Source organism: Saccopteryx bilineata, chromosome 2 (assembly GCF_036850765.1).
Source record: "Saccopteryx bilineata isolate mSacBil1 chromosome 2, mSacBil1_pri_phased_curated, whole genome shotgun sequence".
NCBI lineage: Eukaryota > Metazoa > Chordata > Mammalia > Chiroptera > Emballonuridae > Saccopteryx > Saccopteryx bilineata.
This window is the reverse complement of record NC_089491.1, coordinates 304,763,143-304,904,971: the sequence shown is the minus strand read 5'-3', so window position 1 is coordinate 304,904,971 and position 141,829 is coordinate 304,763,143. Positions and strand designations below refer to the sequence as shown.

At 48.0% G+C, this 141,829-nt stretch overlaps 3 protein-coding genes, 1 long non-coding RNA gene, 1 other non-coding gene and 1 pseudogene across 10 annotated transcripts; 2 read left to right on the top strand and 4 right to left on the bottom strand.

The window, feature by feature from the left end:
• Positions 1-11,079: 11,079 nt before the first annotated feature.
• Positions 11,080-13,539, bottom strand: LOC136326116 (uncharacterized). Of its 2 annotated transcripts, XR_010729386.1 has the most exons (4): positions 13,389-13,539; positions 13,186-13,269; positions 12,753-12,911; positions 11,080-11,393 (listed from the first exon to the last, which is right to left on the bottom strand). It is a non-coding gene; the product is annotated as an uncharacterized lncRNA (long non-coding RNA). The 2 variants fall into 2 exon arrangements; XR_010729385.1 differs by lacking the exon at positions 13,389-13,539 and having other exon boundaries at positions 13,186-13,365.
• Positions 12,613-46,658, top strand: MFSD4A (major facilitator superfamily domain containing 4A). The gene is made up of 10 exons (XM_066261551.1): positions 12,613-12,923; positions 24,883-25,081; positions 25,702-25,962; positions 29,219-29,387; positions 30,025-30,140; positions 31,193-31,366; positions 35,126-35,273; positions 41,069-41,139; positions 42,305-42,425; positions 43,933-46,658. The coding sequence occupies exons 1-10, from the start codon at positions 12,694-12,696 to the stop codon at positions 43,986-43,988; spliced, it is 1,545 nt and encodes a 514-aa protein (XP_066117648.1). The 5' UTR covers positions 12,613-12,693; the 3' UTR covers positions 43,989-46,658.
• Positions 46,659-51,118: 4,460 nt separating this feature from the next.
• ELK4 (ETS transcription factor ELK4) lies at positions 51,119-74,033 on the bottom strand. Of its 2 annotated transcripts, XR_010729384.1 has the most exons (6): positions 73,721-74,033; positions 65,372-65,587; positions 62,644-63,510; positions 60,707-60,823; positions 59,235-59,394; positions 51,119-52,205 (listed from the first exon to the last, which is right to left on the bottom strand). XR_010729384.1 is itself a non-coding variant. In XM_066261550.1 (5 exons), exons 2-5 carry the CDS (start codon positions 65,576-65,578, stop codon positions 59,296-59,298), a joined length of 1,290 nt encoding a protein of 429 aa, XP_066117647.1. In that variant the 5' UTR covers positions 65,579-65,587; positions 73,721-74,033; the 3' UTR covers positions 51,119-59,295. The 2 variants fall into 2 exon arrangements, 1 of the variants encoding a protein (XP_066117647.1); XM_066261550.1 differs by having other exon boundaries at positions 51,119-59,394.
• A 13,520-nt stretch (positions 74,034-87,553) lies between these two features.
• LOC136327560 (small nucleolar RNA SNORA27) lies at positions 87,554-87,680 on the top strand. Its single transcript, XR_010729753.1, has one exon. It is a non-coding gene; the product is annotated as a small nucleolar RNA SNORA27 (small nucleolar RNA).
• Positions 87,681-91,775: 4,095 nt separating this feature from the next.
• Positions 91,776-114,069, bottom strand: SLC45A3 (solute carrier family 45 member 3). Of its 4 annotated transcripts, none has more exons than XM_066261548.1 (5): positions 113,942-114,069; positions 99,075-99,468; positions 97,151-97,936; positions 96,169-96,434; positions 91,776-94,109 (listed from the first exon to the last, which is right to left on the bottom strand). In XM_066261548.1, the coding sequence occupies exons 2-5, from the start codon at positions 99,244-99,246 to the stop codon at positions 93,672-93,674; spliced, it is 1,662 nt and encodes a 553-aa protein (XP_066117645.1). In that variant the 5' UTR covers positions 99,247-99,468; positions 113,942-114,069; the 3' UTR covers positions 91,776-93,671. The 4 variants fall into 4 exon arrangements, with proteins under 4 accessions (XP_066117645.1, XP_066117643.1, XP_066117642.1 ...); XM_066261546.1 differs by lacking the exon at positions 113,942-114,069 and adding an exon at positions 113,767-113,913; XM_066261545.1 differs by lacking the exon at positions 113,942-114,069 and adding an exon at positions 113,315-113,728.
• An 8,244-nt stretch (positions 114,070-122,313) lies between these two features.
• LOC136327668 (U1 spliceosomal RNA) lies at positions 122,314-122,465 on the bottom strand (annotated as a pseudogene).
• Between the last annotated feature and the right edge of the window lie 19,364 nt (positions 122,466-141,829).

The window sequence follows — 141,829 nt, the reverse complement described above, 5'->3', positions numbered from 1 at the left end:
AGCTGAGAAAGTGGCACATTATCCCAGCAGAACCACAGGGGCTCAGGCCTCCGAGAGCCCAGGGCTTGGACAGTATAGAGGAGGCAGGAGACAAAGCCATGGCTGAAAAGAGGAATGGCCAACAGTACACAGAACAGTCAATTCCTAGGCCACACATAGGGCAGCCAGGGAGCCATCCCAACTGGAAGGTTCAATGACCCCAAGGAAGGGGCTTCCATCTCTAGTATTGTATTTCCCCAAATATAAGATGCACATTTCCCCCAAAAATGTGGGGTCTAAAAACTGGGTGCGTCTTATACAGTGATTGTAGATTTTTTTACTTGCATTTCCCGCTTTTTTGTGCTTGTTTTGCGCTCATTGTTGAAGACAGTGATTTATCATCAGACACAGATGAGGACAAGCTAATGGATGGGAGTTTTGACAATGATGAGGAGTGGTTTGAGTTTTATGATGAATAAAACTTGAGTTCAATATCTTTATGTAATACTTTTTTTTTCAAATTTCGGGCCCCAAAATTAAGGTGCCTCTTATACATGGGAGCGTCTTATACACGGGGAAATGCGGTACTTAGAGTCCCTGCCCAAATGTTATGAAATGGAATGAAATCTGCCACCTGACCAGTCCAGCCTCACTCTTAAATATGAAAAGACAAAGACCATCAGACATTTGAAAAATACCTCTAGCATGAAAAAGAGACAATGATAAATAAACAGAGGGCGGTGTTTCAGAAGAAAAAGAAATAATTTAGGAAACAAGACAAAAGAAAATGTTAAATAACTAATAGATACCCACAGGGAGAGTTAAGGTTTCACACCCCTAAACAAGGTCGGGATGCTAGGAAAAGGAGCAGCCAGAAAATACATGTGAGATACCGGAAATTAAAGGTAGAATTTGGAATTAAAAGGTGTTAGAAGGTAAAAGAATTAGAGAATTGATTTGATATGAATAATAGTGAATCTTGGGGGGAAAAGTACAAAGAAAATAGAAAAGAAGATATTCTCAAATAAAATAAAATAATTTTTCCAAAGCTAAAGGGCAGAATTTTCAGATGAAAAAAGGACATCAAGAATCCAATACAAGAAGTCCAAAATAAATAAATAAATAAATAAATATTTTTTAAAAATCCAATACAAGAAGTAAGTAAGAGAGCCACATAAAAGCATCATCATGGTATCCTGGCCGGATGGTTAGAGTATCATTCTAATATACAAAGATAGTGGATTTGGTCAGGGCATATATGGGTGCAGATTGATGTTTCTCTCTCTCTCTCTAAAATTAATCAATACATTTTTAAAAAATTTAAAAGCACCATTATGCTGAAACTTTACAATAGCGAAGATAAAGACAAGATTCCAGAAATGTTTACCTCTAAAAATATAATAATCCGAGGGCTTAGAGAAGGGACAGCAGGCACCATGTCCAGCCGCGGAAGTGACAGGCAAGAGCCCCTGAAGCAGCCCAAAAAGCAGGCCAAGGAGATGGACAAGGAAGATAAGACTCTTAAACAAAAAAAGAGAAGCAAAAAGAGGAGCAGAAGAAACTTGAGGAGCTAAGAGCGAAGTCCATGGGAAATTAAGAAACCTGGCCAAAAAAAAAAAAAAAAAGAAGGGCTGTTCCATGTGCCTGAGGCAATGGCGACCCTTAATCCCATTCCTGTTTTAATATTTTGATTTCCTGTCGTGACATCTCTTGCTACCTATAGGTGGACTGAAGTGTTGTCTAGAAGCCTGTCATACATTTAAGATGTCTTGAAGCCTGTCATACATTTTGTAAAAAGAATAACAATCAGGCAGTGACTCACCTCTTTAGTTCTTCCTTTGCCATTTCAGCATTAGCTGTGAGGTCAGCGTAAAACCAGCCCAGAATCTTGTTAAAGTGTGTTCTTTGGTGTTTGTTCCATCCTGAACTCTGTATCGCCTGGAATTAAACCAACTCATTTGAAGTAAGTAAATAAATAATCAGACCGGCCTCAGGATTCTCACAATGCCTTCAACATTTTGTGAAAAATGACATTTTCAACCAGGAAGTCTATATGCATCAGAATTACCATTCAACATTGAGGGTGGAGCTATGACACTTTCAGAAAGGAGAAACTCAGAAAATCTACACTCCTTCTTAAGAAATTACTTGAAGATATGATCAGCAAAATAATAATGTAAACGAGAAAGAAAAAGAGAGGGAGGGAGGAGAAAACAGTGGGACCAGCTCAGGGCATCAGGGACAGGAAGTCCCAGGCTGACAACAGTATGACAGAAAAGCAAGGCCCAAATTTGAGCAAAAGGGAGAGTGCCCCGTGGGAGACGCCCCTGGGAGAAAAGGGGGACCTCATACATAGAATACTCTATGCTGAAAAGTTGGAAACAAACTTGGGAAAATGATCATGGCAAGTAAAAAGAAGAGAAAAAGGAAGGAGGAGGAGGAGGAGGAGAAGAAAGCATTGTGAAACTCTATGAAAACTGAAACAAATAAAAGAGAGAAATGTCACTATAGGACATTGTTGACTCTGCAATAAACAACGTTTACACTGTCACAGTGTACACATTATTTATTGGATTTAAACTTTTAAAACCAACCTGTAGGTAAAACACAGGAGACTTAACTATGGTTAGGTATTCACACTGAGCATTTAAAGTCAGTGTTCAGAAGACAGACGCTGGGAAGGGAAGCCAGATGGAAAGGTGGGAGTGATGACAGCCTTATCCTTCAAAATAGCGAGTCAAACTACCATCAATAGCCCATGGGGTGAGAAACAAAGACACGAAGACACACATATGTTACTTAAGGCAACAAAGTCAGCAGATTTATTTTATTTAGAGGAAACTAAATGAAAACAGTTATATAACCACGTTGGGAGTAGGGTGGGGGAGGGCTGTTTGGGTGATACATGTGAATTAAATCTTCATCTTTCACAGTTATAAGTCAACAGAGGATGTTTAAAATGGAGAAATCCAGAAACAGCAGCACAGTCAGATTATTTAGAGATGAAAATCCCTCCCAGAATAAGATGCGAAGAGTTAGAGGCATTTGCACCCTGGGAGGAGGACTGGAGGGGGAAGGGTGAGGCAGGCAGCTCACTGTAGGTGCTTCCGTTCTGCTTTATTTTTAATCATGTGCACAAGTTACTTGGATATAAAAATTTAAGTACATCACCTGATAGAGGAGAAGGTAGATGGTGAGAGTTTACGTGACTGTCGATGAGTTCTGGGGGTCAGATTCAGATGAATTAGACACCAGAGTCATGAAATACCTTGCAGGTAGGATGAAAAACAAGCCAGATAAATGTTGAGGACACTGGAGATGAGAACATGTTCTGATTTTCACAAAGAAACAGAAGGTATTTCTGGAAACTATACACCAAGCAGCTCAATATAGAATCTTGGCAAAATTCAAGTGCAGATTATTAAACAGATGGCTTGGGAATGCTTTGTGATTTATACTTCGTCTCATTCCAAAAGAAGGATTTACAGTGGCTTACAGAGATATATGCAATACAGTGAGATATTTAAAATTTTTAGTGAGAAAAGAATATCAAAAAGTTAAATAGAGTTATTATATGGCCCAGCAAATCCACCCATTTGGTACAATACTCAAGAGAACTGAACCATGTTTACATAAAAACTTGTACATGAATGTTCACAGCAGCATTATTCATGATTGCCAAAAAGTGGAAACCCAAAAATCCATAACTGATAAATGGATAAATAAAATGTAGTTCATCAATACAATGAAATATTATTTGGCCATAAAAAGGAAAGAAGTACTGATACATGCTACAACATAGATGAACCTTGAAAACATTATACTGTCCCTGGCCAGTTAGCTCTGCCCCTCTCCCTCTCACTTCTCTCTCTCTCTTTCTCTCTTTCTCTCTCTCTCTCTCTCTCCCTCTCCCCCCTCCCGCAGCCATGGCTTGATTGGAGGGAGTTGACCCAGGGCGCTGAGGACGGCTCCATGGCCTCCGCCTCAGGTGCTAAGAAAAGCTCTGTTGCTGAGCAACAGAGCAACACCCCAGATGGGCAGTGCATTGTTCTCTAATCACCTTGCCAGGTGGACCCCAGTTGGGGTACATATGGGAGTCTGTTTCTCTGCCTCCCCTCCTCTCACTGAATAATAAAAGGAAGGAAGGGAGGGAGGGAAGGAGGAATGAGAAAGAAAGAAAAGAAAAGAAGAGAAGAGAAAGGTAGGGAAAAATTATAGTAAGCGAATGAAGCCAGACAGACAAGGTCACACATTATATGAAATATCCAGAACAGATTCAGGAAATAGATCATTGGTTGCCAAAGGCTGAAGGGATAGGAGAATGGGGAGTGACTGCTAATGGATATAGAGTTTCTTGGGGGGATGAAGATGTTCTGGAATTAGGTAGTGGTGATGGTCACACAACCTTGTGACTCTGCTAAAATGCATTGAATCATACTCTTGAAGAGAGTGAACTTTATGGTACATCAATTATATCTCAATTAGAAAACATTATTAAGGGGGGGGGGACAAGGAAAGGAGAATGAGGAGAAAAGGACAGAAAATAAAGAGGAACCAATCGGTACACAACACATATACCATAAAACACTACATAGGTAATAAAGGTGGGCCGTGAGCTTTCCAGCAGCTACTATGAGCTGGGAAAATAGTGTTATTACATGATTCCCAGCACCCTTAAGATAAACATGGACTGGATGCTCAGGAAAATCACAGCTTTTCCTGACGCTGATGCCCAATAGAAATCTTTCTTGTGTGTCTTCGTGAAGGGGGCCCAGTGGCCACAACGTCTCCACCATAACTCCGTTAACATATCCTAGGGTCATGCAGCTAGGCACAAAGCCCAAGCATAATTCAATAAAGGCACTTTAAACAGGGGCCTAAACCCTGCCAGATATATAAGTAAGTCTCTGATGGTAAAATATAGGTTCTCAGCAACAGTGGTTTCCAAGCTTGGCTGCACATTAGACAGCCCTGGGGAGCTTTTGCAAAATACCCACACAGGACCCCATCAACCAGAGAGTCTGACTTTTTTTCGAACTTTCAGATGATTCTAATGTGTAGCCAAGTCTGAGAACCACTAATGAAGTAGATAAATTATATATTCCTCATGAAATCCTCCATGAATATAATTTCTGCCTCAGAGGTTTGTATAAATTCAAGGTTATAGTAATTAAACGCACGTTTGGGTGGCTAATATTTTCTGAATGCCTTATTATATGTGCTAGGCAGGTGCTGCACCGTGACCCTGGGATCCAAGGATTAATGTATGACCCAACCTCCATCCTCAAGGAGCTGACAGTTGATCTGTGTTACGGACACCCCAGCTGGTGGCACAGGAAAGGTGCTAAGTGAGGAGATAGATGGAACACAAGGCAGGCACCTGGGGCAGCCCTGGTGGGTAGGGAGCTCCCAGCGGAATAAATAGCTCGCCTGAGCCCGGAAGGAAAGGTTGAGCAGGAAACAGAAGGTAAAGAACACTGCACTGTGTTCAGTATTTTTCTCAATGGTTTGGGTGACTATTAGTAGCTGTACATTATAACTGTGAGGTGCCATCCTTATTCTGGACCAGCTGGAGGAATAGCCCTTTTGCTGCCTGGCTTATGTGAGACCCTCAGGAGGGCTGGCAGGGAAGAGGAAGGTCAACCAAAATTAAATGAGACTCAGGAGCGGGGTAAGGTGGCTTAAATGATTCCCTCGTGATCTGTGAGGGAAGGATCTAGACTCTGGAGTCAGGAGGCCTGGGCTCTAAATTCAGCTTCAATACGTACTAGCTGTGTGACTTTGGGGAAGTTTCTCTCCCTTCCTGAGCCTCAGCTTCCTTATCCATAAAATGGAGCTAATGATGCTTATCTCAAAAGCTCATTGTAAAGATGAAAGATGATGTTGGTACAGACAATGAGCAGGTATTTACAATAAGTATAACTGGAAAAGGGCACATATCCAGAATATATCAAGAATTCCTAAATAAAATTTTAAAAGAGAGACAACTTAATTTTAAAAGTAGGTAGAAGACCTGAAGGATATTTTACAAAAGAGGATATGCAAGTAGCCAATAAGAATATGATGAGATACTGAACAGTAATTGTTATGAGAGAAATGCAAATTAAAATCGCCAAGATACTATTGTGTGCCAACACAGTGATTAAAATTAATGTGACTGGAAATGTCAAATATTGACAAAGATATAGAGCAACTGGAACTCTAGTAGGAGTGTATGCTGCTACAATCACTTTGGATAACTATTTGGCAGCATCTACTAAAGCTGAACCGATCCTATGACCTAGCAATTTCACCTCTGGGAGTATACTCAATAGAATGAGAGGCTGTGTCCACCAAAAGACAAGTAGATGAATGTTCACAGTAGCTTTATTTATAACTCCAAGCTGGAAATGACCTGAATGTTCATCAATAATGGACGGGATAAATAAATTGTGGTGCATGCATGTCATGGAATACTACATAGCAATGAAAAATAACAAACTACTGCTCCCATAGGCATAATACTGAGCAAGCACACTACTGTGTCTGAGGTGGGTGCTGGAAATATCCCTCTTGATCTGGGTGTGTATACATGTAGAAATTCAATTTTTTTACTTAACACTTGTGCACTTTAATATATGTAAGTTGACCTCAATAAAACAAGTAAACAAGCCCTGGCCAAATAGCTCAGTTGGTTGGCGCATCGTCCCCATCTGCAGGCATTGTGGGTTCGATTCCTGGTGAAAGCACATTCAGAAACAGATGATGTTTCTGTCTCTCTCTCCCTTTTTCTCTCTCTAAAATTAATAAAGAAATTTTAAAAATTAAAAATGTCATTGTATATCATGTAGTTGACAGAGAGTGGACACTCCGTTAATAACTGTCGGTGTTTCTAGGACAGAGGAAGCAGCAAATCCGTGGCACTGTGTGCTGCTTAGACTGCTAGAGAGCCTCGGTGTAGCACCAGGAGCTCCCTTTTTAAGAGGGTCACTGATGATAAGAGCATGACATGATGGCAAAATAAGAATGGCAAAGGGTCAGGGAGACATAGTACATGAGGAGTGACTGAGAGAAGTGGAGAGGATGCTGGTGGGAACAATAAAACTTAGGAAGAATATGAAGAATATTTTCAGATAGTTAATGGCTGATTCTCCGTGGCATGGGAATTAGACATTTTCGTTTGTGGCTCTAGAGCACTGATTCTCAAACTATAACTGCCTCTGAGTCCCCTGGTGAGTTTATGAAAACAGGCTACTGAGCTGTACCCTCAGAATTTCTAATTCAGCAAGTCTGGGGCAAAACCGGGAACCTGCATTTCTTTTTTTTTTGTATTTTTGTATTTTTCTGAAGCTGGAAACGGGGAGAGACAGCCAGACAGACTCCTGCATGCGCCCGACCGGGATCCACCCAGCACGCCCACCATGGGGCGACGCTCTGCCCACCAGGGGGCGATGCTCTGCCCCTCCGGGGCGTCACTCTGTTGCGAACAGAGCCACTCCAGCGCCTGAAGCAGAGGCCACAGAGCCATCCCCAGCGCCCGGGCCATCTTTGCTCCAATGGAGCCTCGGCTGCGGGAGGGGAAGAGAAAGACAGAGAGGAAGGAGAGGAGGAGGGGTGGAGAAGCAGATGGGCGCTTCTCCTGTGTGCGCTTCTCCTGTGTGCCCTGGCCGGGAATCGAAGCTGGGACTTCTGCACACCAGGCCGACACTCTACCACTGAGCCAACCGGCCAGGGCCGAACCTGCATTTCTAACAAATCCCCAGGACATGCTGATGTTGCCGGCCCGGGACCACACTTTGCTTGCCTCTGTTCTGGTGTACAAAACCAGGAAGGCAGTTTGTGCTGTTGTAGAAGAGGAGGAAGAGGAAAAGAATCATTTATTGAGAACCTGGTGTATCAGCTCCTGCCTTACACTCTTGTCCTACATTTTCTCAATCACTCTCCCCATGTTAGAGAGGAGGAAACGGACACTGTTTTCCACAGACCTCACTGATCTGACTCCAAGCCTGGGCACACACAAGGTGAGACTGAGTGTCAACCTGCAGGGATGCTGTAAATGGGATACCGTTTCTGAGTGGGAGATTGTACCAGATCATTTCAGAGTGTCCTTTCAATTCTCAAAGTTAGACTAGCTTCAACCAGCCCTTCTTAGAAATTTATTTATTGATTTAAGAGAGAGGGAAAGAAATTGATCAGTTCCTGTACGTGCCCTGACTGGGGATCAAACCCACAACCTTTGCTTGTCAGGATGATGCTCTAACCAACTGAGCCATCCAGCCAGAGCTCAACTAACACTTTTAAGCACTAACACATATTCAACACCAACTAAATGCCAGGTATTATGCAACATTCCCTCCAGGATGTGTGTAGCCACTGGTCTCACTCTAAAGGGGCCACCGGTCTAACTCTAACGAAGCTGCTATGCCATCTCACCCGCTCCTGTCCTTCCTATCTTCCTTGGCATCTGCAGTGACCACCCTCTGCACTCTGTGGGAAGGCCGAAACTTAATTCATTCAGGTATTTGGAAAGGAGGCTCTTCGTGCACACACCCAGCTCTGCTGTTTGCGTTCATACAGTATAGAGTGCTATTGCATCCGGGTTCACTCCTTAGCACCAAGCTACCTGCCACCGCCCCTCTCCACACCCTGGCCAGCAAGGCAATGAGGTGAGGGCTGAAAAGACAAAATCCAGGGGTGGGGGAAGGGTTGCCTCATGCCTCAGAACGGCCAGGGGAACTGCAGAATGTGCTTAATGACCTTGAACTGGAGACGTCACTCTACTGCTCCTGCCAGGCCTCCTGAGAGTCTGGCACACAGAGACTAGAGGGCCTTTGGGATCAAGGGCAGCCCCATGGTCACTTAGAGGATCCTGCAAAGCATGAAGTCAGGCCCACGTTCCAGTGACTTCCCTCTAGATTGTGATTATCAGTCTTTTTCTCTTTGTACATTGTTTTTTACATTTAGAGTTTTGAACTCTAACAGAAAAATATAATGTACATGATGGGCTTATACACTAAGGAATTTGGGCAGCTGTGATGCATGTGAAAGGACCAGGGTGAGGGTACCCACCTCTTCTTTCACTCTGTATTATCTTCTTTTCTTTCTCCTTGAGTATTTTCAGGATGTAGATCCCCTATCAATGGCCCAATAAGTACCACTGACTTACTATCCATTTCCAGATGTAGGTGGGAGTCAGTGTAGTGCAAACACCTCTCTCCAAGGAACTCCTGCACCCAATGAAGATGAATACGGAACCCTGTGGTTGTGGCAGCAAACAGATCATTAGCAACGATTAGGCTGGCCCTGAGCAGGGACCCTGGGAAGGTCGAAGAAAGTTTACCAGAGGAGGTGACCTTTGAGGCAAATGAATAGATTTCAGTTGGCAAGAGTTTAGAACACTTCTCTCTTATATTATAGCTCCTTTCTGCCGACGTAGTCACTCTTCCCATACTTGAGGGTCTCAAACTGCTTTCTAGAGCTTGTGTGAAAGGGATCATTCCCTCCCAATTGACAAGGAGGGAAGTCAGAGTGTGGCTAAGGGACCATCCAAGGTTTTGTCTTCAAATTTAATTATGACCACTGGGTGCCAAGCCAGGGCTAGAGATTTGAATACAAAGCAAAAAGAAAATATAGGACAGCCTCTGCCCTTGGGGAACTTTCTGTTATTGGCAGATAAGATAGGCAAATAAAAAACCAAAACTAATTGTAAAAGTAATGTGCAACTAATTTATTCCCCCAGCTATTTATCCAGTACTCTACCTGTAGGCATTCTAAAAGTAAGACAGAGGGGGGAGGGGGGACAGAGTGAGAAATACAGACAAATATAGAACTCCCAGTGTAACTGGCTGCAGAGGAGGCAGGAAGAGGCAGCTAACAGTCCCTGGAATGCTGGGTGTGTGTGTGTGGGGGGGGGGGGACAAAAATAGGTTTACAGTTGTGAATCCACGAAACACAGTTTATTCTTGCATTATCACTTATTAATTATTGTATTATTTTCCATACGAACAACTGTAAGGCTACTCTGCCCCACCCTGCAAAACACCTGACACTGGGAAGACAGTGGGGCAACGAGTAGATCTGGGAATTGTTGAAATTCGGGGTTTGGATAGAATTTATCTGGGAAAGATTCTTGGAGGAGGTGAACAATGTTATGATGTCAGAAAATAACGACATAGAGAAAGAGAAGGAAAGGGAATAAGCAAACCCTTTTCATACTTTTCCTTCCAGACCCCAGTTATCACCTTTCCCACAAACCCTTCCCAGGCAAAATGAGATCCTCCTTCTCCAGGCTCTCAAAGTGCCCCAAGTCTAGAATGTATCTCATTGCTATACTTGTTTTGTTACTGTTTATCTCAAGACAAGAGCCCTGCACAAGAGAAAAAAAAGAAAGAAAAGGAGGAATGCCTTTGACTGCAGTGAGGCTAGTTATTGCATCCACTATAGTCTTTTTACTTCTTAATTGAAATAAAATTCACATACAGTAGAAGGCACAAGTTAAAAGCATATAGTCCAATGCACACTAAATATGTTTACATATGTGGAACCACCACCCAGATCAAGTTATAGAATGCTTGTAGCACCCCAGGCTCTACAGGCTGCCGCACTGTAACAGGGTCCCTGCCTCTGTGGCCAGAGGAGCTGAACCAGTACACTGATGCAGCTCTAGTACACCATCTAAGGAAATTGTCAAAGGATTTCAGGTGTTCGGGCTGGAGAAGCCAAGTGCTTGGATGAGGTCATTGTTTGTGAGTGCAAGAACAATTAGACCTGTGGGTGGCAGTGGGGAGCCACAGTGAGGAGCATTTCAGTTAAGCACAACACCCTTCCTACAACCCGAGCTGAACCACGTGAGAAGCAGTCCCCCAGGAAATGACAAATAAGGTTTCTATTAAAAAAAAATGTAGCCGCCTGACCTGTGGTGGCGCAGTGGATAAAGCGTCGACCTGGAAATGCTGAGGTTGCCGGTTCGAAACCCTGGGCTTGCCTGGTCAAGGCACATATGGGAGTTGATGCTTCCTGCTCCTCCCCCCTTCTCTCTCTCTCCTTTCTAAAAAATGAATAAATAAATAAATTAATTAAAAAAAATGTAGCCGTTAGGAATAGGACTGACAAACATTTGTCAGTAATGCTGGGTGGGGACAGGGGACTCAACTGGAGATGGTTCCTTCCAACTCTGAGTTTCTAATGATTCTGGAATGCTGTGACACTGGTACAGAGGACTCAATCAAATGCTTGTTGGTTATGAATTGTTTGTTTTTCCAGAGGAAGTTTTTAATCACAAGTACTGTGCAGGCCCACCATTATCACAGCTGAATAAGCAATTGTCATCAACTACAAACCCACTGAGCCAGAGAGACCTTGGGGCTCCCCTCCCTGCCCAGAGTCCAGAGGAGCGGAGCAGATGCTGGGGTGGTACTGTGACATGGGAACAGCACCTGCAAGAGAAGTTGGTTGTCACCATCTTGTGCCAGTTGTCAAGGGGACACCCACCTACCTCCTCACTCCTTCTAGCTCTGATTCCCCTGGGAGACAAGTGAGCACGAATAATTGCTCCCACCACTGTAGAACAACTGGGCAGAGGTTACGCTGTATGGCCTTAGTGCTCAGCCTCTTAGGAACAATGCAGGACCAGTGTCCTGGCTCAGGAGCAGGACCACACAAGGACCCGCCAGCCCAGTGACCAGCTGGGTAGAGGGTCAGTCTATGTCAGCTGCAGGCTGCTCCAAGGACTCCCAGACTGAAGGCTAGCATCCTCCAACTCTACCTCCTTCCTGCTCTTTCCAAGAAAAGAGGAATTTCCCCCAGAACTCTTTTCTCTCCTAGAAGGTTAGTTCCACATTTCTCCTGGGATTCCTCCAGGTCACTACCTCCCTAGTTCTATCCCCTCCCGCTCCCCCACACAGGAAGGAGAGGGACTCAGAGTCTGGACCGAGCATCCTCATCTTCCTCCTTCCAGGCGGAGGTGAGATACAGGAGGTGAAGATTGGCTCTAGGCCCTTCCGCAGAGCTTACAGAGAGGATGATAGTTTCTAGGGTCTTCTGTCTAAAGGGCAACGAACGTTTTGAGGTTCTAATGAAAACCATGACTACCCTCCCAAGAAAAAAAAATGTATCTGGGAGATTTTGTCTTCTATTTCCGGGGGAGGGGGTGATGGAGGGCGCTGGCAGACCTGAGAAGTCTGTCTGTGAAGCCTTTAGGTTTGAGAGGGAAGGCTGAGGGTCTCCTCTACCACCAAAGCCCGGGCCAGGCTGCTGTCTGGGAAGGGCTAGGAGCTCTCCTGAGCCCAGGCGAAGCGCTGGAAGACCCGCTCTGCAGCCTCCCCGCACACACAGGACGGCTGGGGGTCTCAGTTGGCCCGGCTCTAAAATGGGCACTCAAGCCCCTTCGACCCTAGGGGACTATGTAAGGAGGCTGGTGGGACCCAGAGCTGAGGGCAGGGGTGGAGAGCGGCTACTGGCTGGTCTCCCAATCCCAACGCCGGGGGAGGGAGAGCTGGTGTGTGCCCGGGAAGGAGTGGGAGGCACACGCGGGCTCTCTGCGGGCGGGCCGCAGGCCGCCCCCACCACCCCCGCGCCCGGGGGCGGGGCCCCTCGCGGGGCAGCCCCTCCCGGCCCCTCCCCCCCCACGCCCGGCGCCGGCCTCGGGGGCCGGGCTGGCCCTCCCACGGGCGGGCGGCACTCGGGCACCCGCACGCTGTGGGCTAGCAGCGGCCAGCCCGTCCGCCAGCCAGGGCCATGGGCTGCGACGGCCGCTTGTCCGGGCTGCTCCGCCGCAACCTGCAGCCCACGCTCACCTACTGGAGCGTCTTCTTCAGCTTCGGCCTGTGCATCGCCTTCCTGGGGCCCACGCTGCTGGACCTGCGCTGCCAGACGCACAGCTCGCTGTCCCAGATCTCCTGGGTCTTCTTCTCGCAGCAGCTCTGCCTTCTGCTGGGCAGCGTCCTCGGGGGCATCTTTAAGAGGACGTGAGTGCCCGGCCCTTGCGGCGCGGCCCCTGCCCCCCCCTGCCCTCCCCTCCCGCCGCCCTCTTCACTGTCCCCGCGGTGCCGGGGCTGCGACCACCCTTCCCAGCTCTGCCAGCTCGAAAGCCTGCCTCCCACCCTCACCCCAGCTCTCCCCGGAAAACTCCCCCGGGACTGAAAGTGGTTTCTGGATTGGTTCTTGGCTTTCACCCCCCGCTGTGGGGGGTAAACCCAGCTCCCACCCGTTTGCCGCACCCACACCCACCGGGAGAGGGGTGATGGAGTTTGCAGAGGTGGGAGGGGCCCCTCTTGCGCAGCGGGTCCAAGGTTTGTCCATTCGTAGTCCCTGCTGTCCGGGGCGAAATTGGAAGCGAGGTGGAAAGAGAATGGGAGTGTCACCTCAGGAGCCCTTCGAAGTGCCCAAGCCGGCTGAGGCTTGACAAAGCACCCTGGGCGGGCTCCACTCACACCATCAGTTCAGATCAGCTGACACTGGCTGTCTGTCCCGGTCCCCCTCCCCCCCAGGTGGCCACAGGCTTTTGGGTCCTGTGTCGTCCTGCTCCTGAGGTGCCAGGGTCCCTGGAGGCACAGCCCTTTTCGCCTGTGAGACACACAGGACCTCCCCACTAGGGCCTTGTAGGGAAGGAGCGGGGTGTCTTACTTATAGCTTGGTAAGGTGACCCTCTGTCCCTGTAACAGGGTCCCCCTCCCCTCCCTCACCCCATGTTACTCCTTCCTGGCCTCTGCCCAGGGCCGGGCTCTGGAGTGCCTGGCATGGGTCCCAGAGATTTCATTGCAGAGCCTCATTCTCCCGCTCAAATTGGACAGGGCCGCCTCCAAGCAGCCCTTTGGAAAGGTAGCAGGACCACTCTTCTTGAGCAGCTGGGAAAACAGACCCAAAGCAGCAGATAGATGACTTGCAAGCCAAAAGCTGCTGGGAGATCTTCCTAGTCCCAGCTCCGAGCTGGGTGCCTTCCTGGATTGCATGGGCTCAAGCAGGCAGACAGCCTGCGAACAAAACCACAGTTGGGGTATCCCAGAGAAACCTCTGTGGAGCCATTCTGGGCCAAAGTCTACCCTCTTTGGCTCACTCCTAGAGGTATGCATAGGGTGGATTTTCCTGCCTATCTTGCTCCCAGAGCTGATGGAAGAGGGGAGCAGGTGTCATACAGATGGGCCCCACTTTAAGCCACCCAAATGACAAAACATTATCAATTAGGGAGCAGTTATCCCCACTACCAAATCCTCTTGTAAACCGAAAAATTCTCGTCTTAAGAAGAATGTCTCTTTGTGTATACTAATGTTTCTGTGGGTTTTGTACAGGATTGGATGTATGTGAGATTAAGAAAATCTTAAAAAGTTCAAAATCTGTTCTGATCCTGCCTAGAGGTTTTTTTTTTTAAATTTATGTTTTCAGTTACGTTTGACACACAATATTATATTAGTTTGAGATGTACAACATAGTGATTAGGCATTAGTATACCTTGCAAAGTGATCACCCCAATAAGTCTAGTACTCACCTGGCACCATACACAGTTACTGCAATATTCTTGACTATATTCTGTATGCTGTATTTTACATCCTGTGACTATTTTTATAACTGGCAATTCATACATCTTAATCCTTTCACCCTTTTTACTCATCCTCCCCAGCCTCCCTCCCATCTGGCGACCATCAGTTTGTTCTCTGTACCTATGAATTTATTTCTGTTTTGTTTATTTGTTTTAGAGTCCACAAATAAGTGAACTCACATGGTATTTATCTTTCTCTGTCTGACTTATTTCACTTAGCATTGTACCCTCTAGGTCCATCCATATTGTCACAAAAGGCAAGATTTTTTTTTTTTATGGCCAAGTAATGTTCCATGGTATATATGCACTACTACATTTTTATTTACTTGTCTGTTGATGGGCACTTGGGTTGCTTCCGTATCTTGGTTATTGTAAATACTGTTGCATTTAACATAGAGATGCATATGTCTTTTCAAATTAGTGTTTTAGATTTCTTCAGATAAATATGCAGGAGTGGAATTGCTAGGTCATATGGTAGTTCTGTTTTCAATTTTTCGAGGAACCTCCATACTGTCTTTCATAGTGGCTGTACCAATTTGCAAGCCAGCACGAGGGTTCCCTTTTCTCCACATCCTGGCCAACACTTGTTGTTTGTTGATTTATTGATGATAGCCATTCTGACAGGTGTGAGGTGATCCTTCTAGAGGTTTAATTAGAAATCTAGGAAGTTGTTTTCTATTTTTGTTCTTGTTTTTTATTTACAAAAATCTCCCTTATGTGGAACATTTTAAGAACATGTATAGTACAAAGAACAGGAAGGAGAATGAGTATCATTCTAAACGGCAGGTCGTTGTGCCAGGCTCAGTGAAGAGAGTGGAGATACACACATCAACTGGGCCATCCCTTCCTCACTGACTTTGTACCTGCCTCAGGGTTCCTTACTCAAGAGGGGGCACTGAACAGGCAGTGGAAAGGGTCTTACAGCAGGAAACCTACTCACAGAAAAGAAGAATGATAATGGTAACAATAATAACTAACTTTATTGAGCACTTACCCAATGCTAGGCGCTGTTTTTAGCACCTCATTTGTACCAGCTCATTTAATCTTCACAACAATCCTGAAGACTAGTACTTTTATTTCCATTTTTTACAGAAGGAAGCTGAGGCTCAGAGAGGTTAAGAGACTTGCCCCAGATCCCACAGCTATTAAGAGGCCTAGTCAAGATTTGAACCCAGGCATTTGTGTCTAGAACCAGATACTTTGAAATGTCTCTCGCTCTGTGAGTATTCAGTTTCAACTCTGCAGGCTATAAGTTATACCCTATACTGAGCACAGGCATGAGCTGACTCTTCCCTGAGCTGACAACTCCTGGGAAGGAAACTATGGGCCTCTCGGGCTTCCTGATGGGATCATAGGGGTGGGAGTAGGGCAGAGTGTGTGTGGTGGGGGGGGTAGGTCCTGTCAGTGTTTCAGGTTTAAATTTTGAGCCTCAGTCCTCCCAATCCCAAGATAAAATGTAGCAAAGAACCCTTTCCTTTGGTTAAGAGCAAAGCAGACTTCAGTGGAAATGGAGGAATATCACAAGGGTGGCTTGTATATAAATGGGCTGAATAGCTCATCAAGATTACCCCCCCCCCCAAACAGAATCTCCATCAGCCCTGAAACTAGCTTAGCTTGATTCCTTGGGGCCTCCCCACATCTCAGTTAAAATGCTAATACCCCTGCAAGTGCTTTTCAGCTTAAGTGATTACTGGCTTGTGCACCAGGCTGGTGCTTGTCAGTGGGGGATTGGCTGAGCATTGCAGAAGGCCAGCTGTTGCGGGGGGGTGTGGGGGGGAGTGCAGAGCCTTGGAGAGATGAGAGCCTGGGTAGCTCTTCGTTCTCTGGGATTCCTGCTCAGTTCTGCCTACTGCTTGCCCCAGACCAAGAGCCAGGGCTGAATAGTTTCTGGGTGTCTCCAGAAAGACATGCATTGGAGGGACTGAGTGTGGAAAGCCTTGAATGTTAGTGTGGGTGCGGAGGAGGACAGAAGCCCTGTGCTCAGGGCAGGACCAGCATGTGCTCGTTGTCTCTCTCTGTCTCTCTCTCTCTCTCCCCACTAGCGTAGAAACATGTTAAAGGAGGCCACCACATGCAGGCCAAGAGGGAGAAGGGTGCAATTAGGGCCAGAAGATTCAGGACTAGACAGACCTTCCTTAGGAGAGCAGGAAATAATTCAAATAAAACATAAAGCCATCTGGCTGGCAGGGTATATAGATATGTGCTTTGTCAGACAGGAAAAAAGAAGGGGTATTTAGACAAAAGTTCAGTTTCTTTGCTGGTTTCTTGAGGACCTGTCTAACCACCCAGGGCAGTTTGGGAGACCCCTTTATTTCAAAGGCATCAGGGTAGAGAAATGGCTTTTAGAGTTCCCCAGACTTCTCCCAGCCTCATTCAGCCTCTCCCCTGTGTATACCCTCATAGCCGAGGCCTTGTTGAGGTCTTCCCCTCTTTGCTCTATTCACTATCTCCTTCTCTTTTTTTTTTTCTCAAATTCCTGCAACTCCTGCCCTGACCTGCCCTAGACCCAGCTCCAACTCCCCCCTGCCCCTTGCTTAAAACCTAGTCTTCTGTACAGGGATCCGCTGGCCACTCTCAGACCTGTTTCCCTGAGATGCTGGCCCTGCAGGAACACTGTACAAAAGCCAGTTCCCTCCTCTGATCTGGGCCCTTGGTTGGTTGGTCTCCCATCTAGAAAGCCTGTGCCTTCTTTTTCTTTTTTTTTGTATTTTTTCTGAAGTTAGAAGCGGGAGGCAGACAGACTCCCACATGCGCCCAACTGGGATCCACCTGCATGCCCACTAGTGGGGTGATGCTCTGCCCATTTGGGGCATTGCTCCCTTGCAGCCAGAGCCATTCTAGTGCCTGAGGCAGAGGCCATGGAGCCATCCTCAGCACCCAGGCCAACCTTGCTCCAATGGAGCCTTGGCTGCGGGAGGGAAAGAGAGAGACAGAGAGGAAGGAGAAGGGGAGGGGTGGAGAAGCAGATGGGCGCTTCTCCTGTGTGCCCTGACTGGGAATCGAACCCGGGACTCTTGCACGCCAGGCCGATGCTCTACCACTGAGCCAACCAGCCAGGGCTAGAAAGCCTGTGCCTCTTTCGCCAGCACCTTGTTCACCTTTCAGCATGCAACAAACCTGGGCCAAAAGCCTACCGGGGGTCTGCCACCAGTCATGCTTCTTGCTTTAAAAATCCGTCTTAACATGGAATGACCATATGACCCAGTAATTCCACTTTTAGGTATATGTGCCTTAAAGATCTGAAAACACATGTCCACACAAAAACTTGTACGTACATACCATAACAGGCGTCCCCAAACTACAGCCCACGGGCCGCATGCGACCCCCTGAGGCCATTTATCTGCCCCCCCCACTGCACTTCCGGAAGGGGCACCTCTTTCATTGGTGGTCAGTGAGAGGAGCACTGTATGTGGCGGCCCTCCAACGGTCTGAGGGACAGTGAACTGGCCCCCTGTGTAAAAAGTTTGGGGACCCCTGCCATAACAGCATATTCATAACAGCCAAAAGAGTGGAAACAAACCAAACGTCCATCAACAAAATGTGGCCCATCTATACAATGAACTATTATTAGGCTGTAAACAGGGGTGGAGCACTGACACGGGCTACAGCGTGGAGGAACCTAGAAAACACTATGCCGAGTGACAGAAGCCAGACCCCAACGTGACATACTAGCTGATTTCATTTATGTGAAAGTCCAGTATAGGAAAATCTGTAGATACAGAAAGTGGATTAGTCACTGCCTAGGGCTGGGAGTGGGGTGTGGAGAGGAACACGAGTGACTGCAAATGGGTATGGGTTTCCTTTCGGAGTGACAGAAATGCTCTAAATTTAAATTGTCCTGGGTCTACAACTCTGGACATACCAAAAACCATTGAATTATACACTTTGAATAGACTAATTTTATGGTATGTAAATTATATAGCAATTCTTTTCATTAAAAAAAAAAAATCTCAAAACTCATCCCCCCACACACACACATTAATTTACTCATTCAACAAATAACTCTTGAGCCCTGGCCAGTTGGCTCAGCGGTAGAGCGTCGGCCTGGTGTGCGGGGGACCCGGGTTCGATTCCCGGCCAGGGCACATAGGAGAAGCGCCCATTTGCTTCTCCACCCCGCCCCCCTCCTTCCTCTCTGTCTCTCTCTTCCCCTTCCGCAGCCAAGGCTCCATTGGAGCAAGGATGGCCCGGGCGCTGGGGATGGCTCCTTGGCCTCTGCCCCAGGCGCTAGAGTGGCTCTGGTCGCGGCAGAGCGACGCCCCAGAGGGGCAGAGCATCGCCCCCTGGTGGGCAGAGCATCGCCCCTGGTGGGCGTGCCGGGTGGATCCCGGTCGGGCGCATGCGGGAGTCTGTCTGACTGTCTCTCCCCATTTCCAGCTTCAGAAAAATACAAAAAAAAAAAAAAAGAAAAAAAGAAAAAAAAAACAAAAAAAACCCCAAATAACTCTTGAGCCAGAGAGTGAACACGACAGACAAGGTTCCTGCTCTCCTGGAGGTTACATTCTGGAGCTCCGTTTTAATGCAGTGAAGGAACAAAGTAGAGTAAGGGTAGAGAGTAGCAGAATTGGGGCAGGGTAACAGAGGTGGTCAGGGAAGGCCTCTCTGAGGAGGTGACATTTGAGCCGGTACCTGAATGACAGGAGAGAACCATGCATGCAAAAAGAACTGGGTGGGAGGCGTTATAGGCCGACAGAGCTAAAGTCCAGCCAGCGTGTAAGGAGCACCCCCTGCGAGTCCAGCACCCCACTGGGCCACGCACCTCATCAGGCTCATGGTGCCGCCCGGAACGGAGTTCACAGGCAGTCCTGCCAGCCTCAGGTTGGCATCTCCCCGAGACAGGCTTAGCTGTTCCTCCCTCTTGGTCTCAGAGCCCTGAACAAGCTGGGGTGTCAGTGTTTGCTTGGCCAAGCTGGGGAGGGGCTCTTCTCCCCTGACCCCTTCCTCGGTCTGAAGTCGCCCTTTCCCTATTGCTCTGGCTTGGGCTGCCGCCTCCAGCCTACCCTAGCTCCCAGGGGGCACCCTGTCTCTTGGTTTCTTGTCCCAGGCCCCCACTCCTCTCATGGAGCTGCCTGCCCTTTGGGGGTGGATAGGTGCTGAGGATGCCTGCCCCCTTCCCCTCTGTTCTGTGCTCTGCCCCTCTCCCCTGGTCCTTCAGGGCAGGAGCTTGTCCAGGTAGACAGTGTACTGTAGACAGTGAATCTCCTGAGGGGAAAATGGGAGGAGGACGCCAGTGCCCCTCCTGGGGTCACTCATTCCAACCTGGGGTCACTCAGGCCACGATGACAAGTGGCTGGGCCTCAGCAGCAACTTTCCCCACCCCTGGGGAGTAGAGGGCAGGACAGGCTGGCTGACACCTTACAGCTTGAGCCCTTCCTCTTTTGAAGCCAAGCAGCCCCTTGTCTCACGGACCAGAGCAGTTGCCCCCAGCCAAGCTGGGTCAAGGTGATCGTGTGTGTCCTCTGGGTAAGACAGGGTCAGCAGTGTGCTCAAGGTCACGCAGCAAACTAGTGGGGCTGGCACCTTTGGCAGAGCCAAAACCAGGCAGGGGGAGGACCTGGGTCCCTGCCTTCCCTCCCTGTTTGCACCTTCTGTGCGGAGCTGTTAATGAGTAACTGGGACATTTCTCAGGCTTCCTAAGGAAGGGGTCCCTGGACTGGCTAGGCTGTTCCTGGGAGGGGCGCTCTCCCTATAATCGGCCTGAATTAACCTCTGAACCTGGGACCAGGGGAGGGCAGATCAATGACACTACACTAGCCTTTGCCTGGATTGGGAGTCAAGAAACTGGATCCCGGCTCAGCATTACTCTGCCTCCTTCCCTGTCTGGGCCCGGTTCCTGATCTGTAATATGAGGGGTAGGATTCTTAGGTCCTTGTCACTCTAGCTGTTCCTGGACCAGCCTCCTGAGTCGTCCCAGAGGGCACTGCAGCAGGAGCAGTGGCAAGGTCTGGGGGGAGAATCCCACAGCTGGCTCGAGCCTCTGCAGCCCCCCTATAGGGCGTGCTTCTCCGGGCCTGGCAGCGCTCTCTGGGGGAGCCAGCAGGGAGGGTGAGCATCAGGGCGTGGGGCTGCAGGTGGCCAGGGCAAGACCCCAGGGAGTGAGCAAAGGCAGACCGGCTGCAATATCACACTGACCCTTCACGGGGCAGAGCCTACTGTCCCCTTTTTACAGTGGAGGCAACTGAGGCTCAGAGCTCTGTGTAAGTGGCCTGCCCCAAGCCACCTGCTGGGAAGTGGCAAAGGTGGGCCAGGCCGGTCTTCTAATTGCAAATTCCACTGCGTCCACACTGGCATAGCTGTTTTGACATTATTTCATAATTTTCAATTATCCACATTCCTGGAAGGGTCAGTCGACAAACCATTAAAGTGGCCGAGCCAGTTAGTATCTCTCACTCTGGCTCTAGGATGTATCTGAGACTCCTTTTTTCTTGGCAACAACACACCATTCTAAACAAAGGTGTTCAGGCAGTTTTGGAATACTCAGAAACAGTTTGCAGAAGCAACTGGTTTCCTGAGGTGCAGTTGTCCCCACTTACTGGGAACAAGCCTCAGTCCCCCTAATGCCCAGGAACCATTGGGCAATATGGGCTTGACCCTCCTCAGTCCAGCGGGTGGCAGGAGATGCGGGAGGGCACTTCCTGGGCAGATTCTGGATGCGGGAGGGCACTTCCTGGGCAGATTCTCCCAGCCTCTCCTTTCTGCCTGTTCTGTCGGTATGCCTTCCTCCTGCTTGTCACTGGGCCTGGGAACAAGAAAGCCCACATGAGAATGAAAGAAGGTGAAGGGAGTAGTTTGGTAATAGAAAGAGGGACAGGGGATGGCGGCTGGCGAGGTGGGCAAAGGCAAGAAAGAGACTTTGCCTGAGGTGATGGGCACACGATGCAGTGTGCAGATGATGTTTTGTTGAGTTGTACATTTAAAACCTGTATGGTTTTGGCCCTGGCCGGTTGGCTCAGCGGTAGAGCGTCGGCCTGGCGTGAGGGGGACCCGGGTTTGATTCCCGGCCAGGGCACATAGGAGAAGCGCCCATTTGCTTCTCCACCCCTCCGCCGCGCTTTCCTCTCTGTCTCTCTCTTCCCCTCCCGCAGCCAAGGCTCCATTGGAGCAAAGATGGCCCGGGCGCTGGGGATGGCTCCTTGGCCTCTGCCCCAGGCGCTAGAGTGGCTCTGGTCACGGCAGAGCGACACCCTGGAGGGGCAGAGCATCGCTCCCTGGTGGGCAGAGCGTCGCCCCTGGTGGGTGTGCCGGGTGGATCCCGGTCGGGCGCATGCGGGAGTCTGTCTGACTGTCTCTCCCTGTTTCCAGCTTCAGAAAAATACAAAAACAAAACAAAACAATACAGGTTTTGCCTGACCAGGTGGTGGCGCAGTGGATAGAGTGTCAGACTGGGATGCAGAGGACCCAGGTTCGAGACCTCGAGGTCGCCAGCTTGAGCGCAGGCTCATCTGATTTGAGCAATGCTCACCAGCTTGGACCCAAGGTCGCTGGCTTGAGCAAGGGGTTACTCGGTCTGCTGAAGGCCCACGGTCAAGGCACATATGAGAAAGCAATCAATGAACAACTAAGGTGTCACAACGAAAAACTAATGATTGATGTTTCTCATCTCTCTCCATTCCTGTTTTTCTGTCCCTGTCTGTCCCTCTCTCTGATTCTCTCTCTGTCTCTGTAAAAAACAACAAACAAACCTGTATGGTTTTGTGAACCAGTGTCATCCCAATAAATTCCATTTTAAAAAGCCCCCTGTCAGTATCAGTGTCCTTCTCCAGAATGCCAAGGTGAAAGGGTACGGATGGGAGAGAGGAGAGGCCTGGACAGGCAGTCCACTGGCCACCAGCCCTTGCCCAACCCCTTTTCCACTTCCTGAACCTCCTGCCGTTCTACTCACACCTTCCAGGTATCTCTCTGTGTCTCCCACACAGCCCTGCACCAGCCTCCTAACAGTCTCCCATCTGTTCCTCTAGGCCACTCTGAGTGCGTAAGACACACCTTTCCTCGAGCACTAGTCCCACTTCACTAGCAACATCCAGCACCTTCTCAGGGCCGAGCACAGAGCCAGGCGTGCGGCCCTGCAGTGAGCAGGCTGCAGCAGGTGCCCCGGGAGGCCTGCGATGAAGCCAGCAGCTGTAATATAAAGCATTTGGATCTTCCGTAACACCGGCAGAGGGACCACTGAGGGCCCATGCTCTAGTGACCGTAGCTGTTCTCTATTGCTTCCTGAGATCAGGCTCTGCACAATCTGGCCTCATGCTCCCTGCTGGCCACCCACCACCAGCCTGGCTGGGACTGTGGCCCAGCACCAGCCTTTGCACACGTACACCACACACACACTCCTCCATGGAAAAGCCGCATGGCCTAGAGGACCTGGGTCTAAGTCCAGGCTCTGTCAGATACTTTCTTGGCCTTCCCCAGCCTCAGTTTACTTGTGTGTCAACATTGCAAAGTCTGCCTTACAGCACTGTCATGTTTGGACACTGAAAACAAATGTTAGTTGTTATGTAAACTACCTTGCTTTCCCCACAGCTCCTTCCCAACGGAGGGACTGATTCCCAGGTCCCGTTCCCTTAGGACTTGGCGACAAGACTGATCACTAACCACTTCATTCAGGTTTTAGGGCGTATGATAATGTGTTAATTCTTCAAGAGAGTATTTGTACATGGGGTATCTGTGCTTTACCACAAAGTGGTGAGTGAGGTGGTGTAAATGTCACCCTCTGTGTACTGGGTCAATGCAGTGAGTATCTGAGGGGGACAGAGGGGACTCCCTTGGTAGCCCTGAAGTCAGGCCACCCAGGAGGGTGCCTAGTCTATCTGTGTGGGGAAAGAAAGGGGAGAGGAAGAGCTATCATGAAAGGCCTGCCGTTTTCAGCGCCCCGTGGAGGCGTGGGCCTCACCTCTGTTGGCACCATGAAGGCACGTGAGGCGCGGCCAGCGGGGTGCCAGGCCTGGGGGCCCACAGAACTGGCTGCCTGGGGTGAGCGGGCATCAGGGCCGCCCCATGACCTCCCTGTTGTCCTCACAGTGGCCGGGGGAGTGAGCCCCCCTCTCCTCTCGCACATCTCTGAGCTGGGAACAGGCTGGGGTCATGATCAGTAATCTCCCCGGCAGATCGGCCTGGAGACAAGAAGAGAGAAAATAACGGGCTGCTGCCATCAGCAGAGCGCTCGGATACAGGGTTTCGTCAGAGATGGGCAAGATGAGAAACCGAGGGCCAAGGGGCCAGAGGCAACAACCTCCCAGAACAGACAGCTGGCAGGGTCTTTGGGGGCATTTCTCTTGCCTTCGATGTGTATAAATTCAGGCCCGTCTTCATGCTGCACACCCTGCTCCCCTCCGGGTTCAGCAGCCACAGAGGCTGACTGGGGCTCCCCCACTTTTCGTAATTTGAGAAAGTTTCATCACAACTTCTACCTTCCAGAACCTTCTTGCTGCTCAATCTCCCCCCCCTCCCACCCGACATTAGCCTTTTAGATTGGCCCCAGAAAATACAAGGCTTCCTTTCTCTGCAAGTAGGTATAGGGCAGAGCGTACCAAAGCGGCCCTGATGGAGCCTTAGACACTCCCTTCATTCACTCCTGGGACACAGGCCCAGCCTGTGCCTGCGGGGCGCTCCTCTGGGGACCTGTCAGTGGGGATGGCCACAGCGTCCCATCCAGACACTCGCCAGGGGCTCTGCCCCCGCTCCTCTGGGGACCTGTCAGTGGGGATGGCCACAGCGTCCCATCCAGACACTCGCCAGGGGCTCTGCCCCCGCTCCTCTGGGGACCTGTCAGTGGGGATGGCCACAGCGCGTCCCGTCCAGACACTCGCCAGGGGCTCTGCCCGTAGAGGATCCACCACATTGCCCGGCTAGCTTGCTGGGGGCTTTGGTTTAGGAGCTCAGGAGCTCAGGCTGGTGCCTGCACGGGGCCTGGCGGTTTCCATTCCTGCACGGAGAGGGCGCGCTGTCGCCCGGCTCAGGGATCTGGGGTTCGGGTCCCATTTCCCATCGCACCTCCAGCTTCACATTATGTGGCAGTTCCCTTGAAATACTGACAGCAGATGCCCTCTGATCTTTTATAGGTAAAAGATTTGTACAAAAGGAGTACAAAACTCCTTATAAGTAAACTAATAGCAGTTACGCTCGTGAAGGCCCGTGTATCCCTGTCACATACACTCTAGGGTCATCACAACCAGCCCGAGAGGGGTACTGTTCTCTGAGACGTAGGCTCATTGAACATCTTGCCCGCAACCCCTAGTAAATGAGTGACAGAACTTGTTCCTCAGCTGCCTTTCCCCTTCCACCAAAGGGTGGGGAACTGTCCCCGGGGCCACCCAGCACATGGAGGACAAGGAGGGGGCACTGTGTTTGAGGGGTTCCGGGCCCCCTCCGCTGACCTCGCCCCTCCGTGACTGCAGCCTGGCCCAGTCGTTGTGGGCGCTCTTCACCTCTTCTCTGACCATCTCCCTGGTGTTCGCTGTCATCCCCTTCTGCCGCGACGTGAAGGTGCTGGCCGCGGTCATGGCACTGGCGGGCCTGGCCATGGGCTGCATCGACACCGTGGCCAACATGCAGCTGGTGAGGATCTACCAGAAGGACTCGGCCATCTTCCTCCAGGTGAGCCCACAGTGGTCACGGGCGAGGTGGTGGGGACAGCCCTGTCCATCTATCCATCTCTCCCCAGGCCCCAGTGTCCTTGCTCCTGGGCCAGGGTGGTGATGCAGAAAGATGTAAGGTCTTAGTCCAGTGTGACCAGCGAGGCCGGTACCTCTGGACTTGGCAATGGCCCCTGCCTGCAGGGTGGTCACAGGAATCGAAGTGCTAACCAGAAAGTTTTCTGTCAACTGGAAAGTTCTGTGACAGGAGAGTTTGCTGTGTTTCTCTCATCTTCTTCCCTCTTCTTACTTCCTCGTCCTCCCATTACCCTAGACTTAGGTCCAGCCCTCCCCTCCATTCCCCCTCCCCGTTGCTGGATGCTGACATGGTTACCAGTGCCGCCCACCCCTTCCCCGTGGGGGTGAAGATCTGGGAGGGAGGGAGCGTGAGGGAGGTGCTTGGTCACTGTTGTCAGGTTGTCCCAGGACAAGCAGACGGCTGGAGTTCCGTCCTGCCCTTTCCTGCCTCCCACTCCCTTGCTCCCACTTGAGCCAGGCCCGGGCTCCCCAGAAGGGACACAAAAGGGGGAAGGGTTATGGAGCTGAGCTGTCACCCCCATCCTACCTCTCTTCCCTTCCCAGGTTCTCCATTTCTTTGTGGGCTTTGGGGCTCTGCTGAGCCCCCTTATCGCTGACCCCTTCTTGTCAGAGGACAACTGCATGCCTGCCAATAGCACAGCCAACGCCACTTCCGGCCATCACCTCTTCCATGCCTCCAGGGTCCTGGGCCAGCACCACTCTGAGGCCCGACCTTGGTCCAACCAGACGCTCCCTGGGCTGTCCCGGCCAGACGGAGCAGGAACCCGCGTGTCCTACGCCTTCTGGATCATGGCCCTGATCAACGTGAGTGCCACTGGGGCAGGGCTGGGTGGGCCTGGTAGACAGCTGCACGCACCAGCCCATTCCAGCTCCTAGTGGAGATCCTTCCGATCCAGAGAAACGAGCTGGGGCTGAGTGTGCCCCAAGAAGGCAAGAGGATGGGAGAGCTGACCCCTCAGGATTTATCTGAATACAAAGGGGGTTGCAAGACATCACCTCTAAGGTCCTTCAATGTGATTACGATTCTCAAGGGCAGTAAAGCAGTAAACAGGTTTAGCACTGTAAAATCAGGGTCAATTTTCAAGTCATCTGAGGCTCTGTGGGAAACCCGCCCCTTTCCTCCAAGGTCATGTGAAGCTGCCCCTAGTCAGGAGCACTGCAGGGCAGGGTAGGCTCTTCTCCAGGGTCCTAAGTGGCTGGTGGGATTCTCAGTGACCTGCTGTGCGGGGGTGGGGTGGGTGAGGGGACTCCTGTGGATGCTGGGATAGACAAGCTCCCAGGGTCCCTGCCTGTCAAAGCTGCCTTCATGGGAGTGCAGCAAGGAGCCTGCCTCACAGTGACCAGGTCAGATGCTGTGGCCTCTCTGGACCTCCCCGGTCAGCACTGACTCTGGTCTCTGGCTGGAGACCTCTGGTGCTCTGCAACTCCCATGTTAGCCCAGGCTGGGGCCAGAGGGAGAGGTGGGGAGACTCCCCCACCCCAATCCTGACCCCCATTTGGGGAGAACTGTCAGAAACGTCAGGAGCAGCCCTGGCCTCCTCTTGGGCCCAGCATGGGTGGGGTGGGGAGTGTTTCAGGTGGCCGCTGGCCTGCTGGCTGTGGGATGGAGTCACCGTGTGGCTTGTCACTCTGACTTAGGGCTTCTCCTGCACTAAGCAGGCTGGTCACCCCTCCAGAGGCAGGCCAGCTGGCTTCAGGCAAGTCAGCAGTCCCCCCAGCTGCTGCTGGGACTCAGAGTGATGCTGTGCGTGTGGCACTGAAAGGGGCTCTTGAGACCACCCAGTCCCACTGAGCAGCAGGGTGTCATGCCGTCCCTGGCTCAAAGCCCTGATGGGGCCAGCAAGAGGCCGGGTCAGTCTGGAACCCCGGCCCCTAGCACAAACCTCCTACCTGCCGCCCTGCAGTCCCTGCTCATTTTCCTTTTTTCTCCTTTGTAACTTCCCTTTCCCTCTAACAGAATGTTCCCTGGGGGCTCAGGAATGCCCCCTCTCCCTCTGCTCCTTCCCTTCCCACCCTGCCCATCATTGTTTGGGAACAATGCAGCTTTGGGCCTGTGCTCTCCACGGGGGGCCTGCAAAGGGGGAGCACTGTCAGTACAGTGTCTACAGTGTCAGGCTGGGACTCTGGGGCCAGGGAGCTAGAAGGTCCAGCATGACCCCGAGGTCGTTTTGCCCCACAAGGTGCAAACTAGAGGCACTTTGTTTGCTGCAGGGTTTCTGTACTTTTCCCATTGGTTTGTGTCTGAAGATAAACAGCCCGCCACAGAAGAGAATGAGGCCATCCAAGCACGTGGGCACGTGCACTTGCGCACACACAGGCGCACACAGGCGCAGCCCCCCTGGCACTCTGGCTTAGAAGGTGGAGTCTGCCTTCCCTGAATGGGCTTCTTCTAAAGATGGATTGTGTTCCCGTGGCAATGCCAGGTGTGAGTTTTTCCCATCACCCACCTCCCTGGAAAGCCCCACCTGAGCTATCTGGCCCTTTTACAGCTGTTTCCCCTTGGCCTCCACTCAGGCATTCTGCCACCACAGGCCTCTGCGTGTGGCTTTCCTGTTTCCCCCACCAGACTAGAGGGTCAGCCTCATCTCCCCCTTCAGACCCAGGACTCTTGAAAGCAGGAACTGTGTCGCCTTCCATTCAGGCCCAATTTGTGGCTCAAACTCTGCTAGGCAGAATCTGACTTTGACTTATTTTTGAGTGCAGAGGGAGGCTCCCAAGGTGCCCATAGGGAGGTGTCAGCACAAAGCTGGTGTTCAGGTGACTTGAAAAATGCTCATGTGAACCAGCCCCAGGCAGACTTCCACCTCTGCTCTCCTTTGAGCCTAGTGGAGCCCATCGGACTGGCCCCTGGGAAACTTCCAAAGCCCCTCGAGCTCCCTCTCTATCCTAAGCTGGAAGCACTGGATGGCGTTGCAGCAGCAAAGGCAGAGGCTAGACTGGATGAGGGTCTTCCCGGCAGCGAGGGTGGTTAGATACAGACAGGGCAGCTGAGGGAGGGGGCAGAGGCTTCTCCAGACCTCAGAAGCAGGAGACTCTTCTCATTGCTCTGGGGCAGTGATTTCCAGCCAATGTGTGCTGCAAGAATTTATAAAGCACACCGTACCTGACTGTGTTTAGTCAGGGACACTGACCTCTTTTCCCTGCCAAATAAAAAAATAACAGCCAACACAACAGTAACCATCTGGTGTGAATGAATCAAAATTATACCTTCTTTTTTTTTCAGATTGGCAAAAAATATATTTTTTTGGTGTGCTGCAGAATTTTAGTCATTGGTTTATGTGTGTCATGAGATGAAAAAGGTTGAAAATTGCTGCTCTGGGGAGTTTGCAAAACCTAAGCAGCTTAACATAAATAGCAGTGAATGTAAAGCGGGCTTGTGTGTTGCTTGTAGCATGCATTTTTTAATCAAAAGGAGTCCACGTCTGTTTTCCCGTTTAGACACGAAACCCCTGAGGACAGCCTCCACCCTCCTAGGGTGTAACATCACCCCGACAGCCCCTGAGGTGGAGGTGGCACTGGACAGAATCGGGATGCCCGGTGCCAGTCCTGCTCTCCCCAAGTCAACTGTGTGACCAGCACTAATGCTCGCTGGGTCTCTGGTCTAATGCACTCTGGTCTCTTCCAGCATATCAGGTTCTAAATGATAACTTTGAGCTTCATTTGCCCCATCTGGAAGATGGGGATAATAATTCCCCAGCACGCTTTCTAGAGCTGTGATGAACGAAAGCAAAACTTCTTTGGAAACAAGTTTATCTCTGGTACCTCTCCTGTGCCAGCAGCATTCCGGTATGATTCTAAGCTTGCATGTGACAAGTACCTGTCTTTTCAGGAAAACAGATGTGGTTAAGGTCGGGCAGCAAGTACACCAGTCCTACACTGGGTCAAGGCTGCATTAGCTGGGGACACCTATTAGGTGGGCACCCTTGAAAAAAAGCTGTCCTCTCCCAGGACTGTGCAGACATGTGCTCTATGACAGTGGAGGTTGTATGCAGTGGGCCAGGCATGGGTAGGGGGCAGCCTGATGGGACCAGGGTGCTCCTGACCCTCTGCCCACCCCCAGCTCCCAGTGCCCATGGCTGTGCTGTATCTGCTGTCCAAAGAGCGGCTGCTGACCTGCTGCCCGCAGAGGAGGCCACTGCTCCTGACTGCAGATGAGCTCGCCTTGGAGACACAGCCTTCTGAGAAGGACGACCCTTCCTCGCTGCCCCCAAAGACTCAGGCACACCCAGGTGGGGATGCTAATGAACTTTCACTCTCACAGCCCCACAGGGAGGCTTCACTGGTAACCCCTCCCCCAGAGGGTAACCACAGATCACAGATGAGAATGATAAGAAAAGAACCCTGGTCTGACCTGTGGTGGCGCAGTGGATAAAGCGTCGACCTGGAAATGCTGAGGTCGCCGGTTCGAAACCCTGGGCTTGCCTGGTCAAGGCACATATGGGAGTTGATGCTTCCAGCTCCTCCCCCCTTCTCTCTCTCTGTCTCTCTCTCTCTCTCCTCTCTAAAATGAATAAATAAAATAAAATAAAATAATTAAAAAAAAAAAGAACCCTGGCACCAATGGTCTCGTGATGCAGGAGATGGAGCAACCTGGCCGAGGGAATAAGGAAGGCAGACTTCTGGCTCCAGCCTCTATTCTGCTTAACTCTACTTGTGTGACCTTGGGCAAGTTACTTGACCTCTCTGAGCCTTGCTTGCACCAGGACTATAAGATGGACAGGGTCTGTTTCTAACAGATGGTTGGTTGAAACTAGAAGGGGTGGGAGGCAGTAAGTGGTCCTCTCTGCCGCCAGCCACTCCCCTGGGCACGCAGAGGGCAGGAACAGAAGCTGTGACTCAGCCCTGGTCTTCTGGTGTCTCGTCCAGCACATGACGACCTGTTCAGCTGCTGCCAGAGGAGGAGCTTCAGAGGAGCCCCTTATTCCTTCTTTGCTATCCACATCACAGCTGCCCTGGTCCTGTTCATGACCGACGGGATGACGGTGAGCCTGCCCTCAGGGTGCCCCTCCACCCCAAGACTCAAATCTGGGGATGGTAAGAGAAACAGAGGGGCATCAAGGTTTCCTAGAGACCTCACCTGAAGTTCAGGTGATCCAAACATTTAAACAAAAAGTCTAGGGGGAGACTGTTTCCAGAATCATTCATAGCCCCTTGGTACTATGGTCTTCTGTCCCAGCCAATTGTTTACGTTTTCATTACCTCTGTGGATAGGAGCCTATAGGTTTGTTACTGAGCAGGCTACCCACATGTTTTAAAGCAGCAGAGCCCTGTCCTGCCGAGTAGAGGTCATGCCAAATAAACTCTACGGTACCCTGCTTCCTGGAATACATTTCACACCTGGGCTTCTCAAGCCATGTAGTACAAACAAGCTACAGGCAGGCTCTGGGCCCAGGTATTCAGTCTGCTAGTGACCTCTGTTACGCTATTTAATGCCTTTCCCAGAAATCTCTAAGGATTAGATTAGGACAGTTCTGAATGGCTAACTAATGGCCATAGGAGGGACTCTCCAAAGAGAGGACCCTGCAAACTTAGATGACCTAGTGGGAAGTACTCGTGACAGTACTGGTTGACTTCCAACTCTCAGTGTGACCTTGGGCAAGTCACTTCTCTCTGCCCTCTCGCCTGTAAAATGAGATGCCTGTACACACTTTTTTTTTTCTGCAGCAAAAAACTTTTTTTTTCTTTAACAGAAAACTTTCAGTGGAATCCTGATAAATGAGGCAGGTAGCGGACCCCTGCTCTGGTGAAGGGGACCACAGTGCTTTTTTGCCCAGACACCTTGTGCTTCCTGTGGGGAGATGCCTCCTTGGCACCCAGAGGCCTCCACAGGTGCAGTCCAGGAGCTGTGGCTCCCCAAGTTCTGTTCTCAGCTCCGGCCTCTGTGTGCTCTATAGTCCCGGCTCCAAGCCCCCCTCTGTTGAGCGTCTAGGTGCAGGAGCCGTCCTCCCCACGCCTGCCCAGCCAGGGCTTCCTTTCCCCGGGCGATGATCTGGCTGCTCCTTGGATTTGCTCAGCAGGGCCTGTCTCTCCACAGGGGGCATATTCCACCTTTGTGTACAGCTACGCCGTGGAGAAGCCGCTGTCCGTGGGACACAAGGTGGCTGGCTACCTCCCCAGCCTCTTCTGGGGCTTCATCACCCTGGGTCAGCTCGTCTCCATTCCCATCTCCTCCAGAGTGAAGCCAGCCACCATGGTCCTCATCAACGTGGTGAGTGGCCTCCTTTCACTTCTCGGAGATTCAGGAGAACCATACGCTCCTGGCCATACCACTGCCCAGGACTTCTGTGCAGGACTGAACTCTGCCAGTGTGGCGGGACTGTTGAGGAGGGCGAGGGGAGGGAGGGGCGAGATGCTGTTGAAGAAGGGATGGAAATCCAGGGGGTGGAGCCTTGTGGTCTTGGGACAGCCCCTTCCCCTCTCTGGGCCCCTGAGTCTGTACTCATAAGAGGGCTGCAGGAGGCGGTTCCTGCCTTGTAGGGTCAGATCCCTGTGGACAACCTGCCAGGAGTACAAGGGAAGCAGGCTCTGGCCTTGGCCCTCCCGTGTTTACCTCAGTGCCCAGAGCCGTGTGGCCAGTGGAGACCAGGAACCCTGGGGCCTTCAGAATCACCCTCTCTGGGCTGGAGCCTGAGGATTTACATTCTGAAACTCTCCAGGTGATTCTCAAAGAGCCAGACTGGCATGTGGGCTGCCTTTAAGGAACTGGTCCGCCCAGGAGGCAGGAGGTCTGGGCCTGCGTGATGGGCCTTAATTTTCACCCTGATATGTATGATACGTCTGTCACCGTCTGTGACAAAGGGGTCCAGATTGCAGATTCCTGGAAGGTCATCTAGCCCGACCTCCCAGCAGGACTTGAATCACCTCTGTGACATTCCTTTATAGAGGAGAGTTACAGGGCCTGTTTAAACACCTCCAGAGACTGGGAACTCACTGGGGAGAAGCCAGGCTTGGCTGAGAATGAGAAGATGGGAAGCGGAGAAATATTGCAGATATTTCCAACCTGAAGAGAGTTTTGTCCGACGGGGGGTCAGGGTAGCGTGAGCCTGTTGTAGGCAGAGGACAAAGGGGGACGCCTGTGTGGAGGGGTGTTCTGTGAAGCTATCACTGTTGCAGAGGGACTGAGGGACAACAACCCGGGAGAGGGAGAGGCGGGGAATGAGAGCAGGGGGAAGGAAGTGGGAAGTTCAGGGGGGAGGGAGTCCTGGTCCCTGGAACTGGGGCGACTTTCCGGGTGAAGAGTGAGGGTACAGGCACTGTGGTGGCCAACCTCTGAGGACACGGGGCCCGCTGCTTAGGGAGAGAGGGTGAGGCGGGACTCTGGGTTCAGGAGAAGAAAGAAAGTCAGGAGCATCCTGGGCACTGACCATCAAAACTCACCCGGGGTGAAGGTTTTTAAAAAAGGAAAATCATGGCCTGACCTGTGGTGGCACAGTGGATAAAGCATCGACCTGGAAATGCTGAGGTCGCCGGTTCAAAAACCCTGGGCTTGCCTGGTCAAGGCACATATGGGAGTTGATGCTTCCTGCTCCCCCCCCCCCCCTTCTCTCTCTCTGTCTCTCCTCTCTCTCTCTGTCTCTTCCTCTCCTCTCTAAAATGAATAAATAAATAAATAAATGTTAAAATAAAAAAGGAAAATCAGGTTCCAAGGCCCCACCCCAGCCAGACTTCCTGAGTCAAAGAGGCCAGCCACGCAGGGAGACTGAGATGCCACCATTGCAGTCCAGGCGTGAGGGGTGGCCGCTGGACCAGGGGATCAGGGTGGATTCGGAGAGATACAAAGGCTCTAAACTGTTTTTTGAGGTAGAGCCGACAGGACTTGCTGTTGGCCGGAAGGTAGGAGGTGAGGACAGGAGGGATCAGGGAAGGCCTTAGATGCCAGGTGAGCCCTGGAGCGGGCGGCGTGCTGTTCACTGATGTGACCAAGAGGAGATTTGGGGAGGAAAGGACAAGTTCTGTTCGGGCCACATTGTTAGTCACCTAGTGACATATCAAAGGGACAGTTTTATATGAAAGTCTGACATCTGGACACACAGCTCATGGCTGGAGGGACAGAGTTGAGTCCAGGCATTGGGATATTTGAAACTGTGGAGCTGGCTAATGGGAAATGCAGACAAAGAATAGCCACAATGGAGTCCTGGCCACACCAACATTTAGAAATTAGCTGAGAAGAAAGAACAGATGGATCTGGGGGACCTCTTTCTATGCCAAAGAAATACATTCCGCTTGGAACTGTAGATGGGTTCGTTGCTTTGGTGTTTTCACTGCGTGAATGAAGTCTTTCATGTTGTGAAGATAATGCGTTTTCTTCCACCACTATTGGTGGCGAATCTCTAGGCAGCAGGTCGTTCACAGTAAGGACCCTGGGCTTCCATCAGCAGTCTGGTGTCTCCGAGATCCCGCAGCAGACCACGGGCCAGAGGTCGGGGAAGGAGGCCCATGGGCTGCAGTCTCTGGCTTTGTTTTGGAGCACATCCCTCAGGGTCTGCCTGTGCGTGTGCAAGTCCTTTCCCTCCTCACACTTCCTCTGTAAAGCAGGCGGCCCTGGGTTAGCTGTGATGTCTTCCATACCTTCTAGTTCTCCACTCTGACTTTATCTTATTTTTTCTAGAAACAGACATACTCACCCAGGAGATTTTTACCTCAGCGCTGTGGATTTTTGTAGAAGATCCTTAAGAAAGCTCACGTGCAACTACTAGGACTGATGCTGATCTACAGCTTCACACTTGAGGAACCCCTTCATTGCTGTGGTCTCTCGGCTAACCCTCAGTGTAGCTTTTGGAGCCCATCTTGCAGAGTAGGGAGCTAGGAATCAGGGAGATCCACCACTCCCAGGACCCAGAACTGAGGGGACTTACACCTGGGTCTTCTGGCCCCAAATCAGTGCTGCCTGGGTTTCTCCCAGGTGCATTTTGCGTAGGAATTAGGCAATATTGACATAAACACATATTTTTTTTTGCAAGAGACAGACAGATAGGGACAGATAGGGAAGGGAGAGAGATGAGAAGCATCAATTCTTTGTTATATCACCCTAGTTGTTTATTGATTGCTTTCTCATACATGCCTTGACTGGGGGGCTACAGCAGAGCCAGTGACCCCTTGCTCAAGCCGGCAACCTTGGGCTCAAGCCAATGACCTTTGGGCTCAAGCCAGTGAAATGGAGTTATGTCTATGATCCCACGCTCAAGCCAGTGATCCTGTGCTGAAGCTGGCGACCTTGGGGTTTTGAACCTGGGTCCTCTGTGTCCCAGGCTGGTGCTCTGACAGAAACACATTTTAAACAAAAATTTAAAGGGTTATTTTACCAAAAATATTCCCATGGGACAGAAACCCTGACTGAACTAGAAAGATTTCTGGATTCTTAACCCATTACAAGGGTCTCTAAACGTGGGTTGCAATCTGCCCTCGGAATCTGAGCCGAATCTGTTGGGGGGATGGGGAGCCCAGCTGGCCCACCACAGCCGCTGAATTTCTCCGGGAGTTCTCTCTGGATGCCTAGACGCTGGGGCCCCTGCAGCCACCACCCCACCTCCTGCTACCCCAGGGCCTCCTCCATGAATTCACTGCTTTTAAGGAAGAAGCAGCTCTTCGGGAGGATTGGAGGACTCTTGCCTCTCAGACAGCAGGACTGTGAGCTAATGACTTGGATGGAGTTCCCATGCTAACAGATAAGACCTCGGGGACAATCAGTATTCCCTTACCAAGCACTTCTTAAGCTTGTGATGTAGGCCATTTGTTGGGTGTCTGGGTAGGCTCACCTCTTCCCTCGCTCCTATTCTCAGGGCTGAGTTGGCAGACACTAGACTGCGGAGGGTGCAGTCCCTGCATATTCCACAGGGTGGCACACTGGTCACAGCGCTGTTCCTCAGGCCTAACTGTCCAAGTTAGGAGCCGCACTCCTCCAGGTTTTTCCTTTCTCAATGGACCTGGCTTTCCCCAATTTCTAATCACTCCATCACTTCTGTGACAGGTTGGCGTGGTGGTGACATACCTGGTGCTTCTTGCGTTCTCCTACAACATCATCTTCCTGTTTGTGGGAACAGCCAGTCTGGGCCTGTTCCTCAGCAGCACCTTCCCCAGCATGCTAGCCTACACAGAGGACATTCTGCAGTACAAAGGTGAGTGCAGGGGTGTGTGTGGGGGGTGACTGCAGGGGGGGTGAGTGCAGGGGTGTGGAGGGGGTAAGTGCAGGGGTGTGGGGGGTGAGTGCAGGGGGGGTGAGTGCAGGGGTGTGGGGGTGAGTGCAGGGGTGTGGGGGGTGAGTGCAGGAGTGTGGGGAGTGAGTGCAGGGAGGGGTGAGTGCAGGGGTGTGGGGGGTGAGTGCAGGGGTGTGGAGGGGGTAAGTGCAGGGGGGTGAGTGCAGGGGTGTGGGGGGTGAGTGCAGGGAGGGTGAGTGCAGGGGTGTGGAGGGAGTGAGTGCAGGGATGTGGGGGTGAGTGCAGGGGTGTGGGGGGTGAGTGCAGGGGTGTGGAGGGGGTGAGTGCAGGGGTGTGGGGGGTAAGTGCAGGGGGGGTGAGTGTAGGGGTGTGGAGGGGGTGAGTGCAGGGGTGTGGAGGGGGTAAGTGCAGGGGTGTGGGGGTGAGTGCAGGGGGGGTGAGTGCAGGGGTGTGGGGGGTGAGTGCAGGAGTGTGGAGGGGGTGAGTGCAGGGGGGGTGAGTGCAGGGATGTGAGGGGTGAGTGCAGGGGTGTGGAGGGGGTAAGTGCAGGGGGGGTGAGTGCAGGGATGTGAGGGGTGAGTGCAGGGGTGTGGAGGGGGTAAGTGCAGGGGGGGTGAGTGCAGGGGTGTGGGGGGGGTGAGTGCAGGGAGGGTGAGTGCCGGGGTGTGGAGGGGGGTGAGTGCAGGGGTGTGGGGGTGAGTGCAGGGGTGTGGGGGTGAGTGCAGGGGGGGTGAGTGCAGGGGTGTGGGGGGTGAGTGCAGGAGTGTGGAGGGGGTGAGTGCAGGGGGGGTGAGTGCAGGGATGTGAGGGGTGAGTGCAGGGGTGTGGAGGGGGTAAGTGCAGGGAGGGGTGAGTGCAGGGGTGTGGAGGGGGTGAGTGCAGGGGGGGTGAGTGCAGGGATGTGAGGGGTGAGTGCAGGGGTGTGGAGGGGGTAAGTGCAGGGGGGGTGAGTGCAGGGGTGTGGGGGGGTGAGTGCAGGGAGGGTGAGTGCCGGGGTGTGGAGGGGGGTGAGTGCAGGGGTGTGGGGGTGAGTGCAGGGGTGTGGGGGGGTGAGTGCAGGGGTGTGGAGGGGGTGAGTGCAGGGGTGTGGGGGGTAAGTGCAGGGGTGGGGGTGAGTGTAGGGGTGTGGAGGGGGTGAGTGCAGGGGTGTGGGGGTGAGTGCAGGGGTGTGGAGGGGGTAAGTGCAGGGGTGTGGGGGTGAGTGCAGGGGGGGTGAGTGCAGGGGTGTGTGTGGGGGGTGAGTGCAGGAGTGTGGGGGGTGAGTGCAGGGAGGGGTGAGTGCAGGGGTGTGGAGGGGGTGAGTGCAGGGGGGGTGAGTGCAGGGGTGTGGGGGGTGAGTGCAGGAGTGTGGGGGGTGAGTGCAGGGAGGGGTGAGTGCAGGGGTGTGGAGGGGGTGAGTGCAGGGGGGGTGAGTGCAGGGATGTGAGGGGTGAGTGCAGGGGTGTGGAGGGGGTAAGTGCAGGGGGGGTGAGTGCAGGGGTGTGGGGGGGTGAGTGCAGGGAGGGTGAGTGCCGGGGTGTGGAGGGAGGTGAGTGCAGGGGTGTGGGGGTGAGTGCAGGGGTGTGGGGGGGTGAGTGCAGGGGTGCGGGGGGTAAGTGCAGGGGTGGGGGTGAGTGTAGGGGTGTGGAGGGGGTGAGTGCAGGGGTGTGGGGGTGAGTGCAGGGGTGTGGAGGGGGTAAGTGCAGGGGTGTGGGGGTGAGTGCAGGGGGGGTGAGTGCAGGGGTGTGGGGGGTGAGTGCAGGGGGGGTGAGTGCAGGGGTGTGTGTGGGGGGTGAGTGCAGGGGGGTGAGTGCAGGGGTGTGGGGGGGTGAGTGCAGGGGGGGTGAGTGCAGGGGTGTGGGGGTGAGTGCAGGGGGGTGAGTGCAGGGGTGTGGGGGGTGAGTGCAGGAGTGTGGGGGGTGAGTGCAGGGAGGGGTGAGTGCAGGGGTGTGGAGGGGGTGAGTGCAGGGGGGGTGAGTGCAGGGGTGTGGGGATGAGTGCAGGGGTGTGGGGGGTGAGTGCAGGAGTGTAGGGGTAAGTGCAGGGAGGGGTGAGTGCAGGGGGGTGAGTGCAGGGGTGTGGGGGGGTGAGTGCAGGGGTGTGGGGGGTGAGTGCAGGGAGGGTGAGTGCAGGGGTGTGGGGGATGAGTGCAGGGGTGTGGGGGATGAGTGCAGGGGTGTGAAGAGGGTGAGTGCAGGGGTGTGGAGGGTGAGTGCAGGGGTGTGGAGGGGGTGAGTGCAGGGGTGTGGGGGTGAATGCAGGGGTGTGGAGGGGTGAGTGCAGGGGGGGGTGAGTGCAGGTGCCATCTCCTCCCCTCTTCCCCACTTTCTGTGATGTTCCCGCTGGAAAATCAGTGTCCTACCTCCTCACTGGTGGGAACTGATTCATGAATAGGGTGGTTCCGCTCCTCCTCCAACATTATACCTATAGATGTGATTTCAGGCCACAGGGAAGCAGTAAGTTTCTTTCTCCCTTGTTCTTTTTCCCCATAGTAATCTCTACTGACCACAGCTGGCGTTTGTGTAACATGCGTAGGAGTTCAAAGAAAAGCGAAGTTGCATGGGAGCACTGACAGCTTAGGAGAGGGACTTTGCAACTTATCAGTAATGACACGTCCTTGCTCTGTTCTTGTGGATGCTGTTCAAAGCCTAGAGGCGTAGAACAAGGATTGCACACCTGAATTGGGTGGTTACACAGCTTCTTTGATGTCAGAAACCTCTAATTCACTCCTTCTCTTTCTGTAGCCTCCTAAATGCATATAGCAAAAATCTTTTGTAAAATGAGTTAAAAAGTAATTGTTTTGAACAGTTAACATTATCCTTAGAAGTAACCAGAGATGGCCCTGGCTGGTTGGCTCAGTGGTAGAGCGTCGGCCTGTGTGTGCAGAAGTCCCGGGTTCGATTCCCAGCCAGGGCACACAGGAGAAGCGCCCATCTGCTTCTCCACCCCTCCCCCTCTCCCCCTCTCCTTCCTCTCTGTCTCTCTCTTCTCCTCCCGCAGCGAGGCTCCATTGGAGCAAAGATGGCCCGGGCGCTGGGGATGGCTCCTTGGCCTCTGCCCCAGGCGCTAGAGTGGCTCTGGTCGCAGCAGAGCGACGCCCTGGAGGGGCAGAGCATTGCCCCCTGTTGGGCGTGCCGGGTGGATCCCGGTCGGGCGCATGCAGGAGTCTGACTGTCTTTCCCTGTTTCCAGCTTCAGAAAAATACAAAAAAAAAAAAAGAAGAAGTAACCAGAGACACCCTAGAGTTCTGGAAAAACCAGCATTAGAGACAAGTAATTTCTTTAGAGGAGGAGAGGGGGAAATTGGTGTATGAGGCAGGGGGAGATCAGGGCAATTAGAACTACACCCACCCAAGTTCTCTGTAGTAGAGACAGGAGATCAGGATCCTTGAAATCTAAGGGTAATCACCAAACATCAAGTGAGTAAAAAAAGTCAAGAAATGATGTTGATATCTTATGTCATGTGCTATATCCCACAGAGTTTTAAGTGATCAAGACATGTTAGAATTTAATAGTAAGAATAGGAAGTTATATTGGTTGATTCTGCCTGCAAATGATCACTCAAATCCATCCTCTTTACATTTCTCCCATCCTTGCCTTAGTTCAAGCCTTTATCATCACTTACCTGCTTGGACTATTTAACAATACCCAGCTTTTCCCAATGTCTAATCACTTCCGTCGCTGCCTTGGTGGGTCTTAGCTCCTCCTCTCGCCGTCACATTTGCCTGCATCAGAGGTTCTCCGTGCTGAGTCCACATTAGTCACCTGGAGCACTTGTAACAAATCCCAGTGCCCGGGCTTCATCTCCGCAAAGTCTGATGTAACTGGTCGGGAGCTGCTGGGTGATGCTAACGTGGAGCCAGGGTAAGGACCACTTACTGTGCTGTTCTCGGAGCTGCTCCAGAGAGCAGCTGCTTGCTTCGACACGGAGCTGACCCTGGCCTCCATGTCCTCCTGGGCAGCTCTTTTCCTTTCTCCAGCCTTCTCCTACCCCACTTTCCCTCAGAGTGGCAGTCTAGCCAGCTAGTCCCAGATGGCACAAAAACTGTCCTGACCCTCCACACTTTGGCATATGATGAACCCTCTGCATGGAATGCCCTCTACTCTGTCCCTCCTCCTCTGTCCCTCCGGGAAGCTTCTCTGATCCCACGGGAAAGGTACCCCCTCCTTCGTACTTGCTTCTCATCTTTGATCCCCTCAACACCGTTGTACCTCTCTGTGATATCATACTCTCTGTGGGCACCGGCAAGGGACAAGGGCAGGAGGGCGTTGAGGCCATCAGCAGATATGCATGTCAGTCCTGCCTTCATACTCTGGCTGTGTGATCTTGTGTGATTCAACTTCTTCCCGCTCTCTGAGCCTCAGTTTTCTCATCCGCGAAATGGGGAGACAAATACCTTTGAGGATTGTTTTGTGCGTTAGAGAAAATGTAAAGCTCTTGACTTAGCAGCTTAACTGGCTCAGGTGCTGAATATATATGTTAACTCTAATTTTTCATCTGAGCGCCGTCAGTGTTTAGCGTAGTACTTGATGCATAGAAGGAACGGGAAGATTTGTGAATGAATGAGTGGAACAGACAGTGGTGCCACTGGAATTCACAGAAGCGAGTGACCAGTGTTGAGTCCAGAGGTGGCTTCATGGAAGAGATGGAGTGTGAGCTGGCGCAGAATTTGGAAAGGAGGAAAGAAAAAGGAAAGGCATTCCGGGGAAGGGTGAGGCAGTGGCCAGTGTGAGAGCAAAGGTGTAGACAACTATAAACAAACGTGAGACAAAAAAGACGAACTTGAAGCCCAGAGTAGAAGATAAGCTTTGTTATTCGACACACGCTCAGTGTCTACCATCCGCTGGCCGCTGTGCTGATAATAAGCAGTGATACGTGCCACTGCACTGAGACCCAAGGCACCCTCCTCTCTGAGGCTCACAGCCTGGTGGGCAAGGCTGCCCAGTCAGCAGACACTGGGGTGCATGAGAGGAGGGTCAGGTGGCGGAGGGGGCACACGGGAGGAGCCGCTGACCCAGGTTCAGGGGTGGGGTGAGGGGAGAGGGTGACAGAAGGAACTCTAAGCCAGGACTGAAAAACAAGCGGGAGTTTGCCGGACAAAGAGGAGGAGGAGCAAATGCTTGTGTCAGGCCTGGTGGAAAGAGGGAATGTGCAGTTGGGAGACTGCGCTTGGCTCTCCTGGCTGGAGGGGAGCTTGAGCAGGTAGTGTGGGACAAGGGTCTGCTCTCAACCTGGACAGCGATAAAGTATAAAGGGCCCTGAGACCACAGAAGGCATTTGGACTTCGTCCTGAAGGCGGCAGAGAGCTGGCCTGGTTTCGAGGGTTTGCCCCATGCCAGGACTGTGCCAAGCACTTTGATGGGGAGCAGAGCACGAGAGCGATCCACGCGGCAGTGCGGTGCAAGGTGTGCCTTGCTGCCCACTGTACACAAGGAAACCGAGACCTACAGAAAGTCGAGAACTTGCCTGAGGTCACATAGCTAGTGGGTGACACAGCTGGGGCCTTGAATGCCAGACTAAACAACTTGGAATTTACCAGGAAATAGTCATGAGCAATTGGAGGTCTCAGAACAAGGAAGGGACTTAATGGCAGCAAGACCAAGCATTCCCAGAGCAAAGATAAGAGCTACAGTCTGAGAATTCTTGGGAATCCCACGGAGTCCTCTTAGGCAGCCATGATACTTTCCAGAGACCTCCCAGAAATAACCTGGATTATGCCAGTTGACTTCTGTCTCCTATCTTGTTCTTAATAAACCAAATCCTTCTCTTTTGGGTAGGCTGTGCAACCACAGTGCTGGTGACAGGGGCAGGAGTTGGCGAGATGTCCCTCCAGATGCTGGTTGGATGGGTATGTGGGAGACTCTGGGGGGCGGGGAGAGCATCGGGGGAGCCCTCCTCCGAGCAGGTGGGAAGGTACGGCCAGCCATCTTCTGAGCCCGAGCAGGCAGGGCCCTCCTCTGTCTGTGTTTCCATTTCTGAGCCGGCCTTGAAAGCTGATCCTCCAAATGGGGGACCTGGAGCTGGGAAGGGATGCCGTTGTCCAAAGCAAACACAAGTCATGTCTGGGAGCAAGGCCAGAGGGCCCTGCGGGAATGTTGTTCAGCTCCCGGGCCTGGGATGGGACTGAGCTGCAGAGTTCTTTGTCCATTCCCTCTCAGCCTGCCAGCCCTCACCCCCCTCCCGTAGCCTTTGGCCACCCTGCGAAGGGCCCCGCTTTCCTGCCCACACCTGCCCAGATCCCCGGCCGACTCTCCCAGTTTTTGTCACGTGTACCCACGTACATGTTCCCACCATGGGGAAAAGTCTATATACTTCTTACTGAAGTCTATAATGTAGATAGTGTCATCCCCCCTTTTACAGAGGAGGGGACTGAAACTCCGATAAATTAAGCAGCTTGCCCTCAGTCATCACACCTCTAATAACTGTCAGGGATGATACCCGAACCCAGGCCTTTCAGCCTCTAAACTGCCCTCCGCACTGCTCTCCTTTCCTCTGCTCCTGCCCTTTGGGGGGAACAGCCAGCCTTCAGCGCCCTCCGCGGGAAACTGCCCGAGGCTGGATGTGCTCAGTGTGATCTTGTGGAGAGCACAGAGGGAACGGGTGCGAACTGCTAAAGCCGGTGATGGGTCCATGGGCACTCCGTATGCCACGTTGGCATATATTTAAACTTTTCTGTGATAGTTCTGGTCAGGCCTGTGGGTAGAGAAACACCTAGTGTGATCGGAGTTTTAAGGAATAGGGAGATTTTTCAGAAGGTCCCACACACATCGCTGAAAGGGACCGCAGCAGTCACCAGGTCCAGCCCCTGCCGTAGAGATGGATTTCTGTCTCCTCCAGAAACATAACATTGAAATAAGGCCCACATGTCCCTGCTACCCATGTTTCTCTCTGTTGGTGTGACAGTCCTCAACTTGACTAGAAAATCTGCCAAGCGCCCGAGAAGGCCGCTTCCTCCGACACCTCTTCATGCGAGGTTTTGATGGCCTGTGTCTCTGTGTTTTCCCCTTTGGCAGATATTCCAGGCTCGGGGCAGCTACAGTTTCCTGGTCTGTGGCGTGATCTTTGGTTGCTTGGCTTTTACCTTCTACATCTTGCTCCTGTTTTTCCACAGGATGCACCCTGGACTCTCATCAGGTAAGGAAAGAATCTGTTTCTACACAAGAGGAGGAAAACAGAGCAAGGGGAGGATGTGGGGGATGCGGTGGGCCTTAGCACGCCACCAGTGCTGTTCTGTTCCAAGTAAAATGCAAGGAAATGTTTATTTTTCTACAGCTTCCTTTCCCCTCTTCCTGCTTTGCTCTGTGATTGTCTGCGCTGTGCTGGAAGGGCAGGAGCGACCGGGATAGGCTCACCCCTGGTTTCTCTACTGGGACAGGGGCATGGATGTGAACTTGGCTTCCTGCATCCCACCGCCCCACAGGACCACAGGCCAAGGCTCTCTGTCCAGCCTGGGCAGGGCCCTGGAAGGCAGAGCCGCCTCCTTAGCTGGAACTCAGCCCAGGAGCCCAATTGGCCATCTCTTTGCAGTTTAGGATTTTGACTCTCCTCCAAATCTTTTTTCCAAAATGAAGTCCTTCAGGCCAAGTGGCAAAGAAAAGTTCCTTCAGGGTAGAGACACTACCTAAGAACAGTCCCACTCCTGGAGACCCCAGACAGGGGGAGTCCCAAAGCAATTTTCATCACTCTGAGCCCTCCCCCGGCCACTCTGCCCAGAGCTCTCCGGGTCCCGCAGTTGTTTCTGTGGTGCACTTAGCCAGTTCCTAAGAGAAGGAGCCCAGGCAGAGGCCCCGTTCTCGCCATAGAAAGTGAAGACTGAAGGAGCAGGCAACCACAGTCCTCTCTCAGCAGGTGGACATATGCACCCTTTAAACAATCAGTTTAGGCCCTGGCCAGGTAGTTCAGTTGGTTAGAGCGCTGTCCTGAAATACCAAGGCTGCAGGTCCAATCCTCAGTCAGGGCACATACAAAAATCCACCAGTGAGTGCATAAATAAGTGGAACAACAAATTGATGTTACTCTCTTGCACTCTCAAACAATCAATTAATAATTTTTAAAGTATCAATCAGTTTATAAGCCCAGAAAAACAATTGGGGCCTCCCAATCAGCTCTAACCACAGCCTTGCTTCGGAAGTGGCAGGCACCGACTGCTACCCAACCCAGCCCACGGCACAGAGCCTTCACTTAGACCAGCGGTTCTCAACCTGTGGGTTGCGACCCCAGCAGGGGTCGAACGACCAAAACACAGGGGTCGCCTAAAGCCATAATATGTATTTTCCGATGGCTTTAGGCAACCCCTGTGTTTTGGTCGTTCTACCCCCACTGGGGTCGCGACCCACAGGTTGAGAACCGCTGACTTAGACACATTCAAGAAGTCTTTATTGAATGTCGGAGGAGCAACACTTAACTCCCTAATCAAGGAAGACAAAAAGAAACACATATTCCCCTAACCCTAGACACTAGTCTCAACAAACTACTTCCACCAACAACTTGCTGGCACCATGGAGGTCTGATTTGCACTTGGCTCCCTGAGGAGCCACCACACGGCAGAGAAACAAAAGGCCTGGGTAGGCTCTCAGAATGAGTAATTGCCGCAACTTCATCAGAGCTGCCGAAACATGCTGCCCATCTTTTTCTGTTGTAGTTCCTTCCCAGGACAAATCCCTTGGAGTGGAAAGCGCAGAGCGCTACCAGAGGTAGAAGTGCGTGGAGGAGGCAGGCGAAGACATCCAGCATCTTGCGTGGCAGCTGAGACCAGAGCGGGGAAGAAGGCTGGGGGGCCGTGGAGGCCGTCTCCCAACAGAGGTTCAGATCCTCTCCACTGAATACTCGAGTAGAAGAAATTAAATTGGGTCCTCCCTGGGCAAATCATTAGACGTTTACCTGGCTATATTTAAGTTACTTTCCTCTTCCCTGGTTCCAACTTTGGGTAAGAGCTGTCTAGGACACCCCCCTGGGGAAGGAGGAAGACAGTCATCTGCTTCACTCCACAGACCACCTCCTGCATGGACCATACCCTGGGTTTGATGATTACTCTTAGCTGAATTTGAAAATATAGGTTGAAATTATAAAGCTTGATGATCATTGCTATATGTAGATATCTTTTAAGTTAAAACAAACGCCAGGTTATTCCATGGCACGCTCATAGGATTCATGTGTTTTTTACTTATTCATACTCCAAAGTCCTCCTTAATTCCCACTGCTGATATCAGTTGTTCGTTCATAAGCTAAAACAGTAAAAGGAAAAGTTGAATCTTGCTATCTTTGGACCACTAATTCAGGTGGTATCCTGGGTTAGCTCCTCCCAGTTTATAAAAGCTGATGATTAAAATTTCATTTTGAGTGCTATTTGTTAAATGCCCAGCCATTATTAAAAATTAAATTACAGAAAATTATAATTAAGTTACATTACAAAGGTAATAGATACTCAAAACTGATCACTTCCTAATTTTTATATACATTAGGCTCTTGAAGTAATTTATGACTATTGTATCCATATGGTGGAAATATTATATAAAGGAGGGCTTCTCTTTCCCACTCCACTTACAGGTAAGGTGGAGTAAGGTGTTGGTGGCTTGAGATCAGCCGTGGTGATCAGTATTTACACCACAGAAACTGGCAAAAGCTACAAATCATGGCTTTCTCCCCTGGAGAGCCAGGTGTTAAACATTTGCCACCACACCACCTGCTAAAAGCTAATTGGTCCAGAAGTTGCCTGGGAGAATGAGATGGATGTTCTATTTTTTTTACTGACATTGACAAGCTTGTAAAAGGCATAGAAACAGCACTAAGAATTTTTCAAAAGTATCTAATTTAAACTTTACATCTTCTATAGAGAAAACAACTCTTTACAGGCATACCTCAGGGATGTTGCAGGTTTGGTTCCAGACCATCGCAATAAAGCAAGTATTGCAATAAAGTGAGTTGTAATCTTTTTGCTGGTGGAGGCTCTTGCCTTCAATTTGTAAAAAAAAAAAAAAAAAAAAAGGCAACATCTGTGAAACGCAATAAAGCGAGTCACAATGAAACGAGATATGCCTGTGTACCATGTCAAGTTCTTTAACAAAAATGAGACTTGATTCAAGTCCCATACTGAACAGTTCAAGCTGTGCAATATACTGAAAGGAGTGCCTGTCTGTCAAGGGGTAATAGCTCTTGTCCAGAGCAAATCCTCTAGTAATACAAAGAAAGAAGGCAAACTCAGCCACTTGAAAAGGGCTTAGCATAGAGACTTTTGTCAGTCGTAAATGGCTATTACAGACGGTATATTAGTTCACTTGCACTTTCTCTGTGTGTACACAAGTGTACATGTATAAAAAGTAAGTGGATCACGATTCTCAGTAACCTGTCCAAGTAATGTGGCTCACATGCCCGATATTAAAAGGTTTATCCTGGAACTGTAGGCATTGTCATGTAAGCCAGCGCCACCTGCCAGCAGCATGGTGGGAAGGGTAATCTGGCTGCTGAGAGACCTGGGTCAAGCACCAGCCTCAGCTTCCATCTCTGTGGCTCTGGGCAGATAGGTCCCTGAGGCTCTTCCAGCTTTGCCTTTTTCAATCTGTAAGATGACATTTCTAAAAGAATCCTACCCTACCTCAAAGGAATTCTGAAAGAATTAAGGGAATTTGTGTTAAGCAATTACTATATGCCTGCCGTAGAAATTACTTAATAAATTTAGCAATTTTTATTTTTAAAACCTCCTCATAAGCAGCTTAGAAATTGTTCATACGTTTATTACATATTTATTATAAGTCAGAAAGATCCAAATACGTGTGACTGGTGGTGGTGCAGTGGATAGAGAGTCATCCTAGGATGCTGAGGTCCCAGGTTTGAAACGCTGAGGTCATCGGCTTGAGTGTGGGATCATGGAGATGATCCCATGGTTGCCGGCTTGAGCCCAAAGGTGACAAGCTTGAAGCCCAAGGTCGCTGGCTTGAGCAAGGGGTCATTGGCTTGGCTGGGGCCCCCTGTCAATGCACGTATGAGAAGCAATCAATAAACAACTAAAGTGCCGCAACCATGAGTTGATGCTTCTCATCTCTCACTTAAAAAGAAAAAAAAAAAGTCTAAATTCCTTTGAAAGCTGGTGGTCTAGAGGTATAGTTTAACTATGTCTATAAATACTTGAAAGTATTAGATGCCAGCGAAATTTAAATATGCAGCCGTTTAACTGTAGTGAGTGACCTGGGCAAAAAGAAAACAGCTGTATTTTTCTTGTGGTTTCTCAAGAAAATATCCTTTTTACACAGATTTAGAAAGAAGAGTCAGTGCCTGTTTCTAAGGTGATCAGGATAAATTTGTGAATATATAAAACAAGATTGAAACAAATTTGAGTGCCTTTCCTAAAATAAAATACTTTAAATTGAATAAGTGTGCTATCTATTATCAAGGACAATTGATCCTTTTACATGTAAGCCCAGAAACAAATGACCAAATGTTCCCCGAAGACAGGTCTCTCTCATACTCTGGGTTCACGTGGCTATTTTATAAGAAACAGAACTCACAAGCAGGACTGAGAACCACCATTCCCTCTTGCATATAATCAGAAGAAGAAAAGGCAGATAGGTTTTTACACCACACTGCCTACTCAGTTACAAAGCAAGTAGGCCTTGTCTTCTGGCTTTCCTTTGCTGAGCTCTGACACTGCAGAGTGCTACGGAGTTGCCCTGTGTCCAGGTTTCCCTCTGCTACTTAGATATGGGAATCTAACCCATCATCAGTACAGCAGCTTCACTAAAAGAAGGCATGGTGACAGAGGTGTTAGAATTCATATATTCATTTAAAATGATTTATTGAGCACTGGCTATGCTCAAGGCATTGATCTATGTGCAGAGATAAAGCAGAAAATGAGATGGAAGTCCCTGGCTCACAGAGATGACACTGCAGGTGAAGACATATAGACAGCATACAGAGGTAACATGCCACAGAATGAGGGATAACAGGTGCCATAAAGAAAAATAAAGGGCCCTGGCCGGTTGGCTCAGCGGGAGAGTGTTGGCCTGGTGTGTGGAAGTCCCGGGTTCGATTCCTGGCCAGGGCACACAGGAGAAGCGCCCATCTGCTGCTCCACCCCCCCCCTCCTTCCCCTCTATCTCTGTCTTCCCCTCCTGCAGCCAAGGGTCCATTGGAGCAAAAAGTTGGCCTGGGCAATGAGGATGGCTCCATGGCCTCCGCCTCAGGCACTAGAATGGCTCCAGCTGCAAGGGAGCAATGCCCCATATACATATGGGCAGAGCATCGCCTCCTGGTGGGCATCCTGGTGGGCATGCCGGGTGGATCCTGGTCGGGTGCATGCAGGAGTCTATCTGACTGCCTCCATTTATAACTTTGGAAAAATACAAATAAATAAATAAGGGCAGGAAAGAGGGTAGAAGGGGGAATGTCAAGAGATGCTGCTCTTGAAGCCTTTTCTAAGGAGGTGCCATTTATGCAGAAACCTAAATGATATACAGGAGCCTGCCATCCAAGTACCCAGGAAGAATTGTATAAGCAAGGGACACGGCAGGTGCAAGGGCTTTCAACCGAATACACTTGCAGTATTTGAGGACCAGCGAGCAGGCCAGTATGCGTAAGTGCAATGAGGGAGGGCAAGAGTGACAGGAAATAGGTTAGAGTAGAAGCTAGGGGCCAGATCATACAAGCCAAGTTAGGAATGTGTTTGTTGGTGTATTTTTGTTTTGTTCATTTTTGTTTTTTATGTGAGATTACTAGGAGAGCTGTGAGCAGGCAAGGGAGCAAGAATGAAATTGTGGGCACAGGCAAGGTAACAATTACAATAAACTATGTAGGAGATGGTGGCTTGGACAATGTTGGCTTCAAGCTGTTACTTTGAAAGTCAAACTGACAATTTGCTGATGAGTTGGGTGTGGGGTGTGAGAGAAAGATGGGAATCAGGCTGTACCTAAGGCATCTGACTTGAGTATATGATGAAGCCATTTAACATTAGAAGACAATGGAGGCACTCCCACTGTTTTGGAAATGTGTATTTCAGGATGCTATCTTGGGTATCAAAAGCTGCTGGCACTTAAAAGAAAAGTCAAGCCTGGAGACAAACACTGTTTTAAGGCTGTGGGACTGAATAAGACCACCTAGCGAGTGAATGTAGAGATTGGAAGATTGAGACCTGGGGTTCTTCAACCCCTAGAGGCTTGAAAACAGAACAGGATCCAGCAGAGCAAATGGAAGAAGCCAGAGGAGTACAAGAAGTTCAGGAGAGAACGGGGTTTCCTGGAAGGCATGTGAAGAGCTTCTAAGAGGAGGTCATTGGTGCTGCCACAAGGCTCATTGAGGGCTGAACCACTGGATTTGGCAACCTGGAAGGTGACCTTGACTAGAGAGCGGTTTTTGTCACCGATGATGTGTTCAAAACACGAGAATCAGCCTGACCAGATGATTCACAGTGGATAGAGCACTGTCCTGGGATACAGAGGAGCCAGGTCGCTGGCTTGAGCGTGGGATCATAAACATGACCCCTCTTGAGCCCAAAGGTTGCTGGCTTGAGCAAGGGGTCACTGGCTCAGCTGGACCCCCCTGGTCAAGGCACATATAGAAAGCAATCAATGAACAACTAAGGTGCTGCAACCAAGAATTGATGCTTCTCATCTCTCTCTATTCCTGTCTGTCTGTATCTCTCTCACGTGTGCGTGCTAAAAACAAAAAACAAAACAAAACAAAATACAGGGGAATCATAAAATTAACTGATGTTACAGCAACCTCCTGACACCAGCGCTTCCTGCCTATGAGAAATTCTCTTACCTGTTCCACTTTTCATTATACACTAAAATTGGTTAATTTCCCAGGGTTGGCATTATCAGGTAGGAGATCTCATTAACAGTTATACAATTTCACATTGATTATCACTACAAAGCACTGCACTTACTAGAATATGCCCGTTAATGGAAGGAAGTCAATATCGAGGTATTGTCACTAGATGCATCTATAAAACACAAAGTGATTGCAAAATAGACATTGTGCCTCTTAAAAAAGTATGTGTCAACAGTTAGGTTAGAAAACGGTACATAAACAGGTTTTTTAACTGAAGTACTTAGAGCTTTTAATATCATAATATAGTATGCATTTTGAATCTCCAAGCGGTGATGACTCCAATTTCTCATTCGACCTCACGCAACTACTGTTTTAGGTAATATATCTTGAGAACAGTGGTTTAGCAGAATCCAGCAGTCCTCAAAAGTGGTTATCACCCAACTGCATTGCTTAGTGACCTACCATCTGAAGTGACATTTTCTCAGGGAAAGTAAACTTGTCCCCAAAACAGACCTGGCCGGTTGGCTCAGTGGTAGAGCGTCGGCCTGGCGTGCAGAAGTCCCAGGTTCACACACAGGAGAAGCGCCCATCTGCTTCTCCACCCCTCCCCCTCTCCTTCCTCTCTGTCTCTCTCTTCCCCTGCCGCAGCCGAGGCTCCTTTGGAGCAAAGATGGCCCGGGTGCTGGGGATGGCTCCTTGGCCTCTGCTCTGTGGCTCTGGTCGCGGCAGAGCGATGCCCTGGAGGGGCAGAGCACCGCCCCCTGGTGGGCGTGCCGGGTGGATCCCGGTCGGGCGCATGCGAGAGTCTGTCTGACTGTCTCTCCCCGTTTCCAGCTTCAGGAAAAAAAAAAAAAAAAAAAAAAAAAAAAAAAAAAAAAAATTAAACTTGTCCCCAAAACACAATGTTACTCTAGCCTGTTATTTTTACCTCGAGATAGAAAACTGACCTCTCTGATGTGATTTTCCTACCTATTAACCCCACTTTCCTCCCTGAACCCAGTACTGAAAAGCTTTTATTTCGTTTGCTAAATGAACTAAAGTCTTCAGTTTATAATCTCAAAAACAATATAAAGAAAAACGGCCTAGAGTGGATATAAGCAAAAGTTGTTTTTTACAAGGGAAAAAACAAAGCTTTTAATTAAAATTTTTTGAACTTTAAAAATGTAAATAAAGCCTGGCCAGGTGGTAACACAGTGGATAGTGTCCACCTGGGACGCTGGGGACCCAGGTTCGAAAACCCGAGGTCCTCAGCTTAAATGCGGGCTCATCAGCTTGAGCGCGGGGTCACAGGCTTGAGTGTGGGATCATAGATCTGACCCCTAGTCACTGGCTTGAGCTCAAAGGTCACTGGCTTGAAGCCCAAAGTCACTGGCTTGAGCAGGGGGTCACTGACTCAGCTGGAGCCCCCCCCCAAGGCACATATGAGAAAGCAATCAATGAACAATTAAGGTGTTGCAACTATGAGTTGATGCTTCTTCTCTCTCTCCCTCCCTGTCTGTCCCTGTCTGTCCCCAACCACACTAAAAAATAATGTAAATAAAATTTAAAAATAAAGAGATTTCACATGGTGAATAACTTTTACAGCCAATCAATTCTCTTTTAATTCCTTCTATATCAATAATCATTTAAAATTTTTTAACTTTTATTTTGAAATTAAATTTAATGAGGTGACACTGATGGATAAGAGTAGGTTTCAGGTGAACATCTCTACAGCATTTGAACTGTTGATTGCGCTGTGTGCCCGTCACGCAAAGTCAAATCATTTTCCGTTAGCACATATTTGTCCCTCTTTACTCCCGTCCCCGGGTCCTTCACTTTTATCTATGTCCATGAGTCTCAGTTGAACATTCATTTTCCAGTCTCCTCTTTCACCACCTATCCCAGCTCTGGTTCTAAATATTTTAATGCAGATACACATCAAATAGATAAGGGCCAGGTTTTATAATGATAACCACTGGGGAACCGGAACTCTTTCCTTGCCCGCATTAGCACGGATGAAACGCAATACCGGGGACTGCCTCGAGAGATGTTGGAGGAGGGAAATGAACAGTCGATTCTGAAAGTCATGTTGTTAAAAATATTTATTTAAAAAAATACAATTGTCCATATCTAGTTGCACATATATCTATCGACATATCTATATAGTTTTGGACTTTAGTAAATTTGCTATAGTGCTTAAAGCCAGCTTGCCATTTTACAAACCAAATTCCTGTCAGTTCTCATATAAAAGTTTTTTTTTAAATGTATCATCCTTCTAATAAGATGCATATCACCATTACAGAATAAAATTTTTGCAAAAAACCTGAAGCGGTAGAAAAAATAATCACCTGATTAGTTATTCAGAGCAACCCTTACCATGTCTGAAGATGCACTGAGTTATCAACTACACCTTTTTTCTTTGAAAAGCAGCGTATATTATAAAGACCTCAAGATGCACGCACATCCTCACTCTCACCTACCTAAACCTGGCGTCAAGTTTCTTCGTTGCAAATAAATAGAACACAAGACTCTAGCTACAATCGTCCTAATCAACCTTGAAACAACATCCTTTTATATCCCAATGGGTTAGTTAAGTCAGACTGCTTAGCTAGAAGAGATGGCAGTTTCTCTCAATTACATCAAGATTAATGTAATTTTAATAAATGTTAGCAGTTACCATCATTTTAATTGCTTTTTTAAAGGAAAAACAAAGTGATTTTAATACTTGGAAAGTCTTCCTAATGTAAATTACACTGAAGTTAAGACAAGTTACTAATGACACTTTAACAGTTATTCTTTCCTTTGGGTAGGTATGCACTTGCATTTTATATTTAAGTATCCTATTTATACAAAAGCGGTGGATGCTGGATATTATGAAAGACAGATTTCAATGAAGTAAACAAGAGGGCGGGAATAAAAAATGAAGTAACAGTCTTCCCAGATGAGTTGATCTAGGTCTAAGAAAAGTCCCCTGACAAGTTCCTATTACCAGTATCCTAAAACTCAGACACTGACATGAAAAAAAATCTGTGTCAACACCACAGCAGACTTTTCTTCTGTAAAATAGATTGAATGGATAAAAACGAAAGGTTGATTCTTTAACAGCATTTAATTTTCAAATGATGTCCACACTTGAAGATCTGAGAGCACTCATTAAAAAAAAAATCGTTTGTTCTGAAAAATACAAAGAGATACACACTTTTTATTTTTAGCTTACTTGATTATTTGGTGACTAAAGAGCATAATTGTAAAAAACTACTTTTAGCCAAAAATTATATTGCCTCAAACCAAAGCTAACCAGTAGCACAATGACTAGGCTGAGTTTCATATATAATTTTCCCTACCCACAAACATAAATGAAACTGCTAAATGGCGAACGTGAAGAAACAGATCTGGCACTCAGAGAAGACCGAGTGGCCAAGCTGAGTAAATAGTCCTCAAGTAATCAGAAGTTAATTGTATTGATTTCTACTGACACTCAGCAGGGACATTCATTAAATATGCTACTTTATCACATAGGCAATGAATAAAATGTACATACAAAGGCCATTGGTATGACTGCCCTCAAAAAAAAAAAAAAAAAAAAACATCTTAAAAGGAACTGTGTCCCCTTAACAGACAACAATGATTACACAGAAGAGAAACTTAAAATGGGATAGTTTACAACATTGAGTATAATCCATCAACTGCAAATCATTAAACGTCACACATTTCTATGAAGCAGAATATTAAAAGCTTGTAAATTATTTTTTAAAAATTCTAGGCAAAAAAGCACACTGTACAGAGCCCAGAACGGCTCATTAGGTAATCCATTTACCCCTTCTCCAAATGGTCTTAAGTTCCAGAAAACATAAATGAGAAATAAACCTTACTTCCCTGACCCTCAATATCCATAAACTAAAATTAAACAAAATAATCATTAAGTGCTTCCAGTTATTAAAAACAAAACAGTGCTAATGATGGTGCCCAAAGAAGTGTCAAGTGATTTAATACCAATATGTGGCATTCCCATCCCTGAACTCCAGGGATACTTGAATGACTTCACCGGCTAGAACTCTGGCCCGGCCACAGGACACCCCCACCCCACACCCCCATCCAGGAGATCCCAGGCCTGTCATAGCATGGCTCAGAATCCTTAGAAGGGACAAGAACCAGAATGGGCCTTTATGAGATGGAAAACAAGGCAAAGTTGAGAACATTCAGCCCAAGATATCTGAGGTTTCTGCTAATACTTATTATGTACAGTCTCAGAGGACAAAGTAAGCTACAATGCCAGAATTCCTCCACTATTCTACCAGTTCATGGTCAGATCAGTACTTCAGAAATACTACTTCTAGTGTAACCCTCCCCTCTGAGTAACTTAGAACCCAGAGCAATAAGGGGTTTACACAAAAGCAAAAGTAAATCTAGAAATTTTAAGGACGAACATCCTTATCTGTTCAGTAATACATGAACCTGAAAACAGTTGAAGACAACTTTGTTTAGCATGTGTCACATATAGCGCTGTAGTTCTAACATGTTGGCAAGCAATTAGTCTTTAAAGCCTATGATTCTATGCATTTTAAAAAACTGAAATGTGCAAGGTATTAATTTTTTAAAAGTGGCAATTGCAAAGTGCACCCAATTTTTTAAGTTTTAGTATAAAATACCCTAGGAGCAATCCTAGAGGATGAATAATATATATTCCCTCTGAAAAACATATTTATTTATACACACACACACACACACACACACACACACACACACGTTCGTGTGCATGCACTCAGCCAATAAATCAGGATACTTGGGAAAAAATGCTCCAGTCTCTTAATTATTTAAAAATAGTATTTTAAACCTCATAAAATTTCCTGATGTATATTATACTGAAAAGACTAGAGCTCAAGAGATTTACTGTGTTTGATTGTACCCCTCATGAATTTTCTTAAGGGTTTCATTTTAAACGATGTTAACAACAGCTTGAACTTCCTGGTTTCTATAGAAAGTTTAAAACCAACATTTCCCCTCTTCCTCGAACTGCTCTGCACTCCTATCTTTCACAATGGCTAAGTGTGAATGGCAGTGCCCTCAAAATTGCTATATTCTGGCAGGCTGTCAAACAATTGCTGGGGTTTTTTTCTTCAGAAAAGAAGCTTGAAGGAACCGCCAGCTTCAAATGGAACATTTATACTACAGCAACAACCCACCTTTCAGATCTCTCTGTTTACAGGTCAAAACATGACTTTTATACTAACAGGTTCCACCAAGTATGAGAAATGAAATCAAACCGCCTCCTTTTCTTGCTCAACACACTACCACCCACAAGATTTCTAAATTCTAAGATTAAAACACTGACTTCAGTAAGCAGAATTCTGATGACCTAAGAGGAATAACAGAGCACCTTGTCTCAGGCTACGCCAGCGGCACTAAAAACAATAACAAAACATTTACTTGCTGGACCAAAACCAAGAAGGTAACTAACAAAATACTTTCCACAGAACCCATTCTCTGGTCAGAGTGTCTGCTAAAGAAATACAACTATGGTTTACCCCCACTTCACTGCCATAGCTTAGACAATTAACTTCTCGATTCCTTTATAGAAATAATACATTCGGTCACAGCCTCAGATAGCAGACTGCACACGTCATGAGCCTTCCTACCCTTCCTGTTGGTCTGGTCATTCTTCAGAGCCCCAGGTTTGCACAGAGACCTGCACTTGTCTCCATACTTGTTTACTAAACAGCCATGAAAGGGCCCTCAGAACAGTTCTAAGTTTCTGGCATGGATAAATAAAGTATCTATGGTAAATGAAGTGATACACAGAACAGACCCATCAAGAAAAGTATTTCTTCAGATGCTGAAATGTTACAAATAAAGAGAGAGAGAAAAAAAAACACATGAATGCAGCAATAAAATGGAGGTTATGTATTTAACATAAAACAACTTGAAATAATTCTGGATTTCTTGGTAAAATATAATACTAATAAGGCCAAAAAAAGTTGTAAGCAGACTAGTAAAATAAAAGTACACTATCGAGCATTATTGAGTCATACCTAATACAAAGCGGAGTCAACAGGCTGTCCAAAATAGCATGCAGGAAGCTCTGGAAAACGTGGCAATGGGTTACTGGGTAACTTATGAAAAGAATATGACATTTCAGAAAGTTGATGACAAGCTATCCTGAAATACAAAATCTCTACTAGAGATGTAACATGAAAATCAAACCAAATATGTAAAAGATGTTTCCATACATCACACAAAAGCATCCACATTGTTTTTTCAAGATCAGACTGAGAAGCAATATCCTGAGAGTCAGTGGTCTTTAGCGTGCATATATACTGCCAGACAACCCACTGGGTGCAGGAAGGGATGTTAGAACTTCTACTGAAGATTTACTGTTCAAACTGTCCTATTTCTAGTTTTGTGTATATCTTATAATGACATATTACTTTAGTATAGTGGTGTATAACAGCACATATACATATGAATTTGCAAAAGGAGATTTTTGTGTTCAAAAACTCTTATCAAAGTGTGTATTGAAAAGGGTTGGAGACTTTTTTTTGTTGGTTTTTTTTCATTGACAGAGGGATAGATAGAGACAGACAGATAGGAACGGAGAGAGATAAGAAGCATCAATCATCAGTTTTTTGTGTGGCACTTTAGTTGTTCAATGATTGCTTTCTCATATGTGCCTTGACCGTGTGGCTACAGCAGACCGAGTAACCCCTTGCTCAAACCAGCGACCTTGGGTCCAAGCTGGTGAGTTTTGCTCAAAGCAGATGAGCCCGCGCTCAAGCTGGTGACCTCAGGGTTTCGAACCTGGGTCCTCCGCATCCCAGTCCGACGCTCTATCCACTGCGCCAACGCCTGGTCAGGCTGGAGACTGCTTTTTGAAATGCCAATCAGTATCTCTAATGTGCTTAAATTCACCAGAAACATACAAAACTGCCTTTTAGAACTTAGCATCATAACACAAACTCTTGAGATCAGGATGAAATGATGTCATTAGACTGCACATCACGCACCACCGGGTGTGAATGGAACTGAAGTAACACTGTCAAGAGCTCCAGACTCCACGCCTCTGATGGCTTTCCCCCTGTAAGCCTAACTGACACACAGTATGGAGAATACTAGAAGTCATGCTGGTTAATAGATTCAACAGTCAGTCCTGTCTTTTTGATCTCTAATATAGTATGTAAATCTTCAAGAAATTCTTCCAGTTAAAAAAAAATATGCAGTACTCTTTTACTATACGCTTATGGGCTTACTTTCTCCATCAAAATTTGAAGAAAAAAAAAACACCTATTTTTTAACCATAAAAAGTGGAAAATTTAAACCTATATTTTAACTCTAAGAAACTATGGTTGACCTTTTAAGGGTTTCTGGATTATTCCATCATGTACACATTTTTAAAAATCAATGGACATTTTTCACCTTTGTTTGAACACACGAAATATCCCATGAGGAATCTAACATCACAAAAGCACTGTGACAAACTATGGGAAAAAAAGATTACTAAAGTCAGAAATATTGTCTTAATTTTGTATTTGTAAAAATCAACACATGAACAAAAATATGTTTTAGAAATTATGTGAAAACCCATTCCAGGATGGAACAATATAGGGGGTTGCTGGCGGAGGGTACGGCTGTGATGTAGCTTAAAGTCAGCCACACGGGGAATAACTCACATCATGGAAATCAGCAGAGGCTACCATATAAGAGCTCTTTTCCCCTTCAGAGAGCCTGCTAGTGAAACATTTTCCAGCATACAGTCGAATAGATACAGACTAGAGCAGATGGAAAGTTAAGATAATCACAGTAGATGTCTCAAAAACTCATTCAACCTGCTCCCCAATCTTAACTTAGGCTACTTTTGCCCACCAGCATTCATCCTGGCAAAGTGACTAGTGATGGATACCAACTACAGCTACCAAATACAAGTGTCTCCAGTGAAGACTGACCTGAAGTGGTATGTCACCTTTGGATGCTAAGAATTCTGTGAATGTTCAAAAGAAATAAGAAGCTGAGACTTTTCCAGGAAGGAGGTAGTTTACAAATAGAATGGTCTGCCTCATACACTTGAGCAAAGGTTGTAAACTTTCATTTAAAAAAGGACACACACACACACACACACACACAAATGCACACACACACAGGCTTCCCCAGATTAATTGATCTCAAAGACAAAGCCAGATCATCATCAGCCTCCTAAGGCCCACACCTCTCAGAGGCTTTCCAGACAGGTTTATAGACAGAGGACCCACTAAAACTCATTCCTAGGAAGTTGCTTTGACTCCGTTTTCATGGTGTCCTTGCTTCCCAGGCTCCCCTGTACTGAGACAGTTAATTATTAATTATCTGGGAAAATAAAACAATGGCTTTTCTCCTTTTATTCCAAAAGATAAAATAATTTTTGTGCTTTCAAAATTTTAAATATCTAGTTAAGTCAATCCATCAATATTTACTTATTTAATGTATAAAATGTTAACCTAATAAAACTATTCCAAAGTGCAGCTGAAAGGTCTAATTTCAAATAGGCATGCAAACTAAATGATTCAATATGGGGGAAAGTCCAGTAAGTCTGTTCCACGTGACTACTGAGCACGGTCACCTTTCAGCACTGCTATTGCACATCTTGGGAACAGATCTTTCCGCGGAGAGCCACCGATGAAGCAGTGACGAGTCTCCACTACTACACACTCAAAGGCAGCTCCCTGAATATTGCCCCTCCACTGCTACTGAACTAGCATAGAAGTCCTCCATGAGAGTTTCTCCACACTGTATATAAACCCATTTAAAGTATTATACATCTGGAAGATGCTGGTTTTTTGTATCAGTGTCATTTGAGCCCTGAAGTCTTGACTCCCTCATCCCACTTAGTTCATGCAACCGAATTTACAGAAACTATTCCTACGGTTAAAAGACTAGTTAAGTGGACACAGTGGTGGTGAGGGGAGTGGCCACCTACTATCTAATCACGAACTTTAAAGCCAAAATTTTCAAAAGATTCCACTGAGATGCTGCTATCAATTCATTTTGGGGGATCAACAAAGCTGCCTGCACCTGGCATTGATCACCATAAGGTAATACATACAAAGGCCGAAGCATTTCACTATGAATATGAACAGTCCAGTCCCTATGCACAAACATTTCCAAATGAACTCTGTGCCTAATTTAAAAAGAAAAATTCAAAGAAATGCGTACATCTTCACCTCACTACAGATTTGGTGGTTCCACTTTACTTTTTATCTTCCTAATTTCATCTTTAAAATTATCATGGCCTCTTACAGACAAATATAAAAGCAGATAAACATACAGTAGAAAACGAGGTAAAAATGAACAGAAACGAGAAAGGGTCTTTCATGCTGGGTATCCTCTAACTGGGAAAAGCCCCACCTGTTTCAAGTTATTCAACTGGAATCTCTTACTCTTGAGATGCCTCCAAATTTCAAAACCTCAGTTCATCTCCTGCAAGCCACCATGTACCACGCCGTCTTCCATGGGTGTGTGACCGTAACACCTGGAGAGCAGCTGACATTTCTGTGCTAGACATGGGGTCCCATATTCTCACTGGCTGTTCCAAACACTGTCTTAAACCCCAGGCTTAAAAACCTCCCCGTGCTGAAACAGACTAGCTCCGTGCTCTGTGGACAGGTTCAGACAAGATGACACATGTGGCTGAGATCCACCCTGAATAAAGGTAAATAAGATGCCTTTTTGCGGAGGTGCTTCACACATGTTAGAGTACACAGCAAACAGAACCAACAGCACTGCTCCAGTCTTTGTGTGAACACACATGATTCTTTTTCCTCCACTGCATATGCACAGCTCACTCTTAGTTACCAGTATTCAACAGAGTGTACTTAGTCTGAGATACGGCCAATTTCATTTAACTAATATTTCTTTAAATAATATACTCAAAGTGTGATTTTTCCTTTTGGTTCAAAGGGTCTCAATAAGGCAGAAGTAGTAACTTTGTTCCTAATTGCTCTTGCAAAGCACAGCTAGTCACTAAACCTCACCAAAAATTTCTTTAAAAAAAAGCTCAAAATATTTTTCAGAAAAAGAAAGAAAAAGAGGGAGGTGGAGTTTCGACTCCAATTAAGGCATTTTTAAACACAGTCCGATTGAGTATTATGGAAAGGGAATCCTAAAAGGGAATTTCAATGAGAATGGCAAAAATCACAACAGTCTATTATCAGCATGGTGGAACCAGCCATTGCTCACTTCAAATGTAATCATGTTGAGTCTGTTTCTCCTTGGTTCTCCCATTCTGCAGGTGCATAGGTTATGTTTTCTGTAGATCTGGGGAAAATGGGCCAGGGGTGGAAGGTCCATCCAGGCCAGACAGAGTGAACGGCCCATGACTGTTCAGAACAGAAGGAAACTGTGAAAGAAGACAAAATACATTATCATCCTTTTACTCAACCCCAACATTCACTTTCTCTCCCTTCTACTTTTCCTGAGGCAGAACATGACAGTGACCAGCAGTGGCTCAGAGGTGGTAACTTTTGCCATGATGTCATAACAAAAACTTTAATGAAGAGAATGTTAGATATTAATACTCTCCAGCCTCCTTGATGAATGGGAAGCACAAACCTACACCTTCCCTCAGACCCTAGATACAAATACTCAAGATTGCACTGAACTTCAGATGAAGGTTTTAGAAAGTACAGTAAATGACAACATGCACTACAGAGTATATTCAATATAAAGCAGATCACAGGCTGTCAAAGAGGTCTAGCAACAGATACCCAATGTTAACTCTATTTATAACTGGTACAAATAGTTACAGGGCGCTCATCCTAGAAAAGGCTTCCCCATCACTTATTCTGAGACCAATGCCATAGGGAGAGTCCAGGCTGAAGCTCCCTGAGCACCACGACCTTGCTAAGGTCTCAGGTCACTCTACAGCTCAGGCTCTGGCTTGCGAGAGGCAAAGAAAAATGGAACAAGGAAAATTCTTAACACTTCCTATTCAGTAATTTAGAACTTTTTGTCAAAAAATGCATTTGTTCCAAAAGAACAAATGAAAATTACAAAACTCTAAGAAAACCTTTCAGGGAGTCACCCCTGAATAAGTAAATGAATCAACCATAAAAAAAACCTACAAGTTAAAAAGATCTAGATGTTTTTGGAAAAATAATAGTTAAAAGCTGTAAGACTTTGGTTGAAAGATAATACAAAATTCATTTTTCAAAATATATATTTAAATGTTGATAAATATAAATCCTGAAGAAGGAATGGGAATATCTGATATACTACTTTCAAGAGTTTTCTCTATTTTTTTAATCCTCAGTTAAACCTATGTGCAGAAATCCCCCCAAAATATATATGTATATATGTGTTTTAATATATGTATGTATATTATACGTACATTTTTTTCCTAATAAAAGAGGATCTTTACAGTTTAAAATGACAAAATAAATGGGTGGGTTTAAAATCTACTACAGTATTGAACAGTTCTTGGTCTAACTCAAATGTATGTAGTGGTCAACAATGAAAAGGAAACTTTGCTGTCACTATTTATCTGAGCTATTTGCTGGCTAGCAAATTAACACTTAGAAATTCAAAAACAAACTAAACAGTATTCTTAAAAGAAGTTTTATAATGCTTACACTGAAGAGTGGGATACGGCTTGCCTGCCTTTCCTCATTTACCATGCCCCCATGCAAGAGACAGGCCGCCACGTCATTTACCTGGAAAAGGGTGTTAGCACCTGGCAGTCTGGCTGGACTGAGGGGAGCGACAGGGCTGAGGGTGCTCCAGAAGTGGATGCTGGACAGCAAGGGGCTCGGGGTCAGCAGTATGGGCGTCTGCAACACACACAGCAAAAACAGTCACTGAGTGACACGTCAGCATTATGTTTTACCTTTGTATAAAATAATAATACAAAAGTAGCCCTGAACCCAAATACTGTCCCACTCTCCACTCAAACTCTCTCCAAGTCTGAAATTTTATCATGAGGAAAAAACTCAGAAACTAGTTACAACTTAAGAAAGATTAAGGTCAGTGCCTGACCAGCGGTGGCTCAGTGGATCAAGCCTCGACCTGGAACGCTGAGGTCACCAGTTCGAAACCCTGGGCTTGCCTGGTCAAGGCACATATGGGAGTTGATGCTTCCTGCTCCTCTCCCCTTCTGTCTCTCCTCTTTAAAATGAATAAAGTCTTAAAATAAAATATAAATAAATAAGTAAATAAATATATCAAGGTAAAAATATTTCCTAACCTGACCTTTGTAGGGTCATTCCCAAATAGAAAAACAAGTCTGAATTCAGTACTGGAAAAAGAATGGGTAACTGAGTCATAAACATATTTTTTTCCTCAATAATGAGAAGGTCTATGAGTAATCCATCCATTTAAATGTTATATTTAAGCAAGTTAAGAGATATCTGAGGTAACTAGAAACTGCTATTCAACATCAACCATTTCTTTTTCTTAAAGTTCTCAGGATCAATTGTTTCCTTTTTTTTTTGGACAGAGACAGAGAGAGGGACAGACAGGCAGGAAGGGAGATGAGAAGCATCAATTTTTTTCGTTGTGGCACTTTCGTTGTTCACTGATTGCTTTCTCATATGTGCCTTGACCGTGGGGCTACAGCAGACAGAGTGACCCCTTGCTTAAGCCAAGGCAGCGACCTTGGGCCCAAGTTGGTGAGCTTTGCTCGAACCCAATGAACCTGCGCTCAAGCTGGCAACCTCGAGGTCTCGAACCTGGGTCCTCTGCATCCCAGTCCGACGCTCTATCCACTGTGCCACCGCCTGGTCAGGCAATTGTTTCCTTTTTTTAAAAAGTTTTCATTAAGGCCCTGGCTGGCTCAGTGGATAGTGTCAGCCCTGCGTGCAGACATCCCAGGTTTGATCTCTGGTCAGGGCACACATGAGGAGTGATCATCTGCTTCTCTTCCCCTCTCTCTCCCTCTTCTCTCTCTCTTTCCCTCTCACAGCCAGTGGCTCAACTGGTTCAAGCGTCAGGTCTGGGTGCTGAGGATAGCTCAGCTGATTCAAGCATCGGCCCCAGACTGGGGATGCTCCCAGGTGGATCCCTGTTGGCGTACATGCAGGAGTCTCTCTATCTCCCTCCTCTCACTTTAAAAAAATATACATATACTTTTCATTATTTGACAGAGACCGAGAGGAAGGAGCGGGGAGGGAGACAGAGAGAAGCATTGACTTGGTGTTTCACTTAGTTGTGCACTCAGTTGCTTCTCAGATGTGCCCTAAGGATCGAACCCGTGACTCTGGTGCACCGGGATAGTGATCTATCCACTGAATCACCTGGCCAAGGCTGGATCAATTGTTTTTCTAACTTGAGATTACCCCTGTTTAATTTTTTAAGTAAGATAGCAACCAGTTTTATAAAACAGAGAGAAAAAATACTTATTTTCTTTAGAAGAAAGTGGAAAACCAAAATAATTATTTATAAAACAATGAATTTTTTTAACACAGTGCTCCAAACTTTCTATTTTTGCCATCCTAATTGAGGTGAGGAATTGGGTTACTTTCAGGGGGTCATACACAAATCTTTCTAAGACAACCCTAAACAGCAGAACAAAAACTTGAGGTTATAAATCTGGATTTGTTTAAAAAGGCGAGTGAAGGCAAACAACAGTGGCACTAACGAGACAGCGAGGTACCTGTGAGAACAGAGCTGGCGTGAGAGAGGCCGTGGGGAGGGACGGGCTCAGCATCCCCAGCGGGCTCGGGTCGCTGCCCGTGATCACCAGGATGGGCGCCAGCTCTAAGCCTTTGGGTTTCTTGGATCTTGATGAATTGTTTGTTTTGTCCTTTTCTGGCAAAACCAAGTCCTGGTCTTTAGGCTCCAGCGACAAGTTCTCTGGCAGCTCCATGGGCTGAGAAGCCACAGAATCGATGTCTGTGTCGATGTCTGGGTTGGAACTCGGCGGTGGGGAGGGCGTCCCTGGAGGCTCCTGGAAGGAAGGGGACACGGACAGAGCAGGTGGGCTGGGAAAAGCGGGAGCTACGCCGGAGGCAGAGGTGGGGGCTTCCACAGAAGGCAGTTTGGGGGAGGCCAAAGTCTCCAATGCTTGGATAGTTTCTTCTGAAGATGGAGAAATACTTGAGCTGGTTGAAATGGTGGCAGCAATGGGTTCAACTGGTGGCTTTTTGGAAGGTGTTGTTACAAATTTAATGACCGATGGTGTTGGCTCCTGAGATTTTTTCTCTGTCAATTTCTCAGCCGGATTCTCAATCTTTATTGATTTGAGAAGCTTCCTCTTGGAGTTCAGAGAGTTGAGAGTAAAGGAAGAATATAAGCCGGAGTGTATGTAGTCATTGCGGCTGGAGGTCTTGGTGCCCGGCTGAGGAGGCTTCTCCTTCCCTCCACTCTCCGCCTCTCTGGAGCTGCCGCCGGCCTCACTGAAGCTCCAGGCTTCCCAGTCTCCTTCGACCCTGCCCACCTTCATGGGATCCATGTTCAGTATCTCTGGGTAAGAGACAAACTTGTACACAAACTTCTGCCCATTCACTTTTTTAATGATATTCTGTAGATAAATAAAATAAACATTCTTAAAAAAATACTTATATTTTCTTATAATAAATAAAATTCTTATATTTTCTTATAATCTTACCTCCCATAGCTCATGAAGAAGCTGACCTAATGACATTCTCTACTTGACAAGCAGTGTACTTAAAAGCTTCAAAATCATCTAAAAGTATCTAAATTATTTAGCCATCCTCAACACAGATCCTGCTATTGTGGGACATAAGAACACTTAAATGTCTTAACAACTAGACTATCTTACATAAAAGCTGAAAGATTTTAATTGCTTAACACTCTCAACCAAATATCTGTATTAAGCCAGAAATTGCTGACCTGAAAACTAAAATCATTCCAATGGTACAAGCCATACACACGCTAGGTAAGCAAAGAGGAATTTAACACATTACTTCTATTAAGGTTCCTACTTCCTTCAAAACTTCCAGCTGTTGCTTACCTCCCACCTCCATACATCAAAGCTGAGAAGCTCAACCACTTACAGGTGAAAGAAATTAAGACCTCAGCTTCTCCCTCCAGTGCTAGCCATTCAAGCCATTTATTTTATGTCGGTGCCCAAAATATATTCAAAATTATGAGAAATTTTAAATTTTTGTATTTTTCTGAAGTGAGAAGCAGGGAGGCAGAGAGACAACTCCCGCATGTGCCCGACCGGGATCCACCCAGCATGCCCACCAGGGGGCGATAATCTGTCCATCAAGGGCCTTCGTTGCTCTGTTGCAACCAGAGCCATTGTAGTGCCTGAGGCAGAGGCCATGGAGCCACCCTCAGTGCCCAGGCCAACTTTGCTCCAATAAAGCCTTGGCTGCGGAAGGGGAAGAGAGAGAGAGAGAGGAAGGAGAGGGGGAGGGGTGGAGAAACAAATGGATGCTTCTTTTGTGTGCCCTGGCTGAAAATAAAACCTGGGACTTCCATATGCTGGGCCAATGCTCTACTCCTGAGCCAACAGGCCAGGGCCGAGAAATTAAAATTTTTTAACTTAAGAAATCAATTCCATGTATTAACAGCTAAGCCTTAGGGTATTAATTTGTATTCTCTGGAATAAACAAAAAAGTAAAAATTAAGTAAAGCTAAAAAAACAAGTATATATGACAATTTTTTTTTTTTTTTGGTAACAGAGACAAAGTCAGAGAGAGAGATAGATAGGGACAGACAGACAGGAACGGAGAGATGAGAAGCATCAATTCTTTGTTGCGGCACCTTAGTTGTTCATTGATTGCTTTCCCATACGTGCTTTGACTGGGGGGGGGGCTACAGCAGACCGAGTAACCCCTTGCTCGAGCCAGCGACCTTGGGTCCAAGCTGGTGAGCTTTGCTGAAACCAGATGAGCCCGCGCTCAAGCTGGCGACCTCAGGGTCTCGAACTTGGGTCCTCTGCGTCCCAGTCCGACACTCTATCCACTGCACCACCACCTGGTCAGGCTATATGACAATTTTTAAAGTAAATCATGAAATATACAAGAATATTTATTCTCAAGAATCTCAAATTTCCTTTTCCTTATTCCAACCCTATACTTACTTTTTCTTTAAAGACAACTGCAATTTGGAATAAAATACGTGTAATGGGAGTAGGGTACTGAATAAGAGTTTGCAGAAATACAACTGGAACAATTCCATCTTTCATTCTAATTCCAGACTGCTAAAGTTATAAAATATATTGGATTAAAATAAACCAAGACAGTGATCACAATGAAAACAAATACTGAGTGATAATATCATACACCTGAAACTGTTATATTTCAATTATACCGCAATTAAATAAATAAATAAATAAACCAGGATATTAGTACCTATAAACTCAACAGAAGAGAAGGAACACCTCTTGTTCTGAAGTGGATGTATATTACCTTTACATAATAGTATCGGAGGGCCCGGCTGAGTTTGTCGTAATTCATATTAGGCTTGTTCTTTCGAATCCCCCAGAGCCGAGCCACCTCTTCTGCCTGCAAAAGCTTGAACTCCCCATTGTCAGAGGTCCAGCAGATCATGTGCTTGTTCTGAGGCTCCTGTAGGAGCTGAAGGAGGAACTGCCACAGGGTGATAGCACTGTCCATAGCAATGAGCTGAAAGAGGCGCAGAGATAACAGACACAATAACATTAAAGGCCGACAGTTCCAGAACACTCTATGTCAGGCACCGTGTGAAGTGCTCTAAATGTGTAACTTCTTTTCACCCCAACAGATACTATTGCAGCCTCATTTTATATATGAAAAAACTAATTCACAAAAGAGTTAAGTAAGGTCACACAAGTAAATAGTGGAGCTGAGATTTAAACACAGGCAACTAAATCCAGAGTCCAAACTCTCAAGCATGCCATATTGCTAAAGAAAAGTCTTGCTGGCATCCTGGCCAGGTAGCTCAGTTGGTTAGAGCATCCTCCCAACATTCCAAGGTTATGGATTTGATCCTGAGTCTGGGTACATACAAGAATCAACCAATGAATGCAAAAATAGGTAAAACAACAAATCAATGTTTCTGTTTCTCTCTCTCTCCTTTCCTCATCTCTAAAATCAATGAATATAAAAAATTTAAAAATTTTTAGAAAGTGCCTGGCCCAAGGTGGCACAGTGTATAAAGCATTGACCTGGAATACTGAGGTTGGCAGTTCAAAACCCTAGGCTTGCCAGATCAAGGCACATACGACAGGCAATCAGTGAATGACTTAGGTGAAGCAACTATAAGTTGGTATTTCTGGCTCCCCCTCTCTGTAAAATCAATAAATAAAATCTTTAAAAATTTTTTTAAATATTTTTAATTTTTAATTAAAAATGTCTTGCTGGGAAATAAAGCTTGTTCCATAAACTACAGGAGTAGTCTGATGATTGCTATATTCTCTGAGGAGACCATTTCAGCATCTATTTAATCAACCCAGTTGATTTATTTGCCAGATGTATATGTGTGTGTCTCAGTGTGTCCTGGGGTTATACAAAATAATCTACTTTTGCTCCACTGGTGTTTCTCCTTCAAATAGTTTCCATTATCATTAATATAATTTGCATATAAATTGGCAGCACTGATAATTTGGCAAAATGTTCCCTGATTTAATTTCAAGTTCTGTTACCATTCTGTCCACAGGGATTCCATCTGCATATATCCACCTTTTATTTGATTAGCAATCTACATTTGATTATCAAGACATGAGCTGAAAAATCCTTCCATAGCCCAAGCTTTAGGCTCTTCCTATTTACCAGAGTTTCCCAGTTATTGATAATTTGGGCCAGATAATTCTTTGTTCCTGGAAGCTGTCCTGTGCATTGTACAACAGCATCCCCGTCCTCTATCCACTAGATGCCTGTCGCACCTCCTGCCCAGTCAAAAATGTCTACAGACTCCACCAAATGTTCTCCCATGAGCAAACTCATCCCACTTGATAACCATTGGTTTAGGCAATGGAGCAACAGGGAAATGGTCCCACAAACTTATTTTCCTCATAAAATTTCAAGACACCTGTTTTAACAGGAAGATTTCTTTAGGGCCGAAACTCTGGCCAAATATTATATATAAGCACATATCCTATGAAGCCTATAACTGAACTATACTCACATAAAAACAAAAAACCTTCTCTTTTTAAAATCTAGATATGAGATCTCAATGGATCAGGATAGGACTTGAAAACAAATCAATCCATTAAAATACTATAAACACAGGTAAATTGGACTACCTCAAATTTAAAACTTCTGTGCTGCAAACATTACCATCAAGTAAGAAACAATCTGTAGACTGGGAAAACATATTTTCAAATCATAGGGACTTGTAGCCAAAAAATTATAAAGAACTCTTACAATTAATAAAACCAAACGAACAGAAAATAGGCAAATGATTTGAAAAGACATTTCTCCAAAGATATACAAATGACCAATCAGCACATGAAAAGATGCTCAACATCATTAGTTATTAGGGAAATGAAAATGAAAACCATCCCAAATACCACTTCACATCTGCTAGAATGGCTATAATTCAAAAAGCAGACAGGCCCTGGCCAGGTAGTTCAGTTGGTTGGAGCATCACCCTGACATGCTGAGGTACCGGGTTTGACCCCTGGTCAAGGAACATACAAAAAACCAATGACGGCCTGACTAGGCGGTGGTGCAGTGGATAGAGCGTGGGACTGGGATGCAGAGTATCCAGGTTTGAGACCCCGAGGTCACCAGCTTGAGCACGGGCTCATCTGGTTTGAGCAAAGCTCACCAGCTTGGACCCAAGGTCGCTGGCTCGAGCAAGGGGTTACTCAGTCTGCTGAAGGCCCACAGCCAAGGCACATATGAGAAAGCAATCAATGAACAACCAAGGTGTTGCAACAAAAAACTGATGATTGATGCTTCTCATCTCTCTCCATTCCTGTCTCTCTGTCCCTATCTATCCCTCTCTCTGACTCTCTCTCTGTCTCTGTTAAAAACAAACAAAAAAACAATGACGGCATGAATGAGTGAAACAACAAAGTCAATATTTCTCTTTCTCTCTCTCCCTTCTTCTCTAAAAATCAATAAATAAAATAAATAAAATAAAAAGAGACAGTAACAAATGTTACCAAGTAGATAAAGAGAAACCTTCACACATAGCAGGTGGGAATGCAAAATGGTGCAGCCACTTGGAAAACAAGTCTGACGGTTTTTCAAAATGCTAAACACAGAGCTACCACATGACCCCATAATTCCACTCCTCGTTCCATACTGAAGAGAAATGAAAATATATGTCTACAGAGACACTTGTATAGGAATGTTCACAGCAGCATTACTCATAATAACCTAAAAGCAGAAACAACCCAAATGTTCACCAACTGATAATTGGACAAGCAAAATGTAGTACAATCAGGCCCTGGCCAGTTGGCTCAGTGTAGAGCGTCAGCCTGGCGTGCAGGAGTCCCGAGTTCAATTCCAGGCCAGGGCACACAGGAGAAGCGCCCATCTGCTTCTCCACTCCCCCTCCTTCCTCTCTGTCTCTCTCTTCCCCTCCCTCAGCCAAGGCTCCATTGGAGCAAAGTTGGCCCAGGCGCTGAGGATGGCTACATGGCCTCTGCCTCAGGCACTAGAGTGGCCCTGGTGGCAACAGAGCATCGCCCCCTGGTGGGCGTGCCGGGTGGATCCCGGTCAGGCACATGCGGGAGTCTGTCTGACTGCCTCCCCGTTTCCAATTTCAGAGAAATAAAAAAAAAAAAATGTAGTACAATCATACAGTAGAATATCATCCAGCCAAAAAAAGGAATGAATACTCACACATGCTACAACATGGATGATCCCTGAGCACATCCTGAGTGAGAAAGGCCAGATACAAAAGAACAAACACTGTATAATTCCACTTATATAAAATGTCCAGAATAGGCAAATCTATTGACATAGAAAGTAGATCACTGGCTGCTGAGGGATGGAGGATGGGTGGGAAGAGTGGGGAGCCCCTCCAATATGGTGACTTAAACATTCTAAACTTTGATTCTGGTGGTGGTTACACAACTCTGTGACTATACTAAAACCATTTAATTTTATATTTTAAGTAGGTGAATTATACCTCAGTAAAGATGTTAAAAACGAACTAACACTACATATATGACAAAAGTTAGGCCTGAGGAGCTCAACTCTCACAAGACAGAACTCACAGAGAACAGGTTCCATAGGAGTCACCTACGTATGCTTCCAAAAGGGACAGAGATGAGGAAATGAAGTGGAAAATATTTGGTTTCTATAACTTTTCTGAGACACTCAAAATGTCCTCCAATAATTCTCAGAGTTGTCACTTTGAAGCTGCTTATACAGAGGTACTGTCGTCCAAAAGCAGAGATGGTAAAATAATAAAGAACAGAAGGGGGTAGATGCCTCCCACAGTTATAGAATTCATGGAGAAGTTGAGGCCATGAACCCAACTCTCTCATCACAGATCACATACTCTGTTCATTAGAGAAACCACTTCCCTTGATGGACAGAAGCATTCACACTGCCATTCACGTCCCCAGATGGTCATTTGTAAAGAAGTATTGTATGTCAGATACTAAGAGATATTAACCTCAAACTATGAGGTGCTATTTTAATGCTAAATAATCAAGCCCACTATAGAAATCATTGTTTGCCAAAACCTCACTTAAACTGGGTTAAGCTTGACCTGTGGTGGTGCAGTGGATAAAGCGTTGACCTGAATGCTGAGGTCAGAGGTTTGAAGTGCTGGACTTGCCTAGTCAAATCACATGAGAAGCAACTGCTAACGAGTAGATGCTTCCCGCTCCTCCCCCCCTTTCTCTCTCTGTCTCCTCTCTCTAAAATAAATAAACTGGGTTAAAACAGTGGTTTATATTATATCCATCAAACATTGCAGGGCAGGGGGCTGCCTGTCATTTCTCTGAGTTTACCAGAGAGGCCTTTCTTCTTCTAATGCCTGTCATGGAAGTTACTTTTTACATGTGTTTCCCATTTAAACAATTGTTAGTCTAAAACTGTTAAAAACTACTCCCTAGTAAATTCTAGCTTAGCCAAAGAACTCAGTATCCACAATTCCAGATACCACCTTCATATAAAAAATCCTTTATGCCTGACCAGGCGGTGGCGCGCGGAGGACCCAGGTTCGAGACCCCGAGGTCACCAGCTTGAGCGCGGGTTCATCTGGGTTGAGCAAGGCTCACCAGCTTGAGCCCAAGGTTGCTGGCTCGAGCAAGGAGTCACTCAGTCTGCTGTAGCCCCACAGTCAAGGCACATATGGGAAAGCAATCAATGAACAACTAAGGAGACTAAGGAGCCGCAACAAAGAATTGATACTTCTCATCTCTCTCCCTTCCTGTCTGTCCCTATCTGACTCTCTCTGTCTCTGCTGCAAAGAAAAAGAATCCTTAACAGGAGTTGGGGCATGAATGTATGAATTTGATGATGATGGTGATGATGATAATGACGATGGAAGGAGGAGGAAAAGGAAGAAGGGAAGAGGAAGGAGGAAAGAAAAAAGTAAAGACTACTACAAATTTGGTGCTTATAATTCCGTTTGTTTTTGCAAAAATTCCCAAAACCAAATCCTAGTTTTTTTCTTTTGTGACAGAGACAGAGAGAGACAGAGAGGAGAGACAAAAAGGGAGAAAGATGAGAAGCGTCAATTCTTCGTTGCAGCACCTTATTCATTGATTGCTTTCTTATACGTGCCTTGACTGGGGCAACTACCGCAGAGCGAGTGACCCGTTGCTCAAGCCAGTGACCTTGGGCTTCAAGCCAGCAACCTTTGAGCTCAAGCCAGCAACCACGGGGTTATGTCTATGATCCTATGCTCAGGCCAGCAACCCCATGCTCAAGCTGGTGGGCCTGCACTCAAGCTGGTGACCTCAGCGTTTTGAACCCAGTCTGACGCTCTATCCACTGCGCCAAGCCTGGTCAGGCTCCTAGCATCACATAGAAAATGCATGAGTGCCTGGCCTGTGGTGGCACAGTGGATAAAGTGTCAACCTAGAAACGCAGAGGTTGCCGGTTCAAAACCCTGGGCTTGCCTGGTCAAGGCACATATGGGAGTTGATGCTTTCTGCTCCTCCCCCCTTCTCTCTCTCTCCCTCTCTCTCCCTCTCTCTCCCCTCTCTATAATGAATAAATAAAATCTTAAAAAAAAAAAAAAAAAAGAAAGAAAATGCATGAGCCCACCGGACTAGGTAGTGGTGCAGTGGATAGAGCGTCAGACTGGGATGTGGAGGACCCGGGTTCAAGACCCTGAGGTCACCAGCTTGAGCACGGGCTCATCTGGTTTGAGCAAAGCCCACCAGCTTGGGCCCAAGGTCACTGGCTCGAGCAAGGGGTCACTTGGTCTGCTGTGCTCCCCCTCCCAAGGCACATATGAGAAATCAATCGAACAACTAAGGAGCCACAATGAAGAATTGATGTTTCTCTTCTCTCCCTTCCTGTCTGCTGTCTGTCCCTATCTGTCCCTCTCTCTGACTCTGTCTTTGCCACACACACACAAAAAAAGAAAATGCTTGAGCCCTACAAGTTGATAACAGCTAAGCTATACATGCAAAAAACCAATAACATCAACAGCTCCACAGAGCACACAAGTGTCATCCTAAACAAATGGGCAGTTTCCAAAAATATGGGTGTTTCCACGCGCTTTGGGTTTATTATACAAAAAGGTGCACCGTTGGTATTAGGGGAGCCCATGTATTGAGCTGTTTGATATCTTGAGGCAGAACCTAACTACTGTGGAAAACGATGCTTCCTTAGTGCCTTACAATGTGTCTGGGACAGAAGGTTGTTGAGTAAAGAGCATTGTGGTTTTGGACTGAAGCATTGGAAGAAAATTTTCTTTTGCAAAAAACTAACACATAAAATGGACATCTTCACAGGGTACTTTAAAGAAACATATTATTTATTCAATTTTGATATCAGGTTATTCTTTGGATGAAAAGTTAGGGGACCTCTGAGTATAATGTTAAGTGGAACCTCTTCATTTTAGTTCCTAACAGTGTGCTATTAATGTGAAATTCAATTATTTCCTCAGCCATAAAAGAGAATTAAAGGGGAAATATTCCAGAAGACAGTTATTACAAAGGTGAAATGAGTCAAAAAATATACTTTTTGCCCTGGCCCGATAGCTTGGTTGGTTACAGAATCATACAGCAACACAAAGGCTGCAGGTTCAATCCCCACTCAAGGGCACATACAGGAACAGATAGATGTTTCTCTTTCTCTCTCTCTCCCCTCCTTTCCTCTCTCTAAAATGAATAAATTAAAAATTTTAAATATATACTTTTATCCTTGCTACTTATCATTAAAAAAGAACCTTTATTTTCCTTCTCATGAAAATCTTGTTTCCTGCAATTACATTTTTAAAAGGTTTTTTTCAGTAGAAGTATGAGGGAAATACCTGATCTAAATGAAGGAATCTGATTTTTGAGGGGTTAAATGGTGAAAACTTAATTGATTCTACCTACCACTTCAAAGATAGTCGACTAATTCCTGTGCTAAACTGAAAAAGGGAGCATGTTGAAATAACTAACGAAAGGAAGTCTCGATTAAATGAAAACTTTTCCGCCCTAAACATGTTTATAATACACATAGTCTAGTTGCTGTGGTGACCCATATTCCAACTGCTTTTCAAAAACAGTAACTAAGACCCAAAAAACTCTCCAATTCAGCATGCTGCTTAAAAGAAACCCAATTATAAAATGTATCAAGTCTAATCTTGAATTAAAATCATCCTCGTTGTCAAAAATAATCAGTAGCATATACTAAGAGAATATTAAAATATACTGCTACTTTACAACTGGAAGACAATCCTTCCCAAAGAATGTAATCAGTTCCACTTATGCAATTTTAATGTTTAAATAAAATCAAAGAGGAGAGGGTTGGGGTGGGGTGAATCATAATATATTGAATATTTTAAAAAAATTATCACTGGCAGCCCTAAAGATCAAAGTACCAAGTTTTGCACGCAGTGGGGTGCTGGGTGGAAGACCACAAGGGAGTGGATAGATCTGACCCACCCACCTAAGAGATGGGCGAACTGTTCTGATGAATAAAACTCAAGAGTTTTCATTTAAATGCACTAAACTTCAAATGGCAATAGGCTGGGAAATCGCCAACTGTTTGTCAATTTTTTGACTACTTTCTTCAACAATACCCCTTTTTTCCTACAAAGGCCAGTTAATATTCCGCCCCCAAAAGATGATTCCAATTGATCTTCGTAGGAATAAAGCTACCGGTCCAGGTACACGTGAAGCAGAAAGCCAAGGGGGAGGAGATTTGCTGCCGAGAAGTAGAAAATGAAATGAAACTTGACACCGGATGAATAGCGAGCTTGGGGAGAGGAAGAAACACGGGTGACCGTGTGCCACAGAGAAAGATCAAAGTTCGGAGGAAGCGCCGCAGTCTCACGGGCCTTGGTAAGCACTGAATTACTGTACTTTCATTTTCCAACTTCCTGTCGCTACAGAGTCAAAATTGCTCCCTCTTCACCCCCCTTCCCCAACAAAAACAAACAAAAATACCGCCACCTTTCGCCCGAGGGACACGCTGGACCAAATATGGGGCGAAAGGAGCGGGGCGGCTGCTCCCGGGTCCACCTGCGCGCAGCCTGGGAACGCGGGCCAGGGCGGGACACGCGGGAGAGCCCAGGGGCGGGTCCCAAGGGAGCGTCCGCAGCCCCTCGCCCAGCCCCCGCCGCTTCCAGTCGGGCCGCTAGCCCCCCGGCCGGCTCCCCGCTCTGGGGGCGACGGCTGCGAGACCCCGACGGGGCGCGCCGCTCACCGACGCCGCGCGTGGGGCTCCCTCCAGGTCTCCGCCTCGAACACCACGCTGGTCTCCGCCCGCCGCCTCCTCACACCGGGACCTCGGGGACGGCGCGGCAGCCACGGCGACCACCGCGGCGGAGCCGGAGAAGGCGGCGGCGGCCGAGCCCAGCCCACTGGGTGTCCGCAGCCACCCGCATCTCCCGCCGCCGCCGCCGCTCCTCGGGCCCCGCCCTGCCGCCCCCGCACGCGGTAGTCTGGCCGCTACCCGTGGGCGCGCGCTCGGCGTTCTTGGCCGCGGCCGCTGCCCCTCTCGAACCTACCCCCCACCCCGCGCCTCGGGGCCCCTCCCGGACGCCGTAGCCGCAGCGTCACTTCTGGGGGCGGGAAAGGAGGAGCCGCTCCCTGCAGAACTGAGAGCCGCGGCTCCCCCCAGCCCCGGGTTCGCGGGTCCCGGGTTGCGGGCGCGGGGCGGGCGCCCCCTTGATACCCACCACTAGTCACTCTCCGCCCAGCTACTAATCAGTCACTGTCTGTGCGGCGCGCGACCCGACCCTCTGCACCTACGCTGCCGGGGATGCGGGACCTCGGCGGCCGGAGGTCGTTATCTCCGGCCCACGGAAGCGGTGGTGCGCTCCAGGGCCTCCCCGGGAACCACGTTCTGGCTGCTGAGCCGACGTGTGAGGGTTTCTCCCTTCTGTGCTGCGGTGCAGCGTTCTGCCCTGCGGCGTGGACGGAGAAGTTGAGGCCACTGCAGCTTTCTCATCGAAGTGCTAGATCCCAGGACACTACAGACACTTGATAAATATTAAATCAGCACTGTGGCTTTCTAGCTTGGGGACTGACAAATGGAAACAGTGGTGTCGCGGGGAAGCGCCTTCTGGCGTTGGAGTCCGACCTGGAATCCAGTCGTGGCTCTACCCCTCACTTAACTCCGTGATCTTAGCAACTTTCTTAACCTCCCAAAACAGTTCATTTATGAAATGGAGAGAATTCAGTCTCTTAGAAGTGTATTGATGAAAGGAGATAGGGTCCATAAGTCATCTACCAGAGTTTCTAGTCCATAGTTTCTCACTAAATATAATTCTTAAGGAACCAGGTCACACTTGGTACAAGAGGCTACTTGAATAATTTAGCAGCAGAAGGGATGCACAGTCCCTAATTAGCTGAACTGCTGAACAAAACCTCCAAGAAATAGATGGTGTGTTCTATTTAACAGGAAACCAAAGACAAACTAGTGTCTGAATTACTTCTTGTGCCTCCGCATATACTAGCTGTGTGACATGAAGCCGTGAGTTGCTTAACCTCTCTGAACTCAGTCCCTCAGGTTGAATGAAGATGATAATGAGGAGCGGAGAGTGATGCTGAGCAGATTAAATGAAATAAAGGTTATAATGTGCTTAGGGCATTGCCTGGCACATAGACACCCAGTAAATGGTGATGTCATTCATCCCCCACCTCCACAATTTAATTTAAGGTAAAAGTAATTGATTTAATTGAGTGAAATATGATCCTATCATTCCTTTATAGGCTTTTGGGAGAGAATCATCACTTCCTTTGATTTCCAACCTTTTTCACCGTAACACAGAGTAATTATAATACATAGAGGTATTCCTGTAACAGCAAAGCTACCAGAAGATGTTAGCTTTTCTAATATGATTTTACCAAAAGATGTCAGAAATACATGTTTTTAAAGGAACATGAAATATATGAAATGCTCTAGCACTCTTGACACCTAATATTTTTTCCATTTTAGAAACCAAGAGGAAAAATAAGAATTATTCAGGTAGGCTGATTAAGGTAAACCCATTGGAAACATTTGTTTATAGCAAGGTTTCATTTTTAAAGCCCCATACCAAAAACAGTTAAAGGTTGTGGAGCTGTTCTACCCAGCTCTGCCCTAATGAGCAATAAACATCTGCTTCAGCCTTAGGGTCCATAGTTGTAACTGAGATGACAGTATTGTTAATTGCCATGTATTTTTGGAAGAGATCCTGCTTTGGGAGTTCTTAAATTACTCATAGCAAGTCTGTCTGCTTTTTGTTGTTTTTTTAAGGGGGAGAGAGAGAAAGAGAGAAGCACCAACTTGTTCCATTTAGTTGTGCACCCATTGATTGCTTCTCATGTGTGCCCTGACCAGAGTTCAAACCAGTACCCTTGGGGTTGAACTGGTGACCTCAGGGTCTAGCTGGCACCCTTGTAATGGAACCTGTGATCTCAGCACTCCAGAAGGACTCCAGAAGGACACTATATCCATTGTGCCACCGGCCAGGGCTAGTCTGTCTGCATTTAAATTGACCAAAAAAAAAAACACCCCACAACCGCCTGACCAGGTGATGGCGCAGTGGATAGAGCGTCGAACTGGGATGCAGAGGATCCAGGTTCGAGACCCCGAGGTCGCCAGCTTGAGCGCGGGCTCATCTGTTTGAGCGAAGCTCACTAGCATGGACCCAAGGTCACTGGCTCAAGCAAGGGGTTACTCAGTCTGCTGTAGCCCCATGGTCAAGGCACATATGAGAAAGCAATCAATGAACAACTAAGGTGTTGCAATGAAAAACTGATGATTGATGCTTCTCATCTCTCTCTGTTCCTGTCTGTCCCTATCTAACCCTCTCTCTGACTCTCTCTCTCTGTCTCTGTAAAAACAAAACAAAAAACCACAATACATGTTGACAACAGAGAAACTGAAAGAAAAGTACATTTCAAATTAGTGAACTGGGGGGGGGGGGGAATTCATGTGCCTGGTTTTCTTTTCTTTATTTTTTAAATTGATTTTTAGAGAGAGAGAGGGAGAGAGACAGAGAGAAACACTGACATGTTGCTCCACTCATTTATGCCATCATTGGTTGATTCTTGCATGTGCCCTGACCAGGGATCGAACCTGCAACCTTAGCATATTAGGACGAGGCTCTAACCAACAAAGCTACCCAGCCAGGGCCCATGTGCCTGGTTTTTCCACTCAGGATTCTATAAAGATAGAATCTCTCTCCATGGTTCCTCACACAACAGATGGTTCTGTTTTTGCAAATTCCATAGTGGTTAGGTTGGTCAACCAAAATGTGCTTTTTTAAAAATCTTTTTTGGTCATTTTTCCTCCAGATAGATGGATTCCTAATCTTAGCCTTAGCTACTGAGTACTATCTCAAATCAAATTTGCTTTGAGCTCTGGTTAAATGACCCTATAATTATTATTATTATATTATAGGAACCTATAATTATTATCATGTGGGGACTGTACGTGTATGTTGTATATGTGTATATTGTTTATGCAGAGGAGAAGCTATCTTGAAAATAAAATGCAAGTACTTGTACAGGGGGTCCTCAGGTTACGACAGTCTCAACATATGATATATTGAGGTTACTTTGCTTACTCCCATAAAAACTTTAAAACATTGAGACATGAGTGTTTTGGCTTACGCTGTTAGCATTGTACTTACGGACTACGTGGGTGAACTAGTTTAGTTGTGCATGGTGGAAAAATACGCAGTAGAGTTCACAGTACAGTATATTTATTTCCTTTTCCTTTTTCTGTGGCTTTGTTATGTTTTTATGTTCTAGATTATGATTTTACAACTGTGTTAGGATAGGTAAGTGACTTAGGCTAGGGTGTGTTTCACTTACACCAAAATTTGGGTTATGTCACTGTGTAGGAACAGAACTCTGTCCTAACCCGAGGACCCCTTGTTTATTGAACTTGCAGCATTTACTAACCCCAGTATCTGTCGAGGCCCTAAAATTCACCAAAGATGACCAATGAATTGATGCTTAGAAATATTGCCTGACCAGGCGGTGGCTCAGTGGCTAAAGCATCAGACTGGGACGCGGAGGACCCAGGTTTGGAACCCCAAGGTCACCAGCTTGCGTGCAGGCTCATCTGGTTTGAGCAAGGCTCACCAGCTTGAGCCTGAGGTCACTGGCTAGAGCAAGGAGTCACTTGCTCTGCTGTAGCCCCCCGGCCAAGGCACATAGGAGAAAGCAATCAATGAACAACTAAGGTGTTGCAACAAAGAATTGATGCTTCTCATCTCTCTCCCTTCCTGTCTGTCTGTCTCTATCTGTCCCTCTCTCTGTCTCTGTCACAAAAGAAACAATCTTTACCAAGGCTATTTATAGTGGGCAAAGAAATTTCATGCCCAATAATAAAACTTATAATCAGAAGATATTTGAGGTCCAGAGAAAAACCCATGAGAAGGTCCTTGAACAGGTACTTAAAGCCTCTAGATTATGAAAAAAACTCATGGCAACATCTTTCAGCCCTAGCTGTGATCTTCATACAACACATTGTTTTCCCAGAGAGAACATGATGCTACATGAGTTACTGCAATTATGTGCCTGGGGCATAGCAACTGTGAAATCCATTTAATGATCTGTCGCAAACACACCTCAGGAATAACTTCATAAAATCTTAATATTTGGGGTCTATATTCAGTCTACTACTTTCCTCCTCCACTAATATTTTTAACCTGAAATGATTTTATTGATCTTTCATGAAATGTACTTTTCCTAGGCTTATGAAATAGATATGGAGAATGTACTAGAGAAAAGAGGGAACTGATAACTTTATTTCTAACTGCCCTTGGAAAAGATGTAAACTGACAAAAACTCATGAAGCCCACTCATGTGTAGCTGTCTAGGACTGGGTGGTTTGACCAACTTCTTGTAGGATACATATTGTTTGAATTTTAAGCCAGAAGTTTTGTTCCCTCTTGTATAGTTATGATAACCAGCTGGAAAAATTTTTTTCAATTATAATTAATTCAGGAACCACCAGTGTTTACACTATTCTGTTTACTACATACTATGTTGTATATACTATGCTGTTTACTATAGAATAAACTCCAGAAGGTTTTGTTCTTTTTTTCCAGGAATTTTCCATCTTGGACTAGGGAACTTCAGAAACCATTCTTACTACCCACAACTTCTATCAATTTTAGAGTTCTCTCTGATTATTTCTTTTGATCCTATTGACAAAGACAAAGAGTTGAGCTAAGGATACAGAGATAAGAGGAGGGCAAAATCCAGCCAACAGATGAAGGGAGAGGTGCAGCTCTAAACAGGGTTTGTGCGGTGAGGAGAGATTGGAGAGGGAGCGGTAATCACCTCCCACTGCATAAGGAACATTTCCTGAAAGGGGTGGAGTTTGAGAGACTTGGTGCTAATTCAAAATTGTGTAATGCCAGCTTTTTCCTCCCTTACTTTATTTATCCAGCTGCAAAAGAAAATTAGTTTTGCGCTGCTCGAGAACTTAGCTTGTAAGCTGTAGACAATTCAGAATTGTGTCACAGCCAGCAGCCTCCCTCCCTCGACTGTCAGGAAGGGAAATGTGAATTCTGCCTTGGCTCGCCCTGTAAAGTGGGAAAAGTGTTAGGGCTTTTTTCTCCCTTCATCCTCTCAGTTTCTCCCCCTTCTCAGAAAATGTAGTTGAGTGTGTCTAGAAATCAGATTGCAATAAGAGAGCCTGAAAGTCTAGGGAGGAGGGGAGTTCTCCCATGATGGAGAGGAAACCAAAGCCAAGGCTTCATGGAGCAGAGAGAGTTCTGGTGAGCTCTGAACCCATGTTTCCAATTTCCTATAGGATTTTTGCACATGTCCATCTTCATGACCCCTCCATCTCAGAACAGACCACTTGCACTCATTACCTAACCAAATCCTCCTAATTTCAGTTGAAAGCATTACCCAAACATCTCAAGTCATTCCTAGCAATTTGTCTTCCTCACCCTCTGCAGGCAATTGCTTAACATGGTCTGTTGTATCCAACCTCTATAATATCTCACATTTGTCCCCTCTTCATACCTGTTCCAATGCTATCATCTCTTACTAGGACTATTGCAGTAGCCTTCTAACTTCTCTTTCAGTATCCAGGCATTCCAGCCTATCTTCCACAGTACCACAAGGAAACTTTGAGAAACACACATTTGATTTTGTCACTCATCTGTTTTAGAGTGTCCAAAGGATTGATTTCTCTACTGCTTCCAGAATAAAGTCCAAACTCTAGCCTGACAGGCCTGTGAAGGGCAAGGTTGAAAGGCCGAATCACCCTTCAGGGGCCCCTGTTTTGATTAGTGACTTCTTACAGTCTACCCCTTTGCAGCCCAATCTCCAGCCTCACACACTGCAGCCCCTCAGACATCAAGCACATCCAGGACTCCTGCCTTTTGTTTGTTTAGCTCCATCAGCCTGAACTTTTTTCTCCCTTCCATGGAACTTAAAAGCACCAGGCACTGTGCTAAGAGAGAGGGCTGTAAGGAACATAGGGTACCCTGACCAGAGGCACAGTGGCAGCTTAAATCCCCAGTCAAGGCACATACGAGAAGCAATCAATGAACAACTAAAGTGACACAACTATTAAGTTGTTGCTTCTCATCTCTCTCCCTTCCTGTCTGTCCGTCTGTCTCTCTCAAAGAAAAGAAAAGGAACGTTAAGATAATAGACTGACAAGTAAACGATTAGAAGACAAAGATGAGTGCTGTGGGAGGAAGCCCCTGCCATACATCTTTCCTGTAGCGAAATGAACATGAAAAGCCAAATCATGACCATCAAGGTAATTGAACATGGTATCTGGGCACAGGGAGTGTGTTGGATAAGTCAGTTATTCCATGATGTCATAATTTGTTTGATCAACTGTGATAAAGTACCACAGAAGTACCTTATAACCAACAGAAATTTATTTCTCACAGTTTTGAAGGCTAGGAAGCCTGTGCTCAAGACACTAGCACTGTCACATTCTGGTGAAAGCCTGCCTTCTGGTTCATAGCCAAGCCTTCTGTCTGTGTGTCCTCATGAAGTGGTAGGGATAAGGGAGCTCTGTGGGATCTCTTATAAGAGCACTAATTGCCAAACCAGGCGGTGGTGCAGTGGATAGAGCATTGGACTGGGATGCAGAGGACCCAGGTTCAATACCCCGAGGTTGCTGGCTTGAGCATGGGCTCATCTGGCTTGAGGATGGGCTCACCAGCTTGAGTGCAGGATCGCTGGCTTGAGCATGGGATCATAGACATGATCCTGTGGTTGCTGGCTTGAGCAAGGGGTCACTAACTCTGCTTTAGCCCCCTGGTTAAGGCGCATATGAGAAAACAATGAACAACTAAGGAGCCATAACAAAGAATTGATGCTCCTCATCTCTCTCCCTGTCTGTCTGTCTCTCTCTCTCTCTCTCTGTCACACACACAAAAAAAGAACATTAATCTCATCCACCTTCATGACCTAAACACCTCCCATCACTTAATACCAGTATCTTGGAGCATTAGGATTTCAACATACAAACTTTGGGAGAATACCAACATTCTTCCCATAGCATGTGATAACTAGATGTGCCAGCTACACAACAGGACTACAGGCAAGAGAGCCCCCTCCCCTTGAACAACTTGGGGCCAATCTTCCCAGCCCCTTCCTCGCCTACTCTCTTTCTGTTTCCTGCTGACTATCTCTTTAATTGTCTTAACACAATCTCCTAGGTTCTAGCCAACCTCTGCCACATTGTACTAAAAAAGCAAGGTGTAGATAACAGAAAAAGAAGAAAAATGGCCCTGGCTGGTTGGTTCAGTGGTAGAGCTTTGGCTGGCATGGGGATGTCCCGGGTTCAATTCCTGATCAGGGCACAAAGGAGAAGCGACCATCTGCTTCTCCACACCTTCCTCTCTCCCTTCTCTCACTCTATCTCTCTCTTTCCCTACCATAGCCATGGCTCCTTTGGAGTTAGTTGGCCCCAGGCACTGAGGTTGGCTCCATGGCCTCACTTTAGGTGCTAAAATACCTCAGTTGCTGAGCAACAGAGCAATGGCCCCCAGTGGGCAGAGCATTGCCCCATAGGGAGCTTGCTAGGTGGATCCTGGTGGGGGCGCATGCAAGAGTCTCTCTGCCTACCTGCTTCTCACTTAAGAGAAATAAATAATAATTTTTAAAAAGAAGAAAAATACATATGTCTCTATAGCCCGTTTCCCCATGTATAAGGTGCACCATTTTTTGAAAAATGTGGGGTCTAAAATCTGGGTGCATCTTATACAGTGGTTGTAGTTTTTTTACTTGCATTTCCCACATTTTCATGCTTGTTTTTGCGCTCATTGTTGAAGACAGTGATTCATCATCAGACCCAGATGAGGACAAACTAATGGATGGGAGTTTTGACAGTGATGAGTTGTATGAATTTTATGAATAAAACTTGAGTTCAATAACTTCATGTAATACTTTTTTTTCAAATTTCGGGCCTCAAAATTAAGATGCATCTTGTACATGGGGAAATACAATATATAACCTTCTCTTTTGTATTATAGCCATTTCTGTCCTTGGGTTGGGGACTTTAGATTCTCTTGCCAAATAGTTCACCAGAGACCAACACATTTGGTTTGATGAATGGTCATATTTCAGCCTCTTCACATGTCTTTACTTGTGCCAACCGACCATTGTCTACAGCTTTATATCAGAGAATCTAAGGGTTAGAAAGTGCTTAAAAATAACGTAGACCATCCATCTCTTAATGCTTGAATCTGCTCCATGACCCTGCACCAAGCACTTGTTCAGCCCATGCTCCAAGAGAACTCCCTACTTCCTTTCCCTTTGATCATTAAAATCTGTATTCCGTGCCTTCCTCCAGCCCCCTGCTCTCTGGAGAACACAGAACAATGCATTCTTCCTTCACAGAACAGCCCTTTATATAGCTGAGGACTCTTCTCCAGGCTCCAGAAGATGCCACACTAACAAATATACCTCCATTCCCTTCACTTTTCCTCATGTGATGGGACTCCAAGTGTTTTCACCACTTTGCCCATTGCCCTTGCTCTAAACAGGATGGACAATTATGATCCTGACCAGACTGGGCAGAACGTGGCTTTCTCTTTCAAGCTATTGACCCAAAGAGAAAACTCAGTCATAAGCTTCATACAAGCAAAAAACAAAAAAGTTACACATAGGTTTGAAAATAGGCTACTGGTTGCCTCACTGCTCCAAACACTGTGCCACCCACTCAACCCACAACACTTCCCAATGTAACCAGGAAAGCAGACAGCAGGCTCTAAAAATGTCATGTTTAAAAACATGCAAGCGGTGGCTAGAAGTCTGTATTTGCAGAAATCTTCTGGGAGCTACTGAAATTAAGGATTGGGCTAGCTTCAGCCATTCACCCCCTGCCCCAGATGTGTGTGGTCTCAGCTTCCCAGCATAGCACATATGACAGTAGTCAGGGCCAGCTCTCAACAGAGTCCTAAGAAAGTGAGGTCTGTGAGTCTGACCCGCCAGTCCTGTACCCCCTCCCATTGTTTTCAATGCCTCCTTTCACTTTTTTGTTTGTTTGTTTGTTTATTTATTTTACAGAGACAGAGAGAGTCAGAGAGAGGGATAGATAGGGACAGACAGACAGGAACAGAGAGATGAGAAGCATCAATTATTAGTTTTTTCGTTGTGACACCTTAGTTGTTCATTGATTGCTTTCTCATATGTGCCTTGACTGTGGGCCTTCAGCAGACCGAGCAACCCACTGCTTGAGCCAGCGACCTTGGGTCCAAGCTGGTGAGCTTTGCTCAAACCAGATGAGCCCGCGCTCAAGCTGGAGACCTCAGGGTCTCGAACCTGGGTCCTTCCACATCCCAGTCCGATGCTCTACCCACTGCGCCACCGCCTGGTCAGGCTCCTTTCACTTTCAAGAACAGTGTGGAGTTCACTTCTGCACATCTCGCAAATTCTCGTTGAGCAAGGACCCCCTGTAACCCTGCCTTCTCCAATCAAAAATTGCTTTTTAAAACAGTATTTCATCAAGTCTCATATGTGCTTATGAATTCCTGTCAGTCCAGTATTTTCCCAGAGATATTTGCATTTTATGTCTTATTATTATTTATGGTCTCCAGCTAAGCGAACATGATCAGTGTGTGCCGTGGAAAGAACCTTCTTTCCTGGGCTTCAGTTTCATCATCTGTAAGCAGAGGGGGTGTCTGAGCTCCAGCTCTGGCATGTATGAGTCAATGATTTATCTGGTGTTAATAAAACCTCATTGTATTAGTCATGACTAATTAGGCATTAGTCAATAGGATGGTTTCCTATTGGTTTCTCTAGATGAAGAGAACCAATTGTTGTAAGGAATTTGCTCGCACAATTATGAAGACAGCAAGTCCCCAGACTGTAGGGTGAGTTGTCAAGATGGAGAACCAGGTGAACCAGTAGACTTGAACTTAGTTCCAGTCCCAGTCAAAAAGCCTGGAAACCAGTGTAGCTTCAGTCTAACGGCCAGCTGGCTTACGGCACAGGAAGAGCTGACGTTTCAGTTCGAGTCTGAAAGCGGGAAGAAGCTGATGTCCCAATTCAAAGGCAATCTGGAAGGAGGAATTCTATCTTACTCAGAAGAAGATCAGCTTTTTCGTTCTACTCATGACTGAACAAGGCCCACTTACCTTTGCTTTACTCAGTCTACCATTAAATGTTAATCTCATCCAAAACACCCTCACAGAATAATGTCTGACCAAATACCTGTTCACTTGTGGCCCAGTCAAGCCGACACATAAAATTAACCATCACACTGATAGAAGTAGATGGCGGTCACTCCAAAGACCTGACCCTGGCTGTGAGTAAAAGAATCATCATCTGGGAAAGCTCTTTGCGTACCTGGACGTAAAGGCGGGACCATCTGCCTCACCCTCTTCTCCCTGCCTCCTGTCTGTCACCCTCACAACTTCTTTCTACTCCCACTTCACAGCTTTAGACTTTTTTCTTTTTCTACATTGAGAAGAATTTAAAAGCATTCTAAGGAAAATATTACCCATAAAATTCATAGTCATTAATAAATTAAATGAGCCTGACCTGGCGGTGGCGCAGTGGATAGAGCATCGAACTGGGATGCGGAGAACCCAGGCTCGAGACCCGAGGTTGCCAGCTTGAGGGCGAGCTCATCTGGTTTGAGGACAGCTCACCAGCTTGAGCCCAAGGTCGCTGGCTCGAGCAAGGGGTCACTCGGTCTGCTGTAGCCCCCTGGTCAAGGCACATGTGAGAAATCAGTCAATGAACAACTAAGGAGCCGCAACGAAGAACTGATGTTTCTCATCTCTCTCCCTTCCTGTCTGTCTGTCCCTCTCTGTCTCTCTCTCTCACTCTCTCTGTCTCTGCCACAAAAATTAAATAAATAAGTAAATAAAAATTTTCTTTTTATAGCATCCTGAAACAAAAACCACAAACATTCAAAAAATATGAAACCACTCATCACTCACAGAATTACTGACCTGAACGCAAAGGTCCAAAAACAAGGACTACAGTAAAGCACGTGTCCCGAAAGGCAGAGCCCAGGGCAGCCACCTGCCCTCACAAGCAGGAGTGCTAAGCTAAGGTCCATTTGTTCTAAAGTAAGATAGTTTTCATTTGCCCATTTCCTTTGTTTGGTCAATAATTCATTTAATCAAGCGAGCAAGCAAGCAAATTTATCAAGGCCTACCATGTGTAATAATACATACAGATCTAGATTTGGAGCAACACACAATAAGAGCTTTTGCTCTTGAAGAACGTGGTGGAGGAACAGACTGGATTCCTTTTGGGTCTTCAGATCTCACTTTAGCTTCACCTCTCCGAGGAAGCCCTCCCTGGTTTCCCACGGTCAGGCCTCCCCCTGGACTGTGCTAGGTAGGGCAACTCTGTGCACCTCCCAGGCCCCGGAGCCCTCACCGTAGCGCCATCACATGTTCTAAGTGCTTCTGTGTATCTCAGAACCCCTCGGTGGTCAAGGACGCCCAAGAGGGTAGAGACTGCTCTGATCTTTTCACCCTGTCACAACCCTGGCACATGGTGATTGCGTATTAAATATTTGTGGAAAGAGTAGATGAATAAGCCAACTGAATTTTTGCCCCATGTACACAAGTACCATACAGCAGTGTTATGGGAAGACTGAAGAGGACATCCTTAACATTGGGGAACCAGAGAAGGAAATGTGTAAACTTGAGAGTTGAAGAAGTATGATTTCAGTAGACAGAGGAGAGGCAGAGGGAAATACATCAATTGAGACTCAACAGACATGAGTTTGAACAGTAAGAAGAAGCTCGCGTAGCTGAAGCAGGGTTAGGGGGGCTGAGGGAACGGGGGGAGTGGCAGGCAAAGAGGATGAAGAGCAGGATGGAGTGTGGCTGCCACATGCAGGTGACTCTCCCAAGATTCCTCGGCAGCCTGAGCGAGAAGCAGTCAGCTCAGCGCCTTGGGAAGGTAACTCAGGCTGCAGTGTAGGCAGAGACATACAGTCGCGGTGAGCTGAGACCGAAGAGAGAAGATGGATGAGATTAATGTAGATGACATGACAATGGCAGTGAGTGTGAGCAATGAGGTGATCAGTGTGAGGGATCTTTAGGATGCAGAATCAATAGGTCTTGGTGGTTTTCTTTATGACTAATGCATGAAGACTGAGAAAATGTATGTCCAATCGATGAAAGTGCTCATATATTTGGAAAGTGTTCATTAAGTCGAAAACACTGTGAACTTGTTTTGCAGAAAGAAATAGTCTTTGTCCGTATTTAAAAAGCATGCTCTTAGTCGTGGTTTCTGTCGTCACCCCGTTTTGTATTTTCATGCATTGTTGGCATTTATCACACTGCCTATATTGTTAGAAATAACTTTTCCCTTGAACATGTCTCCTTTTCCCGCAGGGAAATCAGGGCCCAGAGAGCAAGGACTGCCCAAATATCTCCATAACCCTGGTGCCTTATCCTCTCAAGTATGTAGTCAACAGGAATGTCTGATAATTGATTGGTTGCTTATCAGAAGGGGATCACACAGGTTAAAGGTCCTCCCCATTAAAAAATGAATAATAAGGCCCTGGCCGGTTTGCTCGCAGTGGTAGAGCGTTGGCCTGGTGTGCAGGAGTCCCAGGTTTGATTCCCAGCCAGGGCACACAGGAGAAGCGCCCATCTGCTTCTCCACCCCTCCCCCTCTCCTTCCTCTCTGTCTCTCTCTTCCCCTCCTGCAGCCAAGGCTCCATTGGAGCAAAGATGGCCCAGGTGCTGAGGATGGCTCTGTGGCCTCTGCCTCAGGTGCTAGAATGGCTCTGGATGCAACAGAGCGATGCCCCAGATGGGCAGAGCATCGCCCCCTGGTGGGTGTGCCGGGTGGATCCCAGTCGGGCACATGTGGGAGTCTGTCTGACTGCCTCCCCGTTTCCAGCTTCGGAAAAATGAAAAAAAAAAAAAAATAATAATAATAATAATAATAAGCCTGTGCCTGATCAGTGGTGGCACAGTGGTAGAGCATCAACTTAGGACACTGAGGTCCCAGGTTTGAAATCCCGAGGTCACCCGCTTCAGTGTGGACTCGTCCACTTGAGCGTGGGATCATAGACATGATGCCATGGTCACTGGCTTGAGCCCAAAGGTCACTGGCTTGAAGTCTGAGGTCGCTGGTTTAAGCAAGGGGTCACTGGCTTGGCTGGAGCCCCCCTCCCCCGGTCAAAGCATGTATGAGAAGCAATCAATGAACAACTGTAAGTGCTACAACTATGAGTTGATGTTTCTCATCTCTCTCCCTGTCTCTCTCTCTCTCTCCGAAAAAGATAATAATCCTTTTATTTTGGAATAATAGTAGATTTACAGAAAAGCCGTGAAGATGATGCAGAGGCTTCCTGAATGGCCCTCACCTCTACCTTTTAAAATGGTTGGTGGTGCCTGGCCTGTGGTGGCACAGTGGACAGAGAGTCGACCTGGAACGCTGAGGTTGTTGGTTTGAAACCCAGGGCTTGTTTGGTCAAGGCACATACAACAAGCAATCATTGAATAACTAAAGCGAAGTAGCTATGAGTTGATACTTCTCATTTCCCCTCTCCCCCAACTTCTTTCTCTCTTCTCTGTAAAATCAATAAAATAAAATAAAAATCTAAAAATAAATAAATAAAAGTGGTGGTGGTTACCTCCTTTTCACTTTGCCAGTTGGACTTATGTCTTTATTGGTCACCCAAGTGGGGCAAAGGAAATATTCTTTTAAAAATCAAGCAAACTGGGTATTTGTGTTGTATCTTGTCAGAAGAAACAAATAGAAATAAAAGAAGTAAAGCCTGGCTGATTAGCTCAGTCGGTTAGAGCATCATCCCAAAACACCGAGGTTGTGGGTTTGATTCCCAGTCAAGGCACATACAGGAAGCAACCAATTAATGCACAAAAAAGGACAACAAATAAATGCTTCTCTCTCTCCCTATCTCTGTCTCTCTCTAAAATCAATAAAAAAATAAAATAAAATTGGTGATGGTAGAACAAAAATAACCCTGAGTAAGTGTGCTCTTGGACAAGTCACATCACCTTAGTAGGCCTCAATTTTGTCACTGATGGAAGAAGGGTAAGTGCCTACATGCTATTCTCACATCTCTGTAATAGTATCACCGAGAAAAGTCCAGCCTGTGGGGTGCTCTGCGTCAGGGTGACGCCCCCACCCCCCAGCCTGCTGCTCACTGGCTGACCCACACCATGTTCTCTCCAGAGCCCATTTCCCCTTCAGGACTTGGGTCCCTGTGTGGGCACAGATGGCTCCCAACTGGCCCCTCACAGTGCCACAGAGCTGCAGTGATGGTGCCTCTCATTGCCACAGCCCCAGGGCTAGCACAGGTCCAGCATACAGAAAGGTAGACAGTTACTAGCCGATGAAAAGGACGAAAGGAGAGAGCACTAAGGGGGACTCTAAACTGTTTGCTTACTGGGCGGGGGCCCGGCACAGAACTGGGGAGTCATGGAATTCTAGAGTTGTGTCTATGTCAATGATCTACTAACCTCCTCACTGCACACATCGTAGCATAACTTGTAGTAGAAGGTCAAATGCTAAAAAGGAACTGACTGGGGTCAAGTGACAAACTGCCTCCTACTGTATGTGGAGATCTAGTGACAGTGTTGTGTGTCAGAAAGGCCCAGCTCTGAACAGCCCTCAGGCCAACGGTGACAAAATTGCCAGGCTGCTGTAATCAGATCTGACCCTGGAAACCAAGGGCTTTTTCCCCAATGGCACAAGTAACCCGAGATCCAAGTTGCCCAGGGCATGTTCCCCACCCTACTCTGTCCCCATCCCGCTGTAACTGGTTCTGCAGGAAGGGGCACTCCCGGCCAGAAAGGAAGATCCGGAATGTACAAGGATGAGGCACCGCCCACTGGACCCCCGGCAACCCCCCTTTCTCCAATTCCTGGGCTCAAACCATAGGCCAGCACTCAGGGCTCCATTCCCCTCCCAGATGGGCAGGATCTAGCATGATGGGGGTGGAGAGGGCTGTGGAATAGCCTGATCATTTCTTTCTCAAACAAAATAAACATTTTCCCATCCCTTAAACTCCATTAGTATCTTTGGTTCGTGTTCTGCATTTTCCACTTACATCCTGCCTGATACATCTATGTACATTTGATTCATACATGCTTGTTCCTTATGGCCAGGAGCCAGAATTGTACTCATCTGGGACCCCATGTGGAGAGGACTCAGTACACTTCCTTGAGATGTCTTTGAGGCTACGCTACTCACAGTGTCCTCCCCCTTCCAGAGTACCCATTCTTCCTGCTTCACGCCTCCCTTTCTGTACTTAGCAAGTTGATGTTTCTGTGAGAAATATATTTTAAAACTTGAAGAACTACCAACGCAAGGTCCCAATAGCCTGTGAGCTGGTTTATCTGGTCCCAAATATTGAAAACTTATGCTAGAAAAACTTTCTGAGCCCAAGCTGCTTGTGCCTTCAGGATTTGTTGTCTCTTTTGTGTACTTGGAAACAGCTGGCACCGTGAAGAGGAGGTTGTTGGGCCAAGGGAGAAGGATGAACACATTGGTGGGCCAGGTTCTGCATTCTGGTAGCACAGACAGGCTGACATTGATGGGTTCTTTTAGCTCCTTCTCACACATCACACACACTCTCACACAAAGCCTCTGAGCCAGGCCTGTTTCAGTGTGAAAGAAATTAGATAAGTAAAATACGTGTGTGTGTGTGTCTGTGTGTGTGTCTGTGTGTGTGTGGCCCTGAGCTTGAATTGGAAGTGTCAATACAAACTTACAATGTATTTGCATTAAAAATGTTTTCCAGCCTGACCTGTGGTGGCACAGTGGATAAAGCGTTGACCTGGAAATGCTAAGGTCGCCGGTTCGAAACCCTGGGCTTGCCTGGTCAAGGCACATACAGGAGTTGATGCTTCCAGCTCCTCCCCCCGTCTCTGTCTCTTTCTCCCTCTCTCTCTCCTCTCTAAAATGAATATATAAAATAAAAATTAAAAAAATAAATAAAAATTAAAAAAAAAATGTTTTCCAGCCTGACCTGTGGTGGCGCAGTGGATAACGTATCGACCTGGAAATGCTGAGGTCGCCGGTTCGAAACCCTGGGCTTGCCTGGTCAAGGCACATATGGGAGTTGATGCTTCCAGCTCCTCCCCCCTTCTCTTCCTCTGTCTCTCTCTCTCTACTCTTTAAAAATGAATAAAGAAAAAAAAAGATTAAAAAAAAATGTTTTCCAACTTTTTCCGCTTATAAGGCCAATAACCAATCAAGTAACGAGCACTCCTGATGCAGATATTATGGTCTCTAAATACCCTTTCCAAAACAAAGCCATCAGAGACATTTAAAGCAGTGGTCCCCAACCCCCGGGCTGAGGACTGGTACCGGCCCGTGGGCCATTTGGTATCGGTCCGCAAAGAAAGAATAAATAACTTACATTATTTCTGTTTTATTTATATTTAAGTCTGAACAATGTTTTATTTTTTTAAAATGACCAGATTCCCTCTGATACATCCTTCTAAGACTCACTCTTGACGCTTGTCTCGGTCACGTGATACATTTATCCGTCCCACCCTAAAGGCCGATCCATGAAAATATTTTCTGACAACCGGTCCGTGGCCCAAAAAAGGTTGGGGACCACTGATTTAAAGGAAACAGCTCATTCCAGATCAGTGGCAGGAAATATACAAGATGAGCCTGGACATCCGGTCAGGCCAGAAAGCAACGAAACTTTCAAAGACCATTTAGGATTATTTCAAAAGGACTCAGAAATAAACTTGAAGAGTCTCCCACTGGTCAAAAATGGGAATAATTCGAGCTCTCTGTCATAATTAAGAAATGGTAGGGAACTGATTCATTATTTTAAAAAAGAAATAAAGAATATCATAATTTTCCAATGTATCTAAAATAATGGATCTAAGTATTGACATCAGTGACTGCTATCAAAAAACCAAAGACAACGCCCGACCAGCAATGACGCAGTGGACAGAGTTTCTGGGGTGCTTCGGTCACTGGCTTGAGCGCAGGCTCATCTGGCTTGAGCATGGGATCATCAACACGATCCCAAGGTTGCTGGCTTGATCCTGAGGTCGCTGGCTTTAGCAAGGGGTCATTGGCTTGGCTTGAGCCCCCAGTCAAGGCATGTATGAGACCAATCAATGAACAACTAAAGTGATGCAACTATGAGTTGATGCTTCTCACCTCTCTCCCTTCCTGTCTCTGTCTCTCATTAAAAAAATAAAATAAAATATTTAGGGATGAAATATGATGCTGAAATTTGCTTTGAAATTATTATGTATGGCCTGACCTGTGGTGGCGCAGTGGATAAAGTGTGGACCTGGAAATTATTATGCATCAGTATACATATGTATTACTAAATAAGTTATGTATTTAAAGACCTGTGTCCCTATGATGGGACAATCAAATCTGAATCTAATCCAGTCTCTAGATCTTATTCCATCGTCTCAGGAGAAAGGGGAGAAGAACATCTTAACATTGAGAATACAGTCAGCCAAGTATAGAAACTGGGCAACTCTGTAGAAAAAAAAGAGTGCTTCTTCACAAATAAATGGCATTAAAAAGAGGAACTTTCAAGACATACCACTAAATGCAATTTATCATAGTTGTTTATTTTAGTTTGAACAAGCCAACTGTAAAAGACATTTTCAAGGCAATTGGGTAAAGTTGTACATGGACTAGATGATTAACAATAATTAGGAATTACTGTTGGTTGGATATGTTTATAGTATTGTGACTGAGTTGTTAAAAAGCCCTATTTCTTAAAGATATGCACTGAAGTATTTATAAGTGAATTGTGTCTGCCATGTGCTTTAAAAATGCCGCAGGAAAAAAATAAGGTAGACAGGAGGGGTGGGATATGAAACAAAATGGCAGAACATTAATAATTGTTGGAGTTGGGTTTATTATACAAGGTTCATTACTCATGGTATGTTTGAAATTTTTAATAAAAAGTTAAATAAAATATAGAACATTTAAAAAATAAATATAATTCTTGCTATTAACTACTTGATTTTAAGGGACGACAGGAAGACTCGTCACATTGGGGGGAAGTGAGAGAGGTGACAAGGCAGAGAAGCCTCTGAACTTGACCTGAGCCTGGCAGGCGGGGTGAAGGAGATGAGAAAAGGCAGGAACCACAGCAAAATCCCCACCTGCACTTCAGGGGAGTTTATGTTGCTCCAGTTGATAATGGGTGCTTGCTCCATCTCCTTGGACTTACTATGAGCCCTTTGAGAAGGAAAATGCACCCACTGTCTTACACTCCATCCCATCCCTCTCCCTCACATTCCCAAAGGAATCCTCCCCCTACAGCCACCCAATCACCAAAAGTCAGCCAAGTATTGGTTTATGGCTCCACCTGCTGTTGATGCTGGGAACTGAAGCTGCCAAACCAGCTCAGATGAGAAGGGAACAGAGGGTAATTTTTGAGAAATCTGGTCCTTCCCCAGCAGAAAAGATAAATATAGGCCAATTAAACATATAAGAAGCCTTTAATTTCATCACCATAAACATTATACTCTGATTACTCACATACAGTATAAAATATTTACTTCGCTAAATAAATAAGACATGAAATTATTGCAAACGGCACTTAAACCCCCTCGAGATATGACCTCCTTAGCTTAGGCAGGGGGTGCTCCTGAGATTCTGTGCAAGAGTCCCCAAGCACAGATATGCCCTGAAGGCTGAGACAGACAGAGGCTCGAGGAGCCACACTGGCTGCTGCTGGTCCGGAAACAGCCCCAAAGAGAGGCTGTCAAGCCAATAGAAAAAGGTGGGGGTGGGCAGCTCCTTCATCAGCCAAGTCCCAGAGGGAGCAGGGAGGAGTGGGGTGGGGGCAGGCTGGGCCAGGAGAGGAGGGGAGGCTAGGGAGGCTGTGGACACCTGAAGCCCAGCCCTCCACCTTTACCCAGCCTTGGGTAAGAGGTGTTGGGATGTCCATTGGGGTGAATGGAGCTTCCAAGCTCCTAGATTAGGCAGTTTGGGGGCCAGACTGATTACCCCAGGGAAAGGAGGTTCTGGCAACCCTTAGCCTAATAACCAGCCATCTCAGGAGACCCAGTTTTGGGGGATGTTACCTCCTAGACACCAACATGGCAGAGTTGGGAAGTGATTCCCCTCTATTTAGTTAAATAAATAAGTTAAATATTTAAAGGCCTGTATTCCTATGATGGCGACACAGGGGCCAACAAGCCATGTCCTGATAAACAGGGCAGAGGGAATCCACGGAAAGACAGTGCTGTGGGGCCAGGCCATGTCCCCTCGACCCTCAGGAATCTGCCTCCCCGGTACTTTCATACTTTCCGATCCTGAGGAGGAGAGTTTCACACTAGAACAATTTTTGGGGAACCTACAGGTTATGGGGGCTTGGAGAAGGGTGACCTGGTGGTTGAGTTGACTCAACTTCCCAAATACCTTCTCTTGGTAGGTCTTGGTCAGGACATTAGCTGTTAACCCTGAGCCTGGGTAATCCCTCTAGAGTCCTAAATTCCAGTGCATGGTGCTAATCAAATGCCCTTCCCTTGTCTCCCTGCGAAAGTCCAGACTTAAGCCCATCGGGAGTCAGCCATAGCCCCTAAAGACGGAAACAGGGGAGGGAAGCCCCAGTGCCCGATCCGTGCAGCTATGCACCTTACCACCACGGGGTGGCAGCAGAGAGCCACACCACTTTGGCAGCAATTGAAATTTGGAGGCCAGCCCCACAGTCCTACGTAGCCTGGAATAGAGGGAGCAGGGACCCAGTGAGGCAGACCCACCCTCAGAAGGCAGGATGTATTCTACACTGAGTATTTGGCCAAGTCACTCTTGTCAAATACTACCCGTGTAGCAAAGTAAATGGCAACCAGACCCAGGCCTGCGGCTGACACCATGTAGGCAGTGACAGACTGACTGAGCTGGACAATAGAGCCCATGAACAGGGATGGGGCCACCTGGGACAGCAGGAAGGCACTGTCCAGGATGGCAAGGTCCAGGCAGATGCCCCTGCCTGCAACAACCCTGGCCTCAGGTGGCTCGCCTACCACCACACGCATGGAGACATCACAGGCTGAGGCCCCGCAGAGCGTGGGTGCAGAAGGGAGCAGGCTGCTGCCTCCAGCGCCCACGTGTCCATTGGGGAAGGAGGACCCGGCCTTGGGGGCCAGCGGGAAGCTGGTCAGCAGGCTGTCCTCACTGGTGCCACCTCCAGCATCTCCTCGGTACTTGGGCAGGAACACCTGGGGGGACAGAGGAAGGAAGAGGGGACGAGGACAGGTGTGTACGCAGGCATGAGTCCCCCAGCCGCAAGAACAAACCAGATAACAGTCCTTAGTGCAGATCAGGCAGCAGGTCGGAAAAAGGAGCGGGAGGAGAGGAGGGGCAGGTACGGGACAAGGTCTCCTCTAGCCTCTCCCGGAGCAGATGCACGGCAGACAGACGCAGCACTGCAGGTCGGGAAGGAAACAGAACCCCAAGGGAAAGGGGAAATACAGGGAGAATGAAGACAGGGGAGAAGAGACGCGTAAGAACAGAGGAGCGAAACCCACGGCTGTGGACCCTGATGGCCCAGACCCCATATAGGCTCTCCTGGCCCTTCCTTCCTCCCCCCGCCCCACCACACCTGGACATGGGGAGCTCCCCATCACCAACCTCAGAGTGAGCTCTGCTCCCACGGGCATCCCAGGCCCTGGCTGGAGTGGATGTCCTACTATGGAGTCTGTGGCCCCAGCCTTGAGGCAGGGAGGGTCCACAGAGCCAGCCTCAAGGAAGAGAGGAGCAGGAGGAATTGCCCTCCTCGGTTTCCACTGCTGCTCCCCCTCCCCTGCCCGAGGCTGGGCTAATAATGTCAAAGCCCTTCTCCCTGACTTCTTTCTCAGATCAGAGTGACCTGGTCCTGCTCCCAGCGATCCGAGCCTCCTATTTAAAAATGAAGTTACAACTTATCAGACTGTCCCCATGCCCACTAGTGCCTAACATGAAAGAGTTCTAGAGTTGCTTGTGTCAGGTCTGGGAACCAAGGCAGAGCTCAAACCGGACCTCAGGGGAACCCATGACTCGTGGAAGTGAGTCAAGGCGGGGGCAGGTGACGCACAGGGGCAGGTGTGCCATCCGCGGCTGCAGCAGCGAGCCTCCAGGACCTCTCCTCCCTGCCTGCCACCTCAGGAAAGAGCAGTGAGGTCGGAGCCTGGAGAGGCCACTGGAGATGGACGTGCTCCTCGGCCCAAGGGGAGGACCAGCCCAGCATGCTCTCTGGCATGAGGGCACATACCCAAGACTGGCCTCAGGACGTCAGCCCCCAAGCCCCAACCGGGGCAGCAGAAGAGCGGAGGCTGGTAAATGTTATCTGCGTGCTGACAGAGGTCTCAGGAAGCAGGTCCCCCCAACCAGAACCCTAGCCCCTCCCTGCACCCCTGCAGCTACTGATTTGGTTAGCCAGCCTCCCGGCTCGGTGCCCCTCTGCTGCCCCACCCATGCCCTCCAAGGGCAGAAACCCATCTTCTCTACAGTCTGGAGGCTCTGAGGGTACGTACACCTGCAGCCCCTCCCTGGGACACACCAACGTCGCCTCTCTGGGCAGAGCTCTGCACCCAGGGCTGTCCAGCTCAGTGAGGCCAGTGGAGGGGACAAAAGTGCCCGTACAGCCTGAGTCAGGAGGCTTCCCATAAAAGGGGGCCCCGAAGGGGCTGGTGAGCGTGAGCCCCTCCCAGTGACTTGTGAAGTACCCAGGCAGGGTGTTGCCAGGCGCGTCAGGCTCAGAGAGCTGCCGTGGGGGCAAAGGAGTGAGGCAGGAAGAGAGAGAATGAGAGAGAAAGAGGAAGATAAATCCTGAGAGGGACAGCAAGGAGGCTTCCCCATTCTGGAGACCAAGGCACCGGCCAGTCACAGTGCCTCTCCTGAATGAGGACAGGTGCTGCCAACGCCAGGCCATTGCCACTCACCGGCTGCTGAAGCTAGGCCCCAGCGGCCATCCGATCCAGCCCCCTGCCTCTGCGGGGGACAACCCAGCCCAGTCTGAGGGCTTCTGGGAGCCTGATTCTTCAAGATTCCCAGACAAGGGTTTCACATTTCCTGCAATCAACCACTCAAGTGCTTTATAATCCTGACACCAGGAAGTCATTCCCAGAGTCTGCTTTCTACCCTCCTTCTGCAGTCTGGCCCTGGGGCTACATGGGCTTCCTCTCTGATCAAAGATGGTCTTTTCCAGCTTCTCTTGCCTGACCCTGGTTCTGGGCTAGTCAGCCCCGCTCCATCCCCCTGCCCGCCCCCCCACGTCCAGAGCAGCACCCGAGAGAGTACCTGCTTCTCCCGGTGGTAGAGGGAGGCCAGCGTGTAGGGCAGGATCTGCAGGGCGGAGAAGGTGAACCCGGTGAGGGCGGCTGAGATGGTCACGACAGCCACGCTGCGGGACAGGCACGTGGCACCAGCAGCCACAGGGAAGGCCACCACACTGGCCAGATAGATTGCCCGGGTGCCAAATCGCTGCACCAGTCGGTCCATGCCCAGAGAGAAGAGCAGGGAGATGGCACACTGCAGGAACAGCCCCAGGCTGCCCATCCGAACTCCTGGTCAGGGAGGCAGGAGAGAGGAGGTCAGATGGGGCGTGGCGGGGGGAGGGGACAGAATCGGGAGTGGTGCTCAGAATGAGGGGACATGGATGCCTGCTGCCCCAGACCTGCTGTAGACGAGCCCTGCTCCCCAGCACCCCCCCACCCTGCCTGTAACACCAGCAGTCTACGTTGTTCTAGTGACCTCGAGAAACGAGGCCAAGCTGCCGGCTAAGGGCAGAGGAAGACGTTCTGAGGGCTGACTGGGAGCCTCAGCCAGTGAGCAGGGGGCTGGGGGGGTGGGAGGGGACATAAAGACAGTTCTGCCACCGGCTCTAAGACAGGGTCTAGAACACCGAGAGGCAAAGTGTTGGCAAGGGGTTTCGGAAAGCCCGCAGGGCAGCAGTGGACACACTGAAGTTCGGGTGCGCAGACCGGAAACCCCACCAATTCCCAACCTCGATTCCTCCACTCCTTTGGGGCATTAAGTCAGCTCAGCCTGTTCTGTTAAGCTGGGGCAAGGACCCTGGTCAAACCCGCAGAGCAGCGTCAGGCTCTACTGAGATGCAGGCTACGCTGCTCTGTGCTCTTGACGACTATGCCATTTTCCTGACAGGAAGTCAGGGTGCAGAGATGCACAGCCGCTCGTCCAGGCCGAGGTGGTGGGCACCCCCTTTCACCTGAGCCCACCCTGGGGGGAAGCTCCCCACCAGCCCCCAGCCACTGAGCCTTACCTTCATCATAGTGTCTCCGGGCCTCGGTGCCTGGCTCAGCCCTGGGCACACCCTGGTACAGCCCCTCACCCACGAAGTCTGTGTAAAACAGCGTGAAGGTCATGAATGCCATCCAGCTGCACAGCTCGGCCACAAAGAGGCGACGCAGGGTGCGTGGCACCCGGCAGCAGAGCCGGTGCAGCCGGGGAAACAGGGCGCCCAGGTTCCGGAAAGCCAGGCGGCCGTGACACGGGCAGCAGTGGGGTGGCCTGGAGGGCACGGACAGCCCTTCTGCTGGCTCGGCTGGGCCCAGCGCTGCCTCCTCGGTCACCAACAGCGTGGCTGCCACGCAAGTGAGGAAGATGAGAGTGAGCAGGCCAAAGAGGCACTCTTCCTGGGTGCCCAGGTAGGGGGCCAGGGCGCTGGCGTCCCAGTCAATGGCAGGCAGCAGGTAGCCCAGGCAGCCCCCGAGGCTGATCATGAACGCATAGACAGAGAAGGCCTGGCGACAGTGGTCCGGGTCCCGGAAGAGGTCAGAGAGCAGGGCCTCCAGCGGAGTGAAGCACACCTGGCCGCAGAAGTCCAGCAGCCCCACTCCCAGGATCAGCAGTGCCAACTCCAGGGGCCGGGTGTCTGGGCACAGCAGTCCCGCCAGCCAGCTCGCCCTCGGGATGAGGAAGAGGCTCAGCAGGACCCCCAGGGACAGAGCCCAGATGAAGGGCCTCCGGCGGCCGTAGCGCCCACGCCAGTGGTCACTGGCTGAGCCCAGGAGTGGGACCGAGACCAGGCCCAGCACCGGACCGATGCCTGCAAGAAAGGCAAGTAGTATGAGCTATGAGCCAGAGGCTGGGGCCCTGAAGGTGCAGGGGGAAAGGAGGCCAACTTCCTTGAGAAAGATGGAAATGACCATGATACTGTCACAGGGAGGACCAATCCTATACTGAGCAACTTGCTGAATATTTCACAGGGACTACAATTTACTCCTCACGGGTAAAATCACTAACGCCCATTTTTAGATGGGGAAACTGAGGCATGGAGCAACTGATATGTGATACTTGTATCTAGGCAAAGAGCTAGGGAGGGCGAGAGGCAGGGCTTAAACAGTGGGTCTGACTCCAGAGCCTGTAATCTTTTTTTTCTTCTTCTTCTTTTTTTGTGGCAGAGACAGAGAGTCAGAGAGAGGGACAAACAGACAGGAAGAGAGAGAGATGAAAAACATCAATTCTTCATTGTGGCTCCTTAGTTGTTCATTGATTGATTTCTCATATGTGCCTTGACTAGGGAGCTACAGCAGACCGAGTCACCCCTTGCTTGAGCCAGCGACCTTGGGCTCAAGCTGGTGAGCTTTGCTCAAACCAGATGAGCTTGCGCTCAAGCTGGTGACCTCGGGGTCTCGAACCTGGGTCCTCCACATCCCAGTCTGATGCTCTATCCACTGTACCACCGCCTGGTCAGGCTCAGAGCCTGTAATCTTGACAGAGCCCTTTCTTCCTAGAAGTCACATGATGGTGACCACTTCCCTTTTGTGGCTTTTGTAGAATTCATCTACAGTTGAGGGCCCAGCCCCTGAACGATGGGTAAGAAAAGGCCTGGCTGGGAGACCCTGATCCCACTAATCAGTAGCTAGCTGTACAGCCTGGCAAGGTCAGCTAACTTCTTATAAACCTCCAATATCTTTTCAGTGGACTATATAACTCAAAGGCTCGCTGCAAGCATTTAATCAGAAAATAGATATAAATTATAAAGGGCTACCCAAAGGGGAAGGGCCATTTCTAAAATGCCTCCTATAAGCTAGGACCCCCTCAGCCCAGGGTCACCCCTGGCCACACCAACCCAACAGACAGCCATCTCTCCCTCCATGTGGCTCTTTGGGGAGAAGTACTGTTGTCCTATTTTCAGGTGGCATGTATCTGGAACAGGAGGACAGGAGGAGGTGGTGACTCACCCAGCACCATGGTCATGAACTTCTCTTCTACCCCCACTTCCAGCAGCAGGGGTGGCACGTAGGTGATGCCTGCGGCCAGACACACCTCCAGGCCGAAGGTCAGCAGGTTGACCAGCAGGAGCTGGGCTTTCCGATGCCGCAGCAGGCGGCTCACCCATAGCCTCTGGACCATGGCGGGCCAGGCGGGTAGTGCTCCGACCCAGTCACTCACTCCAGAACTGCTTCATCGCAGCCCTGCTCAAGACGCCCAGGCCTCTCCTCCTCACTGCCACAGACCGCCTGGGTCTCAGCCAGGAGCCCATTTCTGCCAGCCTTCCGTGCAGGTTCAGCTTCTCAGCCCATGCTAAATGCCCATTGCCGTGGGGTTCCTCAGTGGGGACAGAGCACTCAGAACCTAAAAGGGCAGAGACAATCAAACACACTGAGTGTTAAGTCCTGGGAACCAGTCTCCAGGATTTGCTCTGAATCCTGTTCACTCCCAGGCGGATGGTGTGGCCTTGACCCTAGGTGCCACCCCTTACTGCCCAATCAGGAAATGCATGTTAATATTAGCCTAAGGCTGACATAATTAATAAGGTAAATATGATTTTTAAACCTCAGCACACTCCAAAGCCAAACAGATGTCGGCTATTCTCTGTCTTGGAATACCTTTGCCATTGTCCTCACCTGCTAGTATGAAAAAAAAATAAAAGTCAAACCAACTGAATTTCCAGATCCCCAGGCCCTGTTATATCAAGGTACCCTGGACACTCTCCACTGGGCGGGGTGTATTTGCTTCTCTCTCCGTTTCCCTAAGCTGGGCCTTTCAATTCCCCTTTTGTTAGGAATTCTGCACTGCCTGGCTATGAGCCACATTGCACCATAACTCCCACCCCCAAGGACGCGGACCAGGGGGAAGGGAGGAGAGGCTGTGGTTTGTTGGGTTGGGTTGGAACCTGTCATTGACCCACTGAAACAATGTTCCCTGATAAAACCTGGGCCTGAAAATCTCTCCCTTAGTTTCTTCCCGCACTCACCGTTCATGGGGAAGAAACATTCCCACACGTGCTGTCAGGGACAGTAAGGCCACGGTCAGGCCAGGCTGTTCCCAGGTCCCAGGCTCACAGGCGTGCGAAACCACTCCAACTGTCAGCAACTGCCGTGTCCCTGTGACCCCCTGTGCTGGCAGAGTGCCCCACCACTTCCCCAGGCAGCCTCTCTCTGCTCCCCAAACAACTCCATCCTCAGCAGAGAAGTCCCCACAGCTCTTCCTTCTAGGCCTGCCTCCCACTGGGGAGGCACCCACCCTACGCCCCCCAACCCTGGGGCAGCCAGCCTCCAGGTGGTGCTTCATAACAACAGCAGTGTGTCCTGTTTAGGAGTGACCACAGCCTGAGCAGTGGTGGTGCAGTGGATAGAGCGTCAACTTGGAGGATGCAGGTTTGAAACCTTGAGGTCGCCAGCTTGAGTGTGGGCTCACCAGCTTGAGTGCAGGGTTGCTGGCTTGAGTGTGGGATCATTAGCATGATCCTATGGTCACAGGCTTGAGCCCAAGTTTGCTGGCTTGAGCACAGGGTCACTGGCTTGGCTGGAGCACCCCCCCCCCAGTCAAGACACATATAAGAAGTAATCAATGAACAACTAAGGTGCCACAACTATGAGTTGATGCTTCTCATCTCTCTCCCTTCCCGTCTCTCTCACTAAAATACATACATACATACATACAGTGACCACAAAAGAAGGATGATTAAGTCAGCCATGAAAAGGAGGTAATAGAAGGGACATCGTGGTGGGAAAAGGCAAGAGTCCCCTAACTTGTCATCCATTTCAAAGGTGGTGGGTGCACAGAGCTCCAGGCCCCTGGTGGCTGGGTCAGGAGTCCCCCTTGTCTCTCTGGCTCAGCCCTACAAGTGCTGTACACAGCACTACTCTTGTGTGAAGTCATGCCCCAGTCTCCCCCATCTGAAGCACCCTCAGCCTCCACTCATTTCCTTTTCCAACTTCAGCATCTCATAATTTGGTGCTTCTATTTCTTTTATCTTTTCAAATGATAGCCCCATAGGGCCTTATGTGTTACAAAATGTGTTGTAGCCTGACCAGGCGGTGACACAGTGGATAGAGCGTCGGACTGGGATGCGGAGGACCCAGGTTCGAGACCCCGAGGTCACCAGCTTGAGCACGGGCTCATCTGGTTTGGGCAAAAGCCCACCAACTTGAACCCAAAGTTGCTGGCTCCAGCAAGGGGTTACTCGGTCTGCTGAAGGCCCGCAGTCAAGGAACATTTGAGAAGGCAATCAATGAATAACTAAGGTGTTGCAACGCGCAATGAAAAACTAATGATTGATGCTTCTTGTCTCTCTCTGTTCCTGTCTGCCTGTCCGTGTCTATCCCTCTCTCTGACTCACCTTCTGTCTCTGTAAAAAATAAATAAATAAATAAATAATAATTAAAAAAAACGTGTTGTAGGTGCTCTTTGGGCTGTGCCACAGAGAAGTCAGATGGCCATTAATCCTGGATAAGAGGTCTCCACATCATAACTGGGGCTTTGCTGCTGGTAGGTCAGGAAGGAAGGGGATACAGATAAGGCTGAGCAACCAGCGCTCGACCAGGTGGTGGCACAATGAATAGAGCAACAGACCAGGACGCAGAGGACCCAGGTTTGAAACCCCGAGGTCATTGGCTTGAGCGCAGGCTCACCTGGTTTGAGCAAAGCTCATCAGCTTGGACCCAAGGTCGCTGGCTTGAGCAAGGGGTCACTTGGTCTGCTGTAGCCCCCTGGTCAAGGCACATATGAGAAAGCAATCAATGAGCAACTAAGGTGCTGCAACGAAGAATGGATGCTTCTCATCTCTCTCCCTTCCTGTCTGTCTCTGTCTCAGTCACAAACAAACAAACAAAAAAGGCTGAGCAACCAGTAGCCTCCTCCCAAAGCCTTAACAGGGGGTAGGGGTACCAGACACAAGTTTTAGCAGGGCAGTTGTGAGGTGGGCTTGAATCAAGCCCCTCCCAGTGGGCCGCGTTGCTACAGCACCCCCAGAAGGCAGGCCGTAGAGGTACAGCAACCAGGTGTGTTCTCCAGCTTGGAGGGAGGGGTTGTGGGTCAGAGGCTTCTAGCCTATTCCACGCCCTGCCCTGAGCCTGGGTGGACCCTGGTCACTCACCTGCTCTGGGTTTTTAAGGGCCAGGTCCTCCCTGAGCAAACAGAAGCGGTTAGACCCAACCTCACCCACAACCTGCCCCCATATCCAAGCCCTGGGTGCTCCCATTGTTTAAAATAAATTGCAGCTCTTCAGCATCTATTAATCACCCCACCTGCCTCCCTGCCTCCCTTAATCCAGCTCCTTAGCCCACAAGGGAGAAAGATAAAAAGGGGTGAAGAGAGGAATTTCCCCTCATCCACCTACAACCCAGAGAGCCCATTGGCTGCCTCCCCTCCTCAGCACCTCTCCCCACCCCCTAGAGGCTTTCTACCTGGAAACCGGGGGCTGGGCCAGGTGAGGAATTCATCGAAAGGAGTTGGTTAGGAAGTGGGCTGGCTCCAAGCCCTGCTCTGCACACTCTGGTCTTAGGTTGCTAGGCCCGCCCTCCCCTTTATGATTTCTACTGTGCCCTGAATCCAGGGCACTCTCCCCCGCCTCAGGCTCTACTCTTTCCAGCCTGGAAGTACTTGAGGAATTCCAGCTGTAATTGAAAAATAAAAAATTATTTTAAAAGAAAAAAAAAAAAGAATACTCTCCCTTTCTTCTTCATACATCTTTCCCAGTACCCCAGCCTCCCCTTCTTCATCCCCACTCCAGGTCCTCGGGGTGGAGGACGTGACAGAGGACACCCACAGCATGAACTCCAGTCACTGGCAGTCCCTCCAGGACTTCTTCCCTGGGCCACAGAGAAGCCCGGGCCTCTGGCTCCCAGGCCCAGAGAGACAGGAGGACAAGAAGGGGTTCAGCACCATCTCCCCAGCCACACTCCTACAAGCAGGCCCAGGGAACACTTCTAACTAAAACTTGAAAGTGTCGGCTCTGCTGCCAAGTCCTCTGTTTGGGGAGCTCCCTGTCATCCTCAGGGACACGAGCAGGGAGACAGAACCCAGTTCTCTTCTCTACCCTGCACCCTCGCAGATGCTCCTGGATCAGGCCCTCCCGCACACTGTCCTGGAGTGCTCTGCCTGTCTGACAAACAGAAGATCAGCCCAAAGAACCAGCCTTCTAACACACCTTGTGGGGAGGGGCAGGAAAAGGAGTGGGTGGAGGTGCAGAAAGGGAGGGTCTGACCTGACCTCGGGGAAAGGAACAGGGGCCTTCTAAGACAAGACTCTCTCAAGTTCCAAGTATCTTCTCTCCTCTCTGGGCCCCTTGATGACAGTACAGCAAGAAAGCCAGAGGAAACCCAAGACCTCTGAGAACCTTCCCGGAGCTCCGCCCCTGGCCATCTTTCCTCACCCCAAGGGGAGCAGAACCCCAGCCCAGAAGGCCAAGGGCCCAACAGGATGGGTGAACTGGCCTTCTATCTGTCAGCCCCAGATACCAGGAGACCTAAACACCACATGTGCTCCACCACATGGCTCCCCCAGAGCAGGTGGCGGGCTGGTCACAACCCACTGCAGGTTAGACCCTGCAGGAAGTACGGGGAAATGAATCTGAGCAACAGCAACAAACTTGGCCTGAACTTTCTCCAAAACTCTGATGACTGAGTGAAGGAGGCGGGAGGAAAGGCCACAGGCCACTCCTGTAGCTCCCTATGGGAAGGGAGGGTCAGAGGGACTTATAAAGGGGCCTTTGAGGGCTTTCAAAGGGGCTGCTGCCACCCGGCATGGCTGAAGTGGAGCTGGGGGGTGGGGGCAAGTCCCTCAGCTGACAGACAGAGGCCAGAGGGAGCCCAGGCTGGGGCAGCCCCACCGTGGGCCAGTGTCAAGCAGCAACTCTATGGCCCCTTTATTCGGGGCCAGCGTCCCCACACCCCGCCCCGGGCACATCAAACAGCAGCAGCCCCCACCCTGACCCGGCAGAGCGGGGCAGGCAGGCGACTTGCCCTCCTCCCTCCACACCCACAAAGACAGCTCGGCTTTCTCACAGCTCCCGGGGAAGCACACTCCTATGCCCCTCACCCTCCCTGCAGGAGGAAACTGGGGACAGGGTAGGCTAGCCAGAGGGGTGAGGGCTCGTGGAGGAGAGGGTGGGGTTAGTCCAGGCCATCCCCCAACATAAAACCCTCCATGAGGCTGCCTCACCCCAGGCCAGGACTGAGGGTGGGGAGCGACCTTCAGGTGGACGCTGCAAGACTTCGAGGTAGGAAACCCCCATTCTTCCACACAGGACTGGACCCCAGAATCTGATCCCAAGTTGAGCTCTTTCAGGCCCTCTAAGTTAGGGGCCGGGAAGAGGTCTGGGGATCCACCAGCCCAGCCTCCCTGCCAGCCACCCCCTCGCATCAATCCCTGGGGACCAACATCCCTGGCCTTACCTAAAAACCCAGCAGACTGCATTCCCAGAATGAGCCCTGCCCTCATGGAGGCTCCAACAAGGAGCCTTGGGACAGCCCAGAAACAGGTTATGCTGGCCAACCGGGAAACCTGAAAGTGAGCATCCTCGTGAGACAGTGAGCCCACAATTGTTAGATCCCCGTGTCAGGGATGCCACGCTGTGGGAACTCCTACCTGGGCAGCTGGGGTGAAGGAGCACGGGATTAGACTGTGCGTGGCCTCAGCGCCCCGCCAACCCATGTTAGGTCTTTGATTCTCTGGGCTCAAATACTTCCAAAGACATGAGGGTCTGCTTTTCCTGATCCCGCCCCCTACAAAGGCAGTGATCTGCGCAAAGAACCAAGGCCCACGCCTTCACAGGGCTCCCGCGGACACCTGGAAACACCACTCAGAATGCAACCCTGCACCTTAAGGGACTCCTAAGAAAGAAAAGGGGCCAGGCAGAGGCAGGACCCACCCCCTCCCAGACTTGCTCCCTCGCTCCCGCTCCCGCCCCCCACCAGGGCCCAGAGGCCAGGGATTTAGAGTTCGCCCGCTGCGCTGCCTTTTCTTCACTGGGACTGGAAGCCTTCTGCTTAGCAGCTTGTCAGAGAGAGTGAGGGGCTGCAGGCCGGGACACAAAGGGGGATTAGGGAGAAACCTCTAGGCCCGCGGAGTAATCCATCAAACTCTCTCCCGGCTGCCAGCACCGGCCCCTTCCCACTCAATTCCCCTTCCAGCTGCTGCCGGGCCCCCACCCCCTCCAGCTCCTGAGCCCTGTCACGTTAGGCAGTAAAGAGAATCCCAGACCCTGGGGGGCCACAGGGGCACACCGCAGACACTGGGAAAAGGGCAACGGTTCCCTCCTGGCACTCACCCCCAATGTGTGAAAACCCAACAGGTGGCAGAGGCTTGGAGGAAAGTGGCTTTTGTTGCCCTGTCTGAGAGCCCCAGCCCAGCTTCTGAAAGGAAACAAATGCCGGAGGCGCTTGGGGGAGGGGAGGGGGAAGGACAGTCCCCACAGCTCTCTGCGATCTCCCCTCCCTCTCCAATCCAGCCAGTCGTGGCCAGCCTATGCAAAGGTGAAGCACCTCTCCTAGGGGTCACCTGTCAGTCCCACGGTGACAGCACGGGCACACATCTGACTCCAGGCAGTGGGTCTCCCAACCAGACTTCTTTTGGAGAATAGCAGTGACCCAAGGTCACACTGAGTCACCTTGACCAAGTACCCTTCAAGCCAAGACAACCAGTAGTACTCTTCAGCCTGGAGCTCTCTCCCGCCCAGGGGCCACGGACCCTTGAACCTGGCAAATTCTTCAGAATGACCTAAGTTTTGCAATCAGCCTGACCTGGGTTTGTATGCCAACCCCATCACTTATTATGACCGTGTGACCTTGTTAATTGACCTTCCTAAGCCTCAGCTTTCTCAAATGCAATTAATAATAGCAGCTAACACTGAGGCACCCCATGCCAGGCACTCTTCTAAGCGTTTTAATCTTCCAACTGCCCAATGAGATGGGTACAATGAGTAGACTCATTTGACAGGCAAGAAAACTTGGATCTATACTACTAACTTCACAGCCATGTGGTACGTTTGACAGAAATTATGTATATGTAAATTCCTGGCAGTCTCATCTTCAGTCATCCGGGCATCCTCAGTGGAGAAACCTAGGAGCCGGACTTCTTTTTCCCAGAGTTCAGAGGGCGACCAGCTACCCCTTTATTCTTCCTTCCATTCTCCTCTCAACCTGGAGCCTCCCCCACCCACTCTAACACCTATTTCAGCCCCCAGAGGCAAGAGGAATGCCAAGAATGTAAATGCCTCCCCAGGTGTTGGCCCCAACAGGTGAGCAGAGGTCACTGCAGTAGACCGACCTGCTGTGGGAGGTTACAAGGGCAGGTGAAGGAAGCATACACATCCTGATGTTGTAAGACAGGTCGGCCCCCAACTACAGGGGAAATCAGGACAGTGGCTGAAACTACTAACTGTCCAGGAAGTGTCTGGCATGTGCTAGTTACCTGACTTACTTTCTCTCTCTAATTCATACCATTTATACAACCCTGAAAAATAGGGACTATTTAATATTGCTATTTCACAGGAATGAAAATTGAGAACTCGATTAACATGCTCAAGGTTGCACAGATAAAAAAAGAGTTGAATGAAAAATTCAAACCATTTGAAATTTCTGGAAAGTGCACTGAACTGGGAGCCAGGACAGTGTAGGTCAATTTCAGCAACTATCACAGCTGTGTCATTAGCCTAGACAAGCCGTTTCATCTCTCTGGGACTCAGTTTCCATACCTGTAAAATGAGAACTAGTCGATATGCTGTCTATGGTTCTTTCCAGTTGCTCAGCTATTCACACCCACACCCACCACCACCTTGCCCAGGGAGGGGGCTCTCCATGGACAGGTGCCCACTGAGTGTTCACTGACAAGGCCACATGCTATAGTAGGGGGTGGTTTACAGCCTTCTACCAATAAGCAATAAGGGGAACTGGGGGGAGAAGAGCCACCTGTCCCCCCAAAAAATCTCCTTCATCTGCCTTCACACTACACAAGTACAACAGAATACCAAGAGTCAGCGGTCACCTGAAACTGAGCTAAGTAACCAAGACATCTTGACGGCAGAATTGACCTCTACCCTATGTCCTCCCAGAGATGTACTCTGTTCCTTGCTGAAATTAGTAACCAAATTCTTTCTCTACTTGGACCACAATAAATGCTTCCCTACACGGTGGGGCAGTGGTCCCAAAAGTTCCTTAAGTCGAGGGTCGGGAAAGAGGACATGGGAGAATGGGGAGTTGGGCACATTCTACAAGCCACTAAGAAGTTCCCTCGCCCTGTTCCCTTCTCTTCCTACAGGTTCTGAAGAGTGAAACCTGAACTGGCCTCCCTCCTAGTGAAACTGAATTTTCCCAGTCAGCCAGCTCTCCCCATCTGTGCACAGATGACCCTTGTCCTCCACCTACAGCCTGGCCTCCCTTCGAGGTGAGGTATACAGGAAAGAGGCTGGGGGTGGAGGATCCAGACAGACCCACAGATGAGCAGAGCAGAGCTGAGAACCAAACCAGGGTGCTGGTCCTGCCTCTGCCATGACCTGCCTCTAGGATTTCAAATTGGATGATTTCTAAGGACCTTCTAGCCCTGGCATCCTGGGGTCTTGACCAGCTCCATTTACCGTCAGAGGGCTCTGGGTCAGACTCAGTCCTATGGAAATGTGTTCTCAAAAATAGTCACTCAGTGGTGAGCAAGATGCAAGTAGGCTCCAAATAAGGTTCTAACTATTATTATTATTATTATTAAAGAGCCCTAGTTTGCCCACCCCTGGAGGAAGTATGCCTCAGTGCATGCAACCTAACCTCCCCCAGAGAAACATCAAAGGGCACTAAAACTCAACCACCATCCATCCAACACTTACTGAGCCCCAATTATGTGACAGCCGCTGTGAAGGTACTGAGAACAAGGGACTGCAGTCCGTTAGCAGAAGAGACAAAATGAAATCAGTGCAATGAGGTGGTTCAGGTGTAGACATAAGTCCTTAGAGTGGGGCACGTTCAGTTCTTCTAGGTTATGAAAGATGAGCAGGTGGGAACTATGCAGAAAAGGGAGGTATCTGCAAAACATCGTCACTGAGGCCGGGGACTTCCATACCCACTTGCCTCTCCTTTGGCCCCTCCCCAGTGAGGTGTGGTAGAAAGGATACCAGACCCAAAATCGTGGGACGAGTTTTCATTGCAGATCTGGGTCCAAGATAAGGATATTTGACAGCACAGGGCCTGTACTGTATCTGCTCCCAAAGTATCATATTCTCCACCGCCTCTCATCAAAGCCCTGTCCAGCTCAAGCCCCACTCCTCCTCCATGGCTGCCTGGAACCCAGCCTGTCAAGGATCCTCCTTTTCTCCCCGAGCTCACCTGCACGCACGCAGCAGCGCTCAGGGTTGGCTATTGATCGCTCATGGTCCTCCCGGTCAGGCTTGCGGTCCTTCTTTGCCCCCCCCCACCCCACTAGCCGTCCAGCTTCTAGAAAGCAAGAAGCACAGCCCCTTCCCAGGCCCTGAGAAGAGGGGTGCTCAACAGAAGGCCTCACAGGTGAGGCTGAATCAGGATTCCTGCCTGCTGTGATTTGATTGGCATGCCCGGACTCATCGCCGGGCCACATGAAAGGTTTTCAGGTGCTCCACTCTCTCTGCCAATGGGATCCAGGACTAAGAAGCTATCCTGTCACATCCCTAGGAATGGGCTGGGTGCTGCTAGCTTGAACATTTTTTGTCAGCTCCGAGAACACTTTAGATTAGAGAGGCAGTAGGGTGTGACATAGAGCACAAGGGAATAGGGACTGCTGTCTCGAGCTGGCTGCTTCTGAGGGCATCCTATCTGGCTAAGCATTTGGTCTGGCCTAAATTTGGTGACGGAAGGACTATGGGACTCTGGACCCATCTTGCTGTCTCATCTCAGCTTCCCAGAGAGTCTGGTCTCCAAAATTAACAAGAAAAGGGAAGGAAATAAACATGTATTAAGCATCTGGTCTGTGTAAGCACTTTACTAAATATGCCTATCTCATTCTATCCTTACCATAACCTTGGTGGATATTATTTCTATTTTACAGACACAGAAACCAAGGCCAACAGGAGGGACAGGCTCATCTCCAACATCAGAGGCAAGAGGCCCCATAAGTCATTCAAGGTCAGTGGCACATCTTCCCATGGAGGAGGAAATAGACCATGCAGTAGAAAAAGGAATTAAACAGGAAGTTTTGGCCAAATATCAGGACCATCCCGTGATGGCTCTGTCACCAACCCCCACCCCCAAAGACGGACACTTAATACACTGGACAAAGCTCCACACTCCAGCTCTGCTGCTGGGAGTCAAGTGGCATCAGCGTTCAAGACACTGGGCCTGGTACCAACCGGTCCAGCCTTTATCCTCGCTATCCAGCAAACAGGGCCGCTGACTGTTCAAAGAGAAGCTAGTCTGAGTTTTTTTTCTTGACACCAGAAAGCAATGCAAAGGATCCCACTGGGGAGGGAAAACAGAGCTGAACCCACATTCCGAGCACTCTCTTCCTACCATACAGTCTCCCTAAAAGTCACAATAAATAAGCTCTCAGGACTGTTCACAAAAATTAGGGGATCAGGGACCGTGCAGATACTCCAGTAGTTTCAGCCTTTTGTATAGTGCATTTTCACCAATGAAATAAATGTTGGTTTTGCATCTCATTTGCATAAATGAACAACTTTCTTTGACTTGTCATTTGCTTTTCTGATGTTCTTGTTTAATAAAAAAAATCAAATGCTTTTTTTTTGCTTCATATTCATTTTGAAATATCCTCTAATTTTTTTTTTTTTTTTTTACAGAGAGAGAGTCAGGGAGAAGGATAGACAGGGACAGACAGACAGGAACAGAGAGATGAGAAGCATCAATCATTAGTTTTTCGTTGCGCATTGCGACACCTTAATTGTTCATTGATTGCTTTCTCATACATGCCTTGACCATGGGCCTTCAGCAGACTGAGTAACCCCTTGCTGGAGCCAGCGACCTTGGGCTCAAGCTGGTGAGCTTTTTGCTCAAACCAGATGAGCCCGTGCTCAAGCTGGCAACCTCAGGGTCTCGAACCTGGGTCTTCCGCACCCCAGTCCAACGTTCTATCCACTGCGCCACCACCTGGTCAGGCTATCCTCTAATTTTTGTGAGCAGTATATATTCATCTCTATCACTGCATGATTCGCCTGACCTGTGGTGGCACAGTGGATAAAGCGTCGATCTAGAAATGCTGAGGTCACTGGTTCAAAACCCTGGGCTTGCCTGGTCAAGGCACATATGGGAGTTGATGCTTCCAGCTCCTCCCCCCTTCTCTCTCTCTGTCTCTCTCTCCTTTCTCTCCCTCTCTGTCTCTCTCTCCTCTCTAAAAATGAATAAATAAATAAATAAATTAAAACTATCACTGCATGATTCACCTCCATCACCACTATCTTGAGGAGGTAAAGGAGGCAGGGGTTACTGGACAGATGAAAAAATAAGTCACACACAATACTGACAGAGATAGATCAGGACATCCAGTCCTGGTGTGGTCTTTGCACCAAACCACAAGTTCAACTGCGTATGTGTTGTTCATAGCTTACATATAGTTATACATGATCTAATTCCCTTGCTAAGAAATTCTGGTTTCTAAGCATAAACCACAATGATTGTCTGTCTCCACTGTCACCAAATAACAGCAGCTGGCATTTACCTATAGCTACTGTGCTCAGAGCTTTACCTATAATAGTTCATTTAGTCCTCACAATACTGTGACATGGTTATTGTTATTCTCACGTTAAGAGGAGGAAGTGGAAGCCCAGAGAGGTGAAGTAACTTTCAAAAGAGGAAATTGGAGTCAAACCCAGGCAACTGGGTGCTAGAGATCACCCTCTCACCTACACATACTGATTCCTCAAAGTCCAGGAGACCTTGCTCCCAAAGAAACACGGTCTACAGCAGAACCCAAGAATGGAGTCCCAGGCTGGTGCTGCTGCCCAGTCAGTCATGGGGGATAGACACACAGGTGTGGTTAATACTGGCTAACATTATTGAGTGCTTATTTCCTATCAGGCACACAGTCAGTCCAGTGTTCTAGATGCATGATTTAATAAAGCTATAATTATTTATATTTTATATATTATATAGAATACTTATAAATATTTGTTTGTTATATTTATTATTTAAGAAATAATAAAGCTATACAGTACATGTTATCATCATTATTATTATTACCATCCTCATTTTGTAGCCAGGGATAGTGAAGCTTAGAAGAGGTTAAGTAACTTGCCCAACATTCCACAGCTAGTAGAGCAGCCAAGATATAAACCCTGTCTTTCTGACAGTCTGGATTTTTAGCCATAATGTTGAGCTATTAGATGATAATGGTCCAGATAATAGTGCTTAATTTCACTTTTGGAGTCCTCAGCCATCCCTGCCTTTTTTTTCTCTCCAGAGGCCTGGACAAGCTGAGAAGGGGAATCCACACCATCCCTCCACCACCCAGGGGCCTAGAAGGACCTCCGTGGGCCACCAAGGATCACTGTCCAGCTCCTCCTCCTCCTCCTCCGTTTCCCACTCTTTCAGGATAACTCAGAGACCCAGGAGAAGCAGGGGAGATGGCAGTTCCCCACACACTCCATGAGCAGACAGGCAAACTCTCCCCCACCGCTACTAAACTAGGGCCTGAATGTCCACAGCTGCACATTCATCCACAGCTGTATTTTTATCTTCCGACTCATCCTGCTGACTCAAGCTCCATTTTTCTGGGCACTTTTAGAACAACAGAGTCCTGGCTCCATGACAGGCTTTGGGGGAGGAGATAAGGGAGGAATGAGGGAATGAGACCCATCCAAGGAAAGGGCCTCTGACCTCACATTTTGTCCTACTCACTCCATAGGAGAAACTGCCCTATGGGTCTCCTCAGGCTTTCCATTCAGCCTGCACTTCGTGGCCCCTGCCTTCCCCACCCCCATAAGCCAGCCTGTTCCCCAGGCTGGACGGAAAGCCTAGGGCAGGTGAGCCCGCACCAAGGCTGTCTGGCTCTGAAGGGAGATCTGCTAAGTGCATCAGGAGAAGCAGCCACAGGCCCCCAGAGCCTCACCCCCACCCCTGAGCAATGCTTCTAGGAGCCTAGAAAGGTCACTCTGGGCCCTGGTCCACGGGCCATGTCCAGCTGCAGACTCCAGGACAGCAAGGCAGCAGCTGGGCTATTCTTAGTCTCTGCTCCACTGGGATCAGGTCTGTGTAACAGCTGAAGGGCAAGTCCTCACCAGGTACCCACCATGCCAGACCTCTCCCTGGCCTACCCCCAACTCTCGCCTCTTGAGAAATGAGGAAGCACCGGGGCGTGGCCCTGGGGAGAAGGAAAAGCTGAGCAGGTCAAAAGTGTGGGGAAGATGGAAGCTGATTCAGAGGTCACGGGCAAGTGCAACTCGCGGGGCTCCAGACTATGGGAAAGGATGGCCCTCATTCTGGAAAAAACCTGCAGGTCCCTGGGGGAGCTTCTCTAGTAGGGGAACCCCTGACTAAGCCTAGAGCCCTGAGGGGCTGTAGCTGGGGCCCTGGTCCCATCTCATCACACCTGTTTGCGGATCTCAGAATCCTCGCCATTTCTACCTGGGCCCTGGCAGGCAACAGGGGGCAGCCTCCTCCCCTGAGGGGTAACCGAGGCTGAGATCCGGGCAGAGGAACTCACGCGCGCGCGCGCACATACACACGCACACACTCACACGCAAGCACTCCAGTCTCAAGTCCCTGCCCAGAGCCTGGCCCCAAGACTAATGTCCCAAAGGGATCAGTCACCTTTCCCGCAGCGTCCCGGCAGCCGGTCCCTTTCCCGGCTCCCAAGTCCGGGACTGTGCGCGCCGCGGTGACTCATCCTGCCCCTTTCCGGTGAAGCCGAGACAAGGGAAGAAAATACATGCAACTTTCCAAAGAAAACTCTGACGCAGGAGGTGCAACAGGAGCGAGCGTCGGTCTGCCCGCTGCTGCCTACCCGCCGCTCGGCCGGGACAGCGGGACCCGAGTGCTCCCAACCCAGCTCGCCTTCCGCCAAGAAAGAACAGCCCCGCGGAGACCCGAGCGGGCGCCTCGCACTCCGCAGCCTGGCCCCCAGGCCACCTCCACTGGGACTCGAGGGGACACGGCGCCCAGACGGCCACAGCGCGGTCCCAGCCTGCGGGGCGCGAAGCACGCGACATCGCGGGGCCGGGCCACGCAGCGCTCCTCCCCTTCCCGCTCCGTGACCCTGTCCCCTGGGAGAAGATGGGGCGCGCTCCTACCTGGCTGAGGCGAGCGGCTGTCACCGAGGCCGGCGCGGTCGAGCTTGGCCTCCTCCTGCCCCCATGCGCGCGCCAGCCGGCGGCTTTTAAATCTCCAGGTTACTCAGCGGGGGGAGAGAGCATGCGCGCTGGGGCTGCCAGAGGGGGCGGGGCAAGGCGGGCTGGAGGGGGTCCGGAGAAGTGGGGGTGGTCCCCAGGCGAAGAAAGCGTGAGGTCTCCAAGCTGTCTTTGTATCCTCGACCGCGACGGGCAGCCCCCGCATAGCTCCCTGGCTGCCCTGTCATTACCTAGGGCAGTGCACCGCCCCGTCGCCGTGCGCCACCCAAACATTTAGGTAAAAGCGACCCAGCTCCGCGGGGCACCTCCCCTCTGGGTAGCCAGTCTGTGACCATGACCTGCACGTGCTCTTTTGGCCACCCCCCTGTCCCCAAGCAGAGTAGCATTCCACCTACCCAGGACTAGCCTTTGAGAAGAGATGTCACCTTCTCCCGAGTTCCTCTTCCTACCGTTCGCTATTCTCAGGCAGAGCTTCCTTTATAGCACTCTGTCCCTCTTCCTGGGTTAAAAGCCAAATTCCTTTTTTTTTTCTCCTTAGGGTGTGTATGGGGAGGAGGGGTTGATACTTGCCAGTAAAATGTTTCTTTTGTCAGCCGTTGAGCAAGGTCCCAACAGATACCTGTTTCCAGAATGCCTTTGACACGGTGGAACAATGCAGGTGGGAGGCAGAGAACTGGAGGCCCAGGCTGGCCTTGTGTCTTTTTTCCTCCATGGAATTTTATCAGGATGGATAAGTCCAGTTGCTGTGGATTGTTGAGTTGAACGCTACAAAATCACAGGAAGATGCCTTTGAAGGGAGGACCTAGTTGGTTGTGGACCTGTACTGAGCATTGGAGGCACTGGGTTCCAATGCTGGCCCTGCTACCCTTCAGGTGTGATGACTTCCACAATCTGGGCCTCTGTAAAAAGAAGAATCGGTCAGGTAATCTCTATGGGCTCCTCTAGCTGGAAAGGAAAGAAGAATGGGAAATAGAGAAGAGACGGGAACAATGAACCCACTGGCCTGGGGAAAAGAGTAGACCAGCAGAGAGCAGAGAAAACTCAAGAATCTACCTTTTGAGTCACTAAACTAGTTTAACTTGAAAACTAAGAAGCACTTACCCCTCCAACAGGTGACCCTCCAGGTTCCCAGTGGCTTTCCAAAGCCTTTGGCGTACCCATTTGGGCAAACAGAGAGACTAGGGTTGGAGTTCTGGGTTCATGAGCTTGTGTCTCCACTGCCCTAGAAAAGAGGGCAGGAGTCAGGGGGAATTCCAGGTCAGCTGGAAAATTACAGGGCCAAGAAGGGTAGACATGGTATTTTCCAGGCTTGGAGAAAAGGCCTGAGAGCAGAGGGAGTTGTTCCACCTCAGAGCAGTAGGAGTCCCCCTCTCCCCTTCCTGATTTTTTGCCAGAGGCCTGCATGCCTTATGCCTTGTGAGCAAACAGCATGGTGTGAGATCCTGAACCCCACCCACGAGCCTGGCCACCTGGATAAGTGCCAGGTCACACCTCCCCAATGCAGGTGACCCTTCTCTACCAAGCCAAGTGGATGCACTTTCCAGGCCCCACCCTCTACAGAGTGCTGTGAAAATGCCCCCTCCCCCTTTTTCTGCTGGCTGAGTCTCCTCATGTAATAATAATAATAGTTTACTATTACTGATTGTGCCAGACACTGTTCTAAATGCCTTTCATGTATATACTCATTTAATCTTTATGATATTCAAGAGATGGGTACCATTTTCAGATAAACCGAGGCAATCCCCCAGTCCAATTAGTACCCCCCCCCCCACACACACACACACAGACACACAGTCTCTGGGCTCCAGAAACAAGGCATAGGCAGCAATCCCTCATTTAGCCTGGCCAGTGACTTCAAAGCCTTAGAGAAACTCCCAACACCCATACTACTTTTTACAAGTCTGTATCATTCTGTGCAAGTAACTGCTTCTGTGGATCTCAGTTCCCCATTAAGTCAGTGATAGGAAAACCACTATGTCCCTTTTCCTTCCTCCCTTCTCCCTCCTTCACCACACACACACACACACACACACTCACACACTCACACCCTACTCCCTAGCCACTTCCCATTTATAGGAAATGGGGGATGACGTGAGAAGCAAGGCCATCCTTGGGGAACTGCTAATAGTCTGGCTGAATATTGGAGAAACCGAAGATGCTGGCAAAAATACATTAGCAGCTTCTACTTCGCCCTCCCCCCACAGACCCTTCCCATTATCCTTGGGCTCAGAGCAAGTATTGTTCTCTTCCTACAGAAAAGATACTAACCTGGGGGATGGTTAGCCTGGAAGAAGACTGAAAAGCCGTGAAGGACCTGGAGTTCCTTCAGTGTTCCCGGCTCCTCTCACCATCTCACCATCCAAAGTCTGTGGTCCCCTTTGAGGTCTCTGCTTCTCTGCTGCCTGCCTTGGGGTCAGGAGTGAGCAGTCTTTGAAGCATAAAGGCCACCAGCAGGGCCAGATCCTTCCTGGCTATGGGCTTGGGAGTGGGAAGGATGGATGCCCTGGACCGACAATTCCATTTCTAAGATTCAGTTGTGGCAAAATAATCAGATATGTACATGTTCACCCTGACCAGATAATTCGGTTGGTTAGAGCATCATCCTGATAGCAGAGGTTGTGGATTCGATCCCCAGTCAGGACACAGACAGGAACAGATTGATGTTTCTCTCTCTCTTTCTCTCCCCACCCTTCCTCTTTCTAAAATAACTGAATAAAAAGAATTTTTAAAAATTTATTTCTCTAAAAAAAAAGTATGTATAGGTTAATCTCATCACTCTTCATAATAGTGAAAATGTTGCCATTTAAAGTGGCGACGACAGCCTGACCAGTGGTGGTACAGTAGATAGAGCAGGGGTCGGGAACCTATGGCTTGCGAGCCAGATGTGGCTTTTTTGATGGCTGCATCTGGCTCACAGACAAATCTTTAATAAAAAATAATAACGTTAAAAATATAAAACATTCTCATGTATTACAATCCATTCATTTCCTACCACTCATGTTCATGGTTGCTGGTGGCTGGAGCCAATCACAGCTGTCCTCTGGGACAACACCAAATTTTTATTGGATAATGCGGAAGGTACACGGGCCATTGTATGGCTCTGATGGTATTACATTTTAAAATATGTGGCGTTCATGGCTCTCTCAGCCAAAAAGATTCCCAACCCCTGGGATAGAGCATCCATCTGGGACGCAGAAGTTTGAAACCTGGAGGTCGCTGGAGCACGGGGTTGCTAACTTGAGTGTGGGCTCATTGATTTGATCCCATGGTCTCTGGCTTGTAACCAAAGGTCACTGGCTTGTAACCAAAGGTCACTGGCTTGAGCAAGGAGTCACTGGCTCCTCTGGAGCCCTGGGGTCAAGGCATGTGTGAGAAGCAACCGATGAACAATTAAAGTGCTGCAACTGCCAGTTGAGGCTTCTCATATCTTTCTCTCTCTCTCTCTCTCTCTTAAAAAAAAAGTGGTGATGACAAGAATTTTAATTGACTGGGGAAATGTTGATAATATATTACCAATGAAAACAGCTGGCTACAAAACAGTAATCACAGTGGGATATACATCTTTTTAAAGCAGGTATATACTAATGCAACGTGATCTCCTGGACTAGATCTTGGAATAGAAAAGGACATTAGTGAAAAACTGGTGGAAATTGAATAAGGTCTGCAGTTTAATAAATAGTACTCCACCAGTATTAATTTCTCAGTTTTTTTAAGAAAAGATTTTATTTATTGAATTTTAGAGAGAGAGAGAGAGAAAGGGGTGGGGGTAGAGGAGCAGAAAATATTAACTCATAGTAGTTGCTTCTTGTATGTGTCTTAACTGGGCAAGCCCAGGGTTTCGAACCAGAAACCTCAGTGTTCCAGGTTGATGCTTTATCCACTGTGCCACCTCAGGTCAGGACACTTTAATAATTGTAGTATGGTTATGTTAACATCAGGGGCAACTGGTTGAAGAGTATATGGAAACTCTTTAAATGTTTCTGTAAATCTAACATTCTAAAATTTAAAAAAATTCTTAAATTTTATATATAATATATAATTTATAAAAATCCACCTGCAGAACCAAAGAGAGAGAAGAGATGATTTAAAAAAAAATGGCTCTGGGCCCTGGCCGGTTGGCTCAGCGGTAGAGCGTCGGCCTGGCGTGAGGGGGAGCCGGGTTTGATTCCCGGCCAGGGCACACAGGAGAAGCGCCCATTGGCTTCTCCACCCCCCCCTTCCTTCCTCTCTGTCTCTCTCTTCCCCTCCCGCAGCCAAGGCTCCATTGGAGCAAAGATGGCCCGGGCGTTGGGGATGGCTCCTTGGCCTCTGCCCCAGGCGCTAAAGTGGCTCTGGTCGTGGCAGAGCGACCCCCCCCCAGAGGGGCAGAGCATCGCCCCCTGGTGGGCAGAGCATCGCCCCTGGTGGGCATGCCGGGTGGATCCCGGTCGGGCGCATGTGGGAGTCTGTCTGACTGTCTCTCCCCGTTTCCAGCTTCAGAAAAATACAAAAAAAAGGCTCTGGCCGGTTGGCTCAGTGGTAGAGCGTCGGCCTGGCGTGCGAGAGTCCCGGGTTCGATTCCCGGCCAGGGCACACAGGAGAAGCGCCCATCTGCTTCTCCACCCCTCCCGCTCTCCTTCCTCTCTGTCTCTCTCTTCCCCCCTCGCAGCCGAGGCTTCATTGGAGCAAAGTTGGCCCGGGCGCTGGGAATGGCTCTGTGGCCTCTGCCTCAGGCACTAGAATGGCTCTGATTGCGGCAGAGCAACGCCCCAGATGGGCAGAGCATAGCCCCCCTGGTGGGCATGCCGGGTGGATCCCGGTCCGGTGCATGTGGGAGTCTGTCTGACTGCCTTCCTGTTTCCAACTTCAGAAAAATACCAAAAAAAATTTTTTTTAATTAAAAAAAAAAAAAAAAAGATGACATAACCAAAAGTGAATACTGGTTTTCTATGAATAGGAAGGATGATCTTGATTTGGGCAGAAGGAGGGGAGCAGGTTATGGCGGGGGGGGGGGTAGGGGGGAACTCTAACTTTTCTGTATCTCAAAATTTTCTATGTGGGTCATAAATTGCTTTTGTAAATGAAAGAAAAAAGTCAAATATTATTTTTAAAGGGTAAGAATAAAACAAAGGAAGAAAAAGGAATGAGAAACTACCACTGGCTGCCCCCCCAGTGTAGACTCCTATACCCCATTTCTGTTCAGAGTGCTGGGCTGAGGGAGATCAGGGCCCTAAGCAGGAGAACCCCACTCCCCTCAGGGTTTCCTTACCCAAGAAGTGTAGAATAGTTTGGGTGAAAACAAAATAAGATAAAACAGGGTTTGAGAAGGTGAAGGAGGAACTGGAGGGTTAAACACACATACCTGGCCATATTCCTTCCATCACCCAACAGTACGGGGGCACAGAAGAGAAATTGAAACCACTGAAAGAAAGAAGCTCTGAGCATCATCCCATTATATACCATGGTTATGGGTTCCATCTGCCCAGTCAGGGCACATACAAGGATCAACCAATGAGATGTAATAAGTGGAAGAACAACACTAACAAAGAAGTGGAACAACAAATCAATGTTTCTCTCTCTCTCTTCTCCTTCCTCTTTCTAAAAGCAATCAATAAATAAAACTTTTAAAAATCAGAAAGAGAGGCCCTGGCCGGTTGGCTCAGAGGTAGAGCGTCGGCCTGGCGTGCGGGGGACCCGGGTTCGATTCCTGGCCAGGGCACATAGGAGAAGCGCCCATTTGCTTCTCCACCCCCCCCCCTTCCTTCTGCTCTGTCTCTCTCTTCCCCTCCCGCAGCCAAGGCTCCATTGGAGCAAAGATGGCCCGGGCGCTGGGGATGGCTCCCTGGCCTCTGCCCCAGGCGCTAGAGTGGCTCTGGTCACAACAGAGTGACGCCCCAGAGGGGCAGAGCATCGCTCACTGGTGGGCAGAGCGTCGCCCCTGGTGGGCGTGCCAGGTGGATCCCGGTTGGGCGCATGCAGGAGTCTGTCTGACTGTCTCTCCCTGTTTCCAGCTTCAGAAAAATACAAAAAAAAAAAAAAAAAAAAAAATCAGAAAGAGAAAAAAAAGAAACCACTGAAAGAAGAACTAAACAATTGCGTCTTCCCTCTCAAACCCCAAGCTTGGGAAAGACCAAGGACTGTGGCCCTTAGTTCCTGAGGTCACCAGTGACTCCCTGACTGTCACTGCTAGAAGGTGGAACCTTAGAATTGCTGGTGAATGCAGCCTCCTCCCAGGACACAGCTGGGGACAGTCCAATCTGAATGGTGCACCACACAGAGAAGTTTTTAAAACAACAACAAATACCTTCAAGGGGACAACCTTCAGGAAATTTCTGTCTACAAAGGGAAATTTCCTTTGGATTTAAATTTCCTTCTGAGCCTGACCAGGCATTGGCACAGTGGATAGAGCATCGGACTGGGATGCAGAGGACATAGGTTTGAGACTCCGAGGTCACCAGCTTGAACATGGGCTCATCTAGTTTTAGCAAAGCTCACCAGCTTGGACCCAAGGTCGCTGGCTTGAGAATGGGGTTACTTGATCTGCTGAAGGCCCACAGTCAAGGCACATATGAGAAAGCAATCAATGATCAACTAAAGTGTCACAACAAAAAGACTGATGATTGATGCTTCTCATCTCTCTCCGTTCCTGTCTTTCCCTATCTATCCCTCTCTCTGACTCTCTCTCTGTCTCTGTAAAAAATAATAATAAAATAAATAAAAATTTTAAAAAATTCCTTCTGAGTCTTCCCCTGGCCCCACCTGGGTCCATGGGAATCAGGGGAGAGATCAAAACTGCCCCCAAAACAGGGGGATCCAGCTGAGCAGAGAGCTGGGATCCCTGCTCATAGAAGATACTGGCTTTTCTACAGGCAGCATCAAAGTCAATGGAGAAAGGGAATGGCTTTAGAGGGCCAGCCTAGACCAAAGGAGAGAGACACAGCAAGCCAGATCAGAGGTGAGTTCTCTAAGGGGCAGGTCCGAAGCAGCTTTAAACAGATTAAGCATCAGGGGTGGGGGGCTCTGCAGGACTCACAGGTACCAGGTAAGGGGTGAGCCTGGATGAGCACAATAGTCCTTTCTAGCTCTGAGAGCCACTGAAACTTACCCCACTTCCCTCTCAAGGGCTGGAACTGAATCTCTTCTCTCTCATATTTGGGGGGACATCAGCAGAACGCTCCAAGTCAAGGAAGCCTCCTTCAAAGCCTAGAACTGGAGCAGATCAATTTTAGAAACCTAAGTAACAGGATGGCTTGGGACTGGGGTTAGATGCTTGATGAGACTTGTTCAGGGCACTGAGGCAGAGGCAAAAATGGTAATGCTATCTATCCTTCCCTTTAAGGATTCAGGAGTGAACCAGACAATCTTTCTCCAAGTCTCTAAATGGTAAAGACACTTAGTTAACTGGGGCTGGGCTATGAAGTGCCTGGAGCAAGGAGGTGATTATGTCGCTGTGAATACCAGGAATTCTACTCTGGAGCTCAGATGCCTGAGGGGCTAACTCCGGGTAGGTTGGAGAATGGAGAGGGACAGCCAGAGGCGACAGAGCTCGCTAGCTCCACACCCCCAAGGGAATCTTTCACCGGCTAGTCAATGAGAGGCTGTGTGCTATAGTAGAAAAACTGTGGGGTCTGGGACCAGACCGACCCAATGCCAACCAGTCATTCAGTTCTCATTCAACAAACATTTATTAAGTGACAATAATGAATCAGGCTCAGTGCTAGGTTATAGTAACTTTATGCCTGCAAGTAAGTCGTTTAATTTTCGAGTCTCGATTTTTATGCAGAATGCTTGTTGGGAAGAATGCAGGCTACTACGTAAGTAATGTACTCAGAGGAGAATCTCAATGCATGTTTTTTCATTCTGTCTTATGTACAGAATCCTAAATGAGATGTAGAATTTACAGGGTACGTCCTCTGCCCTCATGGAGGTTACAGTTTTCTCTGGGAAATAGAAAGTGGTACAAAAATTAGCAGCAACATGTCAGCAAGCGCAAAATCTCAAGGCTAGAACCAACTCAAGGTCATAAATGATCAGAGTTCAGTGGGATAAACCCAGGGATGCTGGACAGAGCAGGAAAGTTCTGAACTAAGTTGTTTTTTGTTTGTTTGTTTGTTTGTTTTTACAGAGACAGAGTGATAGTCAGGGAGAGGGATAGATAGGGACAGACAGACAGGAACAGAGAGATGAGAAGCATCAATCATCAGTTTTTCCTTGCGACACCTTAGTTGTTCATTGACTGCAGACTGAGTAACCCCTTGCTCAGGTCAGAGACCTTAGGTCCAAGCTGGTGAGCTTTTTGCTCAAGCCAGATGAGCCCACGCTCAAACTGGCGACCTCAGGGTCTCGAACCTGGGTCTTCCCAACCCCAGCGAGGCAGCTTTTCCCATTCTGGAAGGGGTGGCCTGAATGTGCCAGGAGTTGTGGGGGAATAGGCTGGGGTTAGAGTGACTTTTGGCAGGATTCACTACTCTAGCTGGACCTTTTGTGTGTGTGTGTGTAGGGAGTGAGGGGAGCTGATACTAATTTAAGTGGCTATAAAGCCATTCTCACGGTGCTGATGCAATGCTCAAGATAATAAGCAAGTGAGTAATTAGTAATTAGATTGTGAACTAACCTCTTGCCTCAGGGTAAGGTACCACTTTTGCACAATTGTGCTGATGCAATGCTCAAGATAATAAGCAAGTGAGCAATTAGTAATTAGATTGTGAACTAACCTCTTGCCTCAGGGTAAGGTACCACTTTTGCACAATTCATCCCCAGGCCTGCAGGAAAGAGAGGTCAGGGCTGAGCCCAGGTATCTGGGCAGGGCCGTCAGCCCCCAGACTCTGCAGCTCCAGAAGATCAGAAGGATTTAGTGGGGATCCCCCTCCATCTCCTGCCGGGCTGCAAGACCAGGAAAATAAAGGGAAACAAGCCACAAAATCTATAGCCTAGATTTTTGATTTTTTTTTTTTTTTTTTTTACAGGGAAGAGTGTGAATTCAGTCCCCCACTACCAACAAATCCTGCAATAGAGTTTCCCACATTTGGGGAAATCTCAGGCGTCAGCAATGGATAAGCCTTGCCCTGGGAAAACCACTTTCGTGATCATGGTATATCCCCTGCTAGGTAAATATTTTTTTCTTAACTTATTAATTTCAGAGTTCCTCTCAGGGCTGCCGTGTGCAGTTGCACATGTTAGTGACTGAGGATCACTTAGCCATGTTGGCCAAAAGATGCCTCCTTCATGAAAAAAGAAATAAAGAGATAGAATGTTAAAACGTCTATTCCCCCTACCTGTGCAAAGGTGAGCAAGCCATCTCTCCACATGTGCTTAACAGGTGCATGAAGAAGACACAGAGAGGCGTGTGGTCTGGATTTGGAGCAGTCAGGCAAAGTTCTCCCTCCAACTCCCCCTTGTCAGTGACAGCCCCCTTTGACACACCTTTCATTTGCATATTTCCCCCACACACAGTTTTTCTTCTTCTTCTACATCCCCAGTTACTCTTTATTGTTCAGCTCCATTGTTTCTTTATTTGTTTTTTTCTTTTCTTAATTAATTTCAGAGTGCCTCCCCGGGCTGCCGTGTACAGTTTGTACATGTTATTTACAAGCACAGCTAGACACGGCTCATGGCTACACCTACCCTTTTCTTTTTTAAAGTTATTTATTTATCTTAGAGAGAGAAGAAGGGAGAGAGAGAGAGAAACATCGATCTGTTTCTGTACGTTCCTTGACCTGGGAATCTTTGCACATCTGGACAACACTCCAACCAACCCAGCTATCTGGCCAGGGCTGTACCTACTTTTTTCTTATTTGAATAGAAGTGCCGTATGGGCAGGCAGTAACTCTGGCACCTTTGGTGGACCAGGCACTGTGTCCGGCACTGAAAAATACTTCCTGTTTCTCCCTTCCTCCACTTGGTTCGCTCTTCTCCTCCTACCCCCATTTTAATCCTGTGCCCTCACTCAGAACAGGCTCTCTCGAGACTCGATAGTGTGCAAAGATCATGGACTCTGGAGTTAGACAGACTGGGCTTTGCCAACCTACTCTGCCCTTACAAGCGGTAACCTTAGGGCAAATGACTGAACTCTGCTGAGCCTAGATGGCCCTCTGTAAAACGGGTATCATATGTAGTTCCCATCCACAGGACTGTGTGAGTATCCGAGGGTGCTTAGTTTAGTGCCTGACACAGAACAGTAAGTCATTACTGTTCTGGTTCCTTTCTTTCCATCTCCTGCCTCTCATCCCCCACTCAGGGCCATTACCTGGTTCTGTCCCATCACCCTGTCAGTCTATGTCTGAGTACCCATTCCATAAAAATACTGTAGTAGTCTTGGCTGCAGCCGATAGCTCCGTTGGTTAGAGCATCGTCTGAACATTCCGAGTGTGCAGGTTTGTTCCCAGGTTGGGGCACATACAAGAATCAAGCACTGATGGCACGAGTAAGTGGAACAACAAGTCGATGTTTTGCTTTCTCTCTCTCTCTCTGTTTCTCTCTTTAAACATCAATTTTAAAAAAAAATAGTAGTCCCTTGAGGTAAATAGCATTATTTGCAAAGCACTTGCTCAGACAGCTCTCATTTGACCTTTGCCACTCTGAATGGTGATGAGGAAAGTGTCAGACTTACCAAGAGTTATGTGGCTTACAAAGTGAGAGTCATATTAGAACCCAAGCCCACTCCTTCTGTGCTGAGTTCCCCAAGTGTCATACGGAGGTTTCTAGAACTTCACTGACACTTTCTGAAAATAAAAAAGAGAGAGGCAGGTGACACCTGAAATCCACACATCCAAAACTTGTCCTTCAACCTCCCCGCCCTGAGCTGATGTACAGCAGGGGAAAGCCAAGGACCAGGAGGGGCTGTCACAGTGGCCTTGGCGGAAAGCAGACCACTGTCTCCTTCAACTGCCAGGCTGACACAGGAAGTCTTCGCCCTATCAGAGAGATGCTGAGATCAGACCATAGCAGGGTGTGATGGGAGCCTGTGATGCAAGCCTGGGATAACATCTCCAAAGCCTTCCTCTCCTCACAGCTCCTCGATTCGATTTTATATAACATCCTAGTGATAGAGGCCTCCAGCTTCATTCTGCTTGGGTCATGCTATACTTAGGTTATCGCAGACTCACTCAGTCACTTTGGGACTGTCTCACTGTGAGTATAATGGGACAGTGTGGGCACGAGGATCATAGCTCATTCTCACGAACATTCCTTCCTGGGCTTTATGGTTTCAAAGGAGTTTCATGTACAGTGTGTCTTTTGGTCCTCCCAATGACCTTAGGAGACAGGTATTATTAAAGGAAGAAGATGTAAACTTAGAGAAGCAGGCAGTGACTAGCAAGGGCCACACGGCCTCTAAATGTTGGAACCTTGGCTTTGACCTCCAGTCCTCTGACCACATCTACTTCTAAGGGAGGTGACGCAAGGGGATAGAAGCTGCTGGGTGTCAAGACCTGAGCACATGAAACACAGGACAGTGTCTGCTCTCTGAGAAGTCTTTGGTACACAGGTCTTTTCTTCATTAGAGAGAGCAGGACAGTGGTGAGTCGTGGCCCCAGCCCTCTGGACTTCCCAGAGTGAGTGGTGGAGAAAAGACTAGGAGATGGAGGGAGGCATTGGGATGGCACAGCCCTGCACTGTGCCCAGGCCCTGAGCTTGGAGCAGCAGCCAGGGCCCCTCCTGCTCCTGGCTTCCTGTTCATCCCCAGCACTCTGATTTTGTATTTGCATTTTGATTCTTGTCCCTTCCTTCAGAGACTGTGCACACATATCCCCACCCCTCAAGCGACACAGCAGCCTCCTGGGATCTCCTGGGCTCCACTGGCCAGCATCACTGCCACACAAAGGAGGAGCCTGACAAGGTGATTATAAGCTCCCCAGAGAGACAGGTCTGTCATTATGAGCAGACTTTCCGCTTCCTTCAGGCAGCGAGCTCTCCTATTTTTTTTCCTCGGAACTCTCTGCCAGGGCTCTCATAGGCGTCCTTCTATTCGGGCCACAGGGTGGACGCGTGGCAGCCCCTAAGGGGAGAGAGAGAGAGTGCCCAGGGCTCCTACATTGGGTAGGTTGAATTTGTCTTTGAGAACAGATGTCCTGGGGAGGTTATGTCACTTGAACCACCCCACCTCCCAACTTCTAGAAAAAAAACTAAGGAAAAAGGGAAGTTAGGTGAACTGCAACAGGGCGTGGGGCTCCAGCACGCCACCACTTTGGGAGCTGTTTCCCCAAAAGACCTTGTGGGGGTGCGGCTCTCCCCACTATCTCTCTGGACTCCAGCAGGCTGGTACTGTGACTATGGCCAAGGGTGAGACAGGCCTCCCCAAAGCACACAGCAGAAAGCCTAAGGCTACACTGTCCTCCTGGCTACCACTGTGACTATGGCCAAGGGTGAGACAGGCCTCCCCAAAGCACACAGCAGAAAGCCTAAGGCTACACTGTCCTCCTGGCTACCAAACAGCCTCTTAGACAACACCTTCCACTTTCTAGAATCATCCAGGAATCTGCACACTTTTCCTTTAAAGGGCCAAATAGTAAATATTTTAGGGGTCACGTGGTCTCGGTCACAGCTACTCAACCGTGCCCTGATAGCACAAAAGCAGGCATGGACACAGCATGCAAATGAATGGGCATGGCTGTGTTCCAATAAAACTTTATTGATGGACCCTGAAATTTGAATTTCATATAATTTTTGCAGGTCATGAAATAGTCTTCTTTTGATTTTTTTTCAACCACTTAAAAGTGTTGAAAGCCCTCGTTAGTGTGGTGACCTGGATTTGTCCTGCGGGTGGTGGTTTCCTGCGTATCCCTCCATCAGAGGTGCCTTGTGTGTCGTCTTCCTTAAATAAAAAGAACGGTAAAGTTGATTAAAGGAGCAGAGATGAGACTGGTGCGTAACAACCTCAGGCAGTGTTGTCCCACCTTTGGATAACCCTGTGGATTTGTTGTTTAAACCAGTGTTTGTTCCATATCTATTTTGTGCTTTCGCATAACTCTCTCATTGTCCCCACAATCTCATAAAGCCACTGGAAGTGTTCCTACATGACATCTGAGGAAAATAAATGCAAAGAGGTAAAGCTGCTTCTCTGGGGCTACACAATTAACATCTGGCTAAGCAGAAGTCCACGCCCATACTTGGTTTTCTGGTCTTTGGCCAGCATTCTGCCCTCATTATGGGCCTTTCCTGCCCCACTGTAACCTCGGGGGAATTTATTAGCATCCAAAAAAATATTGGGTAAGCCCCTTCCAGATGCTGAAGATACACCAGTAAATGGCACTGACAAGGTCCCTACATCCTGACCTATATCTACATTTTTAGTAGGGAAACCACACTTATCACTAAATAACTTCAGGTGGCTCTGAAGGAGGAAAAACAAGATGAGTTAAGTGGCCTGTGGGAGGAACTGGGGAGGGAGTCAAGAAAGAAAGGACCCTCTGAGGAGGTGGCATTTGGACTGGATCATGAAAATTAAGGAGAAGCCACCCCAGGAAGATCTGAGAGGAAAACACTAGGAAAATGGAACAGCAGGTGCAAAGGGCCTGAGGCAGGCCCAGCCAGTAAGAAAGGTGAATGCCAGGAATGGAAAGGAAGCCAGAGCAAGATGAAGAGGCAGAAATGGGGTTGGATAAATATGCAGAAACCAGATTATGTGAATTTTATTTATTTATTTATTTTTTTCAGAGAGAGAGAGGGATAGACAGGGACAGACAGACAGGAACGGAGAGATGAGAAGCATCAATCATTAGTTTTTCATTGCACATTGCAAGACCTTAGTTGTTCATTGATTGCTTTCTCATATGTGCCTTGACTGTGGGCCTTCAGCAGACCGAGTAACCCCTTTACTCGGAGCCAGCAACCTTGAGTTCAAGCTGGTGGGCTTTTTGCTCAAACCAGATGAGCCCGCGCTCAATCTGGCGACCTCGGGGTCTTGAACCTGGGTCCTCTGCATCCCAGTCCAATGCTCTATCCACTGCGCCACCGCCTGGTCAGGCGTGTGAATTTTATTACTGTGCAACAGGAAGCCACTAGAACAGGGGTCTCAAACTCAACTCAGCATGTGGGCCGCAGAGCAAGATCACAGCCGTTCAGTTCAGCGGGCCGCACTAGGTCTACAAAAGGCAACTGTTACGCAACACTTTTCTCACTGCAGTTGAAAACAAAAAAAAATCAGTACAACAAGCACAATCGTACATGCAGTTTACTCAGTGTCACAAAATGACCAGAAACTGTAGTTCGCATCACAACTGCTGTTAACTAAGCTAATATCTAGCTAGGATGCTAGAGAAATGAAAAATACAAGTAGGCCCCTAGGCTTACTTAATTTTATCCAAAATATTTTGAACTTCGTGGATTAGTCTGCGGGCCGCACAAAATTGTTCGGCGGGCCGCATGTGGCCCGCGGGCCACGAGTTTGAGACCCCTGCACTAGAAGGAGTGCAGCAGAGCAGAGAGACAATGTACTTGATTGTTTTTAATTTTTATTTATTTATTTATTTATTTATTTATTTATTTAGTGACAGAGACAGAGAGAGACAGAGGGAGGAACAGACAGGGACAGACAGGAAGGGAGAGAGATGAGAAGAATCAGTTCTTCATTGAAGCATCTTAGTTGTTCATTGATTGCTTTCTCATATGTGCCTTGACGGGGGGCTACAGCAGAGCCAGTGACCCCTTGCTCAAACCAGATGAGCCTGTGCTCAAACTGGCGACCTCGGGGTTTCGAACCTGGGTCTTCCATGTCCCAGTATGTCACCCTATCCACTGCGCCACCGCATGGTCAGGCTATACTTGATTTTTAAGATCACTTTGGGAAGTAGAGGTTTGGCAGAAAAGAGTATCAATAAATCCAGTGAAAAAAGTGATGATGGGCCCTGGCCGGTTGGCTCAGTGGTAGAGCGTCGGCCTGGCGTGCAGAAGTCCCGGGTTCGATTTCTGGCCAGGGCACACAGAAGAAGCGCCCATCTGCTTCTCCACCCCTCCCCCTCTCCTTCCTCTCTGTCTCTCTCTTCCCCTCCCGCAGCGAGGTTCCATTGGAGCAAAGATGGCCCGGGCGCTGGGGATGGCTCCTTGGCCTCTGCCCCAGGCGCTAGAGTGGCTCTGGTCGCAACAGAGCGATGCCCCGGAGGGGCAGAGCATCGCCCCCTGGTGGGCAGAGCGTCGCCCCCTGTTGGGTGTGCCGGGTGGATCCCGGTCGGGCGCATGCGGGAGTCTGTCTAACTGTCTCTCCCCGTTTCTAGCTTCAGAAAAATACAAAAAAAAAAAAAAAAAAAAAGTGATGATGGGCTCGGAGAAGTTTGGAACAGAACAGGGCATTTTCTGTGACCACTATTGTGACATAGAGGCCCTGAATGAGATGGGGAAGTCTCTTTCCGATTCGTTGCACCCAAGGGAAACCCTATCTCCATCTTCCTTCTCTTATCTCCCCTACAACCACCCCCACACTAGAGGAAGCAAAGGGCCCAAAGGTAGATGGGAGAGAGAACTGGCAGTGAGAAGACCAAGGCATTTGGGAAGGCAGTGGCCTGTTGCCCCCGTCCTCCCGGGGCTTCCTTCCAGTCACATCTCCAGCGCCAGCCTGGACCTGGGAGGCACCAGCGGCAGGCCGAGTAGATGAAAACAGGGAACAGGGTGTCAAGAGCCTGTGATCTCCTTCTCTTCCAGAGGAAAGTCTCAAAAGGGAGATAATCCTTGTTAAAAAAAAAAAACAGGAGTGGGAACAAGGAAAGGAGAGTTCTATTTCTCCTTTTCTAGTGGCCTATGGCTGTACAAAGTTCTACGATGGGATCAAAAAGTTAAGCATCTTTGTCAGATCAAAAGTGAGGCTAGGAGGCAGGTAGAGCTGGGACCAGGCAGTTTTTGGAAGGCATGGGACTTGGGCTTAAGAATTTGAAGGAAGGTTTATGGACAGTCTGCATGTTCTTGGAGGGGAGGCATCCTACCCAATAACAATTTCAAAGAGAAACACCCACTGTCCATCTCAGGCTTTTATTAAAGCCGGGAAAAGCTCACTTTGAATGTAGAAAAGCCAAGTGGTAGCAGAACTGGTGGCCTCTAGGGGTTGACCCACAAATTCTTGGTTCTCCTGTGCTTTGAAGTGACCTCTATATTGCAAACAGGTGGCCTGCATCTCATCCAGCCCACTGCTGAGTCCAGTCTCCCTACATTTGCTCAAATCCTCCGTTACTCTTAGGTCAGTTCAGGGCTTCCTTTAAACCAGACTCGGAGGTCTCATCCAATTAGCCACACTCCAATAGAGAGGGAACGGAGCAAGGAAACAGACATTTACTTAGGGGCTAGATCAGGGGTAGTCAACCCTTTTATACCTACCGCCCACTTCTGTATCTCTGTTAGTAGTAAGATTTTCTAACCGCCCACCGGTTCCACAGTCATGGTGATTTATAAAGTAAGGAAGTAACTTTACTTTATAAAATTTAAAAAGCAGAGTTACAGCAAGTTAAAGCATATAATAATAATTACTTACCAAGTACTTTATGTCGGATTTTCGCTAAGTTTGGCAGAATAAATTTTTATGAAACAACTTACTATAGCTAAATCTATCTTTTTATTTATACTTTGGTTGCTCCGCTACCACCCACCATGAAAGCTGGAATGCCCACTAGTGGGTGGTAGGGACCGGGTTGACTACCACTAGGCTAGTGCAAATGAAGAACTTTGTATATTCTGTTCTATTTATTCCTTATATCTTTTATGAGAAAGATATTTATCTTCATTTTACAGATTAGAAAATGGAGTCTCAGAGAAATGTAACTACCTTACTTGAACACACAGCTAACAAGTCGTGGAGGCAGGATTTGAATCCGTCTGCTTCCCCAGCCTCCACCCCATTCCTGTGACTGCCTTGTGCGTCACTTCACACTGTCATACAGGACTTGTCAATTGCTCTCATTCCCTTTCACTTGTATCTTGTTTCTACAGACAGTCTTGCTCTCCTGTCACCCCAACTGCTTAATGCTAGTGATGATGGTGTGTCTGTTGATCAACTCTTTGTCAGATAGTGCCTTGATTTTTGGTTGTGGTTGAAGGTAACCATTGTCATCCACCATCATTCTCTCCTTTTCCCTTACCTCCACCTGGACAGAAGTGCCATAGCAGACTGTCCTCTGTCACTACAAAGGAACATGGACTGAACGTCCACTGTGTGCCCACACAATGCCGTCGCTGGATAAAAAGACTACTTGGGCCTGACCTGTGGTGGCGCAGTGGATAAAGCTTCGACTTGGAACGCTGAGGTCGCTGGTTCAAAACCCTGGGCTTGCCTGATCAAGGCACATATGGGAGTTGATGCTTTCTGCTCCTCCCCCCTTCTCTCTCTCTCTCTCTCTCTCCTCTAAATAAATAAAGTTTTTTTTGTGTGTGTGTTTTTTTTTACAAAGTCAGAGATAGACAGGGAAGGGACAGACAGACAGGAACGGAGAGAGATGAGAAGCATCAATCATCAGTTTCTCGTTGCGCGTTGCGACTTCTTAGTTGTTCATTGATTGCTTTCTCACAGGTGCCTTGACCGCGGGCCTTCAGCAGACTGAGTAACCCCCTGCTGGAGCCAGCGACCTTGGGTCTAAGCGGGTGAGCTCTTTGCTCAAGCCAGATGAGCCCGCGCTCAAGCTGGCAACCTTGGGGTCTCGAACCTGGTCTCTTCCGCATCCCAGTCCGACGCTCTATCCACTGCGCCACCACCTGGTCAGGCTAAATAAATAAAGTTAAAAAAAAAAAAAAGACTACTTGGTGTTCACATTAAAACCTGGATGTGAATATCCATAACAGCCTTATTTGTAATCATCCCAAAGTGGAAACAGCCTAAATGTCCTTCGATAGGTGAGCAGTTAAGCAAACTCTAGTCCTAACGTGCCGTGAGTGGCTACTCACCAATAAAAAGATAAGAATTGCGAATGCAGAGAACAACTTGGTAGGTGTTATGCTGAGAGACAAGCCGATCCCAAAGAATCCTGTTATATGATTTCTTTCTGTACAGAAATAGTGGTTGCCAAGGAATAAGAATGGGTAATGAGGATGTGGTTTTATTTTTTTTTTAATTTTATTTATTCATTTTTAGAGAGGACAGAGAGAGGGAGAGAGAGAGAGAGGGGGGGCGAGAGAGGAGAGAGACAGAGAGAGAGAGAGAGAGAGAGAGAGAGAGAGAGAGAAGGGGGAGAAGCTGGAAGCATCAACTCTCATATGTGCCTTGACCAGGCAAGCCCAGGGTTTTGAACCGGCAACCTCAGCATTTCCAGGTTGACGCTTTATCCACTGCGCCACCACAGGTCAGGCGAGGATGTGGTTTTAAAGGACAACAAGAGGGATCCCTCCACCCTGCAGTGTTGTAAGTGTTCGGAATCCGGCTGGTGACAGTGCAGATATACACAGGTGATAAGATTGTAGTGACTAAACACACATGCACACACACGCACACACACACGCATGCACACACAGAGACATGCAAAGTAAAATGAGAACTCTCAAGGTTGGGGGATTGTATCAGAATCAATATTTTGGTTGTGATACTGTACTATATAGTCTTGCAAAATGTTAGTACAGGCAGAAGCTGGGCGAAGTGCACAAGGACTCTCTCTGTATTATTATTTTAGCTGCATGTAAATTTACAATGATCTCAATAAAACAATTTAATTATATAAAAAAAGAAAACCTTAAGAGATCGCCTGTCCTCAAGGGGCTCACAGTCGGGACTGCGGCCCGTTTCCTTTCTCTGCCTCCTTGTCTAACTCCAGGCTGAATGCAGTGGAGGCAGAGTAACCGTTCCGCAGGGAGGAAACTTCTGAATGGGCAGTGAAGAAGCACAAATTCAAATTAATCTTTACTCCTCTTCCTGAATTCCCACGCCCGATCTCTTCGACTTTGGCATGTTTTAAAGGAGAATCGAGGGGTGGGGTCAGAGAAGATGCCCGGCTCCCTCCCAGCTGACCAGCTTCCATGTCGCTGCAGGTAGTGAACAGACACTGACCCACAACGGCATGTGTTCTCTCTCTCTCTCCAATAGTGGAAAGAGGAGAGGTGCCCAGAACACTCACATGATCCTGGAACCGGCTTCACGCGTAGCTTTGCTAGGGAAGCAGCAGCCCAGCTGTTTCCTGCCCCCATAAATGCTCCCTCTACATCTCATCACCTATAGCCTCTCTTGGGACTATTTTCTAAAACCACCTCCCAGGGACAGTGCTGACTGAGGGAGGCCCCTTGGAGGAGAGCGAGGTTCTGCTGCCCTGTCCCAGGACCTCAGCCAATGTCCCTCGCCTCCCCACTGTGTCCCATCCTCCCTCCCGCCCTTCTCTAGGCAAGCTTGAAGCAGCTGGCTCTGTCCCCAGCAGCTGTACACAGCAGGGGTGGGGACAGCCACACTCCCTCTCACTCTCAGCCAGCAGCTGAGGAGCTGTGAATAAAATCTCAACTTCCCCAGGGGCCTTGGTGACATACAGCCTGTATCCACCACCCAACCTCATCCTTTCCCTGGGTATCCTCAGGCCGTCCCTGTCGCAGCCATGCCCAGTGGCAGGTTTGCAGGCCTCTGCTGGGAGGAGGGAGCGATTCCCTCTCTCCAGAGTGGGCTGGGCACTCCTGGGAAGGGCAGGAAGGCAAGGAGCGTGAGCAGCTGCTTCCTCTCTTGTCCTTCCCATGATACCCACAACCAGGGGGCACCAGGGACTTGGGTTTCCCAGCTCAACCGAGAAACTATTTCCTTTCATCAAGAAGCATGTAATTAGCCTGGGGAAATGGGAGACCCCAGACAGTGAACACGGTCTTTGGCTGCATTGATGAGAGGGGCTCCAGGGAGATGAGAAGCCCTCTCCCAGCCTCCCACCTTCCAAAGCACACAAACACTTGATACTTTGCCTGTTTCTCTTTTATACACAAACACAGGCCACACTCAAAAGAGAAACACTAGGTGCCCTAGCATACATGGACTAGCTTTGAAATCTTGTTGAATTAGGAGCAGGACCAACCCTAGTCATGAACCACTTCCTAGAGGAGCTAACTTGTCATCCTTTTTTTTCCTACACCCAAGTTTCATGTTCACTTTCCATTCACCAACAGCTATGCCCCCCTCCCAAGACGGAGCCACCATAGTCTGTCCTAGGCTGTCAATCATAGACTGTTCACCAAGGTGTGGGTGTAAACTCCATAGCTTCCCTCCTCTCCTTTATAGAGCCCACTGCAGCCTTAAGGGGGAGGGCTAAGTGGAGGGTCATGCCACTCACGGCCCCTCCCCCTCCCCAGTCTACATTATTCTAGTTCTACTTCTAAGGCAGAGCTCCCATATTAAATGTTTCATGAAGGGTGCTAGTTATTGTTTCCACTAAGCACTACTCCCACCCCCAGGGAGATCTGACCAGCCAAGAGCATGTTGCTCTGAGGCAGGAGTGGTCTGTACCCCTTCCTGATGTTAGAGACCCATGTCTGGCTCCATCTGCAAAAACCAAAATGTGCATAAGAAGCCTGTTGTTTGCCAGCTATTTCACAGGATGGGTATAAATAAACAGATAGTTGAGGGTAGGAGAGCCGCAGAGGGTAGACAGCCAGGAGCACTGAGACAAGTTGCTGGGTGGTTCCCAATCCTTCTTCCCATTCCCTTATTTACCTCGATTGCACCATCATCCTACCCTCAAGACAAAACAGTCGAGAAATGGAATTTCCCGCAGCAATAAGAATGAATGGCCCTGTGGTTCCGCAGCTGCAGTTACCCTGGACTGTGTCATTGAGGTCTTATTGGCTTCTCATCCCGGGCAGAGAATAACTACCTGAGGCCTCTTGCTAGGAGGCTTCACCTCTGATCCTCACTGCTCTGAGCAGGATATGTTACTGACATAGGAAACAATCTGAGAAGCTAAGACTCAGGGAGGGAAGTGTGTTGCCAAGGACCCAGCTGGTTAGTGGAGAGAACCAGAGCTTAAAACCAGGTCCATCACTTTCTGTCTAGAGATTTGTTTGGTTTTTTTTTCATCATATCTCTCTTTTATCTATTTTTGGTAATTCACTGATCCCCCATGCTTCTGCTGGAGGCTGGATATTCTGGGAAACAAGTGCAATTGACCAGTGTCAATAAAAAGGTTGCCTCCTGGTTGTCAGGCTGTGGGATCTGGGGCACATTGCTTACCGGTCTCTAGACCTCAATTTCTTCTGTAATGGGGCATCGTGATATTACCTGTATCTCACGGAACTGTTGTGAAGACTCCATGGTAGAAGGAATGAAATGTTCAAGATGATTCCTCGATTCCTCAAACACAAGCACTCAAATATAGAAGCTACTGTTATTATGATATTAAGACGATGTTGAAAGAAGTACAAGTTAGCCAAAATGAGTTATCCAGGGTGAGATGTTGATTATTCAAGGAGGTCATATGCATGTCCTCTTTTCGCCAGACTTTAATATAAGCATCTGTGGTTTGTCAAAGACATTTTCAGTGTCCAGTTGTTTTTCCAGAAAGAGAGTAAAAAGAAAAACAAAACAAAACTCAAAACCAAGGCCTGATCTGTAAGAAGTTCAATAGCAGGCAGAATTCTTATCTTAAGTCACAGGATAAAAAGCAGATGTGTCAGAGAAGGTGCACATATGACGGTAGGACTCATCAAGGAGAAAAGGGTCAGTGTTATCTCTGGTGACTCCTGTGTGGGGATGACGCATCCAAGAGGGAAGGAAATTTTTATTTTTATTTTTAATTTATTCATTTTAGAAAGGAGAAAGAGAGGGAGAGGAGAGAGAGACAGAGAGAGAGAAGGGGGAGGAGCAGGAAGCATCAACTCCCATATGTGCCTTGACCAGGCAAGCCCAGGGTTTCGAGCCGGCGACCTCAGCATTTCCAGGTCGACGCTTTATCCACTGCACCACCACAGGTCAGGCCGAGGGAAGGAAATTATTTCCAGGAAAGGCAAAGAAGGATCCCACCACAGAATTTAACTGCTGCTGTTGTGCCAGAACAGACAGGTACTATAACATTTCTGTCTCAATAATATCACCTAGGCCAAGTTACCTTTTCTAATATGAAGAAAAGAGCGAGAGGCTTTGGTCCAGCTGATCCTTTGGCATGAGGTAAGCTAGCAGTGGTTCTCCAACTTTAGTGTGCATCGGAACCACTTGTTAAGCCCAAGCTGTTGGGCCTCACCCCCAGAGTTTCTGATTCAATAGGTCTGGGATGGGGCCAAAGAGAATGCATTTTGAACAAGTTCTCAGCTGTTGTTTGAGAATCACATTTTGAGAACCACTGATTTATTTATTTATTTTAATATTTATTTATTTTAAAGAAAGAGAGAGAAACATTGATCTACTCCTATATGTGCCCTGACTAGGGAATGAACCTGCAACCTTTGTGTATCAAGACAACGCTCTAACCAACCAAGCTATCCAGCCAAGGCTGAGAGCCACTGGTTTAAAGCACTCTTCTATGGACAGCCAAGGTGTATCAAATGCAAACATTAATAACTTACTTTCTAATTCATGTATCAGTTTCATTTAATAATTTGCTTTTTACTCTCTTAATACATTGATTAGAAAATGATGTAAATTGTCAATTAACAGTTTTATACTGAGGGGGTTGGGGGGTGGGGAGGGGTTGAGGAAGGAGAGAGAGGGAGTGGGGGGAGGGGAGGGACACAAAGAAAACCAGATAGAAGGTGATGGAAGACAATTTCACTTTGGGTGAGGGGTATGCAGCATAATCAAATGTCAAAATAATCTGGAGATGTTTTCTCGGAACATATGTACCCTGATTTATCAATGTCACTGCATTAAAATTAATAAAAATAAGATAATAAAAAAAAGAGTTTTATATTGCCTGACCAGGCAGTGGCGCAGTGGATAAAGCGCCGGACTGGGATGCGGAGGACCCAGGTTCGAGACTCTGAGGTCACCCACTTGCGCGCAGGCTCATCTGGTTTGAGCAAAGCTCACCAGCTTGGACCCAAGGTCACTGGCTCGAGCAAGGGGTTACTTGGTCTGCTGAAGGCCTACGGTCAAAGCACATATGAGAAAGCAATCAATGAACAACTAAGGTGTCGCAACGAAAAACTGATGGTTGATGTTTCTCATCTCTCTCCGTTCCTGTCTGTCTGTCCTTATCTATCCCTCTCTCTGAGTCTCTCTCTGTCTCTGTGTAAAAAAAAAAAAAAAAAAAAAAGAGTTTTATATTGAAAATAGAAAACAAGCAAACACCCCAAATCAAATAAATCTCTTTTGAAAGTCTGATGGACATACACCAGAACTGACCTGACCTTTCAAATGAATGGAGAAAGGGGCCTTGAGAAGTAGGATTCCTTATGCCTCACACTGCTCCTTCCCCACTGAACAGGGCTGAATCTTCTAACCAGCTCACATTCTGACTTCCCACAACTGTTGTGGAAGCTAAGGCCGGGGAAGAAGGCTATCCTAGTTTTCAGCCAAGTTTTCAACACCACAGTCTTAATAAGGAACAAAACTCCAGTTCTCACGACCTTAAGTGCTGACACTTAATCTGAAATGACTAATAAAGGGGAAGCATGTGTCATGCACATTAACAGAACTCAGAACCCACTGATGGTAATTGGGTTGAAAAAAGTGAAATTTTTATGATAGCCAAATGACCGGTTTTATCTCCTTAAGCAAGAGTACATACAGTACATGACAAGAGGGACTTCTGGGAGTTATCTTATCTATTATACAAGAAGCACACAGGATGTTCTTAAAAATCAGATAGAAGAAGGGATCACAGATAGTAGGCTCCTGACCAGAATTTCAGTATATATATATAATGTGACTGTTATTCAACTTACATAAATCAAACTTTCTTTTTTTTAGAAAGGCCTCCTCACTATCTGTTGAAATGGGGTCTTTCTTCCCCAAAGACTAAGGATTATTTGTGGGGGAGAAAGGAGGCATCCATCTTGTAGCTTGTCCCTGGGGTAGTTGCCAAGATGTCATTTGTCTATACAGGGTCTCCTGATAGGGACCCTCTACAAACATTGCTCTATTGGGGCTCAGGCGTGTCAAGAACACAGGATATGACCTGGCATCAGTTGAGCCCCTGGATTCTGTCCCTGATAACAACTCCAATAGTTTTGTGGCTTCCTTTCTGGTATTAAATTTAAAAGACAAAAGGCACAAAAACAGAGTAATTTCATATACCAAAATATGCCACAGACAAGTACACTGCTCACAAAAATTAGGGGATCAGGGGACGTGCAGACACTCTAGTACTTTCAGCCTTTTGTATAGGGCATTTTCACCAATGAAATAAGTTGGTTTTGCATCTCATTTGCATAATTGAACAACTTTCTTTGACTTGTCATTTGCTTTTCTGATGTTCTTGTTTAATAAAAAAAATCAAATGCTTCTTTTATTATCGCTTCATATTCATTTTGAAATATCCCCTAATTTTTGTGAGCAATATATTTCTAGTCCAAATGAATGTTCCCTCATTTGAACTATATGTCCCATAACTAGGCAAACAGTTTGTAACCATTGGATAAACATTTTTTCCCATGAGAAGCTGAAGAACTATTCAAACTCCAATCAGTCCTTCATACTTACACTAAATACAAAACCCTTTTACTAGTGCAGGTGACTTGGGAGTTGCTGTTCCTCTACACTCCCCTCTAAAACCACCCTAAATTGTGAACTGGTTAAAGTTTACCCTTTTGCAAGAGTGTTCTTACTAATAAGTAACTCATTTGTACTTCAGAGAGAAAACGAAAAGAATCTCAGTTTTGCAGAAAGGACGTTTGGGTGTGCAGGGGCCCCTCCTAGAGGAACATTGCTGCTTTTGTTCAAGGGCAGTTGGTCTACAATGCCAACAGCAACTTAGGGGCACAGAGAGCTTCTTTCCTAGGCGTTAGGTACACATAGCCTCACTCATTCTCACAGGGTCCCTTTGAAGCAGAGGATAATCAGTTGCTTATTATTCCCAGTCTATGAAAAGAATTGGGCAACGGGTGGGAGAGATGGGGAGGTGAGTGGATAGGTGACTTGTCCGGGATCACCCTGTACACTGATCTGCCACATTCCCCACCAGCCACAGAGCTTCTCTAAAGCATGTCATAAGATGAGAAAAGGCAAGTGGGGGTTTCAATAAAACAAATGACAGCTCCTGCCTCAGCAAGAGCATCACGTGCTATTCTCAACTCTGCCGCTTAACACCTGCTGGACTTTGTATACTTGTCACATAAATTTCCTGGAATAATCCAATTTTAAATAGTTCATGCTTTTGTTCCTTAAACTATAAAAATACAGAATATTGCCAGAAGTATCCAAACAGAGATTCAAACTCTGTTTATATTGTTTTAGAGCAAACTCTCCATTATAACACAGGCCCCAAATTTGGTTTGGAATATAGTCACCATAATTTTCATTGTCAATAAGTATTGCTGGCTAATTCAGAGATGCTCTAGAAGCAACAACACGTGTTCTAGGAATTCCCATCCCCACTGTTTGGCTTTACTAGTTCTCCCCACTTAGGCTTGAATCTCCCAGAGTGGAGCATCTGGTTCTCAGTGACTGCTCAATGGTGTTGACTTCTAAAGAACAGTGAGTGAGCCCTGGCCAGGTAGCTCAGTTGGTTAGAGCTTCGCCAAGGTTGCGGGTTTGATTCTGGTCAGAACACATACAAGAATTGACCAATGAATGCATAAATAAATGGAACAACAAGTCGATGTTTCTCTCTCTCAAGTCAGTTAAAAAATAAATAAAGAACAGTAAGTGACCCATGAGACAAATACAGTATTAGGATGCATTGCTTCACTTGAGGGTGTGGGAAGAGAATGAGAAAGCACAAAAGGAAAGAATGCTTCACTGATAGCGCAGGACTGGCCTGTTGTGCAAGGTCTAGGACAACAAGCACTCTCTTTAACTGTTGCTGTGTACATCCTGTATACCTGAAGTCACACGAGCAGTACTCTATAATGGAGCTTTGGAATCGAAGCTCTGCATTGTTCCAGGTTTACCAAGAAATGCTATTTATCTTGTACTTGAGCCAGCTGTGTGGCTTTCTTGAGAACAGCTGGTTCCCCAACCACTTCTAGGACTACCTGGTTCATGTATTAATTATATATATTTGCCTCAAAAACACTAACCTCATGGAAGCTGTTCATTCACACACACACACACACACACACACACACGGAAAAGAAAGTGGCAAATGAGGTCAGAGGCAGGATGCAGTCTAAACGGGGAGCTTGGAGTTTGTAACTGAGATGTGGCATGCATTAGATATGAAGTTAGGTTACTGAAGCCCCAGATTATGTTCCAAGATCTAAATAGAATGAATATCACTTGAGGCCTCTGTGACTTCTAAAGACATTTAGTATCTTATAAAAGAGATCAGCTGTATCGTTATACTTTAAAAGTAAAAAAAAATTTCTTTTTGTTTGTGACAGAGAGAGAGAGACAGAGAGAGGGACAGATAGGGACAGACAGAAAGGGAGAGAGATGAGAAGCATCAATTCTTCATAGAAAGCATCAATTCTTCATAGTGGCACCTTAGTTATTCATTGATTGCTTTCTCATGTGCCTTGACGCGGGGGGAGGGGAGGCCACAGCAGAGCAAGTGACCCTTTCAAGCCAGCGGCCTTGGGTTCAAGCTGGTGAGCTGTGCTCAAACCAGATGAGCCCGTGCTCAAGCCAGCAACCTCCGGGTTTTGAACCTGGGTCCTCTGCGTCCCAGTCCGATGCTCTATCCACTGCGCCACCACCTGGTCAGGTCTAAAATAATATTTTTTAAATGTTTAGTATCTTATTCCATTAGGCTAAATTAGTGAACCACAGAGAACAAATTTAGTCACAAAGTGAAATCTGGTATATATCACTGTCTCTGAACATTTTTTGGGTAAAAACAAGTATTTCACAATCTACTTTTTATTAATTATATCACTATACAATCAGTTTGTTGGTGAGATTCATTTCTTACCACATAAACCAATTAGCTAATCAAAACTGAGTTATCCTTAAGTTTACATCGTCATTTTTCTTGTTCCAAATTACTTTAAAAAAAAAATTTGATGAGAAAGAAAGAGAAAAAGAGAGACATCAATTTTGTTCAATTCATTTATGCATTCGTTGGTTGATTCCTGTATGTGCCCTGACTGGGGATCGAAGCAGTAACCTTGGCATATCAGGATGATGCTCTACCACTGCTCCACCAGAAATTTTTTGCCAGTTGGTGAAAGAATCAACCCATCTGATGCTGTGTGAAGATTATAGTCTATCATCTCCAGATATCAGGGTGGTTAACTCTTTTATGGACTGGCATGAAATTTTTGGAGGACCAGTGGTCAAAAAACACTAACCAACTGAGCTACCTAGCCAGGGCCCAAATGACTTTCTATCTCCTCCATAGCTTTACCTAACACATGCACCCTAATGTCTTATAGTCAGGAGCGCCCTGAGACACAGGCTACACATTCCTGTTCCTACCCCAAGTAGAAAAAGTGTATCTGGTAGACCTGCTACATTCCATGTTAGTCAAGGAAGTGGTCTCATACATTCTAATAAAAGCACTTGTGTGTTTGTGTGCACACACATATATATTCAACTTAATTATCTAAAACATTACCAATAATATAGTGTATGTGTGTGATCTTCCTTGATCTACTTATTCCGTATTTTTTAACAACTCATTTCTGGGTGCTAGCTTAGATCTAAATCAAAGCAAACCATTACTTCCAGCATTTCATGTTAACATAGTTTTAAGTAATTATTTGCTTTACTAGGATGGAAACTCTGGCTGCACCCTCTCACTCTCTGACCCTAGAATTAGCATACATTTATTTCACAATATTTGTCCAGGACTTTAATATTGAAACAGGGGGCACATACCTATGAGTAATGATTTCTCCTGGTGGTGGCCCAGTCAAAGCATGTCGAATGGGCACCTGTGTATTCTGTTAAGGTAATGGGGGAAAGGGAAACATGCCACCAAGGTAAAGGAACACAGGGTACCTACCATATTACCTTGAAAACAAGTCTCAGTATTCATTGAATTTGAACACGTATCAGCGCTGCTTGTGGAAGAGACAAGGCTTCTGAACTGGAGGGAAATTTCAAAAGGCAACACCTGTTTCAAACTAGGGCCAAGAATTTACAGCTGCATTTATTTTTTTTAGATTTTATTTATTAATTTTAGAGAGGGGGAGAGAGAGAGAGAGAGAGAGAGAGAAGGGGGAGGAGCAGAAAGCATCAATTCCCATATGTACCTTGACCAGACAATCCTGGGGTTTCAAACCAGCGACCTCAGCGTTCCAAGTCGACACTTTACCCACTGTGCCACCACAGGTCAGGCTGAATTTTTAAAATAAAATCTCAACACATGTGTACTTTAATTTTATGATGTTAATTTCATAGGATTTGGGAGTAGTAGAAATAGAACATAAGGAGAAAGGTACATGAACCAAGAGATTCTATTTTGCACTTGAAACCCAGAAAATATTGCTGCTGCATACACCTAGGATGTTGAGAGGGCACAACGATCATAGAACCTCTCGAACCCAAGTAGGTGGTAGGGTGCCCTGATAGTGACA

Coding starts and splice junctions, on each gene's coding strand:
- MFSD4A (XM_066261551.1), top strand. CDS start 12,694: ATGGGCTGCGACGGCCGCTTGTCCGGGCTGCTCCGCCGCAACCTGCAG. Junction 30,141..31,192: donor TCATGACCGACGGGATGACG/GTGAGCCTGCCC, acceptor GTCTCTCCACAG/GGGGCATATTCCACCTTTGT. Junction 42,426..43,932: donor GCACCCTGGACTCTCATCAG/GTAAGGAAAGAA, acceptor TTTCTGTTGTAG/TTCCTTCCCAGGACAAATCC.
- ELK4 (XM_066261550.1), bottom strand. CDS start 65,578: ATGGACAGTGCTATCACCCTGTGGCAGTTCCTCCTTCAGCTCCTACAG. Junction 60,824..62,643: donor CGCCAGCTCTGTTCTCACAG/GTACCTCGCTGT, acceptor TGTGTGTTGCAG/ACGCCCATACTGCTGACCCC. Junction 59,395..60,706: donor GTGCTAACACCCTTTTCCAG/GTAAATGACGTG, acceptor CTTCTTTCACAG/TTTCCTTCTGTTCTGAACAG.
- SLC45A3 (XM_066261548.1), bottom strand. CDS start 99,246: ATGGTCCAGAGGCTATGGGTGAGCCGCCTGCTGCGGCATCGGAAAGCC. Junction 97,937..99,074: donor GTTCATGACCATGGTGCTGG/GTGAGTCACCAC, acceptor CCTTTCTTGCAG/GCATCGGTCCGGTGCTGGGC. Junction 96,435..97,150: donor CCGGAGACACTATGATGAAG/GTAAGGCTCAGT, acceptor CTCCCTGACCAG/GAGTTCGGATGGGCAGCCTG.